Source organism: Thalassophryne amazonica, chromosome 10 (assembly GCF_902500255.1).
Source record: "Thalassophryne amazonica chromosome 10, fThaAma1.1, whole genome shotgun sequence".
Taxonomy (NCBI): domain Eukaryota; kingdom Metazoa; phylum Chordata; class Actinopteri; order Batrachoidiformes; family Batrachoididae; genus Thalassophryne; species Thalassophryne amazonica.
In genome coordinates this window covers 95,061,815-95,205,993 of record NC_047112.1, presented here as the reverse complement: position 1 = coordinate 95,205,993, position 144,179 = coordinate 95,061,815, and the positions used below count along the sequence as shown (strand labels likewise).

The 144,179-nt window shown below is 40.6% G+C and overlaps 1 protein-coding gene and 3 long non-coding RNA genes across 5 annotated transcripts; 2 read left to right on the top strand and 2 right to left on the bottom strand.

Annotated features, from left to right (window-relative positions):
* Positions 1-25,073: 25,073 nt before the first annotated feature.
* cpeb2 (cytoplasmic polyadenylation element binding protein 2) lies at positions 25,074-110,786 on the top strand. 2 transcript variants are annotated; one of them, XM_034180551.1, is made up of 10 exons: positions 25,076-25,984; positions 33,616-33,885; positions 44,445-44,535; positions 84,453-84,476; positions 96,629-96,802; positions 100,295-100,384; positions 101,920-102,038; positions 102,117-102,231; positions 108,840-109,021; positions 110,256-110,786. In XM_034180551.1, the coding sequence occupies exons 1-10, from the start codon at positions 25,208-25,210 to the stop codon at positions 110,481-110,483; spliced, it is 2,070 nt and encodes a 689-aa protein (XP_034036442.1). In that variant the 5' UTR covers positions 25,076-25,207; the 3' UTR covers positions 110,484-110,786. The 2 variants fall into 2 exon arrangements, with proteins under 2 accessions (XP_034036443.1, XP_034036442.1); XM_034180552.1 differs by lacking the exon at positions 84,453-84,476 and having other exon boundaries at positions 25,074-25,984.
* On the bottom strand, positions 103,225-103,433 carry LOC117519231. Its single transcript, XR_004563217.1, has 2 exons — positions 103,375-103,433; positions 103,225-103,314 (listed from the first exon to the last, which is right to left on the bottom strand). It is a non-coding gene; the product is annotated as an uncharacterized LOC117519231 (long non-coding RNA).
* Positions 110,787-112,289: 1,503 nt separating the features above from the next.
* On the top strand, positions 112,290-133,097 carry LOC117519230. Its single transcript, XR_004563216.1, has 3 exons — positions 112,290-112,302; positions 130,458-130,462; positions 133,015-133,097. It is a non-coding gene; the product is annotated as an uncharacterized LOC117519230 (long non-coding RNA).
* On the bottom strand, positions 112,532-129,186 carry LOC117519232. Its single transcript, XR_004563218.1, has 3 exons — positions 129,172-129,186; positions 115,529-115,533; positions 112,532-112,978 (listed from the first exon to the last, which is right to left on the bottom strand). It is a non-coding gene; the product is annotated as an uncharacterized LOC117519232 (long non-coding RNA).
* Positions 133,098-144,179: the final 11,082 nt, after the last annotated feature.

The following is a 144,179-nucleotide window of genomic DNA, read 5'->3' as shown; positions in this document are numbered from 1 at the left end:
AACTCACACTTCTCGCCCTTCACAAACAGCCGGTTCTCCAACAACCGCTGCAGGACCTGACGTACATGCCGTACATGGGTCTCAGGATCCGGAGAAAAGTGTTGGGAAAGTGTAGTGACACGGACCCACAACAGGGGGCGCAAATGAACGGTCAATAGATGAGCCAAAAAGTAACAATTTAATGTTGTGAATGTGCACAACGAACATACAGACAATCACAGAATATCATAACAGTCAATACACAGGAGGTGACGTGTGGGCAGGCTCAAGGATAGAAGACGTCTGTCCTGAGAAGAGCCGGAACCACACGATTTCCGCCGCCCCAGAACCTGGTGAATACTGGAGCCGCCAAGTCCCGAATTCCCAGGTGATCACCGTCCCCGACTGTCGGATCTGGTACTGCTGGCGAAGAACAAAGACAGTCAAGTGTGGGTGTGTGTACACCCAGTAACAACTACGGTGGGAATGCCATCTCCACCTCTCATTCAATATGTTGCAGCGGTCTCAGCTGAAAAGGAGCGCCGTCTTGCACAGCCTCCTCACAAACGACCAGTTCTCCTGCAAATTCTCAAAATAACAGAGTTACAAATCTCACAAAAAGGCTGAGAGTGTTACCTCCTATGAAGTATGATATCTCGGCAACGAGGTGGAGATGACGTCTGGTCTTTATGGAGTGAGATGATGTTGAGTAGATGGGTGACAGCTGTCAAGAGGTAATGAGCGACAGCTGTCACCCCCGGCTGTGTCCATGGCGGCAGTGCCCTCTCGTGCCTGAAGCCCACACTTCAGGCAGGGCGCCCTCTGGTGGTGGGCCAGCAGTACCTCCTCTTCTGGCGGCCCACACAACAAAAAGATGAGTATATCGTCCAGATATACGAAGACAAATCGGTGCAGGAAGTCCCGCAAGACGTCATTAACCAAAGCTTGGAACGTTGCGGGGACGTTAGTGAGGCCGAACGGCATGACCAGGTACTCAAAATGACCTAACGGGGTGTTGAATGCCGTCTTCCATTCGTCTCCCTTCCGGATCCGAACTAGGTGGTATGCGTTCCTAAGATCCAACTTTGTGAAGATTTTGGCTCCATGCAGGGGGGTGAACACCGAATCCAACAAAGGCAACGGGTATCGGTTGCGAACCGTGATCTCGTTCAGCCCCCGGTAATCAATGCATGGACGAAGACCGTCATCTTTTTTGCCCACAAAAATGAAACCTGCTCCCATCGGGGAGGTGGAGTTACGGATCAGCCCGGCAGCTAAGGAGTCCCGGATGTAGGTCTCCATCGATTCGCGCTCAGGTCGGGAGAGGTTGTACAGCCTGCTGGATGGGAACTCCACGCCTGGCAACAAATCGATGGCACAATCGTACGGAGGGTGCGGGGGAAGGGTGAGTGCCCGATCCTTGCTAAAAACGTCCGCGAGATCGTGGTACTCAACCGGCACCGCCGATAGATTGGGGGGAACTTTGACCTGCTCCTTAGCCTGGGAACCGGGAGGAACCGAGGATCCCAAACACACCCGATGGCAGGTCTCGCTCCACTGTACCACCACCCCGGACGCCAAATCAATCCGGGGATTGTGTTTTAGCATCCAGGGGAACCCCAGAATCACACGGGAGGTAGAAGGAGTCACAAAAAACTCAATCTCCTCCCTATGATTCCCTGACACTACCAGAGTTACTGGTAGTGTCCTGTGTGTGATTAAAGGGAGTAGGGTGCCATCTAGTGCTCGAACCTGCAATGGAGAAGGAAGCGCCACCAGAGGGAGCCCTACCTCCCTGGCCCATCTGCTGTCTAGCAGATTCCCTTCTGACCCTGTGTCTACCAGTGCTGGGGCCTGAAGGGTTAAATCCCCGCTAAGGATTGTAACTGGGAGCCGTGTGGAAATGTGTGTGTGTCCCACGTGAATTTCTTGGCCCACCCTAAGCCCAGTTTCTAGGGGCGGGCGTTGGTGTTTAACCATTCGGGGCAATTGCTCAATTGGTGCTCCATTGAGCCACAAACAAAACACGCCCCGTGGGGAAGCCTCCTCTGTCTATTCGGTGGTCTGAATGTGGCCCTGCTCCTGTCCATAACTTCGTCAGCAGGGGGAGCTGTCGCCCCATGGGACGTAGAGGCCAGGGAGCGTGGGAAGGGCGGACCTTTTTCGGACCCGGAAGGAAGAGGGACGGCGCGCGCCCGGCCACGCCCTTCGTCTCGTTCCCGACGGCGTTCCTCCAACCGATTGTCTAACCGTATAACAAGATCGATAAGCCCATCTAATTCCCGCGGTTCATCCTTGGCCACCAGGTGCTCCTTCAGGACCGATGACAGTCCGTTTATGAAGGCGGCGCGGAGCGCAGCGTTATTCCAGCCGGACCTCGACTGCATAAGGCAACGTTGTTGTCGTGCGTTGCCTGTGCTGCTCCACAGCCTGTCTAGTGGATTTTTATTTTATTTTTTACCACTGTTGTCGTGTGTTACCTGTGCTGCTCCACAGCCTGTCCAGTGGATTTTTATTTTATTTTTAGCACTGTTGTCGTGTGTTACCTGTGCTGCTCCACAGCCTGTTCAGTGGATTTTTATTTTATTTTTTAGCACTGTTGTCGTGCGTTACCTGTGCTGTTCCACAGCCTGTCCAGTGGATTTTTATTTTATTTTTTACCACTGTTGTCGTGTGTTACCTGTGCTGCTCCACAGCCTGTTCAGTGGATTTTTGTTTTGTTTTTTGGCACTGTTGTCGTGTGTTACCTGTGCTGCTCCACAGCCTGTCCAGTGGATTTTTATTTTATTTTTTACCACTGTTGTCGTGTGTTACCTGTGCTGCTCCACAGCCTGTTCAGTGGATTTTTGTTTTGTTTTTTGGCACTGTTGTCGTGTGTTACCTGTGCTGCTCCACAGCCTGTCCAGTGGATTTTGATTTTATTTTTTACCACTGTTGTCGTGTGTTACCTGTGCTGCTCCGCAGCCTGTCCAGTGGATTTTTATTTTATTATTTTATTTTATTTTTTTTATTTTTTTTTTAGCACTGTTGTCGTGCGTTACCTGTGCTGCTCCACAGCCTGTCCAGTGGATTTTTATTTTATTTTTTAGCACTGTTGTCGTGCGTTACCTGTGCTGCTCCACAGCCTGTCCAGTGGATTTTGATTTTGATTTTATTTTTTTGGGCGCTGTTGTCGTGCGTTACCTGTGCTGCTCCACAGCCTGTCCAGTGGATTTTTATTTTATTTTTTAGCACTGTTGTCGTGCGTTACCTGTGCTGCTCCACAGCCTGTCCAGTGGATTTTGATTTTGATTTTATTTTTTTGGGCGCTGTTGTCGTGCGTTACCTGTGCTGCTCCACAGCCTGTCTAGTGGATTTTTATTTTGTTTTAGCACTGTTGTCGTGCGTTGCCTGTGCTGCTCCACAGCCTGTCCAGTGGATTTTTATTTTTATTTTATTTTATTTTTTAGCACTGTTGTTGTGCGTTACCTGTGCTGCTCCACAGCCTGTCTAGTGGATTTTTATTTTATTTTAGCACTGTTGTCGTGCGTTACCTGTGCTGCTCCACAGCCTGTCTAGTGGATTTTTATTTTGTTTTAGCACTGTTGTCGTGCGTTACCTGTGCTGCTCCACAGCCTGTCTAGTGGATTTTTATTTTATTTTAGCACTGTTGTTGTGCGTTACCTGTGCTGCTCCACAGCCTGTCTAGTGGATTTTTATTTTATTTTAGCACTGTTGTCATGCGTTACCTGTGCTGCTCCACAGCCTGTCCAGTGGATTTTGATTTTGATTTTATTTTTTTTGGCACTGTTGTCGTGTGTTACCTGTGCTGCTCCACAGCCTGTCTAGTGGATTTTTATTTTATTTTTTACCACTGTTGTCGTGCGTTACCTGTGCTGCTCCGCAGCCTGTCCAGTGGATTTTTATTTTATTATTTTATTTTATTTATTTATTTATTTATTTTTTTTTATCACTGTTGTCGTGCGTTACCTGTGCTGCTCCACAGCCTGTCCAGTGGATTTTTATTTTATTTTTTAGCACTGTTGTCGTGCGTTACCTGTGCTGCTCCACAGCCTGTCCAGTGGATTTTTATTTTATTTTTTACCACTGTTGTCGTGCGTTACCTGTGCTGCTCCACAGCCTGTCCAGTGGATTTTGATTTTTATTTTATTTTTTTGGGCGCTGTTGTCGTGCGTTACCTGTGCTGCCCCACAGCCTGTCCAGTGGATTTTTATTTAGCGCTGTTGTCGTGCGTTACCTGTGCTGCTCCACAGCCTGTCTAGTGGATTTTTATTTTGTTTTAGCACTATTGTCGTGCGTTGCCTGTGCTGCTCCACAGCCTGTCCAGTGGATTTTTATTTTTATTTTATTTTATTTTTTAGCACTGTTGTTGTGCGTTACCTGTGCTGCTCCACAGCCTGTCCAGTGGATTTTTATTTTGTTTTAGCACTGTTGTTGTGCGTTACCTGTGCTGCTCCACAGCCTGTCTAGTGGATTTTTATTTTGTTTTAGCACTGTTGTCGTGCGTTACCTGTGCTGCTCCACAGCCTGTCTAGTGGATTTTTATTTTGTTTTAGCACTGTTGTCGTGCGTTACCTGTGCTGCTCCACAGCCTGTCTAGTGGATTTTTATTTTGTTTTAGCACTGTTGTTGTGCGTTACCTGTGCTGCTCCACAGCCTGTCTAGTGGATTTCTATTTTGTTTTAGCACTGTTGTTGTGCGTTACCTGTGCTGCTCCACAGCCTGTCTAGTGGATTTTTATTTTGTTTTAGCACTGTTGTCGTGCGTTGCCTGTGCTGCTCCACAGCCTGTCCAGTGGATTTTTATTTTTATTTTATTTTATTTTTTAGCACTGTTGTTGTGCGTTACCTGTGCTGCTCCACAGCCTGTCTAGTGGATTTTTATTTTATTTTAGCACTGTTGTCGTGCGTTACCTGTGCTGCTCCACAGCCTGTCTAGTGTCGGATTCCCTGTTTGGGAATCCGCTAGCTTAGCGTAGCTACTAGCTCTTAGCCGTTTTAGCATGGCGGCTTCTCCTGTCTCTCCCGTACTTTTCTGCTCTGGGTGTGAAATGTTTAGTTATTCCTCGGCCTCTTTTAGCAGTAACGGTACATGTAATAAGTGCAGCTTATTCGTAGCTTTGGAGGCCAGGCTGGGCGAATTGGAGGCTCGGCTCCGCACCGTGGAAAATTCTACAGCTAGCCAGGCCCCTGTAGTCGGTGCGGACCAAGGTAGCTTAGCCGCCGTTAGTTCCCCCCTGGCAGACCCCGTGCAGTCGGGAAGGCAGGCTGACTGGGTGACTGTGAGGAGGAAGCGTAGCCCTAAACAGAAGCCCCGTGTACACCGTCAACCCGTTCACATCTCTAACCGTTTTTCCCCACTCGACGATACACTCGCCGAGGATCAAACTCTGGTTATTGGCGACTCTGTTTTGAGAAATGTGAAGTTAGCGACACCAGCAACCATTGTCAATTGTCTTCCGGGGGCCAGAGCAGGCGACATCGAAGGACATTTGAAATTGCTGGCTAAGGCTAAGCGTAAATTTGGTAAGATTGTAATTCACGTCGGCAGTAATGACACTCGGTTACGCCAATCGGAGGTCACTAAAATTAACATTGAATCGGTGTGTAACTTTGCAAAAACAATGTCGGACTCTGTTGTTTTCTCTGGGCCCCTCCCCAATCAGACCGGGAGTGACATGTTTAGCCGCATGTTCTCCTTGAATTGCTGGCTGTCTGAGTGGTGTCCAAAAAATGAGGTGGGCTTCATTGATAATTGGCAAAGCTTCTGGGGAAAACCTGGTCTTGTTAGGAGAGACGGCATCCAACCCACTTTAGAGGGAGCAGCTCTCATTTCTAGAAATCTGGCCAATTTTTTGGGATCCTCCAAACTGTGACTGTCTAGCGTTGGGACCAGGAGGCAGAGCTGTGGTCTTATACACCTCTCTGCAGCTTCTCTCCCCCTGCCATCCCCCTATTACCCCATCCCCGTAGAGACGGTGCCTGCTCCCAGACCACCAATAACTAGCAAAAATCTATTTAAGCATAAAAATTCAAAAAGAAAAAATAATATAGCACCTTCAATTGCACCACAGACTAAAACAGTTAAATGTGGTCTATTAAACATTAGGTCTCTTTCTTCTAAGTCCCTGTTGGTAAATGATATAATAATTGATCAACGTATTGATTTATTCTGCCTAACAGAAACTTGGTTACAGCAGGATGAATATGTTAGTTTAAATGAGTCAACACCCCCGAGTCACACTAACTGTCAGAATGCTCGTAGCACGGGCCGGGGCGGAGGATTAGCAGCAATCTTCCATTCCAGCTTATTAATTAATCAAAAACCTAGACAGAGCTTTAATTCATTTGAAAGCTTGTCTCTTAGTCTTGTCCATCCAAATTGGAAGTCCCAAAAACCAGTTTTATTTGTTATTATCTATCGTCCACCTGGTCGTTACTGTTTCTCTGTGAATTTTCAGACCTTTTGTCTGACTTAGTGCTTAGCTCAGATAAGATAATTATAGTGGGCGATTTTAACATCCACACAGATGCTGAGAATGACAGCCTCAACACTGCATTTAATCTATTATTAGACTCTATCGGCTTTGCTCAAAAAGTAAATGAGTCCACCCACCACTTTAATCATATTTTAGATCTTGTTCTGACTTATGGTATGGAAATAGAAGACTTAACAGTATTCCCTGAAAACTCCCTTTTGTCTGATCATTTTTTAATAACATTTACATTTACCCTGATGGACTACCCTGCAGTGGGGAATAAGTTTCATTACACTAGAAGTCTTTCAGAAAGCGCTGTAACTAGGTTTAAGGATATGATTCCTTCTTTATGTTCTCTAATGTCATATACCAACACAGAGCAGAGTAGCTACCTAAACTCTGTAAGGGAGTTAGAGTATCTTGTCAATAGTTTTACATCCTCATTGAAGACAACTTTGGATGCTGTAGCTCCTCTGAAAAAGAGAGCTTTAAATCAGAAGTGTCTGACTCCGTAGTATAACTCACAAACTCGTAGCTTAAAGCAGATAACCCGTAAGTTGGAGAGGAAATGGCGTCTCACTAATTTAGAAGATCTTCACTTAGCCTGGAAAAAGAGTTTGTTGCTCTATAAGAAAGCCCTTCGTGAAGCTAGGACATCTTTCTACTCATCACTAATTGAAGAAAATAAGAACAACCCCAGGTTTCTTTTCAGCACTGTAGCCAGGCTGACAAAGAGTCAGAGCTCTATTGAGCTGAGTATTCCATTAACTTTAACTAGTAATGACTTCATGACTTTCTTTGCTAACAAAATTTTGACTATTAGAGAAAAAATTACTCATAACCATCCCAAAGATGTATCGTTATCTTTGGCTGCTTTCAGTGATGCCGGTATTTGGTTAGACTCTTTCTCTCCGATTGTTCTGTCTGAGTTATTTTCATTAGTTACTTCATCCAAACCATCAACATGCTTATTAGACCCCATTCCTGCCAGGCTGCTCAAGGAAGTCCTACCATTATTTAATGCTTCAATCTTAAATATGATCAATCTATCTTTGTTAGTTGGTTATGTACCACAGGCCTTTAAGGTGGCAGTAATTAAACCATTACTTAAAAAGCCATCACTTGACCCAGCTATCTTAGCTAATTATAGGCCAATCTCCAACCTTCCTTTTCTCTCAAAGATTCTTGAGAGGGTAGTTGTAAAACAGCTAACTGATCACCTGCAGAGGAATGGTCTATTTGAAGAGTTTCAGTCAGGTTTTAGAATTCATCATAGTACAGAAACAGCATTAGTGAAGGTTACAAATGATCTTCTTATGGCTTCGGACAGTGGACTTATCTCTGTGCTTGTTCTGTTGGACCTCAGTGCTGCTTTTGATACTGTTGACCATAAAATTTTATTACAGAGATTAGAGCATGTCATAGGTATTAAAGGCATTGCGCTGCGGTGGTTTGAATCATATTTGTCTAATAGATTACAGTTTGTTCATGTAAATGGGGAATCTTCTTCACAGACTAAAGTTAATTATGGAGTTCCACAAGGTTCTGTGCTAGGACCAATTTTATTCACTTTATACATGCTTCCCTTGGGCAGTATTATTAGACGGTATTGCTTAAATTTTCATTGTTACGCAGATGATACCCAGCTTTATCTATCCATGAAGCCAGAGGATACGCACCAATTAGCTAAACTGCAGGATTGTCTTACAGACATAAAGACATGGATGACCTCTAATTTCCTGCTTTTAAACTCAGATAAAACTGAAGTTATTGTACTTGGCCCCACAAATCTTAGAAGCATGGTGTCTAACCAGATCGTTACTCTGGATGGCATTTCCCTGATCTCTAGTAATACTGTGAGAAATCTTGGAGTTATTTTTGATCAGGATATGTCATTCAAAGCGCATATTAAACAAATATGTAGGACTGCCTTTTTGCATTTACGCAATATCTCTAAAATCAGAAAGGTCTTGTCTCAGAGTGATGCTGAAAAACTAATTCATGCATTTGTTTCCTCTAGGCTGGACTATTGTAATTCATTATTATCAGGTTGTCCTAAAAGTTCCCTAAAAAGCCTTCAGTTGGTTCAGAATGCTGCAGCTAGAGTACTGACGGGGACTAGCAGGAGAGAGCATATCTCACCCGTGTTGGCCTCCCTTCATTGGCTTCCTGTTAATGCTAGAATAGAATTTAAAATTCTTCTTCTTACTTATAAGGTTTTGAATAATCAGGTCCCATCTTATCTTAGGGACCTCATAGTACCATATTACCCCATTAGAGCGCTTCGCTCTCAGACTGCGGGCTTACTTGTAGTTCCTAGGGTTTGTAAGAGTAGAATGGGAGGCAGAGCCTTCAGCTTTCAGGCTCCTCTCCTGTGGAACCAGCTCCCAATTCAGATCAGGGAGACAGATACCCTCTCTACTTTTAAGATTAGGCTTAAAACTTTCCTTTTCGCTAAGGCTTATAGTTAGGGCTGGATCGGGTGACCCTGGACCATCCCTTGGTTATGTTGCTTTAGACGTAGACTGTGTTTCATAATTATTGTATGGCCTTGCCTTGCAATGTGGAGCGCCTTGGGGCAACTGTTTGTTGTGATTTGGCGCTATACAAGAAAAAAGTTGATTGATTGATTGATTGATATTTGACCGCTCTTCTTGGCAAATTTAGTGTTTGATAGAATTTGTAAGCTATCTTTCTCTGACTTGACTTTTGAGTACATGCCATATGTTTGTTCTGGGGTTGTGGTCAGAACTTTTGGAGGGTCAGGTCAGGTCTGGGAGTATGAACTGGTGAGAACATCTCACCGCATCTCACCACACTACTGAACTGCTTCTGGTCATTGTGTCCAAACAACTCATTCATTTTCTCACCTGCAAATAAAATTTTCCGAAGAAAGGTTATTTCTTTGTCCATGTAGTTAGCTGCAAATGTAATCGAGATTTTGAAGCAGGTGCTTTTTTCGTGGGCATCAAACTCTGAGTGAGATAAAATATCAGACAGATGTTTGGTACACGTGTTCACTATAAACACTTGACACTTGTACGAATTTGATACGTAATGTGCCATGCCAGAGCGTAAACCTGTTGTAAACTGTGTGCGGCTTTGTGCAAGTGCCAAAGAAATTTTTTTAATGTTCCAAATCTTTGGCATGCATTAATTTTGTACATGTACATGTACATTTAACTACATGTGAACATTGCACAAGCAAGTCAAAAACACTGTGTGCCACTGCGAGACATTGCGTCAGCGCAGCGCATCACAGTGCAGACTCATCGGAACAATTATTACGAGATGTTAAATCTATAATAAACATAATTTTACAGATACTCATAAGAAGGAATGAAAATGCAATTGATTTACCAAACCATTACAATATCAACATTACAAATAATTACCTTTTAGACAATTCCAAATGCGTTCTTCACGTCATGAAGCGCACAAGAACAGCTGCAGCTGTTGAAAATTCCTCTGTGATTCCGGAGTGATTATAGGTGGTTTCATCAACCAAACTCTGAGAGCAAATAATTACTCTGCTACGAAATAATTCTTTCATATAACGCAGCGTCCAGCTGCACTTAAGCGTGGCATCCAGCAGAACACAGCGGGTCGCACTGGCACGACGAATTGCGCAGCAGTGCGGGGGGTTAAATGCGTGCACGTGTCAAGGTGCCTTAAGAATGACTGCTAGCGACTAATGCGCTATGCGAGTGGGGAAACAAATTTTGGCATACATTGCCTATCTTTGGAGTTTTTAACATGTATTAGATTACAAATGGAACTCCACATGCTTTTCTGTGAAACAAATGTGAAAATGTGTGCCATATGTGTTCCAACTACACTCTTACTATGCACCTAACAGAGAAAAATGCAGAACATTTGATTATATGTGTCTCATTATATATCTTTAAGGACAGCTGAGAGTAAGAACCAACCCCACCCCCATCCCCAGACCATCATCATCAGACCCCATCAGCTGGCAGCCCACCCCGTTTAACTCCCTCCAGCACTTACTGGTCCGGGCTAATCACTGGCGCTCTGCTGGCTGCCACACCTGCCCCTCACTGGTGGGACCATCCCATCTGGGACCTTATGATGGGGAATTCTGGGGGAAAGTGGGGCTATCCTCTTACATCCCAAAGCAGCCCAATGTGCACTGAAAAGGGAGAAGAAAATCAAGACGTCAGCGATCTGGATTCTGGAACTGAAAGGATGGCATTGTCATGAAACCCGTTTTTTTCTCCACATGTAGTGAGAAAAGTTTTTGTTCTAATGAATGTAGAAAAGATAGCTTTTATGATCCAAGAGAGAAATCTTCCTGTCTGTCAAACTTTATCACATTTAATCCAAAAAACATTCAGAAAGATTTGGGCAGGGTTAGTAATTTGTGTGTGTGTGTGTGTGTGTGTGTGTGTGTGTGTGTGTGTGTGTGTGTGTGTGTGTGTGTGTGTGTGTGTGTGTGTGTGTGTGTGTGTGTGTGTGTGTGTGCATGCTACAATAAGTCATTATCATTAGCAGGGACCAGATGGTTGATCGCTCACACCGATGAGCAACTCCGCTATCTGTCGCTCTCATCACAAAGCTGCCGCTCAAATCAAAGATTATTCATCTTAACTGGTATCATGATTCTTTATTACAACATTTATATGTGATTCTCATCAAAGATGACAAATACGATGACAAAATTTCATATGAATCTCTAAATCCAGTTTTAAGTGACTTTGTACCGCAAAACAAAAAAGGATGACCAGCTGGTGCTTAGCTTGGGTTTGTGTGTTATACATCATACGGACAAAGTGAGCAACCTTGGGGTAATTTTGATCCTGTGTTGTCTTTTGACCTCCACATTAGAGACATTACGAGGACTGCTTTGTTCCATCTGCGAAATGTAGCGAAAATTCGCCCCATCCTGTCTATGACTGATGCTGAGACTTTGATACATGCATTTGTTTCTTCTAGATTGGACTGTTGTAATGCTCTATTTTCTGGTTTGCCGCAGTCCAACATTAGGGGTCTTCAACTGGTTCAAAATGCTGCTGCCAGACTTTTGACTCGAGGCAGAAAGTTACACCCATTTTGGCATCCCTTCACTGGCTTCCTGTCGCTGCAAGATCGGATTTTAAGGTTCTGTTATTGGCTTTTAAAATTGTTCATGGACTTCCACCTCCCTATCTGGCCGACCTGGTCAAGCCCTACATACCAGCTCGGCCCTGCGCTGGCAGTGTGCAGGACTTTTGTGAGTTCCCAGAGTGAATAAAAAGTTTGCTAGTCACAGAGCTTTCTCCTGCTGTGCCCCAGCTCTATGGAATGATCTCCTGGCACATATACGGCAGTCGGATAATGTGGAGACGTTTAAATCCAGACTGAAAATCCATTTGTTTTCCTTGTTTTATCATTGGTTTTATTGTGTTATTTTGTGTTTTTATTCTTGTGCTCTTTTATATTTTGTCTTTTTATTGTGTTTTTAACTTTTTATTCAATTTTTTCTGTTTTCGGTTTTGTGTTGTGTAAAGCGCCTTGAGGTGATTTCATCGTGGCTGAGCCTTTTGTGGATGCTCCTTTTATTCCCAATAATGACACTCACAATTAGTGTCCTCAGTTCCCAAATGCTTATTGAGTGTTGTTAGAAGGAAAGGTGATGTAACACAGTGGTAAACATACCACTGTCCCAGCTTTTTTGCAACGTGTCGCAGGCATCCATTTCAAAATGAGCAAATATTTGCACAAAAACAATAAAGTTTATCAGTTTGAACATTAAATATCTTGTCTTTGTGGTGCATTCAACTGAATATAGGTTGAAGAGGATTTGCAAATCATTGTAGTCTGTTTTTATTTACATTTTACACAACGTCCCAACGTCATTGGAATTGGGGTTGTAAAAATCTCCAGAGTCTGACTGCCATATCTGTGTAGGAAGATCATTCTACAGAGCCAGGGCATAATAATAAAAGGCTCTGTGATACGCAGACTTCTTATTTACCCTAGGAACACACAGCAGTCCTGCACCCTGCGAGTGCAAGGTCTGAGACGGTACGTAGGGCTTAACCATGTCAGCCAGGTAGGGAGGTGCCAGTCAATGAACGATTTTATAGGCCAATAACAGCACCTTAAAATCCGGATTGCCTGCTCTGGGTAGAGAATGAGGTCTTACAACTTACAACTGAGGTCTTAAGACTTAGGCTTTGGGCTTGAGACCAGAAGATCCTCGGTTTAAATCCTATCCTGACTGGAAAATCACTTAGGGCCCTTGGGCAAGGTCCTTAATCACCTATTGCTCCCGGTGTGTAGTGAGTGCCTTGTATGGCAGCACCCTGATATCAGAGTGAATAGTAAGTAAGTCCCTTCGGCTGCTCCCTTGTTTTGGACACGGGGCCGCCACAGCAAATCTAAGGTGGATCTGCATGTTGAATTGGCACAAATTTTATGCCGGATGCCCTTCCTGATGCAACTCCACATTACATGGAGAAATGTGGTAGGGGTGGGATTTGAACCCGGAACCTTCCACACAGAAACCAAGTGCATTAACCACTTGGCCACCACCCCTACCAATATCAGAGTGAATGTGAGGCATTATTTGTAAAGCACTTTGAGTGTCTGATGCAGATGGAAAAGCGCTATATAAATGCAGTCCATTTACCATTTACGCCAAGTGAAGGAGTTCAAGTACCTCTGGGTTTTGTTAACGAGTGAGGAGACAATGGAGCATGAAATTGATCAGAGAATCGGCACAGCAGGGACAGTATTGCTTTTCGCTCTACCGTACTGTTGTGACGAAAAGGGAGGTGAGCCAAAAAGTGAAGCACTCAATCTGCTGGTCAGTCTTCGCTCCTACTCTCACTATGGTCATGAGGGTTGGGTCATGACTGAAAGAACTAGATCGCGGGTACAAGCGGCTAAAATGGGCTTCCTTAGGAGGGTGGCTGGTGTCTCCCATAGAGATAGGGTGAGAAGCTCAGTCATCTGTGGAGAGCTGCTCCTTCATGTTGAAAGGAGCCAGCTGAGGTGTTTCAGGCAACTGGTAACGATAGCCCCTGGCTACCTACCTAGGGAGGTGCTCCAGGCATGTCCATCTGGGAGAAGAGCTCAGGGAAGACCCAGGACTAGGTGGAAAGATTATATCTCTACACTGGCTTGGGAACACCCAGAGGTCGGCACAGCTAACCAAAACATTAGCTTTAATAACCATTAATCCTCTAACTGAAAAGACAACTTTTATCATGCTAAACTGATAAATCACTGAATAACTTTGTGGAAGTTACCACTAACCACTAACTTTTTGTACTGACTCAGTCGCAGCCAAATCTGTCGGTTATTGATAAGCCAGTTTCAAGTTTAAGCACCGCAGGGGCTGCTGGATTACAAACACAAAACGAACGCACAAAAAATAAATAAGTAAAAAATAAAGCCCCAAAAACTGACATCATCTTTATCAAAAGGAGTAAATCGCAGTATGAGAAGTCACAGTTAATCTCTATATTATATAACGCTATGGGAGCTCATCTCGACAGAACACTGGCCTGACTGTTGCAGACACACAACAGACAGGAACAAACATATGATTTTAGGGTTTACAAATGTTTTTGACTGTTAAACTTTACTCACTTTACCAGCAAAAAAAAAAAAAAAAAAAGAGTTAGTGGACTGAAAGTTAGCGGAACTAAACTTAGCGGACACTAATTGGTCCGCTGATGGTTTTCAAAGTTAGCTGAAAAGCTAATCTGCTAACAAAAAAGTTGGTTTTGCTAATTAGCAGTTAGTGGATTAGCGGAACTGTGCCCACCACTGGAAATGCCTCGGTATCCGCCAGTCAGAGGTGGTTAATGTGGCCTGGGAAAGGGAAGTTTGGGGTCCCCTGCTGGAGCTGTTGCCCCCGTGACCCGATCCTGGATAAGCAGTTGAAGATGAGTGACTGAGTAAGTGGTTGAAAAATATTATGAAATATTGTGTGGTGTAAATACAGAACTGCTTTGAAGGTGGTTACAATTGTTCCACAAACATTATGTAAACCATATGGGTCATCAATCCAAACTTTACTTGGGTTTTTGCCCCGCAAGTGGATCAACACCATTTTTTTTCAATGAGAACAAGTCAGCCTGCAACTGTTTTTAACCTCAAACACAATGAACACAGCAAAGATGGAGAATTACTCACATCACACACACGCACGTACAAACATCTACACTCACTCACAGAGCTGGTAAAGTGTCCATTTTATGACGGAGATCATATGGTAGAGCTGTCTGTCAGCTTTCAGAACAGCCCATGAAGACTCATCTCCCCTGACATGCGCTGACATAGAAAACTATATTTAGCTGTTGGTGTCTGTGTGTAAAATGACGCTGGAGCAGACCCACACGCAGCGGTAGTGAGCTGGATACTAATAAGAAAAAGCAAATCCTACTGTGCCACACACACACACACACACACACACACCTATATATATATATATATATATATATATATATATAGGTGTGTGTGTGTGTGTATATATATATATATATATATATATATATATATATATATATATATATATATATATATAATACAAATAATGAAGTTTACAAGTTCAATGGTACGAATATTTAATTTGGTGAAAGTTGGAATATTCCACTCAACAAGGTCTCATTGAATGGAACATTCCAGCTTTCACCGAATTAAATATTCGTACCACTGAACGAATGTAAAAACATTCATTATTACCTCCGCCAAGGAGGTTATGTTTTCGGTCGCGTTTGTTTGTTTGTCTGTCTGTCTGTGTGTCTGTTTGTCAGCAGGATAACTCAAAAAGTTTTTAACGGATTTTGATGAAATTTTGTGGAGTGGTTGGAAATGACAAGAGGAACAAGTGATTAATTTTAGTGGTGATCCGGATCACGATCCGGATCCCAATGCTAACGCGTTAACATGCCTATGGCATTTTCAATGTTAAAAGTTAGCATTAAGCAGTTGCAGCTGTCATCACGTTCAGGTGCATTTGTTTTCAAATTGTAATATTTCTTAAATTTATTTTTGTTTATATGTTAATAATCTAATGATTATTATATACAATTTTAGAGAAACAGACAAAAAGAAATAGATCACTGTGCCAAGGAGGGAATCTCTTTAGGGTCAGTGACCCTATGGCCTTGTTTAGAGAAGTGTTTCATAAATGTTAAAAAATTCATATATTTGCAGTTTAGTTGAATAATAAATTGAATTTTGTCTCTTATTTGTTTTTGTCTATAAGCACATGCAATATCAATATCAGTGCTCAGATGACAGTAGCTTCTGGGAAAGGTGCAAGTTGCAATAAACTGTGACGCCAAGCGCTAAGGATACATGCTATCCAGTCACAGCAGATGAAACTTTTTTTTTTACTACTGAGCAAACATCATTGTTAGATATTTTTAGGTTCAATGATTCCACGGCGTGTAGATGTTATGGCGTCAGTGACCCTATGGCCTTGGCGGAGGTTTGCACTCTCTGAGTGCTTCTAGTTTGTTTTATATAACAGTTAAAATAGATTCTTGTCATTTGTTATTATATTAATTTCTAAACAACAGAAAAGGGACTTACATTTTGGTGGGTTAGGGTTAGTCCAACATGAACTTTAAACGGGAGTCCAAAATAATGAATTAATTATTATGATCCTATTGTCTTACAATTTGTACATGTTCAATAAAACCCCTATATCAATCAATCACACACGCTAACATCCACGAATTGTTTTGTAAATCCTTCCAGAGGTGTTATCAGGTTTTAAAAATAGCGTTTTGAGTTTTAGAAGTTTTTATTTCTCGCTAGCTTTTACATAATATATGACAAAGAGGTTATATTTACACACAAACGAAACAGAGTTTCCACCTAGCTAGCAGCATGTGACGTCACCTTGCTAAAGTCTGCTAAATGGTTTGTAAACCCTTTTAGGGGTGTTATCAGGTTACAAAAACAGCTTTTTCAGATTTAGAAGTACAACCCCTGGCAAAAATTATGGAATCACCAGCCTCGGAGGATGTTCATTCAGTTGTTTAATTTTGTAGAAAAAAAGCAGATCACAGACATGACACAAAACTAAAGTCATTTCAAATGGCAACTTTCTGGCTTTAAGAAACACTATAAGAAATCAAGAAAAAAAGATTGTGGCAGTCAGTAACGGTTACTTTTTTAGACCAAGCAGAGGAAAAAAATATGGAATCACTCAATTCTGAGGAAAGAATTATGGAATCACCCTGTAAATTTTCATCCCCAAAACTAACACCTGCATCATATCAGATCTGCTCGTTAGTCTGCATCTAAAAAGGAGTGAACACACCTTGGAGAGCTGTTGCACCAAGTGGACTGACATGAATCATGGCTCCAACACGAGAGATGTCAATTGAAACAAAGGAGAGGATTATCAAACTCTTAAAAGAGAGTAAATCATCACGCAATGTTGCAAAAGATGTTGGTTGTTCACAGTCAGCTGTGTCTAAACTCTGGACCAAATACAAACAACATGGGAAGGTTGTTAAAGGCAAACATACTGGTAGACCAAGGAAGATATCAAAGCGTCAAGACAGAAAACTTAAAGCAATATGTCTCAAAAATCGAAAAATGTACAACAAAACAAATGAGGAACGAATGGGAGGAAACTGGAGTCAACGTCTGTGACCGAACTGTAAGAAACCGCCTAAAGGAAATGGGATTTACATACAGAAAAGCTAAGCGAAAGGCATCATTAACACCTAAACAGAAAAAAACAAGGTTACAATGGGCTAAGGAAAAGCAATCGTGGACTGTGGATGACTGGATGAAAGTCATATTCAGTGATGAATCTCGAATCTGCATTGGGCAAGGTGATGATGCTGGAACTTTTGTTTGGTGCCTTTCCAATGAGATTTATAAAGATGACTGCCTGAAGAGAACATGTAAATTTCCACAGTCATTGATGATATGGGGCTGCATGTCAGGTAAAGGCACTGGGGAGATGGCTGTCATTACATCATCAATAAATGCACAAGTTTATGTTGATATTTTGGACAATTGAAAGGATGTTTGGGGATGATGAAATCATTTTTCAAGATGATAATGCATCTTGCCATAGAGCAAAAACTGCAAAAACATTCCTTGCAAAAAGACACATAGGGTCAATGTCAATGAGCAGATCTGATATGATGCTGGTGTTAATTTGGGGGATGAAAATTTACAGGGTGATTCCATAATTTTTTCCTCAGAATTGAGTGATTCCATATTTTTTTTCCTCTGCTTGGTCTAAAAAAGTAACCGTTACTGACTGCCACAATCTTTTTTTCTTGATTTCTTATAGTGTTTCTTAAAGCCAGAAAGTTGCCATTTGAAATGACTTTAGTTTTGTGTCATGTCTGTGATCTGCTTTTTTTCTACAAAATTAAACAACTGAATGAACATCCTCTGAGGCCGGTGATTCCATAATTTTTGCCAGGGGTTGTATTTATTTCTTGCTAGCTTTTATATTATATATGAGAAAGGTGTTATTTCCAACCAAAAATAAAGCAAAGTTAGCGACACCAGGAAGTGACCAGGCTCGTAACAGGTGCATAACAGCCACAGACGCATAGCAATAAGTGCGGGCGTGATGGCATAGTCGTCACAGAATTTTTGGAATATGCCAACGCTGCCAACTCTGACCAATACGTGGACCCTTTGGCAAAAGCTGCGTACATGTTTGAACCAGGATAGTGCTGGAAAGATGCAATTGTTTACCATGACAATGCTCGGTCACATGAGTAACTAAACACAAGATGCATTGCAGTGGCTCAAATCTTACCACATTTGCCACAGTGTCATGCCCTTCACTTTTTCCACATATTATGTTACAGCATTATTCCAAAATTGACTAAATTTATTTTCCGTCAAAATTCTACTCACAGCATCCCATAATGACAACATGAAAAGTTTATTTTTTTGCAAATGTATTAAAAAAAAACAAGAAGTCAAATGTACATATGTATTCACAGCCTTTGCTCAGTACTTTGTTGATGCAACTTTGTCAGTAATTACAACCTCAAGTCTTGTTCATTATGATGTCACAAGCTTGGTGCACCTCTCTTTGGGCAGTTTTGTCCATTCCTCTTTGCAGCACCTTTCAAGCTCTGTCAGGTTGGATTGGGAGTGTCGGTGCACAGCCACTTTCAGATCTCTCCAGGCTGGGCCACTCAAGGACATTCACAGAGTTGTCCTGAAGCCACTCCTTTGATACCTTGGCTGTGTGCTTAAGGTCATTGTCCTGCTGAAAGATGAACCGTTGCCCCAGTCTGAGGTCAAGATCTGGAGCAGGTTTTCATCCAGGATGTCTCTGTACATTGCTGCATCCATCTTTAGTCCTGACTAGTCTACCAGTTCCTGCTGCTGAAAAACATCCCACAGCATGATGCTGCCACCACCATCCTTCACTGTAGGGATGGTGCCTGGTTTCCCCCAAACATGATGCCTGGCATTAACGCCAAAGCGTTCAATCTTTGTGTCATCAGACCAGGAAATTTTGGTTCTCACAGTCTTAGAGTCCTTCAGGTGCCTTTTGACAAACTCCAGGTGGGCTGCCATGTGCCTTTTACTAAGGATTGGCTTCCGTCTGGCCACTCTACCATACAGGCCTGACTGGTGGGTTGCTGCAGTGATGGTTGTCCTCCTGGAAGGTTCTCCTCACTCCACACAGGAATGCTGGAGCTCTGACAGAGTGACCATTGGGTTCTTGGTCACCTCCCTGACTAAGGTCCTCCCCCGATCGGCCAGCTCTAGGAAGAGTCCTGGTGGATCCAAGCTTCTTGCATTTACGGATGATGGAGGCCACTGTGCTCATTGGGACCTTCAAAGCAGCAGAAATCTTTCTGTACCTGTTTGTGCCTTGACATGCACTGTTAGCTGTGTGTAACAGGTGTGTGCCTTTCCAATTACCCCCAGATGGACTTCAGTTAAGCTTTAGAAACATCTCAAGGATGATCAGTGGAAACAGGATGAACCTGAAGTCAAGCTCTTGCTTGCCTCTACTGGTGGTTGGCTCTCACTGCGGTATTGTATCACTTCCTGTTCCGGAGCACAGCGGTGTTTTGCTGTATCTGTTAGCTGTTTAATCTGCGCAGTTAGATTGATCTAGATAACTAGATAACGATTTGTTTCACAGTGTAATCTTCACGTGCCTTAACTAAAGCACTCCCTCTGCTGAATCACCTCTAAATTATTTACACATTATTCACTTTGTGTGTTTTTAGGAATCCGCTAGCTTAGCGCAGCTACTAGCTCTTAGCTGATTTAGCATGGTGGCTTCTCCTGTCTCTCCCGCACTTTTCTGCTCTGGGTGTGAAATGTTTAGTTATTCCTCGGCCTCCTTTAGCAGTAATGGTACTTGTAATAAGTGTAGCTTATTCGTAGCTTTGGAGGCCAGGCTGGGCGGATTGGAGACTCGGCTCCGCGCCGTGGAAAATTCTACAGCTAGCCAGGACCCTGTAGTCGGTGCGGCCAAGGTAGCTTAGCTGCCGTTAGTTACCTTCCAGCAGATCCCGAGCAGCCGGGAAAGCAGGCCGACTGGATGACTGTGAGGAGGAAGCGTAGCCCTAAACAGAAGCCCCGTGTACACCACCAACCCGTTCACATTTCTAACCATTTTTCCCCACTCGGTGACACACCCGCCGAGGATCAAACTCTGGTTATTGGCGACTCTGTTAAGAGAAATGTGAAGTTAGCGACACCAGCAACCATAGTCAATTGTCTTCCAGGGGCCAGAGCAGGCGACATTGAATGAAATTTGAAACTGCTGGCTAAGGCTAAGCGTAAATTTGGTAAGATTGTATTTCACGTCGGCAGTAATGACACCCGGTTACGCCAATCGGAGGTCACTAAAATTAACATTGAATCGGTGTGTAACTTTGCAAAAACAATGTCGGACTCTGTAGTTTTCTCTGGGCCCCTCCCCAATCGGACCGGGAGTGACATGTTTAGCCGCATGTTCTCCTTGAATTGCTGGCTGTCTGAGTGGTGTCCAAAAAATGAGGTGGGCTTCATAGATAATTGGCAAAGCTTCTGGGGAAAACCTGGTCTTGTTAGGACAGACGGCATCCATCCCACTTTGGATGGAGCAGCTCTCATTTCTAGAAATCTGGCCAGTTTTCTTAAATCCTCCAAACCGTGACTATCCAGGGTTGGGACCAGGAAGCAGAGTTGTAGTCTTACACACCTCTCTGCAGCTTCTCTCCCCCTGCCATCCCCTCATTACCCCATCCCTGTAGAGCCGGTGCCTGCTCCCAGACCACCAATAACCAGTAAAAATCTATTTAAGCATAAAAATTCAAAAAGAAAAACTAATATAGCACCTTCAACTGCACCACAGACTAAAACAGTTAAATGTGGTCTATTAAACATTAGGTTTCTCTCTTCTAAGTCCCTGTTAGTAAATTATATAATAATTGATCAACATATTGATTTATTCTGCCTTACAGAAACCTGGTTACAGCAGGATGAATATGTTAGTTTAAATGAGTCAACACCCCCGAGTCACACTAACTGCCAGAACGCTCGTAGCACGGGCCGAGGGGGAGGATTAGCAGCAATCTTCCATTCCAGCTTAGAAATTAATCCAAAACCCAGACAGAGCTTTAATTAATTTGAAAGCTTGACTCTTAGTCTTGTCCATCCAAATTGGAAGTCCCAAAAACCAGTTTTATTTGTTATTATCTATCGTCCACCCGGTCGTTACTGTGAGTTTCTCTGTGAATTTTCACACCTTTTGTCTGACTTAGTGCTTAGCTCAGATAAGATAATTATGGTGGGCGATTTTAACATCCACACAGATGCTGAGACTGACAGCCTCAACACTGCATTTAATCTATTATTAGACTCAATTTGCTTTGCTCAAAATGTAAATGAGTCCACCCACCACTTTAATCATATCTTAGATCTTGTTCGGACTTATGGTATGGAAATAGAAGACTTAATAGTATTCCCTGAAAACTCCCTTCTGTCTGATCATTTCTTAATAACATTTACATTTGCTCTGATGGACTACCCAGCAGTGGGGAATAAGTTTCATTACACTAGAAGTCTTTCAGAAAGCGCTGTAATTAGGTTTAAGGATATGATTCTTCTTTATGTTCTCCAATGCCATATACCAACACAGTGCAGAGTAGCTACCTAAACTCTGTGAGTGAGATAGAGTATCTCGTCAATAGTTTTACATCCTCATTGAAGACAACTTTGGATGCTGTAGCTCCTCTGAAAAAGAGAGCCTTAAATCAGAAGTGCCTGACTCCGTGGTATAACTCACAAACTCGCAGCTTAAAGCAGATAACCCATAAGTTGGAGAGGAAATGGCGTCTCACTAATTTAGAAGATCTTCACTTAGCCTGGAAAAAGAGTCTATTGCGCTATAAAAAAAAAGCCCTCCGTAAAGCTAGGACATCTTACTACTCATCACTAATTGAAGAAAATAAGAACAACCCCAGGTTTCTTTTCAGCACTGTAGCCAGGCTGACAAAGAGTCAGAGCTCTATTGAGCCGAGTACTCCTTTATCTTTAACTAGTAATGACTTCATGACTTTCTTTGCTAATAAAATTTTAACTGTTTTAGAAAAAATTACTCATAACCATCCCGAAGACATATCGTTATCTTTGGCTGCTTTCAGTGATGCCGGTATTTGGTTAGACTCTTTCTTTCCAATTGTTCTGTCTGAGTTATTTTCATTAGTTACTTCCTCCAAACCATCAACATGTCTATTAGACCCCATTCTTACCAGGCTGCTCAAGGAAGCCCTACCATTAATTAATGCTTCGATCTTAAATATGATCAATCTATCTTTGTTAGTTGGCTATGTATCACAGGCTTTTAAGGTGGCAGTAATTAAACCATTACTTAAAAAGCCATTACTTGACCCAGCTATCTTAGCTAATTATAGGCCAATCTCCAACCTTCCTTTTCTCTCAAAAATTCTCAAAAGGGTAGTTGTAAAACAGCTAACTGATCATCTGCAGAGGAATGGTCTATTTGAAGAGTTTCAGTCAGGTTTTAGAATTCATCATAGTACAGAAACAGCATTAGTGAAGGTTACAAATGATCTTCTTATGGCCTCAGACAGTGGACTCATCTCTGTGCTTGTTCTGTTAGACCTCAGTGCTGCTTTTGATACTGTTGACCATAAAATTTGATTACAGAGATTAGAGCATGCCATAGGTATTAAAGGCACTGCGCTGCGGTGGTTTGAATCATATTTATCTAATAGATTACAATTTGTTCATGTAAATGGAGAATCTTCTTCACAGACTAAGGTTAATTATGGAGTTCCACAAGGTTCTGTGCTAGGACCAATTTTTTTCACTTTATACATGTTTCCCTTAGGCAGTATTATTATAGACAGCATTGCTTAAATTTTCATTGTTACGCAGATGATACCCAGCTTTATCTATCCATGAAGCCAGAGGACACACACCAATTAGCTAAACTGCAGGATTGTCTTACAGACATAAAGACATGGATGACCTCTAATTTCCTGCTTTTAAACTCAGATAAAACTGAAGTTATTGTACTTGGCCCCACAAATCTTAGAAACATGGTGTCTAACCAGATCCTTACTCTGGATGGCATTTCCCTGATCTCTAGTAATACTGTGAGAAATCTTGGAGTCATTTTTGATCAGGATATGTCATTCAATGCGCATATTAAACAAATATGTAGGACTGCTTTTTTGCATTTGCACAATATCTCTAAAATTAGAAAGGTCTTGTCTCAGAGTGATGCTGAAAAACTAATTCATGCATTTATTTCCTCTAGGCTGGACTATTGTAATTCATTATTATCAGGTTGTCCTAAAAGTTCCCTGAAAAGCCTTCAGTTAATTCAAAATGCTGTAGCTAGAGTACTGACAGGGACTTCATTGGCTTCCTGTTAATTCTAGAATAGAATTTAAAATTCTTCTTCTTACTTATAAGGTTTTGAATAATCAGGTCCCATCTTATCTTATGGACCTCATAGTACCATATCACCCCAATAGAGCGCGTCGCTCTCAGACTGCAGGCTTACTTGTAGGTCCTAGGGTTTGTAAGAGTAGAATGGGAGGCAGAGCCTTCAGCTTTCAGGCTCCTCTCCTGTGGAACCAGCTCCCAATTCAGATCAGGGAGACAGACACCCTCTCTACTTTTAAGATTAGGCTTAAAACTTTCCTTTTTGCTAAAGCTTATAGTTAGGGCTGGATCAGGTGACCCTGAACCATCCCTTAGTTATGCTGCTATAGACTTAGACTGCTGGGGGGTTCCCATGATGCACTGAGTGTTTCTTTCTCTTTTTGCTCTGTATGCACCACTCTGCATTTAATCATTAGTGATTGATCTCTGCTCCCCTTCACAGCATGTCTTTTTCCTGGTTCTCTCCCTCAGCCCCAACCAGTCCCAGCAGAGGACTGCCCCTCCCTGAGCCTGGTTCTGCTGGAGGTTTCTTCCTGTTAAAAGGGAGTTTTTCCTTCCTACTGTCGCCAAGTGCTTGCTCACAGGGGGTCGTTTTGACCGTTGGGGTTTTTCCGTAATTACTGTATGGCTTTGCCTTACAATATAAAGCGCCTTGGGGCAACTGTTTGTTGTGATTTGGCGCTTTATAAATAAAATTGATTTGATTTGATTTGACCTGAACTCAAATTTGAGCTTCTTGGCAAACGCTGTGTATACTTATGTACACGTGATTTCTTATGGTTTTTTTTTTTAAATAAATTTGCAAAAATGTAAAAAAAAAAAAAAACAAACAAAAAAAACTTTTTTCATATTGTCATTATGGGGTATACTGTGTAGAATTTTAAGGAGAAAAAAAATTAATTTCATCCATTTTGGAATAGGGCTGTAACATAACAAAATGTGGAAACAGTAAAATACTGTGAATACTTTCTGGATGCACTGTATATTCTTGCTAGTCTGCGGAGGAAAGCAGATGTCACAAAACTGTTTTGGTGCACTCACACGAAGTGATATAATGGGTCTACCCCAAAAATGGATATAAACACTTTCAGAAACTTTTTGTTTTAATGATTTTAATGCTCTACAACTGTTGTGTATAAAACCTATAAGAAGTTTCTTCTACTTCCCCCCAAGTAAATTTCATTTTACCTGTTTTTCCCTGCATTTATACTATGTTCTGCTGTAACCTTGCATGAGTGGATGGTGGGCTGGAGCTCCCAGCCTCCCCCTCCTAGCAACGCCCCTGGATCATCCTCACTCAGAATCCAAAACCAGAAAAACCACACCTGTATCTGTTCATTTACATATTTTTTCCTCGCGATGGTTTAATGAATTATGTCTGTAGTGGAACTCTTTTTATTTTTAGCGTGCTTGTTTTCGGCGTAGGCCTGCTGCACTTTATGAATAATGAAAAATGACGTAAACAATGCGGTGCTCTTTGAGGCGGGCGCATCGAGGCGTGACGCGACCGTGACGTGGCTTCAGACGGGGATCTTTAATCCTCTGCCGCAGCAGCGCAGCCGGTAAACGGAGGAGGGGGTGAGACGGCCGGACACCGATGGACCGCACAGGCTAGGCTAGTCCAACTAGGCCCAAAAAGACTCGGTCTTTAGACGGTTTTATGATATCACCGAGTAAATCCGAGACTCGAAGCAGATCGGCCCCCTCCTCCATCTCTGCCCGCAGCCCGTGTCTCCTTTTTGACTAAATAGATGTTCCGAGAAACGCATATATTTGCCGCACTTCTCACTCAGTTTCGCTTTCCTGGCTCCCGGATCCGGATCCTGCGCCCCGCGGTTCGTCCCGTCAGCTGCTGCGCATCTGCAAATCATGCAGGATGATCCTGCGGGGGTGAAATCCACGCAGTCAGCGGCACAGGACGACCCAACTGACACCCGGCTCAGACACAACGCCAGCTTTCCAGATCCGGATCCGGATCGTTTTTGCGCGTGTGACCTTCATCGCGGTCCAAACAGGCGGTTCGGTCAGTCGCCACCCCCCGGTTTAAGTCACCTGCCGCAGAGGCTGCCGGACCCCCGCGGATCTCCAGACGAACACACCGAAGCCGATGCTGCGTCGCCGTCGCCCACTTCCGTAAATCCGAGCAAGATCCAAATGGACTCCCCCATCGCCCACCACATAAATAACGGCAATGGCAGCAGCAGCACCGGCAGCATGTTGTCCGGAGGTCTCGGCGCCGCCTTCCCGAACCTCCCCGCGCAGGAGATGCAGAGCGCCAGCGGCGGCTCGTCCTCGCCCCCCCTCCCCGGGTTCGGCACCGCCTGGTCCGTCCAGACCAGCTCCTCGCCGCCTCCCGCACCCTCCTCCGTCAACCCCATCCCCATCAACCAGCTGTCCAACGCCGACTCCGACAACAGCTTCTACCCGGGCATCCCTTCCTCCATCAACCCGGCTTTCTTCCAGAGTTTCTCTCCGGTGTCCGCTAATCCGTGCGCCGGGATTAACGTGCAGGGCTTCAGCGGGCCTTTCTCCCCGCAGATTAACGTCCCTCAGCAGGCGCAGAGCCGCAGGTCCCCCCTCAGCCCGCAGATGCACCCCCAGCAGGGCGCCTTCCTGCAGCAGAGGAACAACTACAACCAACATCAGGTGAGCCTTCATCCAGCTCAAACATCTGCAGGCACTTTGTAATCTTAATCTCAGGTGAAGTCCACCGCGCCAGTGTCCCTGCACTGACAAAAAGGACACATGATTTCAAGGAATGCTGGTGCTGGTGCACACTCTGCACGCCACTATATACATATATGTATGGACATGTCGATGTCTGTAGTGGTGTTTTTGACTGTGTGACTAAAGTCATTTGTACCAATCGCTCACAAATATTTTGGATCATTCATCTAGGCTTCCTGATTGTTGAGATATACAAGAAAGGTGTTGGTTTTTTTTTTTTTTTATCTTGACCTTTTGACCAAACTACTCCAAAATATAATTACCTCTAAATCGGGTGGGCAACGAGGGCCAAGACAGTGCAGGTTTTCCTTGCAACCAGTCACCTCAGCAGGTGGGTTTGCTGATGAGCTTCTTCCCTGAACATAAAGAACTGAACATCAGTGAAATCACTGCTGAGATGATTGGTAGAAAGGGAAACCTGCAATGTGTTGGACCTTCGTGGCACATGATTGCCCACCCCTGCTCTAAATATCTATCCAAGTAGTATTTCCACCAAGTTTGATCCATCAAGGTTTATTGGCTGTTGAAATTACCCCACGTCCCCACGCCAAAAAGGATTTTTTTTTTTTCCTCAGACCAAGTTTTCCTTGATTTTGGCCTTTGGTCTTTGACCAAACTTCTTCAAAATATTATCACCTCTAGATATCTATCCAAGTAATATTCCCACCAAGTAGGATCCATCAGGGTTTATTGGCTGTTGAAATATACAATAAATATATAATTATAAATAAAATTTAAAAGGAGTTGATTTTGGCCTTTCATCTTTGGCCCAAACTACTTCAAAATTGAATCACTTCCAGATATCTATCCAAGTAATATTCCCACAAATTGGATCCATCAAGGCTTCTTTGTTGTTGAGAACTACAAAAAAGTACATTTTTAGAACCAAATTTTCCTTGACCTTGACTAAACTACTCCAAAATTTAATCACCGCCAGATATCTATCCAAGTAATATTTCCACCACGTTTGATGGAAATCTGTCCAGTTGTTTTTGGGTTATCTTGTCCACACACACACACACACACACACACACACACATACACACACTCACACTCCAGTGAAAACAGTACCCTGCTATCACTGCTTTGCAACAGGCAGGATAAATATGTACGTAGGTTGCACATGATCAGAATCTGTCCAAATAACACCATTTTCTTAGTGCCACAGCTAGACACCTAAGAAAATGATGTTATTTGGACACATTCTGATCATGTGCAACCAATGTACATATTAAAATCATGTAAATCCAACAGTTTTTTTTCAGTGTGGAGGATGTTGTGACATAGCAGAAAAAACCCTCTTCAGTGGCCTCCAGATAAAATGGCATTTTCCTTCATAATGCATTTGTCATGTTGTTGGACGGGTATGAAGTCTTTAGTGTCTGTGCAGAAAACAAGTGAATCTGGCTGTTGTTCTCTCCTGGAAGCTGGTGCTGGGATGTGGTCACATGGCTCCACCATCCTTGTGGTGCAGTCATTGGGAACACAATTGTGTGCATGATTTGGTATCCAAAATGGCTGTTTCCTTGGTTGAAATGAGGATATGGAATAACTTTGTGTGCAGTCGTTCATATTTTCAGTGCTTATTATTGTAGACTGTAAATAACAGTGAACACTATGGATGTGTCCTAATCCATGGTCTGCACCCTTCTTAGATCTGTTTCCTAATGCATGGTCTGCACCCTTCTTAGATCTGTGTCCTAATCCATGGTCTGCACCCTTCTTAGGGCTGTGTCCTAATCCATGGTCTGCACCCTTCTTAGGGCTGTGTCCTAATCCATGGTCTGCACCCTTCTTAGGGCTGTGTCCTAATCCATGGTCTGCACCCTTCTTAGATCTGTGTCCTAATCCATGGTCTGCACCCTTCTTAGAGCTGTGTCCTAATCCATGGTCTGCACCCTTCTTAGGGCTGTGTCCTAATCCATGGTCTGCACCCTTTTTAGGGCTGTGTCCTAATCCATGGTCTGCAACCTTCTTAGATCTGTGTCCTAATCCATGGTCTGCAACCTTCTTAGATCTGTGTCCTAATCCATGGTCTGCACCCTTCTTAGAGCTGTGTCCTAGTTCAGGGTATGCACCCTTCTTAGAGCTGTTTCCTAATCTATGGTCTGCACCCTTCTTAGATCTGTGTCCTAATCCATGGTCTGCACCCTTCTTAGATCTGTGTCCTAATCCATGGTCTGCACTCTTCTTAGAGCTGTGTCCTAATCCAGGGTCTGCACCCTTCTTAGAGCTGTGTCCTAATCCAGGGTCTGCACCCTTGTTAGGGCTGTGTCCTAATTCAGGGTCTGCACCCTTCTTAGGGCTGTGTCCTAATTCAGGGTCTGCACCCTTCTCATGGCTGTGTCCTAATCCAGGGTCTGCACCCTGTTTAGAGCTGTGTCCTAATCCAGGGTCTGCACCCTGTTTAGAGCTGTGTCCTAATCCAGGGTCTGCACCCTGTTTAGAGCTGTGTCCTAATCCAGGGTCTGCACCCTGTTTAGGGCTGTGTCCTAATCCATGGTCTGTACCCTTCTTAGGGCTGTGTCCTAATCCATGGTCTGTACCCTTCTTAGGGCTGTGTCCTAATCCATGGTCTGTACCCTTCTTAGAGCTGTGTCCTAGTTCAGGGTATGCACCCTTCTTAGAGCTGTTTCCTAATCTATGGTCTGCACCCTTCTTAGATCTGTGTCCTAATCCATGGTCTGCACCCTTCTTAGATCTGTGTCCTAATCCATGGTCTGCACTCTTCTTAGAGCTGTGTCCTAATCCAGGGTCTGCACCCTTCTTAGAGCTGTGTCCTAATCCAGGGTCTGCACCCTTCTTAGGGCTGTGTCCTAATTCAGGGTCTGCACCCTTCTTAGGGCTGTGTCCTAATTCAGGGTCTGCACCCTTCTCATGGCTGTGTCCTAATCCAGGGTCTGCACCCTGTTTAGAGCTGTGTCCTAATCCAGGGTCTGCACCCTGTTTAGAGCTGTGTCCTAATCCAGGGTCTGCACCCTGTTTAGGGCTGTGTCCTAATCCATGGTCTGTACCCTTCTTAGGGCTGTGTCCTAATCCATGGTCTGTACCCTTCTTAGGGCTGTGTCCTAATCCACAGTCTGCACTCTTCTTAGAGCTGTGTCCTAATCCAGGGTCTGCACCCTTCTTAGAGCTGTGTCCTAATCTAGGGTGTGCAACCTTCTGAGGGCTGTGTCCTACAAAATTCTCAGGCTTCAGCCCTTTGGACACAGCGGAGGATTGAACAAACTGACTGGCCCATGGAGCATCCTGCTATTACGCTTCCCCCCCTCCCTTCCCCGCATCACCTGGTAACCCTAACAGCCGCACGTGACAAACTAGCATAGTGGGTGTAGCCCCCTGTTTAATAATCAAATTTCTATACTTATTTATACTTTACATATCAATATTACTTATTTACATCTGTATATATAGAGCCTAAAAGTGTATTTAAAAATTTACCAACTGTTTTTTTCTTTAAAAACAAAATCGTGCAGTGACTCATGAGATTGTTTGATTTGAGCTGTAAAGCATACACCTGTTTGAGGGAAAGAAGGCTGCACGGGTTGGCCGTTTGACAAGCAGCCTTTGAAATGGGACAGTCTACTTGCACCACTTGTGATGTAAATGGCCAACAATTGCAGCTGTAGAAGCATACAGCTGTTGAATTGGAACACAGCCTATGACCTCTGATCACCATTACTCTGAAAATGAATTCATGTTGAAAGTGGCGTAATATGAAACCAGAGGGTGGAGCCACATCCTCTGTGGGCAGGACATACAGTAAAACCCCCATATTCAGGTGGACCAGTGAATTTTGTCCGTTATAATCGAAATCTGCTATATATATATATAAAATGGACAAAATCTGTTATATGTATGTAACGAATTACATAGTTACAGTCAGGAGGCGCCGAACGATCTATGGAGACTCCCCAGCACCAATTAGGCTTATGTATTTCCTTCATCTGAAAAAAATAAACGCCTGCCTTAAAGAAGCTCTGGGCATTATGTGCATTAAAAAGTTTACATCTGGTCAAGTCAGTCTTTTTTTTCTAAGTCCGCTGTGGAGTGGTACCTTAAAATCCTAAAGCCTGATTTATGATTCTACAACTCCGTAACTCTGTGCCATGCAATGACGTAAACATGGGCATGACCCTTTTTAAAGTTCTCAGTTGCATTGGTGAGTGTCTTAATGCAATGTGCCACAGGAACAGTGGCCTTTTCTGGATTAATTTGTCCCTCAATGAGCTCCACTTCTTTATACAATCATCAACCTCCAAACCAACAGTACGGTACATGCAATTTCCCTCCATGAATTGTGTGTCATTTGATTTGATCCATGATGGAAATGTAATCAGCGTGTGGACTGCAAAAACATTTAAAATATGACAGGAGAGGAAGGAGTGAAACTGGAAAAGTGACAAATCACAGCCCTTGCGGTCTCTGTCGTTTAGCAGGTGCACGTCAGGCTACAGAGAGGGTTTACAGCCACGCAGAGAGCTTCGACCCACATTTGGGAGGTGTTGAGGTGCATTCATAACCATCGGACAGTAGTCTGAGCACAGTCCAACCACGCGGGCATAGTTGTGCGGCCGCCCAAATGTTTTGCTTATATTCAAAACATTTAGGGCACAATTGAAGTGGAAAAATGGGGACGTTTGGCACATCTCCGTCATATTGAACCCTCGCCAAATGTCCTGAATGTGCCTGAATGTACCTTGAGTGCTGCTGGAATATATTCTGCTGAACCACAATCCGACCACGATATAACGGGTTGTAAATGCATTTTTATTGTTTTTACTGCATTCTGGCAGCTGTCCAGGTACTCATACAGTTTTCCACCTGTTTTGTACTGCGTTCGGGGGCTCATGTGCACAGATCAGTCTGAGCCAGTCAGAGCGCAGTCTGAGTATTCGGACAGCTGTCCTCCGCAATTTTGCCAATTCAAATGCTGGGCAGAAAGTCCAACTCCAAGGCGGGAATCAGTCAAAAGGCTAAAAAGTAAGCCTTAAGTCTGATGACCAGCGGGTTTTTCCCGTCTTCTAATGCGCGTTCTTCGGGCAGGTAGACAAGACAGCCGGTGTCGATGTTCCATGCCGGTGTCCGGAAACACCAGCAGAGCATTGCCTCTGGCCACGCCCCCCTTCAGTCAGAGCAGGAGGAAATGTTTCCCGAACAAACAATGAACAATCAGACAATAAAGCCACAGATGAAGCTTTAATTTTGAAGAGAGTTTGGAGATCATAAACCAGTAGAGCAGACACATCTCGATATATGAAGACAGATGTGTGCCTTTCCAAATCATGTCCAATCAACTGCATTTACCCCAAGTGGACTCCAATTAAGCTGTACAAACAGAAAAAGGATGATCAGTGGAAACAGGATGCATGTGAGCTCAATTTAATGCTTCATGGCAAAGGCTGTGAATGCTTATGTACATGTGATTTCTTAGTTGTTTTTTTTATTATTATTATTATTTTTAATAAATTTGTAAAAATCTCAAAAAAACGTTTTCCACTTTGTCATTATGGGGTATTGTGTGTAGAATTTTGAGAAAAAAAAATGAATTTCATCCATGTTGGAATAAGTTTGTATCATAACAAAATGTGGAAAAAGTGAAGTGCTGTGAATTCTTTCTGGATGTGCTGTAAGTAGTTAAAGAACAATGATATCAGATTGAAAAATAAGTGGAAATAACTACAAATTGGAAAATTCATGCAATAACCTAATAACCTAAAAAAAATATAAAAATGGGATTAAAACTGTGTATAAAGAAAATCCAGTTGTACCATAAAGATTCTGTGTAAAATAGTGTCAGGCTGTGATGCAGGAGAAACTTTCTGATCTTGCAAATGTTGGGCAACTGGAGCACACACCAATAAACCCCTTTTTCTGTTGGGAAGCATTTTTAAAACTTAAAGTGCAAGTAGAGCATAATGGATCTTATGATTAATTTTGTAATCAGTTAATCTTGTTTATTAATCAGTTATTTTCATGAACATTTTATCAATTAATCTGATTGTTCTCTGATTAGTTAATTAAACATTTGGTTAACTTACTAGTAAAGCCTAACCATAAAGTTTACTGATAACTTTTAACCTTAAATTATTTTGTGATTTAAAAACTTTATATGAATAGTTAAAAAAAAAAATTTAATGAAAATGTGCTAGAAATAAAAAGGAATCTTTGGTGGGGAAAATAAGGAAGAACATTTTGCACAGAACTCTGTCTCTTTCTGAGACACGAAACGACAGAAAATTAAATCATGACATTTCGTCAGGCTGCAACTAATGATTATTATCATTTTCACTTTATCTCTTGATTATTTTCTGGAATAATCAATTAGTTGTTTGGTCCATAAAATGTCAGGAAATGAAGAAAATGTTGCTCAATGTTTCACAAAGGCCAAACTGACGTCCTCAAATGTCTCGTTTTGTCCACAATCCAAAAATACTCAGCTCATAGTTGGAGTGGTGCAAAGAAACTAGCCCAGTGGAATTAGTTGAACAATGATCCATTTTAAGAAGGGCAAATCACAGAATTTGAACTCGGAATGAGTAATCATTTATCAAAATAGTTGGCAATTAAAGTAATGATCTATTGATCATCATTTAATCGAGTAATAATTGCAGGGCTACTTCAGAGTTCCAAATTATCACATAAAAGGGGCAGTAATTGCTATAAAAGAAACGTTCTATGAATTTTATTCACAGCAACATAGCTTATTACTGTATCTGAGGCCAAAATATGGTCATTGGGTATTGTGAAAACTTTGCGTCTGTCTGTCTGTGCTCAGCATAAGTCCAGTCCTATTACTGCCAGGGTCTTCAAATTCACAGGGACACAGACATTGAACAAGTTCAAAGATGGCTAACCTTGACCTATTTTAAGGGGTCAAAAGGTCACATTCTGTTTCTTATTATTATGCCCATATGGCCGAGGGTATTTTAGCATTTCATTATATTCTTTAAGAATACAATGACTCAGTTCAACATTTTTAGTGTTTGTTAAGATTCAGATCAATTTTTTCCCCATTTTCATTTTGGTAAATCAGTTTTTCATGCACACCACTGGCCTATCTCATTCCTCAGAGTGTACAGAGGCGTTGGTGTTTGTGGACACAAAGGTGGAGGAAGTTAGATTACGCAGCGTATTCACAAACAGGACTGTGCTCGGTGAAAGATTTCTGTGTGAGAGCAAACAAGATGTGACAAAATATACAATATCCTTATGAATGCAGACGAGGCCCAGGTACAGAGCGACGGTAACTTAGTGTGGCTGTGTTGCAGTATGTGGAACACTTGGTGGTAAAGCCCTAAAGCTTCTTATCTCCCACTGCAGAAGCAGATCAAACCAGGCTACGATTGACAGAAAAAAAAAGAATGAATTGAAACAGAGGATCAAATGAAACTTTGAGATGAACCTTGTTCTGCAAAGCTTTAACCAGTCTGTCTCTGATCTGTTTTTGGTGTGTGTGTGTGTGTGTGTGTGTGTGTGTGTGTGTGTGTGTGTGTGTGTGTGTGTGTGTGTGTGTGTGTGTGTGTGTGTGTGTGTGTGTGTGTGTGCAGCCCATGGTGAAGCAGTCTCCCTGGGCCAGTCACCAGGGAACAGGCTGGGGCTCTGGCGGGATGTCATGGGGTCGCGACCACCGCAGAGGGAGCGGCATGGGCGTACCCGGCTCAGTCAGTCACATCTCACCGCTGAAGAAGCCCTTCTCCAGCAACGTCATCGCACCTCCCAAGTTCCCACGCTCTGCCGGATCACTGGGGCCTAAATCCTGGATAGAGGAGAACTTGTTTCGCACAGACAGCAACAGCAACACCTTGTTGCCTCTACAGGTGCGTGTTGTGGCTGCAGTGGCTGGTCTTTATGTGTTGTTTATGTGTTGGAGTATGGGAATCGGCGGATTCAGTGGTGGGAAGGAACTTGTAGGACGTGTTTACTGGATCATCTGAAATAACGATTGGATTAAAGGAAAGATAAACACGCAGAGGGAGGGAGCTTTGAAGGGACTGTGTTTCACAAATGGTTGAGGTTTCATCCTCAAAATCCATCAATCTGTGTGAGCGTTTGCAGAAACTACTTTGCTGTGTGTTAAGTTTAGACCCGAAAAGGCTCCTTTTACACTGATTGTACATATCAAAAATCAAATCAATTTTATTTATATAGCGCCAAATCACAACAAACAGTTGCCCCAAGGTGCTTTATATTGCAAGGCAAAGCCATACAATACATATGTAAGGAGAAGTCCATATGTGAACTCCTGCTTGTTCTGAGACACACCCACTGAGCCGGTTCACACCCCATGTGACACGCCCTCACTCCCGTGGAAAAGCATCATAAAGGCAGTACTTATCAAAATTAACAGGGGCTATGGACAGTAGAAGCTACTTTCCATTTACAACCCCAATTCCAATGAAGTTGGGACGTTGTGTAATATCTAAATAAAAACAGAATACAATGATTTGCAAATCCTCTTCAACCTATATTCAATTGAATACACCATAAAGACAAGATAATTAATGTTCAAACTGATAAACTTTATTGTTTTTGTGCAAATATTTGCTCATTTTGAAATGGATGCCTGCAACTCATTTCAAAAAAGCTGGGACAGTGGTATGTTTACCACCGTGTTACATCACCTTTCCTTCTAACAACACTCAATAAGCGTTTGGGAACTGAGAACACTAATTGTGAGTGTCATGACTGGGTATAAAAGGAGCATCCCCAAAATGCTCAACCATTCAAAAGCAAAGATGGGGCGAGGATCACCACTTTGTGAACAACTGCATAAAAAATAGTCCAACAGTTTAAGAACAACGTTTTTCAATGTTCAGTTGCAAGGAATTTAGGGATTCCATCATCTACAGTCCATAATATAATCAGAACATTCAGAGAATCTGGAGAACTTTCTACACGTAAGCGGCAAGGCCGAAAACCAACATTGAATGCCCGTGACCTTCGATCCCTCAGGCAGCACTGCATTAAGAAACCGACATCATTGTGTAAAGGATCTTACCACGTGGGCTCAGGAACACTTCAGAAAACCATTGTCAGTTAACACAGTTCGTCGCTACATCTACAAGTGCAAGTTAAAACTCTGCCATGCAAAGCGAAAGCCATACATCAACAAAATCCAGAAACGCCGCCGCCTTCTCTGGGCCCAAGCTCATTTGAAATGGACAGATGCAGAGTGGAAACGGGTGCTGTGGTCTGATGAGTCCACATTTCAAATTGTTTTTGGAAACCATGGACGTTGTGTCCACCGGACAAAAGAGGAAAAAGACCATCCAGATTCTTACCAGCGCAAAGTTCAAAAACCAGCATCTGTGATGGTTTGGGGGTGTGTTAGTGCCCATGGCATGGGCACTATGCCATGGGCAGCTTACACATCTGTGATGGCACCATCAATGCTGAAAGGTACATCCAGGTTTTGGAGCAACACATGCTGCCATCCAAGCAACGTCTTTTTCAGGGACGTCCCTGCTTATTTCAGCAAGACAATGCCAAGCCACATTCTACATGTGTTACAACAGTGTGGCTTCATAGTAAAAGAGTGCGGGTACTAGACTGGCCTGTCTACAGTCCAGACCTGTCACCCATTGAAAATGTGTGGCGCTTTATGAAGCATAAAATACGACAATGGAGACCTTGGACTGTTGAACAACTGAAGTCGTACATCAAGCAAGAATGGGAAAGAATTCCATCTACAAAGCTTCAACACTTAGTGTCCTCAGTTCCCAAACGCTTATTGAGTGTTGTTAGAATGGCCAAAATAATATGGCCAAAAATCAGTCTGCATTCTCAGTATTAAATCAGACCTGTTTCTGGTGGGAGTTGGACTCCACCAGGGTTGGTCCGTGTCAACAATCCTGTTTGTGATGTTCATGGACAGTATTTCAAGGTGCAGTCAGGGGTTGGAGGGTGTCCAGTTTGGTGACCTCAGAGTTGCATCTCTGCTTTTTGCAGATACGGTTCTGTTGGCTTCATCAGACTGTGACCTCCGATGCACACTGAGCAGGTTTGAGGTCGAGTGTAAAACACCTCCAAATTTGAGTCCATGGTCCTCTGTCAGAGAATGATGGATTGCCCCCTCTGGGTCAGGGGAGAGTTACTGCCCCAAATGAAAGTGTTTAAGTATCTTGGGGTCTTGTTCATGAGTGGGGGTAAATTGGAGCAGGAGATCGGTCGTCGGATTGGGGCAGCGTCTGAAATTTTTTTGGGACGTTGTACCGGTCCTTTGTGGTAAAGTAAGAGCTGAGCTAGAAGCCGAGGCTCTCGATTTACCAGTCGATTTACGCTCCTATCCTCACCTATGATCATGAGCTTTGGGTAATGACAGGAAGAATAAGATCATGGACACAAGTGGGAGGTATCTGGGCTTACACTCCTGGACAGGCTGAGACGCTCGATTGTCCAGGAAGAACTCGGAGTAGGCACCACTTCTTTGCATTGAAATGAGCCAGTTGAGGTGGTTTGTGCACCTGATGAGGATGCTCCCTGGTCATCTTCCTAGGGAGTTATTCAAGAGACGTCCAACCAAGAGGAGGCTCCCAGGAAGACCCAGGACACAGTGGAGAGATTACATTTCCTAGTTGGTTTGGGAATGCCTCAGGATCCCCTGGGAAGATTTACAGGACTTGGCCAAGGACAGGGAAGTGTGGGATGAGCTGCTTGCTCTGCTGTTACCACGACCTGGACCCAGCTAAGCGGATGAAAATGAATGCATGAATGATGAAGTAATATGGCATCGGCTGTTGTAAGACAGTGTGGAGAGCCGTCATGTCATGATAGCTAGCTAGCTGTCACTACACAGATAATAAATTAACAATTCTACGAAGTGGTGTATTTGTATTAGTCAGTATTGTCTTTCAGTGTACCTTGAACTATATCAATATGTATTTGAAATGGAACATTTTCTACTAGTTTGATACCGCAGATTTTCATAAATGTGATGAAATGACACAGCTAACTAATATGATGGCTGCTGCTGTTATATGTATTTTTCCTGCCTGGTCGATGTCATTTCTATTCATGGATGTCAGTCTGCAGCTAATGTTGCATTTCAGAACAGGAAGGCAATAGAATATGACACTGACACACACCTGTGACACACAACTCGAGCAGTCAGGAACACTGACCTGCACACACAACAAACTTTTTGTTTTTGAGGCAGTTTAATTTCATTAAAGTCCACATTGTTATTCATATTGTTTCTAATCTTCAAAGGTCTGCAGAACAAGTGTTGGGAGTTAGATTAAAATGAAATAAATTGTCACACAGCTGCATCTAATAACATTCAATTTTTTTTAAGTGTTACATGTTTGTTAGATTTTTTTATTTTTTTATGATATCAAAACAAAAATTCAGGGTTTTTATATTAAAACTTCTAAAATGATGCCCTTTTAAACTCACAGCGAAAAGCAATAATTAGTGTGCAAACCTCTGCCAATTGTTATGTGTTGGACGCAGCTCGGAGAACCGACCAGCGTTTGAAGGACCCAGTATGAAATAAGCAGAGCACGGTACAAAGGCTAACTGAATTTAATACATAACAGTGATGTGATACAAAACAACAAAAGAGTGTGCGGTCTGGCGTGGTGGTGATACGGTGCGCTCCCAGCAGCGCTAACGGTCCGGAACCAGAAGCCGTTCGGACCCAAGGACCCCGCCGACACCCCCCAGGTGGCCGCAACAAACCGAGTCTGTGAAAGAAGGAACCATTATGTGAGTCCACACTCTACACACAGAGAGACCACTCAAAGGTGTACATAAACAGCAAACACTTCCTGGCTTAATTACTAATCAGCTTCCCAACCTGCAGGTATGGAACATCCAGTTCACAAAACTCCACTGCAGTGGAAGCCGATACATGACTAACGTACAGCTCAATATAATAAGGTGTGAGGGACACCACATTTACTGACTGTATAAATGTTAGTCACAAAATCTAACGTACCTCAGGAAGTGTGCTGACGAGCGTGAGACCTCACCCCCTCCTCTTTCACAGACCGTGCATCAAACCCTGGACGTTCTCTGCATCCACTGATGATGAGATGGCTCCCGAGACAACGATCTCACCCGTCTGGTCACAAGGTCGAGTCTCTGGCAAATACACACTGTATACTCCAGTCTTAAATGCCACCATGTTCCAATCCATATAGATGCACCACAGCTGTGAGTCCTGACGAGTCGCAGGTGATCAGGGTGAGGTCCTGATAACCTCAGCAACACAGCCACTCAGTCCCAAATGCAAGCCACCTGGAAGGAAAAACAAAGACAGAAACAAAAAGGCAGCCAGGCCCCCCAGCCATACAACACCAATGCTAGTTTCCAATTCCACAAATTTCTACCTTGGAAAAAATATTCAAGATCACAGTCCTGTTAAAAGTGGCTTTTCATTAGCTAAAATATAATACAAAATATCAATCAAATGGATAGATAAGTGTTGAAAGCAAATATCCGCTAAAACTGCATTATGGATCAGATGCGGCTCAGACTTGTTCTATTCATTGAGAGTGCCAGTTTGCACCTCATAGTCAGAAATGAGAGTGATTGAAGCACTTTTGATTGAGATATAATGCAAAATGTACATCAAATGGGCTTTTCAATATTAAATTAAAATGACCACAAAATCCACAATCTGAATCAGATCCGGATTAAACTTTGTCTGGCGATAGTGAGTGCCAGTCTGCATCTCACTTTCAAATATTGAGGTGATTTGGGCATGTTTAATTAAGATATAATGTAAAAAATACATTAAAAGGGGTTTTCAATGTTAAATTTAAATGGCCACAAAATGTGTAATCTGGATCAGATCTAGATTAAACTTTGTTCGGCAATAAAGGGTACCATCCTACATAAAGATCACAAATATGACAGAAATTTTATCTTTTTTGACAGAGTTATAAATTTTGGAAAATTTGTGACTTTGACCTATGAGCTTGAAAATTTAATCAGTTTTTGTCATATGAATCTTCAGTAAAAACTTCATAATGATATGTGAAAAATTCACAAACAAACAAACAGGGGCAAAAACATTGGCAGAGGTAATCATCTAAAAGCCAAAACGTTTGCGTTACTAAGTAAGTGCACGCTTTAGTATAACACATCTATCAATTTTACATCCAGTCTTCTTCAGATAAGTCAGGGGATGGATACATGAACATTTCCAAAACACTGATTATGTCTTGGACTTTATTTACATAAGTTTTGAATAAACACAAACTGTATGGTACTCTCTGATAAATCTGTGTGGACCAGACGGTTCTCAAATACTAAGAGATTGTGTAAGCCAACCCACTCTCGCGGCATGTCGTGATTCACCAGCATGAAATGTACATTAATGTATTGGTTTGTGATATTCTCACGAAAGTGCACAATTTTCATCAGTAAGGTTAGTAATAGTGAGTTAAACAAAACCCATCATGAAAATTTGAATCATTTTGTGACGGGAGGACGAAAAAACAACATGAGACTTGGCTGTGCAAGGAGACAAGCGAGGAAAGCCACCAAGACACCCAGGCTTTTATTTCTTTTAACTCGTGATATAAAAATTACTTTTCACTATAATTTAAAGGGCATCATTTTTGGAATTTTAATATAAAAAGCCTGAATGATTGTTTTGTTGTTTTGATGTCCGAAAAAGTTTCAAACATGTAAAAGCTCAAGAGTGCATAAACGTTTTGGGAGCACTGTACTCCTTTCATTATGTTTTAATGTACAGCTTTGGAAAAGAGACTATACGACAAACTGTTTTTTTTATGCAACATCTTTTTAAGATTTATGGGTATAGTTAATAATGTAACAGAACTGAAATCACAATTTTGGTTGGTATTGTATTTTACTTTTTGTATTTATCAAATACGTGCTGTAGTTGTCAGGATATTAGCAGATATGTGTGCTGCTCTTCACTGGTACTCCTTCAAATGAAAATAATGGTATCTCCAAATGGCATTTCTGTTTGTATAAAGTGAAAATATTAGTGGTACCAGTGCTGAGATGTACAGTGCTTCCTCTTCCAGGAAACTGGCCTGACTCTATGGATTATTAATTTCCATAAACAGTGTCACACCAAGAATTTTTCAAATTCCAAGTCTTTTCCTTCCTTCCTTTCTTTCTGTTTAATGTTTAGCAGCAGTGACTCATGTCTGCACAGACGTACACAGAAACACTCTTTTTGGACTCTTATGGTTTAAAAAGGAGCTCCAGAATTTTACAACCCAGCCTCTATTTTTAGATGTTTTGGGGTCATTTTCCACTTGGTATGAAAATAAATTCATCAGTGTGTTATTATTATTATTAATAATAATAATAAGAAGAAGAAGAATGAAAACCACATCATGGGCTAACTGGCTAATTTATGTAATGAAACACAGCAAACTAAAAGCTTTCCCAGTAAACAACTTCTCGTCTCTACTGAACAGGCAAAAATGTCATTGTAGTGTCCAGCAGAATTGATAGTCTCCCTGTAGAGGTGAGCGTGTGCATGTTTACCTTACTAAAGGTAAATAAACAACCATAAAACCGTTAAAGCAACCATTTATATAGTTTGGCCCTTACCTTAGCCTAGCTGTCCTCGTTTGGCGCTACACTCGACTGATTACAATTTGAATGCAGAGAAGATGCTCGTTCTGTAAGACACAGCGCCTCTACTGCAAATGATTAATACGAGCGAAGTGCCACGCAGCGCCGCAAAGCTCACTCTTATGGTAGACGAAGGCACAAACCGGAAATGGCACAAAAAAATCTCCCCAGTGGAGAAAAAGCCACAAACCGGACATCATTGTCGTAAAAAGCCGTAAACAGCCTCAAACCGACGGGAGACAAATACAGACATTATAAAGAGGAGTAGATGCCGCATTGGTTGCTGAGGCGCAAGATATGCGGCCGCCATCTTGGAGCGGTCATCGTAGTGATTCTGTCACAAGGCACAGTGAAGTTTTGATTTTATAATCGTAGTTTCTTTTTTAATCTTTCTAACATAATATGTGTGAAATACCAAGTGTTCCAATACTTTTGGAGCGCACTGTGTCCTAAGCTTATGAGGAGTGCAAAATGAGTGTGGTATTATTACTGTTTTGTTTAAGAATGTTTAATTTTCACTGTTGCTGCACTTTGTGTGAAATCATAGTCATGTCATATATTATATTGATATGACAGTATTGCCATATGTTAATTTGTCCATATTGTAGGCAAAAAAAGAAAAATGCTTAAATAGGCAGTGGGTCTGGGGAGATGAGCCCCCCCACCCCTAGAAGCTGAAATATATATATGAAATATATATATATATATATATATATATATATATATTTCAGCTTCTAGGGGTGGGGGGGCTCATCTCCCCAGACCCACTGCCTATTTAAGCATTTTTCTTATATATATATATATATATATATATATATATTTAAAAGGTGGGTGCTCATGCTCCGAATCATTTACTCAAACGTCTGAAGGACCTAAATGACATGGTGAGATGCTGAAGAGCTTCACTCGTCATGTCCGCGATCTATACATAATGTTTATACAAATCATCACTTTTACAGCCTGTCTTCTTTAGACAAGTCGTGGGGAAAATAAGTATTTGACCCCCTGTCAGTTTTGCAAGTTTTCCCACCTACAAACAGTGGAGAGGTCTGTAATTTTTATCGTAGGTACACTTCAACTGTGAGAGACAGAATCCCAAAAAATCCATAAAATCACATTGTATGATTTTTAAATAATTAATTTGCATGTTATTGCATGAAATAAGCATTTGACCCCTACTAACCAGCAAGAATTCTGGCTCTCACAGACCTGTTAATTTTTCTTTAAGAAGCCCTCTTATTCTGCACTCTTTACCTGTATTAATTGCACCTGTTTGAACGTGTTACCTGTATAAAAGACACCTGTTCACACACTCAGTCAATCACACTACAACCTGTCCACCATAGCCAACACCAAACAGCTGTCTAAGGACACCAGGGACAAAACTGTAGACCTGCACAAGGCTGGGATGGACAACAGGCAAGCATCTTGGTAGAAGACAACAACTGACAATCACCTTCGGTCTGGGATTCCATGCAAGATCTCACTTTGTGGGGTAAGGATGATTCTAAGAAAGCTCAGAACTACATGGGAGGACCTGGTCAATGACCTGAAGAGAGCTGGGACCACAGTCACAAAGATTACATTAGTAACACATGATGCTGTCATGGTTTAAAATCCTGCAGGGCAGCAAGGTCCCCCTGCTCAAGCCAGCACATGTCCAGGCCCATTTGAAGTTCACCAGTGACCATCTGGATGATCCACAGGAGGCATGGGAGAAGGTCATGTGGTCAGATGAGACCAGAATAGAGCTTTTGGAATCAACTCCACTTACCATGTTTAGAGGATGAGAACAACCCCAAGAAAACCATCCCAACCGTGAAGCATGGGGGTGGAAACATCATACTCTGGGGGTGCTCTTCTGCAAAGGAGACCAGACAACTGGACCGTATTGAAGGGAGGATGGATGGGGTCATGTATTGCGAGATTTTGGCAAACAACCTCCTTCCCTCAGTAAGAGCATTGAAGATGGGTCATGGCTGGGTCTTCCAGCATGACAATGTCCCCAAACACACAGCCAGGGCAACTAAGGAGGGGCTCCGTAAGAAGCATTTCAAGGTCCTGGAGTGGCCTGGCCAGTCTCTAGACCTGAACTCAATAGAAAATCTTTGGAGGGAGCTGAAACTCCAAACCTGAAAGATCTGGAGAAGATCTGTATGGAGGAGTGGACCAAAATCCCTGCTGCAGTGTGTGAAAACTTGGTCAAGAACCACAGGAAACGTCTGATCTCTGTAATGGCAGACAAATGTTTCTGTAGCAATTGTTAAGCTCTGTTTTTCTAGGGGGTCAAATACTTATTTCAGGCAATAAAATGCAAATTTATTTAAAAATCATACAATGTGATTTTCTGGATTTTTTGGGATTCTGTCTCTCACAGTTGAAGTGTGCCAACAATAAAAATTACAGACCTCTCCATTCTTTGTAGGTGGGAAAACCTGCAAAACTGACAGGGGGTCAAATACTTATTTTCCCCACTGTACACGTGAACATTCCCAAGTTACTGAACATGTATGTACATCTGTCTGAAGTAGGCAGTTCTCAAAAACTGTCTGTGTAGGTTTGTCCTGAATCAAGAACAGATTCAGGCTTTCATTGACTTCCTGGATTCAGCCAGCAGAAGTGTGTCTGTATGTGGTAAACATGTCCACCTTGTTGAGATTCACTTGACAGTGACATTCATGTTTTCCTGGAGCTCAGCCTAAGGGGATGAGACAGGCCTGGTAACAGAATATGGAATCAAGAGGTCACTGGACTGAAGTGTCTGGTGATGCCGAGGTCTTTGCAGGACAGTGCAGTTTCAATTCTTCTGGGTCCTAGTGCGTCCAGGATTACTGTCTGGCTGTGAGACTTGGACTCTAATCAGTGCCCTATAAAGCAGTAGAGGATTGAATATCTTGGTACTATGTGTAGAGTTGGAATGGCATTGTATCAAATGAATAGAATCAGATGAGGTGTAGGACTCACCTTGTGATAGAATGTCTGCTGACATTATGGTCATGTGAGGTGCAGACTGGCACCTCAATATCACTATGTGATCTAGGTGGACAATTGAATTTAATATTGAAAAGCCCATTTGATGTACATTTTGCATTATATCTCAACCAAAAGTACCTCAATCACTCTCATTTGTGACAGTGAGGTTCAAGCGGGCGCTCTCAGTGAACAGACTAAGGTTGATCCGCATCTGATCCATACTGCAGATTTAGCAGATATTTTAGTTTTAACATCTTTTGATCTATATTTTGTCAGAACTTTGACCTTGAAAATTTTTTCCAAGGTAAAAATTTTTGGAATTGGAAACTAGTGTTGGCGGAGGTTTGTGCTCTTTAAGCGCGGCGCTGTAGTTCTGCATAATATTCATAGTAGAACTCTCATTCTCTGTTTCAAATTGTTCTGAAAAATCTGCAGGATGGCAAAGCAAAGCGTGGCTGAGTAACCATCAGAGCAAGACAAGTCTTTTTGTCAGGTGTGTGGGTTAGACACGGGAGCAGCCACATCAGGGGTTTTACAGGAGAACTGAGGATGACCTCATAAACTCCATCCTGGCTCTCCAGCTAAATTTTGTCTCCTGGAAGTAGTCCAGAAATCCTCAATATCCTTTGTATCAGAAGCTCACAAACACCCTCAGACCTCTAACATGAATAAATGTGGAAAGAATGTTCATTCCAAGTGTGTCCCTCTTAAATCTCTTACATGTGAAGCCAAATATCTCCACTTTATAGCACATCAGGGTCAAGTATTGTAATCAAATATGCATAATGACTTATGTCCACGTAAGTGAAGACCTAAAGCTGACTGTGGTGTTTTTCAGGACCGCTCCAGAATGTACGACAGCCTGAACATGCACTCTCTGGAGAGCTCGCTGATCGACATCATGAGGGCCGAGCAGGATCCGATGAAGGGTAAGATTGTGTTTCCCTTACCATCTACATCTCCCAGCGACATGGTGTGCATTGCTGCTGCAGCTGTGCCGTTTTTCCACACACAGCTTGTTTTCGTCCTGCTGAGGGACTTTAACGCTCTGATCCTGTGTCCGCTTCACCTGGTCAGCAGCGACGGCACAGTTCAGTGCCGTAAACATCGTTCTCCACTTGCACATTTTATGGCAGCTATTCAACACAGATCGCACATGACTTTAGATTTTTATTTTTTTTTTTTAACAGAATGACACATAAATCGTCCTGGGGTTCTTCACAGCATGTAAGTGGTAAACAGAGAGTGTAGCGTGACACTGGCAGACCTGATGCGACCCCCGGATGGCTCAGCTGCTGAACATCAGAGGAGCAGTGTCAAATAACTGTTCCGTTCTTACCTTCTTCTCTGCGGGACGGCTGTTTGTGCCTCATCTGAACACATACCAGTTACATTTATACTTTTAAACACGGCTGAAACTAACAATTATCGGTGCTGATAATTCACGTGTTCACTGTTTTTTTTATGATTAATCCTTCAATGTGTAAAATGTCAGAAAGTAGCTGCAAAAGAAGGCTTTCAAGTCTTTGGAGAGGTTTTCAAATCTTGAAGTTACTTGTTTTGACCAAACAGCTGAAAATATAAAGATATCCGATATGACAACCAGACTCAACCAGTTTAAATCTCAGATTTATAAAGGTTATGCCCAGTTTGAACCTGTTTACTATTGGGTAAGGACTGTTGAAACCAGTTATAAATGACTCAGCTTCATGGTGCATCCAGAAAGTATGCACTCAGCACTCCACTTTTTCCACATTTTGTTATGTTACAGCCTTATTCCAACATAGGTGAAATTAATTTTTTCCTGAAAATTCTACACACTGTACCCCATAATGACAATGTGAAAAGGGTTGTTTTTTGTTTGTTTTCTAGATTTTTTGCAAATTAATTTAAAAAACCTTATAAATCACATGTACATCAGCATTCACAGCCTTTGCAATGAAGCTCAAAATTGAACTCAGGTGTATCCTGTTTTCACTGATCCTCCTTGAGATGTTTCGACATCTTAATTGGAGTCCACCTGGCGTAAATTCAGTTGATTGGACATGATTTGGAAAGGCGCACACCTGTCGACATATCCAATCCGTAATCCAATAAATCTTTCTGAATTCAGGTGAAGGCTTAGGGTAGCTTGACACTTGCACGAATTTGATCCGCACACTGGTACGCCGTGTCAGAGAGTAAACTCATCAACTTCTTGTAAACCATTGTAAACTATGCGCGGCTGCATGCAAGTGTGCAAAGAACATTTTGAAATGTTCAAAATCTCTGGCACTCATTAATTTTGTGAACTACACGTGAACATTGTGCAAACAATTTAAAAACACTATGTGTCACTGCGTCAGCGGTGCGCAGCTCATCAGAATGACTTTGACGAGATGTTAAATCTACAATAAACATAATTTTACAGATACTCACAAGAAGGAATGAAAATGCAACTGTTTTATCAAGCCATTACAACATAAATATTACAAATATTACAAATAATTACCTTTTTTTCAATATTTATTTCATTCATTTAAAAGAAAAACAGAAAAAACAGAAATGAATACATTACAAGACACTGAATGAAAAGGAGCAGAGGGAAGAACAAGTCTTATATTTTCTGCCCCTTTTTACAATACAATCTTTCAGTTTTAAGCATCATTATTCAACATTATTTAACAGATTACATTTTTTGACTTTGTCACATACCACTGACTTATTTCATAATTTTAGCCATTATTTAAAAGATTACATTTTTAACAGGTTACATTTTAGACTTAAAACATTTTAGACATTATTAACAGATTACATTTTAGACTTTGTCACAACCCACTGACTTATTTCATAGTTTCATACTTACTTAATACATCTAGTTTAATACGTTTTTTAAATAATTTAAACGACCTTGATTCTTTGATTTCTTTGTTGAGGTTGTTCCATAATTTTACACCATTCACTGCAATACTCTGTTCCTTTACTTTGGTTCTGAATCTAACTACTTACTCTTTTTTCAAACATATTTTGAATGTTTATTAGTAAGGTATTTTTATTAGCTTGGTGCATTGTTTGTAATATTTTCAAATCAACTAAATCATGAAATTTAAGTACCCTATACTTAATGAATAATGGATTAGATGGATCTCTAAAAGGACTATTGCTAATCATTTTTAAAGCTCTTTTCTGCAGAATAAATAATGGTTGTGTATAAGTTTTACATGTTGATCCCCAGATTTCTACACAATAAGTTAAATATGGGACAATCAATGAATTGTACAATGTTAATAAACCATAACTATTTAACGAAAATTTTACTTTATGCAAAACAGCAATGGCTTTCGCTATTTTTCCTTTTGTGTAATTTATGTGTGACTTCCATGTAAGATCTTCATCAATCATGACTCCTAGAAATTTCGTTATGTTTATCCTTTGTATGTCCATGTGTCTATTTTTAATGACACATCATTTTTTTCCACTCTGTCATTAAACAATATGAAATTTGTCTTATTAAGATTTAGTGGCAATCTGTTTATATCAAACCAATGTTTAACTTTTTCCAACGCTGTATTCATCATTTGTACTACTTCCTGTATATCTGATCCTCTGATATCTGAATCTTAAAAACTAATTCATGCATTTATTTCCTCTAGGCTGGACTATTGTAATTCATTATTATCAGGTTGTCCTAAAAGTTCCCTGAAAAGCCTTCAGTTAATTCAAAATGCTGCAGCTAGAGTACTGACGGGGACTAGAAGGGGAGAGCATATTTCACCCATATTGGCCTCTCTTCATTGGCTTCCTGTTAATTCTAGAATAGAATTTAAAATTCTTACTTAGAAGGTTTTGAATAATCAGGTCCCATCTTATCTTAGGGACCTCTTAGTACCATATCACCCCAATAGAGCGCTTCGCTCTCAGACTGCAGGCTTACTTGTAGTCCCTAGGGTTTGTAAGAGTAGAATGGGAGGCAGAGCCTTCAGCTTTCAGGCTACTCTCCTGTGGAACCAGCTCCCAATTCGGATCAGGGAGACAGACACCCTCTCTACTTTTAAGATTAGTCTTAAAACTTTCCTTTTTGCTAAAGCTTATAGTTAGGGCTGGATCAGGTGACCCTGAACCATCCCTTAGTTATGCTGCTATAGACTTAGACTGCTGGGGGGTTCCCATGATGCACTGAGTGTTTCTTTCTCTTTTTGCTCTGTATGCACCACTCTGCATTTAATCATTAGTGATTGATCTCTGCTGTCTTCCACAGCATGTCTTTTTCCTGATTCTCTCCCCTCAGCCTCAACCAGTCCCAGCAGAAGACTGCCCCTCCCTGGGCCTGGTTCTGCTGGAGGTTTCTTCCTGTTAAAAGGGAGTTTTTCCTTCCCACTGTCGCCAAGTGCTTGCTCATAGGGGGTCGTTTTGACCCTTGGGGTTTTTCTGTAATTATTGTATGGCTTTTGCCTTGCAATATAAAGCGCCTTAGGGCAACTGTTGTTGTGATTTGGCGCTATATAAATAAAACTGATTTGATTTGATTTGATCCAGAGTAAAATAATGTTGTATCATCAGCAAATAATATGCTGCCAAGTACTTTAGATACATTCACAAAGTCATTGATGTACAAAATAAACAGTTTTGGTCCAAGTACCAACCCTTGTGGTACTCCATAAATAATGTTACACAATTCTGATTCAGTATTATTTATCTGAACAAACTGTTTTCTATTTTCTAAATAGCTTTTTACCCACTGATGTGCAAGACCTCTAATTCCATATTGTTGTAACTCATGAAGCAATCTTGAGTGGTCGATAACATCAAAAGCTTTTTTCAAGTCGATAAAAATACTAAATAATCCTTATTATCTATTGTTGTTGATATTTTCTCTGTTAATTCCATAATTGCCATAGCTGTCGAATGTTTTGTTCTGAATCCATACTGAGCATTATTTAAAATATGATGTTTCTCAATGAATTTGTCCAACCTTGTCACAAAAACGTTTTCCATAATTTTAGAAAACTGTGGAAGCAATGACACTGGCCTGTAATTTGAAAAATTATGTTTGTCTCCATTTTTATATAATGGGACTACCTTGGTAATTTTCATTTCATCTGGGAAAATTCCTGTTGACAGAGACAGATTATAAATGTAAGTGAATGGTTCGGTAACAGTTTCTATTATACTTTTTACAGTCATCATGTCTAAATCTTCATAGTCAGTTGATGTTTTGCTTTTTTTTTTCAATATTTATTTCATTCATTTAAATGAATGAAATAAATATTGAGATGATTCCAAATGCGTTCTCCACCTGATGAAGTGCATGAGAACAGCTGCTGCTGTAGAAAATTCCTTTATGATTCAGAATCACTAAGAGGTGGCTCCATCAGCCAAATTCTCAGAGCAAATGATTAATCCACTATGAAATAATTATTTTATATAATGCAGCATCCAGCAGTGCAAAGCACAGCATCCAGCGGAACACAGCGGGTCGCATTGGCACGACAGTGCGGAGGTTAAATGTGTGCAAGTGTGAAGATGCCTTTACCTGAACAAAGCAATCTGGCTTGCATGCTTATGGTCAGCCAAGAATGCTCATGATTGACAGTTGCATTGTGCTCTTACGGTATTCTTTAGATCATTTTATAGGCTATGTATTATATTACCTGTGTGGAGTACAAATAATCATAATAGCATTGAGAGTGAACAGGTTTTTGTTTTGTTTTGTTTGTTTGTTTTTTACCAGTATAACTTGCATGATGAGTTCATTGAAACACCCAGCAAAAAAAAAAAACAGTACCTCTGAAACAGCTCCTCCACTGGACCCACAACCAAAAATTGGTTGTATTGTAATTTTAACATCTAGCAAGCACAAAATGTTACAAAATGCAGACATCCCACTTGCTTGAAGTTAAGTATTTTTAGTAATGAAATATAATAGTGTGGAGTATCCTTGCCTCAAGTGGAGGAGTTTAAGTATCTCGGGGTCTTGTTCACGAGTGAGGGACGGATGGAGCGTGAGATTGATAGACGGATCTGTGCAGCATCTGCAGTGATGCGTTCGCTGTATCGGACCGTCGTGGAGAAGAGAGAGCTGAGTAGGGGGTCAAAGCTCTCGATTTACCGATCGATCTACATTCTGATCCTCACCTATGGTCATGAGATTTGGCTCATGACCAAAAGAACGAGATCGCGAGTACAAGCGGCCGAGATGAGTTTCCTCCGCAGGGTGGCTAAGCGCTCCCTTAGAGATAGGGTGAGGAGCTCGGTCACTTGGGAGGAGCTTGGAGTCGAGCCGCTGCTCCTCTACGTGGAAAGGAGTCAGTTGAGGTGGCTCGGGCATCTTTTCCGGATGGCCCCTGGAACCCTATAGCACTTTTTTCATCAATTTTGTGTGACATTGATATTTATCATTATCATTTAAAGTTGAATGTTATAGAAATAACCTTGTATTTTGTCAGTTTGTTTGTTTGTGCTTCATACTAACACACAGTAATACATTTTTGTAAAGGTAGAAATGTCATTTCCTAGAAAAAACATCATGTTTCTAAAGCAAGGTAAAACTGACGCAAGCGTAACGCTGAGAATAAGTCCTTGTTTTATTTGTGTCAGCACCTTAGCTATATCTCCTACTCTGCTTCAATAGAATAATTATATTATTTTTTCAATAAAATCAGGAACTAATAGACAGAATTTCTTTGTTTCAGTGTTCTGCAGACCAAAGAAGATACCTCCAACTGTTGTCGCAAACGTTACGCTCTAGCACATTATAGTATATATGCACTGAAAATTTCTAGCAATGACTGAACCGAGACCAATAGAAATATTGAAACTCTGATATATAACCATACCTAAAATGATAACATTTCACAAAAAAGACCACTTTTAAATTTTGATGGTTATGTCACACTTTGGCTTCATTATTTTGAACTAGGCCTTAATATGCCTAGAAACAGACTGAATACCTTTAAAGTGGCTTAATGCCACAGCTAAAACCCGCAGTGCAGCAGATCGTCCCTTTTGTGGCTGGAATGAGCAAAAATATTGTCCTTTTTCTTCATAAAACATTATCAAACTAGTTGACTATTTGTTTTAGTAGTCCTCTTAATTAATTGTTTCAGCTGCCGTGGTGTAAAACTAATTCATTAGCAGGCATGAAGAGGACCTCCTAAAGTCTGGACTACACCTGTGCCGGCCTTTCTTGCTTCAGTTTCTAATTTTCCCTCCAGGAGCAGATGGAGAGGACACGGACAAGTGTGCTCATCAGAGAGAAGAGCATCGAGCCTAATTTTACATGTGATCACACTCTGACAAGCTCTGTGCGACCACTTAGAGACGAGAATGGAGGGGAGGGAGGGCTGCGCCATTTATAGCTTTGCCATGACTGACATCATAATTTATTCGAGCTAGCCCCTCAAAAATATCAGCGTATAAAGTGACAAGCAGCACGCTGAAAAAAAAAGATGGATGCAACTTGAACATTCTTAAAAAGCACTGAACTATCAGAGAGTGCCATGTCAGTCAACCTCGCTCAGAAGACGGGGCTCGTACCAGGTGGGATGAGCTTCACCCGCACAGTGAATCTCAACTCATTTGCTACCGAACATTTTGTAGCAACGCCACTGGATGTGTTATTCAGGCACTCAAACACAGTTTATCTCTATATTATATATTTATTATATATTTATAAACCGTTAACAGAGCTACGGCTCACAAATGCACGAAAAATAAACAAATAAAAATATTGACTTTTGAGCTGCTTACATACCACTTTTGTTCACAATGTAGTTTCTTGTCTTCTTTTCAGCACTTGTGTCCTTTGACCTGTGAACCAGAAGTGTTAGCTAGTTCTCTGCGTTCATAAACAGGAACTAACATGTATGATTTTAGGGTTTACAAAACATTTTTGACCGTTAAATATATTCACTTTACCAGCAAACAAAAAAATGATAGCGGACTGAAAGGTAGCGGAACTAAATTTATCATAAGCTAATTGATCTGATAATGGTTTTCAAAGTTAACTGAAAAGCTAATACACTAACAAAAATGTTTGCTTTGCTAATTAACGGTTAGCGGATTAGTGAAACTGTGCCCACCACTGCACAAATAAGAAAGCTGTATACAACAGAATGGTTATTTAAATGAATACACACATTAAAATTTACAAATATCTTGGTGTCCTGGCAGGGGATCTAGCATGTCCCCCAATTAATCTTTCATTTGCTGAGAATCAAGTGGTTCTACGTTGACTTTTTATTGTTTCAAGAAAAATGGATTTGAAATTTTGATATCAGATGTCCAAAGTGAAGAGAGCTCAGCTGGAATTTTTGCATGAAATGATTGTGATATATATTAAAAGTAGACAGAGTTTATTAGGGGAGGTGATGGTCTAGTGGCTAAGCGTTGGGCTTGAGACCAGAGGCTCCTTGCTTCAAATCCCAGCCTGACTGGAAAATCACTAAATGCCCTTGGGCAAGGTCCTTAATCCCCTAGCTGCTCCCGGTGTGTAGCAGCTTGACATCGAGGTGAATGTGAGGCATTATTATAAAGCGCTTTGAGTGTCTGATGCAGATGGAAAAGTGCTATTTAAATACAGTCCATTTACCATTTATTTATCATTTCATCTCCAAATCAGAAAAAAATTGGCACAATATGGAAAATACAAATAAAGAAGAAAAAAAGCAGTGAAATGGAAGTCTACTTTGACTTCCATTTAATTGCAGACAGTATGAACCCAAAATATTTTATGTTTTGTGTGGTCACCTGTAAGACACAGCCTTTCGTGGATACTGTTTATGTACCAAATTGTAATCACCTGTTGACATCACAACTGATCTCAGTTGCATTCAGAATTACCAAGTTTTATCACCATCATAATTCTTTTAAAAAAGAAAGGTGTCTAAAATTTACCTAAAAGAGCTCAAATAACTGCTATCTCTGAAACACCTTATTTTAAAGACACCATTCTGAAAACAGTTTCAAGTTGGTCTATCTCTTTGCCATCTCATACTTGAAACGCCAGGTGTACTAAATGGCCTGTCTGACACGATATTCATAAGACTTTTGCAAAAATAAAGAACAGTGCATTTTGAAGATAGTGAAACTGTAGAAACAGAACCTTTCAAAAATTTAAATAAAAATTAATGATTTCGACAATTTGCTCCAGCCCCGCGTGACCCTGATCTGGAACAAGTGGGTTTAGAAAATAGACAGATGGATGTATTTAAACAGTAAAATTACAATTAGGCCAGTGGTGTCCAAAGACATTTCAGAAACCAAGGGTGCAATTTAGAACTAGAAATTTGAGGGGGGGTGGGGACAAAGTGCGAGGCCCGCAGGGCTGAAGCCCATAGGCCGGGGGTCTGGGGACCACTTTAGGCCCCCAGAAGCCACAGGTTTCTAGATAAGCTCAGATGCATTCTGAGCATCCAGAACAGTAATTTTAATGTTTTGAGAAGACCATAAAGTGGACACCATTTGACTTATGCAATTTGAAACTGTGGATATAAGTACTTTTTCTGAGAATAGCCAGCATTTATTTTATTAACATCCTGGTGTAAATAAGGTATCACCAAATGTGTAGAACTCAATAAGAATGATAGGTTGTGTTTTCATTAAAAAAACAACTGCAATGTGGTAAAATGTATTCATAAATATGAAAGAACAGGCTCTTAATAATTATTAACTATCGCATACTGTATTTTTTTTTCCTCAAGATTTGTTTTTGCATAAGTTTGAAAAAACAACAAATCATAAGTTTAGGATAAATTACTTATCATGAATTTAATTTTTGAAGTGGCACTAATGACAACACTCATACTGAACATAATTTCGCTTGCATAGACTGATTTTGGAGCTCAAGCAATAATTGCAGATGGGCTTTCTGAGGTCCCAGATAGGTTTTCTGATTTCCTTTTCTAACATTCAGAATTTAGTAAATTAGCATATGGTCCATTGATACTTATGTGTAGACACTAGTCCCTAGAGGCAACTATTTTTGGTTTCAAATCTGGGCAAATGCAGTCCCAGAAAATTCCAAATGTGACAAACAAGAAACAGGTGTTGTAAACAAGTCAATGCTGCTAAAAATACAAACTTGCAGAAACAAAGATACTATTCTGACATGGTTTGCACATAAGACTGACATAGCATGTTTCAAGTACACACATATATGTCAGAAGGAGGGTGGGGGCATACCATATTCTGTCCCCCCTGGTTGAAAAGGTGGGGGGGCATGTCCCCCTGTCCCCCACCAAAGTGCGCCCATGTCAGAAACTGATCAAACTGATCCCATCTGCTCAAAGTGATGTTATTCAGTGAAATCATCTGCTTTTCTTTGCAGTGGCTGCAAAGAAAACCTGCCCCTTCTTTGCGCTTTCTGGAATTTTTTGACACCACTGGTCTAGACTAACTTGTACCTGAACCACAAGTTGTACTAAAGTGTCTGTCTGGCACAAGATCCATGAAGCATCTCCCAAAGATGAAAGAGATCAGTTCATAATGAAAACTATGTTAACGTTGTATGAAAAAGGTGTTAATAATAGACATAGGCCTTTTTGACATGAAACCAAATCTCTTCCAAGATATACAATGTTATGTTTATTGTTATATATGAAATCAGGATACATACATTTATGTTAGGGCTGATAACATTGAGCTATATTTTTTCTAATATGTACTGACATGATTAACTCTACTTTTGGCAAATGTATATATAGTATACAAATAATGAATGTTTATGAGTTCAATGGTACGAATATTTCATGAGGTGAAAGATGGAACGTTCCATTCAATGAGGCGAAGCCAAGTTGAATGGTTCGTTCCAGTTTTCACCTAATTAAATATTCGTTTCATTGAAAAAATGTGAAAACATTCATTATTTGTTTTATATAACGGCTAAAATAGATCCTTGTCATTTGATATTATGTTAATTTATGAACAACAAAAAAGGGACTTACATTTTAGTGTTCTTCACTGACATCAGCTGTCCAACACAAACTTTAAATAGGAGTCCAGTTGTTCTCAGTTAACCCTCTGGGGTCCGAGGGCATTTTTTGGACAGTTCACTCGCCTGGCATAAATGTTTTATTATTGCTGTTAACAGCTCTCCCTGCATCCCACAATCAAGTTTTATGTCTCTTTTTTCAGGACAACCTGTGCTTTCATAATATATATGCTTTTGTTGTGTTTTCTAAGTGTAATAAAGGTTTACAATCACAAATAAGAAAGGAAAAAGTAAAGCGGAAATAATTTTCCACACACATTTATTCAAAACACACAGCAAACTATAATAAACAACTGTGTTGACACTTTATAAAGATAATTAGAGGTCTTGTGTGAAAGACTGTACAACAAAAAGGTTCAAACAATAAACACAAATGCACATTTTGAACAATATATACAAAATGGTCTATGCGTTTTGTTTGTCTTCATCTCAAAGCAATTTCTGTCTGCTATTACACAAAGGTTACATCACAAACTTCTACTTCTACTGTGTTTTGGAGTGTTCTGTGCTGCTCCTAAAGCAGCTTTCATTCACACTTTGGCTCCTTACAGTCTGAGGAGTGGCCCTCCCCCTTGCTCCATTGATATGGTAAACAGTGCTTTATGCCGAGAAAGCAACAGAGTTATCCAGTAACATTCACATGCAAACTCGTGGAGCAATCCTGATAGTTACACACGCTTTGTTTGAGCATGTGAGATTGTCATCAGAGGCTCTCCGTCTGCTTTCACTGATCTCTATGCGTAATGATGCAGGGCGCATTGGAGCCCGATAGTATGTACTCATTGGAGCACCCAGGGGGCTATTCAAATGGGCCAACTAGTAAGACATCACTCCTGATAATGATCTTTGGATTTTTACGTGAGGTAAATCTGCCCTACGATTGGATTTTGGAAAACCATGTGACGGTGAACCAATTCCGACTGAACACTCACATTGCGCATGTCATCACACAGCTTCTATGAGGAGTACAAAGATGGCCAATGGCTGGCTCAAAAGTCAGCGGAGTTAACTTTTCAGCAAAAAAAAGTTTCTAAGTTTCTATCTCATATCATTAAAAAGTTATTTATAATTTAGTAAAGCTTGGTCTTAGCCGTCGTATACAATGGCGTCGGCCCCAGAGGGTTAACTATAAAAAACAGATGTAGTCTGTGATACTTAAAAAAAAAAAAAAAAAAAAAAAAAAAAAAAGACTTTGTGCACTTCTTCAGGCCAGCAAAAAACTGAATCAGAAACTTGCCCAGGTTTTCATTCTAACAGCTCTTCATGCCTCCAGATGGCTTATGATATAGTGGCTGTTTTTTGTGTGTGTTAGAAGATTTAGCACCATCAATTAGCTCCTTCAAATCGTCATTTGTCAGCAAAAAAACTCCACCATGTTTAGCTAAATGTGAACCCTGTGAACCCTGCCCACTAGTGTGTGCGTGGGCAGTGTTCACAGCGTGCAAGGGTACAAAACAGATGGAATCAAATTTGCATGCTAAATGCAACGCAACACAAATGGGACGAATAATCCATGTCGCATGACATACAGAGCACCAATCACATGACAAGGATCCACTCAGCCGTAATATAAAACCAATTAATTCTCAAAGATTGATTTGTTTCATGTCTACCCCATTTTAGAACATTCTCTCCACTGTGTGCTGTCAAATCAAGGACCTAATATTAAATGGCATTTGGCTACATACAGACGCAAATGTCCCCACATGGAATGCAATTCCAAAGCATTTATCACTCATAATTGGCAGGTACTGTGGGACTGTGGCAGGGATTGTGCAGTGGCTCACAAGTCAGCTGTATACTACAATAAGAATCTGCACTATTGCGAGACTGTACAGAAATGTAGGCTGTATTGCAGTAGAATTCTGTGTGTAGGCAAGATGTGTCTGCACAGCACCAGTTTGAGCCTGTTGGAAACGTTCTTGTTGCGATCTGTGCAGTAAGTCGTCATGATGCACTGTGTATTTTCCAGAGTAAAAGTTATGGCTTGTTTACTAGTTTGGGAGGTCCTTATACACCAGTTCAACTCACTGTATATACCAAAAAAACACACATTCATTATTATTATTATTAATAACTATTTCTATAGGGCTTCACCAGGAAAAGAATGAATGTCAATAATAATAGTGTACGAGGTATCTTATAAAACTAACAGTTTTATAAAAAAAAAAAAAAAAACTATATGGATTTGAATGACATGCGATTACACCAATCATGCTTGAACCCTCATGCGCATGCCTGAGTTTTTTCACGCGTCGGTGATGTCATTTCCCTGTGGGCAGGCCTTGAGTGAGATGTGGTCCCGCCCTCTCGGCTGAATTCCTTTGTTTCACACGCTGCTCGAGATGGCGCGCATTGCTTTATCAAACTTTTTTCTGGACCTGTGAGGAATATCCGAGTGGACACTATTCGAGAAATTCAGCTAGTTTTCGGTGAAAAGTTTAACGGCTGATGAGAGATTATGGGGTGTTTCTGTCGCTGTAAGGACTTCCCATGGAGCGGGACGTCCTGCAGCGCTTCCAGGCGCCGTCGTCGGCCTGTTTCGACCTAAAAACATCCTAATTTAAGGCTCTGTTGACCCAGGATGTCGTGAGAGAATAGAGAAGATTCAGAAGAGGCCGGCATGAGGACTTTATGCGGACATTCCACTGTTTAAGGACATTTTTTAATGAAAGACGTGCGCGCAAATTCGCCGAGTCATTTCCGTGACGACTCGGCAAATCTGTGTGCGCCGCGACAGGAAAAACACCTCCGTGTTGAAAACCATTTGTAAAATTCAGGCGGCTTTTGATGGCTTTCAACAAGTGAGTAACTGAGAAATTGTTTAGCAGCTTGGGCATGTTCCAACTTGCCCGTTAAGGTTTCCAACAGAGGTGTTTTTCCTGTCACGACCCCCCGCGGTCGGGTCCGGCCCGACATGCAACTCTGCCCGCACGTTCTTTCATTACAAAATGTCCGTTAACAATGGAATGTCCGAATAAACTCCTCATGCCGACTTCTTCTGAAAGTTCTCTGTTCTCTTACGACTTCCTGGGTCAACAGAGCCTGAAATGTGGAAGTTTTCAACTTGAAACGGCGAGACGCTGCCGCCTCAAAGCGCAGATCGCCGTCAGGCGCCGTGGACCGTCCTTAAAGCGACACTACCAGACCAAAATCTCTCATCAGCCGTTAAAATTTTTACCAAAAACCAGCTGAATTTATCGAATGGTGTCCACTTAGTTGTGCCTTACAGTTTTGAAAAAATTTTGATCAAACAAAGCAGCAGTCTCTGAGCCATTCCTAAACAATGAAAAAAAATCGACGAGAGGGTGGGCGACTCCTCACTCAAAAACTGCCCACAGGCGAATGACGTAACCGACAGGCGTGAAAAAACTCTCGCATGCCCACGAGGGTTCAAGCATGTCTGATGTAATCACACGTGATTCAAATCCATATGGTTTTTGAAAAAAAATAATAAGATCTCGTATTACAACAAAATCCCATATTGAAGATTTGATTGAAAACAGCAGAGATTTTACACTTGAGATTTCTTTACAAAGAATTCCTGCAACAATCCATTCACATGCCAGGGCCATGAAATCATGTGATCAAGTTCATTTATTTGTTTTGAGGAGTGACAGCGATGTGTCAGGCCTATACATTATTATTGAGTAGCCCCTCCCGTCTCTGTTATTTATACTGAGCTTTCTTATCCTGTGCGCATCGGCCATAAATATTTCAGATGTCCTGTAGTAAAATTACATTAGTCCACCTCCTCACATAAAACTAATCCCATGCACAAAGGGCTATAGACTCATCTACTTTATGTTACATTATCCAGGGTTAAGCACTTCCCCGATGTGCGTCATGGCCTGTAAAGTCAAAGTTCAACATCACACACCAAAAGGTTATTTCTAGCTATCATTTATGGCTTATGAGATATCTTGGCAGGTAAATGACAAAAAGAAAGTAACACCACCACTTGGAAAGCGAGTACAACAGTCCCCCGTGGAAGTTCCTCAATGGCACGACATTGAAGTGCCAATAGGGGTGCTGTTGCACCTCTGTCTGTTCTATAACTGTGCCTAAGCACTGGCAGGGGTGCTGATTCACCAAACAACAGATAACATGACATTTTGAGATACATGATGAAAACATATTCTCTTTGGTGAAAGTTCAAAAATAAAAAAGCGCTACAATATTCCCTCAATCACATTTACTGATCAACATGACACAAAAAGAAACTGCGCATGAAAAATGCATATATTAAATGTGAACATATGGTTCCTTGTGGTTGATATAAAGCAGACAGAAATGCTGCATTTATTATGATGCTGTCTTATCGGAACTTTGTTGTTATAGCAGGAACTCTGAGGGCCCCATTTTGACATTCTGCCGAATCCAAGCCAGTCTTAATTCAGCAGCACGAAATATACATTATCTATTGGTTTGTCATATTGTCAGGAAAAGTGCAAAATATTTGTCATGGGAGCACGAATTTATTCTAATTCCTTCCGTGATGGATGCACGTAATTAACACTACAGCTGAGGTGGTTGAGGGTGGTTATGGTTAGGGTTAGGGTTGGGGGTAGGAGTAGGGTTAGTAATAGTGAGTTAAAAAAACCCCGTCACAAAAATTTGAATCATTTCATGACGGGAGTACGAAAAAAGAGAGACTGGGCTGTTCAAATCAGGCAGAATGTCAAAAAAACAAAATGAGTGTCACATCTGGGAGGGAATAAGAATTGTGGAGGACAGCTGTCTGAATACCTAGACTGCACTCCGACCTGCCGCGACTGATTCGTGCACATGCCGTGCGCATGAGCCTCCAAATGCAGTACAAATGTAGGCGGAACACTGTAAGAGTACAGTAAGAACGATAAGAAGGCACTTACAAGCCGTACGATTGCCATTCAGCAGAATATATTCCAGCAGCACTCGTGGTGTTTTCAGGCACATTTGGGACATTCAGCTAGTTCAGTGTGGCAAGAACCTGTAGAACATCCTCCCAAACATGATCAGAATGTCACGAATGACGTTTTCACACCGTCCAGTTGTTTAGACTGCGGTCAGACTGCGGTCATACGGCACTTCGACTGCCGTTTGGTATTAATCCACTTTGACTGCGTCCGAATGTTTTGAACATGAGCAAAACATTTGGGGCAGCTGCACGACTGTGCCCAGCTGTTTAGACTGCACTAGAGCTGAAACAACTAATCGAGTTAATCGATTAAAATCGATTATTAAAATAGTTGTTAACTAATTTAGTCATCAATTAGTTGCTAAATAACTTTGTTTTACTACAAATGTTTTGTTTCTTCCATATAATCAACCAAGCTTTGCTTTGAATCTTGAACCAATGAAGGAGTGCTTCAAGCTGCTGCTTTGTTGGTTTCATTAATTTGTTTTATTTCGCTTTATCTTCATTTTTCCCCACTAAAACCCTAAAGAGCATATGTCTGTGAGGAATATTTACCCTTTTTGGTCTGTTATGGTCTTCTGAAACAGTTGATAGATGTATTTTATGCTAACGCCGATGCTAATGCATTAACATGTCTATGGCGTTTTCAGTGTTAAAGTTAGCATTAAGCTGCTGGCATTTCAGCATGTTTGTGCATTTGTTTTCTGTATAATAATTAATGGCTCAGCATTTGTTGTTGTAAAAGAGTCAAATGTATTACAAATTATAATATTTTTAATTAATTTTATTTATATATTAATAATAATAGCAACAATAATAATAGTAGTAATAACTAATAATGCTACAATACAATTTTAGAGAAAGAGACATGAGTCACATGTGTCATTGTGAAATGACAACATAGTTTACAAGTTATACCGAGAATGTTGCACAAATCAAATCAAATCAATTTTATTTATATAGCGCCAAATCACAACAAACAGTTGCCCCAAGGCGCTTTATATTGTAAGGCAAGGCCATACAATAATTACAGAAAAACCCCAACGTTCAAAACGACCCCCTGTGAGCAAGCACTTGGCGACAGTGGGAAGGAAAAACTCCCTTTTAACAGGAAGAAAACCTCCAGCAGAACCAGGCTCAGGGACGGGCAGTCTTCTGCTGGAACTGGTTGGGGCTGAGGGGAGAGAATCAGGAAAAAGACATGCTGTGTAAGACAGCAAAGATCAATCACTAATGATTAAATGCAGAGTGGTGCATACAGAGCAAAAAGAGAAAGAAACACTCAGTGCATCATGGGAACCCCCCAGCAGTCTAAGTCTATAGCAGCATAACTAAGGGATGGTTCAGGGTCACCTGATCCAACCCTAACTATAAGCTTTAGCAAAAAGGAAAGTTTTAAGCTTAATCTTAAAAGTAGAGAGGGTGTCTGTCTCCCTGATCTGAATTGGGAGCTGGTTCCACAGGAGAGGAGCCTGAAAGCTGAAGGCTCTGCCTCCCATTCTACTCTTACAAACCCTAGGAACTACAAGTAAGCCTGCAGTCTGAGAGCGAAGCGCTGTATTGGGGTGATATGGTACTATGAGGTCCCTAAGATAAGATGGGACCTGATTATTCAAAACCTTATAAGTAAGAAGAAGAATTTTAAATTCTATTCTGGAATTAACAGGGAGCCAATGAAGAGAGGCCAATATGGGTGAAATATGCTCTCTCCTTCTAGTCCCCATCAGTACTCTAGCTGCAGCATTTTGAATTAACTGAAGGCTTTTCAGGGAACTTTTAGGACAACCTGATAATAATGAATTACAATAGTCCAGCCTAGAGGAATAAATGCATGAATTAGTTTTTCAGCATCACTTTGAGACAAGACCTTTCTAATTTTAGAGATATTGCGCAAATGCAAAAAAGCAGTCCTACATATTTGTTTAATATGCGCATTGAAGGTCAGGGTAATGCCATCCAGAGTAAGGATCTGGTTCCATATAATGAGTCAGGCTACAGTTTTTGATTTAGGTTTTATGGTTAACTGGTTATTGTTGTGTGGGCCGCTGAAGAGGAGGTACTGCTGTCCCACCACCACAAGATGGCGCCCTGTTTGAAGTGCGGGCTTCAAGCACGAGAGGGCGTCAGAGCGACCAGGAGTGACAGCTGTCACTCATCATCCATACCAGCTGTCACTCATCCACTACTCATCACCACCACCATAAAGGCCGGACTGCAACTCCACCTCCCCACCGAGAAATCAGCTACCATTCAGGTAACCTTCTCTGCGATTGATATTGTAACTAAACATTGTTCTGTGTGCAGCCGTGTTCCTGCGCACTCTGTCTGAAGCTGGATTGGCGGATAGTGGGAGTGCGACGGTCTTCGCCTCTCACTCCATCCAGGGAAGAGACTAACAGGAGCTAAACGGGTGAAATTGTTTCTGGAGGTGGAGGTTTTCCCTCCTACCTGTATACAGACTGTGGGATTACTGAGTGTGCGAACTCACACTCATCAGGACTGTCTCTGTTCTCTGCCAGCAGTACCGGGTCTGACTGCTGAAGACAGCGGCCACCTGGGGCGCAGGGCTTGGCGGCTCCGGTGTTCTTCAGCTCCGTTGGTGGTGGAAGCTGTGTGGGATCCGGCTCTTCTCTCGCCAGGCGTCTTCTATCGTCGAGCCTGCCCACACGTCACCTGGTGTATAATTGACAGTCACCATATTGTTATTCTCTGTACGTCGTTGTGCGATTCACAACATTAAATTGTTACTTTTGGCTTATCCATTGTCCATTCATTAACGCCCCCTGTTGTGGGTCCGTGTCACGACACTTTCACAACAGTTATGCTAATTACTCATTTGCAGCAACAGAAATACCTCTTTTTTCACCATATATTTTATAACATTTATATGTTTCAATGTTGTTTTATGGCAACTCAGCACTTTGATAAAGCAATGCCATTTGAAATAATTATTTTTGTTCTTTATTATAAAGTCTTTTATTCTTTATTATTTATATTTCAACAGCCAAGGGACATTTGACGATTCGTGATTTTCAAGTATTTTAAGTTTTCAAATAATGTTCTGTTGTTAAATAAAGTGATGGGAAGGAGAGAAAATTGTTTCCCTGGCACATTTTAAAAAAATTCCCCGCTAATCCGATTAATCAGTTAATCGTGCGAAACCCCATCAGATTCATCGATGATCCAAATAATCGTTTGTTGCAGCCCTACACTGCGCTCAGAATGCTGTCAAACAGCCACGTCGACACCTCCCGAATGTGGGTCGAGTTTCCATCATTCGACCTCTGGTGTGACGGGTGTATACGTTAGTGCTTGACGGGTGGAATAATGCAGAACGACGGTGTGCGGTGTTACAGTGCCGGAACAGTGGTCGCAGCTTTCAACAAACCTTCCTGGAATCTTACACAGAAATAATTTTATGGAAAGTCTCTCAACCAATTAGTATTGATTACAGCAGAGCCTGTGGTGTTTCCTACAGTATCAGCTGAAGGAATCTTTGGGGATCAGAGGAGCTCATTGTGTGCCACAAGCTGCTGGTGTGCAAACACTGTAGCTGTGCATGTTTGTGTGTTTTACGTCCATGTTAGCCTCACACTGCCCTTTCCATCTGCTCTGTGTCTGATCCGTGTGGGATGTCGTCCTAACCCCGGGCCTGACGGCCTGCTCATGCTCAGTGGTGATTATCTCTTAGCACGTCTCTGTGTCTGCAGCTTTCATCACGCTTTCTTCCTCTGCAGCCTCATTAGACAATCTCACCACATTCTCATGTACAACGAGGTCACACTTGGACCACGTCCACATGTAGCATTTCAAAACATCTCTTTTCTCTTTGTTTTGGCTTTATGTGCACGCCAAGGCCGCATTTTCTCTCTGGCAAATGCAGTTTTTCCAAAATGGTTTCCAGAGCGGGTAAATTATGACATCACCGTGTTCAGACACGGTCAGGTTTGTGAAGCAGGAAAGATCAGCCTGGCTGGCTCTGAAACAGTCTGCATGCCCCAGCTTTCATGGTTCATGTGTCTTTATGAGCACCATGTCAGCAGCAGCTGCACTACAATACCGGGACCTTCTACGGTGCTGTGGGACAAAGTGTTCTCAAACTCAGCCTGCGAGATGACACGTGCAGTGAGGTCCAGAGGTATTTGGATATTGGACTAGCTTTTGTTATTTAGCTGCTTATCACACCACATCACATGTGGATTCAAAGAGTGCTGAAGGCACAGCGAGCTTCAGAGGCTACATTAGTGCGGCTTTACGGTGGAGTGGCACGTGCCCTCTGACTGACTTCATCGGCTAATTTTCTTCATTACTCCATGGATCAGGCGTGTTTTCAGAACCACCTAAAGTGGCAAAGTGAAATAATCCAGTCTCAGTATATGATGGCAAAAATGTATGATAACCTTCTCATATTGATCGCTATAGCCAATAAACCAAATATGGATTACACGGATCAAAATTTAAAGATGTTCCCATCATGTATAAAATAATATCATTCCACAGTATTTGTGCAATTATAAAGATTTCAGAAAGACATAGTGGGCCTGAACATGGAAATATAGACCTGGAATGGACGTGCGTGCCTCAATCTATTAGCTTTGTTCAGGACAGGAAGGCGCCATTACTAAGGGTGGAGATGTCCAGATCATCAATAATAAACTGACCGCTTTTTTTTGCACTAGCATCGCTGTTTCTTAACAGATTTTAATAATGTAGGCTTGTTTTAAAGCCCTTTGAAGGCTCTTTCCAATGAACCCTATGCATGTGGGTGAAAAAAAACTTTATGTAAAATGCAGAAATTTGGGGAAATATGACAACTGTGCTGCTTTTCTTGCTCTATTGTCGCCAGGGTCGGACTGGCAACAAATTTCGGCCCCTGGCATTTTTCCTCTGGACCAGCCCACTATTGGCCCGACGAATCCACCCCCAAACACGCACACCCACCCGTCCATACCGAACCCCCAATGAACAAATACTATACACCTAAACACCATGAACACACACCTAAACACACACTTCACTGTCATTTCCCTTGAGTCATAGTACAAAACGCGGACCCCGGCGCCACGAGGGGGCGTCCTGATACATTAAAGGCAATTACATATTTTGACAAAATTACAAGTTTAAATGACCATTTATATATATATATATATATATATATATATATATATATATATATATATAACATCATGAGGTTTATGTCACAGAAATCCTACTTTACAGTCACACTGCAGTCATTGTTAAATTATTTCCTTTGCAGTTATAATAAACACTTGTATTTATTTAGTGTTTGTTTTTCTGGTTGAAATAAGATATAAATATCTACCAGACTTCAAAAATATACAAGTTCCCATGTTATTTGTTTAAAAATAAATGTCTGAGGTTCCTTATGTAAACAAGAAATTATCTAATCTGAAATAACAGGTGGTTTTAATTTACAGATGAAAGTTTTCTAAAGAACCATTATTGATTTATTTACCTATTTTAATTACAATGTGTTCTAAACTTTTTTAACAGTAGTCAGAAATTTTGGGTAACAACAACAAAAAAACATTTCCAATGATTTTTCATCAGAAAGCCGCTCCGTAAATGAGCAGTCCTGTCACACGTTAATGTTTTGTACAGATCAGTGGTTTCTGCACCAATCGGCTTGGTCCAATCCATTTTGTACAGATCAGTGGTTTCTGCCACGAGTCTTCCGTGTTTTGGCCCGACGCGTCATTCCTATTGGACAATGCGAAGGTATGTCACAGCTCACAGTGTCGAAAGTTGGCGCACCTCATCTCAACAGAACACCGGCTCTGTGGTATGCAGGAGATCACTTGACCGAGCGGTCTGTACGTTCAAATAATAATTTAAAATAATAGTCATCACTCTTCACTCTTGGTTCAGTCCTTCTTACAACGGTGCAGCGTAAATACACGAGCTTTCCAGGAGCGCACGTCTCCTCCGGTGCGCACTATTTTTTTTTTTGGGGGGGGGGGGGGCGGTGACCCTGCCCCCTGTGATAAACTCATCTCCCTCTTAATATTTTTTTTTGTGGCGCCGGGTCTGACAAAACGGAAGCAAATGCACACAAGCGGAAAAAAGTTTTTGTGTCTCCAAAGTGTGTGTGTGTGAGTGAGTGAGTGAGTGAGAGAGAGAGAGAGAGATTCACACAGCAGCAAATTAAGGAGCTGAAGTCCGTAGCTGTTGCATTTAAAGATTAAACAAAGTAAAGCACAGTTATTAGATAAAAGAACGATTCCAACCTTGTATCAGTAGAAGAGCGGAGAGAAGTCCAGGTGCCGAGGACTCAATCCATTCACAGGGGCGGGAGCGGCCGCCTGCTCTTCCTGCAATCTGATTGCCACCCTGTATGCTTCTCCATTGGTATTGGCTGTTAGTCATGTCAATAATTGTGCTTGATGTAAGTCTCCATTGTGTTGATCAACGGAAACAAAACTGAAACCTAGAATAAGACGGCGCCATGTATGAACACTACAGAACTTTTATTGTGACACAAATTCAGGAGTGGCTCTGCAGCTGCCGCCGATTAATAATGCTGTAGCTCACACGATCACCGGGACTTTCCTCGTGTTGACAGCAGCGCGTGGTTTCCGAGAACACTGTATTTCCATATCTCTATAAATATGGGAAGGCCGGCCCACGCACGTCTAAACATGCAGCGGCCCCACCGGGCGAATGCCCAAAATCACAGATTATCAGTCCGAGCTGATGTCGCTATTTGTTAACAGATTTTAATAAAATCAGGCTTATTTTAAAGCCTTTAATTGCTCTTTCTATGAACCCATACATGTCTGGGTAGAAAAAAATGTCTATGTAAAGTGTGGAAATTTGGGGGAATTTACTGTATTTTTTTTCCTGTCATCATATTTCTCGATGGATTTTTATAAATGAAGCCTTGTAAGTTGTATTCAAGCTGATTAAAAGCTCGGATAAAAATCCTTATGTATTAAAATATAAATCTGAAATATGCCTTGCCATTGTGCTCATTTACCTTGCTGCTTTTTCCACTGTAATATTACTGCTAGTCTTTTAATGACAACAACATATATATGATTTTTACTAGCATTTTATTACAAGTAGATATAAAGCCATTCACCATCCCTGGTTCTCAAGACCAGGCACCTAAGTGGCTCTACTCTACTCTTTTCTACTCTCCTATTTTACTCTTCCTTTTTAGATATTTAGATATACCTTTATATACTAGCATAGTTCCACCGTACAATTGGAATATAATATATAAGGATATACCTTACTGATTTTCATATCATATTAAACAACAACTGCAAATATATATATATAAACATTTTTTGTTTTATGCATGTGAACGCAGCTTAATGAAAAGAACTTATGGCAGTTGAGTTATAAGCTCAGTATATCGATATTAAATGTGACATAACAACATAATAGACATTTATTTTACATAATTACATTAAGGCTATTGTACAGTTCATTTTAGTATTCGAGAATTTGTTTTTGTAGCTTGTGCAGTTGATGGTGAAGCACTGGCTGCCTTTTTCCCCTCATTTCGCTTCTGTTTAACTGGCTCAAGGTGCTCTCTCCACCCTTAGTAATGGCCCCCGTGCAGCACGTCGCTAGTCACGTGACGTCCATTCCAGGTCTCTATTTCCATGGGCCTGAATAGCCTGGACAATCCAAACTTTAGCACATTGGAGCGGAGACCGTTTTTCATGTGATTTACTTAGAGTAAAAATGCACAATTAGTAGCGAGTGATAATATGATCTAGACAGCAGTATGTAAATGAGGAATTTGCAGGTTTTAAATGGCCATTAAGTGCAAAATTAAATCAAATCAGCCACTTCCATCCATCCAATATGCACAGAAGTCAACTCAGTACTCAAATAGCAGGGTATTTTATTGATTTATCTAATGCTCTCAATATTATATTTCCAATTATGTAGGGGCACTCCAGTGTTTGTCTAATCTATTTTTAAACTGATTACTGATACACTTGGTGCTGTTACTATGGTCCTCTGGTAGGTGGTTCCATATATCCACCATTCTCACTCTACACTGAAAAAAGATATCCCTGCTTAAACTAAAAAAAAAATTGATGTCCACCTAATATATTTGACTTCACATCATCTAAATCATTTCATTTCACAGATCTAAATTATTTAACTTCGGATGACCTGATTATTTTATGTTGATGTAAACATAATATCTCAATTGACTCAATCTAAAATTCTTGCCTTGATCCAAATTATTAACGTTTATTTCACAATTCTGACAATACAAATCACTTACGTTTATTGTTGGGCGAAATCCACTCAGTGCATCCACGTCTGCCGGCTCCCCGAAGGCGAATGAGACCAGTGCAGTGTGCATGCGCAATTCACATTTGAGTCAAACTAAAAATATTAATTGCAGGTCATAAAGAAGAGAAAACAGTTAAGCGAAGTAAAAAATTTTGTTTTGAGTCCATTAGATATATATTTAGTTCAGTTCAAATTAAACTTGATGGTCACTAAATGTAAGAAAATGAGTTTCACATCAATCATATTTTTCTTGTTTTAAATTACAGTTTTTAGCTCGAATGAACAACTGCATGTTCCACTTTTACAGTGTGAACAAGAATATTCTCAGATCCAGATGTGATCTTTTAAATATTTCTTGCTGTGATCCCTTCTGTTGTGTTCTAATAATGAAGATCAGAAAGTACATTCACTTGCAGGTGTGCACCTCACACTTCTTTATGTGCAAACTCTGCCACATAACTAAGCATGTTCATGGCTGGAAGTTTATATTAAAAAAGGAAAAAAACTCCTATTTCAGAGGTTTACTTATTCTTCTATCCACTGTATTTAACAACTGGTGAATAATTATGCTGCATTCTACCAGCACAGCGCACAGATATCTGTGTGTGCTCTGGGCGAAAATCCCGTGCGCACAGATGTGTGCGCGTAATCTCAGTGCAAACCCCAAAATACATATGTATTTGTGTGACACAGCTTGACACATCAATAACTGTAATTATACTCGCAATGAGTTATTCCAACATGTACTCTGGCCCATCTGTTACGTATGGAGATATTTATTCTTATAGACACAAACACAAAGTCAACGATTAACTGTTTAAGTATGCTCAATGTTTACTATGATTTTTTTTTAAATATATATATATATATATATATATATATATATACAAGGAGGCGATGGCAGCCGATCTGCTCTGTGTAAGCCTGATCCCGTCAGATCTCAGAAGCTAAGCAGTGTGGAACCTGGTTAGTACTTGAATGGGAGACCGCTTTGGAACACCAGCGGCTGTGTGTGTTTCTCCAGGTAACACTGGAGTTGCATCAGGAAGGGCATCCGACGTAAAACTTGTGCCAAATATCAATGCGGATCTGGTTGTATCCGCTGTGGCAACCCCGAACGCAAAACAGGAGCAGCCGAATGGACAACATCATACAAGGAGGCGATGGCCTTGCCAAATACAGATGCTATCAATGCCCACTAAATTTCCTTGGAACATGATAAAGTATGTTGCAGGTGTAAACCTCACCTGTTTGCATGTTCCCTCTGAGGATTTTGCACACTTGGACAAACCCCAAATTGCATATTCATAAAGGCAAATATGTCAAATGGACAATACATGCCATTTTACACATTTCACAGATGCAGTCCTTATTGCACACTGTTAGAAACACAGCCTGCGGGTGTATTTTCAAGGGCAATAGTGTTTGTGCATGTTTTTTTTTTTTTTACAGATGCAAACCTTTAGTAAATCAAGCCTGGTATGTATTACTTATGACTTTAAAAATATGGTTTGACAGTAACAGATTATCATTAAATTTAGGTAAGACAAAAACATTGTTATTTGGAAACTGTAGAATGAACGCACAGGTAAAGATAAAAGTAGAGGGGGTAGAAATTGAGAGAGTTCATGAAATTAAATTTTGGGGGGTAATTGCAGATGACAAAATTAGCTGGAAACCACATATCAAACATATACAGAGTAAAGTCCCAAGAAATATTGCAGTAATAAATAAAGCAAAGAAGGTCTAAAGCCCCTTTCACACCGAGCGTCACGATGACGTAATGTGGAAGCAATTCAGTGCAGAGACAATGCAGCTCAACGCCACAACAGCGCGAGGGACGCAAAGGACGAAGCGAATCGGTCGCCAAAAATTATTTGTTTCTCTGTTATTTTCAACCTACAGTTGAGGGGTTTCAGGCCAACAACAGCAAGAAAACAGTGTCAATGGCCAATTTCAGTTTATACAGGGTTAAAACTTAATGTTGCGCTGTCGTTTTGATTGTTTTGAATGCTTTGTTACCAAACATCACATAAGGTCTACGAATTCTTTGTAAATTTTGGACCTGAACTAGCAAAACAAATCCCTGATACTGGGAAATATGGAGAGTATATACCAGAGTGAAATCCTTGTTCTTTATTTCTTAAAGCTGTGACAGAACAGGAAATATTGGATATTGTCATTAAAAGCAGAATAAAAACCTACAGATTGTAATGATATTGATATGTCACTAATGAAAAAGTTAATTGAGGGCATTTCCAAACCATTAACACACATATGTAATGTTTCATTTCAAACTGGTTCATTTGCAGATAAATCAGAATAGCCAAGGTCATACCTCTATACAAAACTGGGAACATGTATCATTTCACTAACTATAGACCGGTGTCATTATTACCACAATTCTCAAAAATACTGGAAAAATTTTTTAACTCATTCTTAGAAAAACACAACATATTTGCATCAGTACGAATTTAAGTCAAAGAGATCAACAACACCGGCAATAACAGAAGCAATAGAACTAATCACAAATGCTATAGACCATAAGAAATGTGCTGCAGGGGTGTTCATAGATTTGAAGAAAGCATTTGACGCAATCAGCCACGACATATTAATTAGTAAACTGGAAAGAAATTATATCAAGGGAATAGTGCTTGTTTGGTTCAAAAGCTATTGAAGTGGGAGACAACAGTTTATAAAGTTGGGTAATTTTTCCTCATCATGTCTAGACATTATTTGTTTCATCCCCCAGGGGTCAGTATTCAGCCCCAAACTCTTTATTTTGTATATCAATGATATGTATAAGGTTTCTAAGGTTTCAGTACATTTTGTACTGTTTGCTGATGATACTATTTTTCACTCAGGGGATAACATAGTACAATTGCAGGAGGAAATAACTACAGAAATGAACAATTTAAAAATATGGTTTGACAGTAACACATTATCATTAATTTTAGGTAAGACAAAAAACAGTGTTATTTGGAAATTGTAGAATGAACGCACAGGTATGGATAAAAGTAGAGGGGGTAGAAATTGAGAGAGTTCATGAAATTAAATTTTGGGGGTAATTGCAGATGACAAAATTAGCTGGAAACCACACATCAAACATATACAGAGTAAAGTCTCAAGAAACATTGCAGTAATAAATAAAGCAAAGAAGGTCTAAAGCCCCTTTCACACCGGGCCTACTTCGAGTTGCGTCGTGCGGCGTCATGACGACACCACGTGGAAGCAACTCAGTGCAGAGACAATGCAGCTCAATGCCACAACAGTGCGAGGGATGCAAAGGATGAAGCGAATCCATCGCCAAAAATTAAACGTTTGATTTTTTTCTGTGTCCTCTGCTCGACGCAGAAATTAAGTGGTTTCAGCACAAGTCAGAGCAACACGACGGTACTCAATGTGACTGGAAGCCACACCCTCACAATACGAGGGCTGTCAATAAAGTAACGGTCCTTTTTATTTTTTTCAAAAACTATATGGATTTCATTCATATGTTTTTACGTCAGACATGCTTGAACCCTCGTGCGCATGCGTGAGTTTTTCCACGCCTGTCGGTGACGTCATTCGCCTGTGAGCACTCCTTGTGGGAGGAGTCGTCCAGCCCCTTGTCGGAATTCCTTTGTCTGAGAAGTTGCTGAGAGACTGGCGCTTTGTTTGATCAAAATTTTTTCTAAACCTGTGAGACACATCGAAGTGGACACGGTTCGAAAAATTAAGCTGGTTTTCAGTGAAAATTTTAACGGCTGATGAGAGATTTTGAGGTGATTCTGTCGCTTTAAGGACTTCCCACGGTGCGAGACGTCGCGCAGCGCTCTCAGCCGCCGTCGTCAGCCTGTTCAAGCTGAAAACCTCCACATTTCAGGCTCTATTGATCCAGGACGTCGTGAGAGAACAGAGAAGTTTCAGAAGAAGTCGGTTTCAGCATTTTATCCGGATATTCCACTGTTAAAGGAGATTTTTTTAATGAAAGACGTGCGGCCAAACTTTAACAGCAGGACATGTTCCAACTTGTCCTTAAGGCTTCCAACAGAGGTGTTTTTCCTGTGGCGGAGCGTCGCGGCGGCTGCGTCCTTTCATTAAAAAAATCTCCTTTAACAGTGGAATATCCGGATAAAATGCTGAAACCAACTTCTTCTGAAACTTCTCTGTTCTCTCACGACGTCCTGGATCAATAGAGCCTGAAATGTGGAGGTTTTCAGCTTGAAACAGGCTGATGACGCTGCCTGAGAGCGCTGAGCGACGTCTCGCACCGTGGGAAGTCCTTAAAGCGACAGAATCACCTCAAAATCTCTCATCAGCCGTTAAAATTTTCACTGAAAACCAGCTTAATTTTTCGAACCGTGTCCACTTCAATGTGTTTCACAGGTTTAGAAAAAATTTTGATCAAACAAAGCGCCAGTCTCTCAGCAACTTCTCAGACAAAGGAATTCCGACGAGGAGCTGGACGACTCCTCCCACAAGGAGTGCTCACAGGCGAATGACGTCACCGACAGGCGTGGAAAAACTCACGCATGCGCACGAGGGTTCAAGCATGTCTGACGTAAAAACATATGAATGAAATCCATATAGTTTTTGAAAAAATAAAAAGGACCGTTACTTTATTGACAGCCCTCGTACAACGTTACCCGACGCCAATTTATGATTCCTGTTGTGTTCCATTGTTCCCGAAGTATAAATCACGCAGGATTGTTTTTATACCGTGTACGCAGTGCAGTAAAACTACACGCTCAAAAAGAGCACAGAAAAAAAAATGCTGATTGCAGACTGACTGCAGCTGCGCCTCGCTCTTAAATTCTCTCACAAATGTGTTTAAATAAAGTCCATAAAAGTCCTGCTCACAAACTGATTGCCAGAGACAGGACATGTCCACATCCAGTAAAAAGTCCGGACATCTCCAGTCCACTCACGGGCAATTCGTTCGCGCGCGCACATGTTAAAAGAAAGAAAAAAAAAAATGGTCTGGCTGCTGCAGTTCCTCACTCTCCCCTCAAACTCTCTCATCATTCTGTTAAGGGCTGATTGCCAGAGACAGGACATGTCCACATCAAGTATAACTCCAGACATCTTCACATTTAGTCACAGACAGTTTGTTCACGTGCGCACAGCTCGCGGTCAAAGGGAGAAAGATAAACTATAACAGAACTCAGAGCGCAGACCTGCAGCTTAGCACAAGAGCAAATATAAACTAGAAGAGAAATCAGAGTGCACGGTCTGGCTGCGGCCAAACTGTGCACTCTGATTTCTCTGTGCAGAGAACCTGCAGGCTGCGTCCTCACCTCCTCTCTGCTGCGTGCACCTGACGCAGATATTCCTGCATCATCATGATGCCACAGGAAGCAACTGGAAGCAGCCCCAGTGTGAAAGGGGCTTTAGATGGCAAATCAGTCCACACTGTATACTGTTCACTGGTCTCTCCTTATTTGCAGTACTGTGCTGAGGTTTGGGGCAACAACTACAAAACCTCATTAAGTTAATTAAATAACCTACAGAAAAGAGCAATACGGATCATTCACAAAGCTGGTTATCAGGATCACACAAACACATTATTTCTAAAGTCACAATTACTCAAGCGTACTGACATTGTGCAATACCAAACAGCACAAATAATAATCAAAGCAAAAAATAATCTATTACCAGGGAATATTCAACAATTGTTCAAAAATCATGAAGGGGATTACAATCTAAGGAGGAAATATAACTTTAAAGAACCAAGATTTCATACGACCAGAAAACATTTTTGTCAGTATTCTGGGTTTTCACGTATCCCATAATCCCTGGCGTGCCATAGAGTCGCTGCAGTCAAAACAACTAGAGAATCCACATGATGACAAATGTAATTTTTTATGCTTTTCATCACGTTAATAAGAGACTGCATGCATGATACCCTGAAAACTTGCTAAAACAATTATAACAAATAATCCGTGTCTGCTACGTTTAATCTGGGTGGAATTTAATAAGCGCAAACCGAATTTCAGACATATATATTAGTCTGGAACAAAGAGGACAAACAGTGTTGTAAAAAACAATAATCAAGACGTTAAAGAGTAAACTTCACTTTCCCCCAGAATGACATGATCAGGAAGCGAGCAGCTCACAGCAGCTCCCATTGAAAATAACGGAGAGACAGCCTGTGATTCTCGCATGTTTACATAAAACAAACGCAATAACAATGTCTATAAACGCAGAGAATATATTCACGAGTGTTTTAGGCACAATATAAAAATAGTTTTATGTTGCGATGCTAATGGTGTTGTCCGTGTGTAGCAGTTAAAATCAGCGTGATCAGAGCGTCTCAATGCAGTTCTCACTGTTACTGAGATCTCACAGCGCGGCGACCTCTCTGAGGTTTTGCAGGATTTGAAACCTGAAAAGCCTCAATGCAGGCTAAGACTTCTGAAGGGATTTAATGTGGACTTAAAGCAATGTTAAACTAGAAGCACTCAGAGAGTGCAAACCTCCGCCAAGGCCATAGGGTCACTGACCCTAAAGAGATTCCCTCCTTGGCACAGTGATCTATTCAACATTTCAGTGTTACAACCAAAACTATGATACATACACTTTTCTTTCCTTTATATTTGACATCCTTGACCATGAAAACATACCACTAGAACTTGGAATCACTTTTATGTCTTTATTAGTTGAAAAGTTATTGTATAAAAACGATTTTTCGGTAATGATGGTTTTCTTCTGGATCTAGCTCCATAACATTTGAAGCTACATCAAATCTGATGACACCTTACTGAATCAGTACAGATTCTGCTACAATTTGGTGTTAGTTGTGCATCTCTAGCTTCATTTGTCACCTCACACTGACACATTTTCTATTTTCCCTATATTTTTGCATATTCTGGATCACCAGATCCGGAATCCGGATCCGATCATCACCAAACTTTGTTGTTTGATAGAACATTTGACTGTGTTACACCCTAATTTTTTTCAAGCCTTTCTGCCTTGTTTTGTGGAGTTAGAAACTAGAATGTCAAAATTCCCCCTATCCTGCAATGGTGAAGAATCCTTTAAAAAATTCCTGGATCCGGATCGTGATCCGGATCACCACTAAAGTTTAATCACTTGTTCCTCTTGTCATTTTCAACCACTCCACAAAATTTCATCAAAATCCGTTCAAAACCTTTTGAGTTATCCTGCTGACAAACAGACAGACAAACAAACGCGACCGAAAACATAACCTCCTTGGCGGAGACAGTTTAAAATGCTGTATAGAAATATGATTTTCAAAAGGTATAACGATGAAGGAGGTGTGGCCAATCACTAGGTGTTTTAGGGGCAAATGTCTAGTTATTTATTTAGGTTATTTCTATTTGATTCTTTTCTGTCCTTGCTTTGGTTAGCTTTGCTAGTCTCTTTTGTGGTGTTTGTGTGTATTGTGTTTGTATGGTACATGTAGATTTATATGTGGGACTGTACATGTGTTAATGGATGAATGTATTTGGCTATGTGTGTATGTTTATATGTATTTATGCATATAGCATGTGTGATAAATAGGTGTGCATGTATTATAGTATGTTAAGTACATCTTACAGCATATGCGTTATGTTGTATGTACTGTATGTGTGTGTGCATATGTGTTTATGTCTGTCAGTCTGTCTGTCTGTAGGTATGTATGGAAGTGTGTATATATATATGTGTGTGTGTGTGTATATAATATATATATGTATATATACATATATAATATGTACTGCACGGGACATGTAGGTGGCTATATGTACATACATATGTGTGTGTGTGTGTGTGTGTGTATGTGTGTGTGTACACGTGTGTACGTGTGTGTGTATGTAGGCATGTATGTATCTATGTATATATGTAAGAGATGGAAGGAAGTTGATTATGTTATTTACTTAAGGACAAGGGGTGGAAGTAAATAAGTTTTACTTCTTCACACTCCTTTTCGAATATTATTATTATTATTATTTTATGTTATTATTATTATCGTTATTTTTTTTTTCTCTTGAGAGGAAACTTTGTTGTTGTTTTTTTTTATTTTGTTGTTTTGTACCTTGATATTCGAAGTAAACATTTAAAAAAAACTGCCATTTATCTTTGTCAGGTTTTTATCAGCTAAATGTCTACTTATTTTAGTCTAATTTTAGTCAAAAGAGAACTCAATATATTTTAGTCTCATCTCAGTAAAGATATTTTAGCCTTTGATTTAAAACTATTAGGTTATTTCCAATTACCATTTCAGTCAATATAGTGTTTCACACATTTTAAATAATGAATGTTATTATTACCTGACAAAAATACAGTTGTTGAATGACTGAAGGTTTGTGGTGTTTTTCTCCAATATTTAAAATTTTTGCCTTGTCAGCCTGATGATATTTAAAATGGGACCAGATATCAAGCCTTTTCTTCCACAAGATCTGTTTGCGCTGTGTAGTTTTGTGTTACAGCCACAAGGTGGCAGAAGTAGTACAGGAAATAGTGTTTGCCGGGAACATTCTGAAGCTCTTGTAAAAAAAAAAAAAAAAAAAAAAAACGATGATTTTTTTTTCACTTTTTATACAAAAATGATTTTTTTTCAGTTTTCTTTTCATACAAAACATTTTAGTCTCGCCTTTTTTTTGTCAACAATAATGCATGTTAATCTCGTCTTTGTCAGGGTTTTAGAACACTAACGCAGTCTTGTCATCGTCTCGTCTTAGTCATGAAAAAATGGTTGTTGACGAATATATTTCATCTCATTTTGTCTGGCAAAATTAGCAGTACTCAGTACTCCAGATCCATGGTCCCTCATCTACACACGGGCGGAAACAAGGCAGGCGAGTTCCTCCATTTCATTGGCTGGAGAGCGCTTTGCACTGAGCGCGTCTGATTGGCCCACACAGACATAAATTTCCGCCTCCTTCTTTGCTACTGTGCTCATTTTGTACACATTTGTTTTCATGCATTAAATTCTGTTCAGAAATAGTTTTTAGCTCAAGTGTTGTGTTTTTTTTACTGACATGCAAAATTAAAACAGAACAGCAACAAATAAATAACTAAATAAATGTCCCAAATGCTTGTGTCACATCATATATTTGACACATATAGCCAGGTAGGGCCACTTTAGTTGGCCCCTACCTGGCTATATGTGTCACCAGAAGGTTGCGTTGGCAATGGTATGCTGACACTGGACTGTAACTGCTGTCTTGCCAACTTGGTGAGCACAGATGAGGTCAAAATTGTCTGAGGACTCATCGACATATTGCAGAATTTAGCAACTTCACTCACAGAACACCACAGTCAGGTGTCATCACCGTGGCAACAATCAGGAACCCACAGGTCACCGGCCTGTGGACTGGGCCTGGATTGACTGAAGTACCTCAGATAGCTCCAACACATTACTGTAATGTCCTGGTGCAGTTTTTACCTTGTGTAATAGAATATGATTTTTGGTTTAAAAGCCAAAAGTCCAAAAACAAAACAAAAAAGATGAAGAAAACAAAATGGAAAGCATGGCATTTTCATAGTGGCATCTCTCTCTGCATCCGAGCATCAGTTACCCTCAGATCTGCGCACACCTCCTGGTTCTGTTTTGGTTTTGGGTTTTTTTTTTGTGCATCTGTGGGTAATGAATGATTCATCTCCATCATATGAGTATCTGTCTTCACATTACAACTAATAGTGTGAATCACACACTGAAGTACTAACCATAACACCTAACTTCACACCCATAATGATACTAAAAGAAGTGCAGAACTGTGGTGTGTCATTTGCAACAGACTTTTTTTTAAACAGAAAGTGTTATGTTTTCTTGAGCAGAGTTTCTGGTAATTATTAAATACAGCATCGCACACTCCTATTGCAGATGTCAATTTTTTTTAAGATAATTTTCGGCCTGTAGCCTTCGTCATATCGTTTTTCTTTTGACGAAGGCTACATAGTCCAGCAGATAAATGTAAGAATCGTTCAAATCCGGTTACAAGCACCAAAATTTGACTGTGTATATCTTTTGGTACATATTGTATAAAAATAACATTATAGTCATTTGAATTTTCAATAGGGGGCCAAGTAGGGGTCAATTGAAGAACTGCATAGGGGTCAAAAAATGTTCCAGTCATTTTGAAAGTGATACCACATTATGTGTCTGATCATAATGATTCCAAAAAGGTATAGTTTGGACTATCTATAACTGAATGTTCTGGAGTTATGAGGTAAAAACAGCAAGAATGGTGACAAAGGTCAGTTTCAGTTTGTACAGGGGTCAAAAGTTAAAGTTGCTGCAGTTTTGGTAAAACATGGTGCAAATTATTGGTTGAACTAATAGGATTAACGAATGGAATAGTTCTGACTGTTAAATGTTTGGTCTCCAAAGTAAAGGTCAAACAATGTCGACGTCCATTGGAATCTATGACATGTGACATATGTTACCCCGTAACATGATAACTAAGCATGACACATGGTGCAAACTATACCTTTTTAAAATCCTACTAACTCAACCAGTAATTTGCATCATGTTTTACCAAAACTGGAGGGAACCTACTTGGTTCCCTACTGAAAATTCAAATGGCTAATGTTATTTTTCTAAAATATGTACCAAAAGGTATACACAGTCAAACTTTGGTGCTTGTAACCAGATTTGAAGGATTCCTCTGCAAATATTCTGTTATCTGCTGCGCTAAGAGGCCGAAACATATCTAAAAAAAAATTTTGACATCTGCAATAGGAGTGTGCGATGCTGTATTTAGTCATTTTGAGTCTACTGCCTCTTCATCTGCACCTCAAGTAAGACTTTTTTTGTGTGCGTTTTTGCTTTTTTCTTCCTTTAATTCTACTGGTGCCTTCTATTTACAGTATCTCAACCAATGAAGAAATTCAAATGATTCCATTCCCTCCTCTTCCTCCTTCCTCTTCATGGTTGTATCAAACCATCAGCTGCCTTTCTATATGCAACCAAATCAGCTGTCGTACTGGGCTGTAATACCTATAAAGGCCTTGAGAGCCATTGGTGCTCGTGTCGCAGACACCTCCAAAAAGAGTCATTCACAGCATGATAGAGTTGATTTTACGTTGTGGTAGAACTGATTGTAGCACTGTGCTAGAGTATATTTAACTCTATTTGGACTGTGACCAAATGTTATCTCAGCAGAGTAAATTTTACCGATCAGAGTGCCCAGCAGCTGCTGCTGCGCCTTTGTCATTTCAAAGCGTCAGTAACGACTTTCCAATTATCGCCTAGTTTTCTGCTTAAAATGGCCTTGTTTCTGCTTAAAACTGACTTTAGAATGATTTAAGAGGTTTTACATTCTCATCTGATGGTTGATAATCACATTAATCCATTTGATCGCTTTTGGTGTAGAGAGTCGGTGTCAGACGTGCTACTGTGGTCCCAAATGATGCATGCACAGTGAAGGCAGGGCAGGCCAATTTTAAGGGGGGACCGTTTGGTTTTGCGACACCGGTGCTTATCCCCAGATTCCGGAACATACAGTGGATATGACAATAGTCCATCATAGGTTGCATCCCCAGCCAAGGCTGGTGTGCATTTACAGCTGGGAGGATTGAGACAAAGCAGATGAAGTGTCTTGAGCGGCATGCAGTAAATTGAAATGAACAGTAAACAGAGTTAACTGAAACGGAGCTGAATATGTCAATACCTATACTGCTGGGATGTAGTTCAGGAAGCAGTGGCGAACTGGGGGCAGAGATATAAATAACTTGGAAATGTCAACAAACAGATGGCCAAATAAATTAGTCTTTACAGGGAAGGGATATGAAACAGTCCGTAGAAGCAACAACTTTTGTCATCACTAGTAGTCAACACCTCAGAAGCCCGCGGGTCACTCTGTGCACTCTGAATGGCACATTGACATGGTGTCCTTACAGCTTGTGATCACTGCGACTCCTTCCAAAGAGTACTTGTTACTCTTCCACTGAAGAATCTTTCATTTCATGTAGTACTGGTCATGAGTCATCATGAAGCACCATTAAGAGGTTGTGACGTTCTTTTAAAATGTGTGTGTATGAATAGTGCACTCAGACAGTGTTGCAGTCTTTTTACTGTGCGGATCATGGTGATATCAAAATAAAATCTTGTTTTGCAACAATCTCAATTTTTTCACCATTACCGTATTTTCCGAAGTCTAAGGTGCATCAAAGTACAAGTCGCACTTCACAAAAAAATGCATTGTGGCAGATTTAACAACAGACAGGAACTCAGGGGAGCACATGCACACCAATGCCTGTGCTGTTATTTAGCATAAAGACTTTTAAGTAAGTAAGTAAGTAAAGTTTATTTATATAGCACCTTTCAAGATAGAAATCACAAAGTGCTTCACATAAGAACAAAGAAATTAAAGCAGCAGAAACATAAAACCATAAAACTAGGTAAAAGCCAGCCTATACAAAAGGGTCTTTAGCTTCACTTTAAATGTTTCAACAGAGTCCACGGAGCGTAGGTCCAAAGGCAGTGCATTCCACATTTTAGGTGCCACCACCTCGAAAGCACAGTCTCCCCTGGTCTTCAGTCTTGTCCTAGGCACAACCAATAGGCCCATGTTGTGAAAGTGACGTGACACGGACCCACAACAGGGGGCGTTAATGAACGGACAATGGATAAGCCAAAAAGTAACAATTTAATGTTGTGAATCGCACAACAACGTACAGACAATAACAATATGGTGGACTGTCAATCATACACCAGGTGACGTGTGGGCAGGCTCGACGATAGAAGACGCCTGGAGAGAGAAGAGCTGGATCCCCACACAGCTTCCACCACCAACGGAGCTGAAGAACACTGGCGCCACCAAGCCCTGCGCCCCAGGTGGCCGCTGTCTTCAGCAGTCAGACCCGGTACTGCTGGCAGAGAACAGAGACAGTCCAGATGAGTGTGAGTTCGCACACTCAGTAATCCCACAGTCTGTATTAAGTAAAGGAGGGAAAACCTCCACCTCCAATCACACACACTCGTGCAGCTCCTGGTCAACCACTTATCTGAGTTGGGGTGTGAGGCGAAGCCGTCGCTGTCACACCAAACGCCAATCCTCCAGATAAGGCAACACTCATAGAAGTTCAGGTTAAACACACAGTGTCAGGCAGCAGAGAAATTACCTGAATGGTAGTTGATTTCTCGGCGAGGAGGTGGAGTTGCAGTCCGGTCTTTGTAGTGGTGGTGATGGGTGACAGCTTGTGTTGATTGATGACAGCTGTCACCTCCAGCAAAGCCGACGCCCTCTCGTGCTTGAAGCCCGCACTTCAAGCAGGGCACCATCTTGTGGTGGTGGGCCAGCAGTACCTCCTCTTCAGCGGCCCACACAACAGGCCCAGGTCCGAAGACCTCAGAGACCTGCTTGTCACATATGGATGTAATAGCTCGGTGATATAAGATGGGATTTGACCATGCAGAGCTCTAAAAGTCAGTACTAGAATTTTAAATTGGAGTCTGAAATGGATGGGGAGCCAGCGCAAGGAAGAGAGGATTGGGGTTATATGTGACCTCTTTGATGACCTCGTCAGCAGCCTTGTAGCCGCATTCTGAACCGTTTGTAAGCGGTCCAAAGAGGACTTGCTAAGGCTAAAAAACAGTGAGTTACAGTAATCCAGACGTGACGACACAAATGCATGAATGACCATCTCCATCTCCGCCCGAGACACAATGCTGCGCAGACGGGCAATATTATGCAAATGGAAAAAACAAGACTGTGCCAGGCGAGTAACATACGCGTCAAAATTGAGGGAGTGATCGAACGTAACACCCAAGTTCCTCACTGCTGAGTGAACAAAAGGGGCCAGAGAACCAAGATTCCCAACCACAGTGGGAACAAACTCGTCAGGGGCACAAACAAGGACCTCAGTTTTTGCTATATTTAAACACAAAGAGTTGGCCACCATCCAGCCACCAATAACCTCAACACAGCTCTGAAGAGCAAATACCCTAGAGACCGTTTGAGGAGTGAATGAAATATACAGCTGGATGTCATCTGCATAACAGTGGTAGGAGACATCTTTAAAACTGCTCAAGACATGACCAAGTGGGAGCAAATATAGAGCAAACAAAATAGGTCCCAAAACAGAACCTTGAGGCACACCACAGGATAGCATGGCAGAGGAGGACATAAATTTACCAGTAGCAACAGCGAAAGTCCTGTGTGAAAGATAAGATAAAAACCAGTCCAGAGCAGACCCAGAAATGCCCACCCAAGTCCTTAGTCTCTCAACTAAAACTCCATGATCCACCGTGTCAAAAGCTGCAGAGAGATCTAAAAGGACAAGTACAGAATATTCACCTGCATCTCTGCGCATTAAAATATCATTTGAAACTCTGAGAAGGGCAGTTTCTGTAGAGTGCAAGTGACGGAACCCAGACTGGAATTTATCAAGAATATTATGTTCAGCTAAAACCTCATTAAGCTGTTTGGTCACCACTTTCTCTAAAACTTTGTAAATAAATGGCAACTTTGAAATTGGTCTAAAATTTTGAAGGAGTGAAGGATCAGCATTAGGCTTTTTTAAAAGAGGGTGAATAATTGCCTGTTTAAAATACTGAGGGACATAGCCGGAAAGCAGTGATCTGTTTATTATCAATAAAACAACCGGGCCAATAGAATGGAAGACCTTTTTAAAGAAGGAGGTAGGGACGATATCAAGTGGGCAGGAGGAAGGTTTCAATCTGTCAACCAGACCAGTGAGCTCTTTCAGTGATATAGGTTTAAAACTATCCAGAACTGATGGCCGGGTAAGATAGGGGACAGGAGAAGAAAGAGGGGGATTAATATTTGCCCTGATATCACAAATTTTACTGATAAAAAAGGACAAAAAATTGTCACAGTCTTCATTTGACTGAATGATAGCAGCAGGAGATGCAGGTGTAGCAATGTCTCTGATTGTGTCAAAACTGTGAATACTGTCATTCATCCAGGGGAAGGAGTTATTCAGAGGGGCGTGTCTGGTTTTAAAAGGAGCCACTCTGTCCAAAATTGAGAGACAATGATGATTAAAAGAATTAACTAAAATATCAACATCATCTGAACTAAACAACTCATCAAGGTTAAAAGCAGCAGAAAATACATCTGCAGTAAAATGATTAAAAATGCGAGCGCAGATCACAGGAGGAGCAGATTAATCCAGATTAAGAGACAAATGAAAGAGAATACAAACATGATCAGAAATAAAAATATCCTCAGAATAAATAGACTCAATATTAAGACCCAGAGTAAAAACAAGATCTAAAACATGACCTTTGCTGTATGTGGGGCCAGACACGTGTTGGATCAAATTGAAAGATTCCATCAGACTGATGAATTTAGTAGTAGATTTATCTGAAGCATCATCAACATGGAAATTAAAATCACCAACAATTAAAAGTCTGGACAGCTTGAGAGTTGTAGATAAAAAGTCACTAAACTCCTTGAGGAAGGAAGTGCATTGACCAGGTGGACGATATATTAAAACACAATAAAAAGGATTAGTTCTCCCAACTTTTAAAATCAGTGATTCAAATGATGGAAACGATTCTGAGTTCACGCGTCGACACACAAAGCTGCTCCTACAGACTGCAGCAAGTCCTCCACCACATCCACACAAACACGGTGAGCTGAAGAATCGGAAATATTTGGGACAGAGTTCAATGAGGGGGGCGAGTTCCATCTCCCTCTGCCAAGTTTCAGTTAGAAACAAAAATTCCAGGTCCTTGGACCGAATATAATCATTCAAAATGAAAGTCTTATTAGTAATGGAGCGTGCATTTAACAGCGCCATCCTGAGAGGAGCTGTAGCTGCCAAAAATAAACCAGTAGCTGCCAAAAATAAACCAGTAGCTGCCAAAAATGCCAAAAATAAACCAGATGGCAAATAAACGTGCAATGGACAACATATGGGATCTTATTTGACTCAGTCTGAACAAATTAAGTCATCAGAGAAACAGGGATTGCTTGCCACAACATTGGAAATACTACAATAAAAGTTTAAGTGCATTTGATTTTTTTTAATCAGCTCTGTAATTTGGGAATTTTGTGCATTGCTGTAGTGAATTTTTATTATTGGTAGTGTTTTTTTTAATGCACTTTCATTCCAGGTAAAGCTCTATATAATTAGTATTATGACAAGAGTATTGGTCGCAGGACCTCGCAAACCCGTTTAAAAAAACACAACTTATACTCCGGAAATTATGGTACATTTGACTCTCAACACCCAAGAACTCCAGGTTTGATCTTATACTGTACGTGTTGCCCTGTGATCCCTGACAACCGACAGTCTGGGGTTCTTCACTGATGTTCATAGTTTCCTTCAATGGCTTCCATCAGATCTGCTGTATTTTCTGGAAAAGAAGTTAAAATGTGGATAACCTTTATCTTAGCAGTAGTTGGACGAGTTCTTCGAAAAATGATATCAATGTTTTTGCATGAGTGAACTGACAGAGCCAAAGGACATCAAACACAGGAGTTCAGCCTGTTCAGGTTAAAAGATCCACATGATCTTTAACAAGAAAACTTTACATAAGACAAGAGAATGACAGAATGTCTAACTTTTTGATAGGTAGCTTAACTTTATGCAAAACCTTTTTTTCTCCTCCCATTCTGGGTCTCAGGTGGATTTGGGTGTATGTAGGGTGTACGTTTGTGTGACTGAAATGATAAATGGTCACATAAAGAGGTTGCGCAACACCTCTGAAAATTCAAGTCTTTAGAAGTTACTTTATACCCTTTCAGAAATGTGTGCACAGCTGAATCCTGCTCTCTGTACTTTTCCCCATGCAGCCAGGAGCTATGGGAGACGTCGAGGTAAACTCAGCCGTCTACACCCTGTTTTTTTGTTGTTGTTGTTGATTTTGTTGTTGTTGTTTTTGCTTGTTACTTTGTAACATTATTGTTTCAGAAGTTACAGACTTCAGGTGTTCAAGATGAATACACAGTAAAATAATCATACAAATTAAGTTAAGTCAGATTTCAGCAGCAAACACAATAAAGGAACAGAATGACTGTACATTTAAGGATACAGAGAAAACAAAAACCCATAAACTAGAGCCCGACCGATATATCAGCCGGCCGATATTATTGGCCGATATAAGCCCTTTTCAAAGTACTCACTATCGGCCGAAATTTTGCCAATAGAATGGCGATAATTTCTCATAAACAGAACAGTTCCTGAAATAATGTTTGTGTCAGCAGTGTAAAATGTCCTTGCACCATTTGTCCAGTAGATGGAGCTCTGACTCCATTCAACTGAGAGCTGCTTACACCCCTGCTTAAATGTGTTCATCACCGGCCCCCGTAGTTCGCCGTCACACTGCACCGATCGGCTGACAAAAGCATAGAAGTAAGTTTATAAGGATGTTGTTTGTAATAACTTTGCGGTTACATTCACCCCACATTTCTCCCGTTTCAACTCAGTTTGATTAACTCAGTTTATGTAGTAATGTGTCAAATGTGCTTCATTGCATCGGTCACGCTTTTTATTAAGCCCACATTGTGTAGACCTTATTTCTAGCATGAAAAACTTTTGTTTACTGCTAAAACGTTGAAACATTCAGATTCACCGGTCATCTGTAAGAGTTCTGGGAATTACTGCCATTCGCCATTAACCCTCTGGGGCCGATGCCATCATATACGACGGCTGGGACCAAGCTTTACTAAATTGTAAATAACATAGCTTTTAGCTCATACCTTTTTTGTTAAGGGTCCAAAAAAGAACATTTTATTCATTAAAATATATATATATATATAATAATAATAATATCGGCTGATTTATCAGCTATTGCCAAATCAGCCGATTTATCCATTATCAGCATTTTTTTTTTCATCCAAATATCGTTATCGGCCTCAAAAAATCCATATTGGTCGGGCTCTACCATAAACTGCTTCTTTTCACCACTGAACAGGCAAACATGTCATAAGACATATCTGTTAACATGGACAATCCCTATGGACGTCCACATAGGAAACCTAAAAATAAGAGTTCTAAAAATAAAAGTTCCAAAATACCTCTTAAAAGTGTTTGTATTATGTAGGTCCACGCTTTTTAGTGTAATTTCCATACTTAAAAGTATTAACATTTTAACACGATGAATAGAGTCAATATTAGCTCAGTACCCGTTAAACTTTTAACACTACAAAGTGTTAAAAGTTGTCACATCATGCTAAGCTGTCATTCAGCAAATTCAAAGTGGGCATTTAAGTCATTACGCAATGGTAGGGCTAAGCAGATAAAAGAAAATGTATCAATACCAACAGAAACTTTCATTGACATAATCTTGCTTATGTCAGTTAATTTGTTTAATTTTTCAGGGTTTTCAGTGCACGGCTTCAGACATCAGCATTTGGCATCTACAGTATTTGACGTCTACAGTTTTTGATGACTATCAACAAAAGTCGGATATCCCATGTTTGACCTTTTGTCCTGATTCAGCAGGGTGTCTGCAAAAAAAAACACCCTGAGTTCTGTCAGTGATGACCGTAGATGAAGGCGGTGTTCATTTAAAAAAAAAAATAAATAATTGTTCATTCATCATAGTCGGGGTAAAAGTTTAAAATTGTGATTTTTTTTTTTTTTTTTTTTTGGGGGGGGGGGGGGGGGTTTGAGTCATGTCGGTCAGCCCTACACAAGGGCACCTTCCTTATGGTAATGAGAGTGCAACAAGTGCTGTTATTTCACTCCTTCCACCCACATTTTCTTGTCTGGTCAGGAACATGAACCTATGACTGCACTCTCTAATCACAATCACTGACCACTTCTCCAACAACTGGGCAGCTACTTCCCCAAAACTACTACAAACAGAATACTGACAACATAATGAAAATGTAATGCTTACATAAAGTTGTGATAATGTAAGGCAAAAATTAATGCAGTTTACTTTAATGTATGATATCCTTGTAATTGAATAGAAATACAAATGGCAGACATTGATTTTCTGGTTGTCAAGGCTGTAAAACAACGTCATCCATGTGGAAACAGACTGTTGATGGATGAGGACAGAAATGAGGAGTCAGCAGACAGGAAGGCAGTAAATCAGACATGGGAAACAAATGCAAGAAAGCAGGCAGACAGCTAGACAATCTGGCACTAGAGTGAAGAGCTGTGGACAGCTAAATAGTGCATGATTCAATTCATGACTGTCAGTGCACTTGAAACTGGAAGCCAAAGTGATGGGAAGCAAAAGCCACTCAAAATAAACACAGAGCAGATATCAAATTTGGAGCACATGGAAACATTAACACGGAGGATAAAATCTAGATGGCGTGAGGAAACTGCAAGTACTAACACAAAAAGCTTCATTAAAACCCCAAGAGACAGAAAACGGACACCACAGACCTGAACCATGACAAAAGTGAAGCACAGTGCCCCCAAATTTATTGCTACTGTGCATCTAACGCACAGTGGTTTTCATACCAAGCCCTCACTCACTCCAAATCACAAGTCCACTTGTGCTTTTGTGGGCGTGGTGGTCTAAAAATCAGGTCTGGTCAGACAAAGAGCTGACATGCTCCTATTGTTTGACACCAGAAAGTGTATGAGCCCAAAAAAACCTGGTCTAAAGTCCAGCAGTGTGTATTTGTGGTATTTAAGGAGCACAGTCTGAAAGAATCACACAGTGGCTTCATGACACACGTACACTCTGCTTGACTATACACACAGGGATGTGCATTAGCATATCAAACGACTACTGGCAGAGCAGTGTCTTAGTGGTTAGCGCTGTTTCCTCACAGTAAGAAGGTCCTGGGATCACTTCCTGTCTGATCCTTTCTGTCTGGAGTTTGCATGTTCTCCCAGTGTTCGCGTGGGTTCCTTCCTGGTACTCCAGTTTATTCCCACAATCATAAACAAGCTTATTTAGCTCCTTTCTCTGCCCCTAACCAAGGCACTGAAAACAAAATTTAGAAACAAAATAAAAATAAAAATCTTGTTAAAACTTTAAAAACTGGTTTGTGCTACTTTTGCATTACATGGGTCCAAAATTTAAACATGGCTAGAAACAAACAAGTACACTGCTGTCAATAGATCATTTATATGGCTAACAGCCTGTGCTTTTAAACACACACACATCACACATAGTGCACAATAGAAAAGTTCCAGTTGGACAGATTGAACAGTTCTTAACTTACCTTAAAAAGTACTGCAGGAGATTGAACTTATCACTTTCACTCATTCAGTTTTTTTTGTGTGCAAGGTCCACCTGAAAGTCTGAAACAGCTGTACATACATGCACAGTCATGCATGGTATTCGGGGAACACACTTCACATATAGTGGATGTGTTAAAGGTTGCAATATTCACAACAATTACATGTTAACCCAACTTGCTTAGCAACTTCCAGCATTATGTGTTATTTGACAGCTGATTGTGAGGACACACTCTGTCCATGCAGGTCCATTTCTTTACCAGAAAACTCTTCACTTATGAGTGCATTTGGTGATAGCACCCCCTTCATACACTTGATGCATTTGTGCATTCAAGGAAGAGGCAGGTGCCAATGGCTGGGTGGATTTTTTTGTTATGCCATTACAGTGCATTGACTAAATAAGAGGATAAATCTATCCACTGGGCACCCAGCAACTGCCTTTGCACTCAAGCTAGCAAAGTGAAGTTGGACATGGTTCAAATTCACCTGTGCCACATGCTATGTGCCTGCCGTCAACACTGTGGCCTGGCATATGAAAGAGAGAGTAAGTCATATACCAATGCTAACAGTGCAGATCTGACAAGGGCTTGAATACCCCGTTTTGATGACAACAACTACGGTGTCATAAGAGTCAAATTTTTCAATGAAGAAATAGATTAACTCCAGTTGTACTGTAGCTGGAATTCATCACCACCAGAATTTTAACACTCCTGAAATTGCTGTGTGATGCATTTACTTTGTGATTGTGTGGTTTCAGAACTGAGACTTTGTGTCACAGTTTATGAACAAACAGAAAAGAATGTGCTTGTCGATTGTTGCTTTTTTCAGGTTTTGTCATGTATATATGAAGCATTTTAAGATAAGATAAGACTTTATTGATCTCACAGAGGAGAAATTCAAATGTTACGTCAGCTCTTAAAAAACACACAAGATGGGTGCAAGTAGAGGAAAATGTTCATCAGACAGCGTGTGCAAGGATATGCAATAATAATACTTGTAACAGTACAATAAAATGAGAAAGTGAGGTAGAAATAGAATATGTATATATACGAGGTCTATTAGAAAAGTATCCGACCTTATTATTTTTTTCAAAAACCATATGGATTTGAATCACGTGTGAATACATCAGACATGCTTGAACCCTCGTGGGCATGCGAGAGTTTTTTCACGCCTGTCGGTTACGTCATTCGCCTGTGGGCAGTCTTTGAGTGAGGAGTCGCCCACCCGCTCGTCGATTTTTTTCATTGTTTAGGAATGGCTCAGAGACTGTTGCTTTGTTTGATCAAAATTTTTTCAAAACTGTAAGGCACAACTGAGTGGACACCATTCAATAAATTCAGCTGGTTTTCGGTAAAAATTTTAACGGCTGATGAGAGATTTTGGTCTGTAACTGTCGCTTTAAGGATGGCGATCTGCGCTTCGAGGCGGCAGCGTCTCGCCGTTTCAAGTTGAAAACTTCCACATTTCAGGCTCTGTTGACCCAGTAAGTCGTCAGAGAACAGAGAACTTTCAGAAGAAGTCGGCATGAGGAGTTTATTCGGACATTCCATTGTTAACGGTCATTTTGTAATGAAAGAACGTGCGGGCAGAGTCGCATGTCGGGCTGGACCCGACCGCGGGGGGTCGCGGCAGGAAAAACACCTCCATTGGAAATCTTAACGGGCAAGTTGGAACATGCCCAAGCTGTTAAACAATTTCTCAGTTACTCACTTGTTGAAAGCCATTAAAAGCCGCCTGAATTCTACAAATGGTTTTCAACACGGAGGTGTTTTTCCTGTCGCGGCGCACACAGATTTGCCGAGTCGTCACGGAAACGACTCTGCGAATTTGCGCGCACGTCTTTCATTAAAAAATGTCCTTAAACAGTGGAATGTCCACATAAATTCCTCATGCCGGCCTCTTCTGAATCTTCTCTGTTCTCTCACGATGTCCTGGGTGAATTAAGCCTTAAATTAGGATGATTTCAGATCGAAACAGGCCGACGACAGCGCCTGGAAGCGCTGCAGGACGTCCCGCTCCTTGGGAAGTCCTTACACCGACAGAAACACCCCATAATCTCTCATCAGCCGTTAAACTTTTCACAGAAAACCAGCTTAATTTCTCGAATAGTGTCCACTCGGATATTCCTCACAGGTCCAGAAAAATTTTTGATAAAGCAACGCGCGCCGTCTCGAGCAGCGTGTGAAACAAAGGAATTCAGCCGAGAGGGCGGGACCACATCTCACTCAAGGCCTGCCCACAGGGAAATGACGTCACCGACACGCGTGAAAAAACTCACGCATGCGCACGAGGGTTCAAGCATGATTGGTGTAATCGCATGTCATTCAAATCCATATAGTTAAAAAAAAATAAAAGGGTCGGTTTATTATCTAATAGACCTCGTATATATACATACATATTTTGGCAGCCATTGCTTCTGTTCAGCTAATTTCTAACTACTTTTTGTTCCACACACAACCTGTCTTTCCACGCCTACTATATCTCCAACAGGACTGCATATCCAGGGGCTTCATCTACAAAGACTTGCATCGATTTCCTATTAAAACATGGCGTATGCCAAAACCCAGAAACTGGCATAAGCACAAAAATATTATCAAAGATGTATCAAAGGCATTGGCATGGAGTCACACACGTACCATTTGTACATTCCACTGAATGTGGAATTGAGCGTGAAACCAAACCCTTCCCTGGCCACGCCCCATTTAAATATGCAATTTCATGTAAATAGGCCCTTTGAGCAGGGATTCCCCACGACATCACATCACACAACATGACCACAAAAAAGAAATTATACTATAGATGATTGGAAATTATGTGGAGACACGCAGGGACAGTTTATTCGGTACGCTGTTAAACAGATTAATCATAAAATTGGAAAAAGTGTTCATGACAGCGACGGAACATGTGTGTGTGAGGCCAACACGCAGAACATCGCACACATACTGACGTTAAAAAGGTGAGGCATGCCTCCGCTGACAGTGTGACATTCACAACTTAAACACGCGTTTATTTACAGATACTGAACTCAGAAGCTCTGCAGCTCTCACCATCAAGCAGAAATAAAAAAATTAAATTAATAATAATAATAAATAACATATTTGAATGCGCAAATGTTCATTCACTGGTTTACGTTCAGATCAATTACACAAATATACTATTTACACAGCAAGCAGCTGCCATCGTGCACCATGCCAGCCACCAGCCTGATGCACATTTGCACATCACATATGATGCGAACATGTGTGCAGTCAGTAGCTCCGATTACATTAGGGGAACCGGCTCTCGCAGTAAATGGCACTTTAAAGTTGGAATGTGATGTACCTGGATGACATTCGGATCATTGCGTTCCACACATCTGCTATGGCTTTGTTCAAAGTTGACTGGCACACTCCTGACTGATTGGCCAGCTCACGCTGGAATGCCCTGTTTACAGGAATCGCAGCATGGTCAGCGCCTGTGTGGGCACAGACAACTGCCTGGCTCCTCACCATATTGCGCTCTGGGACGGCTGCAGTTCTGCGTGCAGCGTGCAACTCCAGTATCAGTGGCCTTTTTAATCATAATCAGTTTATGAGCAAATTATTGTCATTTGCAAGAAAATCCTCTTGTTCCCTGAATACACACTCACGTCGGATTGCATCATTTGCAAAGTCCTCTGTTGCTAACACAGCCATTGTTAGTGCCATTTTACACATCACTTTGCGCATGTTTTTATATCCACCCATATAATTGCAAACACGTGGGTGCGTTAATTGCTCATCACTGTGTCGCTGACATGCGCGTCATTCTCTTAACTTCTTGTTTTCACACTATTAACGGTTCCTAGCATCACCTCTACATGTCGGCAGTGGAACAATAGCTGTAGAAACATGCTTACGCCAGCCAAGATTTTTGCGTGATGCACCACACATTTCCACAGTCATTTCACTTTTGATACATCTGAACGTTGGCGTGGAGATGGACGAACGCCACGTTTTTGTGCATAAGCACACTTTGTGCATGAGGACCCTTATCATTTGTGTCTGTAAAAGATAGAAAAAGATGATCTTGAAAAAGTAAATTGTACATAATCTTTGATATAAAGCAGTGACATCTCTCAGACATGAGGGGCCTGATTTACTAAAGGTTTGCTCATCTTAAAACATGCGCAAATACCATACCAACCATTAAAAATGTACTGTATATGTAATTTAATAACGGAACACACTCAGGATTGTGTCTTTCAAATGTGTAAAATAGCACATATTGTCCATTTAGCACATTTGCCATAATGAATATGCTATTTGGAGTTTGTCCACCCAAGTGCACAAAATGGTGGGAGGAAACATGCAAATAGGTGCTACAATGGTTCAAATCTTACTTAAAGGTCAGCGCCCACCTTGGCTCTATGTCACTGACAGCTACGAATCAAGCCATAAATCTTGCTGTTATTATTGACTCAGACCTGAACTTCAACAGCCATTAAGTTTATTACTAAATCTGCTTATTACCACCTGAAAAATATAGCTAGAATTAAGGGGTTTCTGTCTAAACAAGACATGGAAAAACTTATTCATGCAATCATTTTTAGTAGGTTGGATTATTGCAAGGGCTTATTTACAGGCCTTAACAAAAATCAATCAGACAGCTGCAGCTGATTCAGAAACACCTTCAAACACCAGGGGCCTCATGTACAAAGACTTGCATGGACTACTAAAAGTTGGCGAACTCCAAAACCCTGAATATGGCGTAAGCACAAATATATTCAGATGTATGAAAATGTGCGTAGGCATGAATTCATGCATGTTCTATTTGTACATCCCACTGAACGCGGAACCAAACTCCTCCCTGGCCACGCCCCATTTAAATATGCAATTTCATGTAAATAGGTCCTTGGAGCAGGGATTCCCCATGACATCACATCAGACAACATGAACACAGAAAAGAAATTATACTACAGATGACTGGAAATTACATGGAGACACGCGGGGACAGTTTATTCGGTATACTGTTAAACAGATTAATCGTGAAACTGGAAAAATGTTTGTGGGAGCTCCGGAGCTTGAGCGTGTGAGGCTGACACACAGAACAGCGCGCACACACTGACGTCAAAAAGGTGAGGCATGCCTCTGCTGACAGTGTGACATCACAATTTACACACGCATTTATTGACAAATACGGAACACAGAAAGCCTGTTAAGAAGCTCTGCAGCTCACCATCAGGCAAAAAAAAAAAACCCTTAATAATAGTAAAAACATATTTGAATGTGCACATGCACAAATGTGCCTGTGCTGGTTTTCATTCGGAACAATTACATGAATAAACTGTTAAAACACAAGCGCACACCCCCACCCCACCCCATCGCGCACCATGCAGCCTCTACATATGATTTGAACACTAATGGAATGAAAATATTTCCTATTAACAGAAACAAATTCATCATGTGATGGCGCCTTTATAATAAAATGTGTGCAGTTAATAGCTCCGATTACATTCAGGAAATCGGCTCTCGCTGCAAAATGCGCTCTAATGTCAAAATGTACCTGATGACATTTGGATGATTGCAGCTTGGCGCAAGGTTGACTGGCACACTCCTGACCGATCAGCTAGCTCACATTGGAATGCCCCTGATGCCAGGAACCCCAGTGTGGTCAGCCCCTGTGTGGGCACAGACAACTCCTCACTATATTGGGCAACCACAGTTCTGTACGTAACTCCAGTAACAGCAGCCTTGGTAATCGAAAATCGGTTTATGAGTAAATTATCCCCATTCGGACGTAAATCCTCACATTCTCCAAATACACGCTCACGTCGGATTGCAAGGTCCTCTGACAACGCTAACGCAGCCACTGTTAGTGCCATTTTATGCATCACTTTGTGTGTGCTTTTATATTCATGCATATACAGTAATTGCAAACACGTGGGTGTGTTAAATGTTTATCACTGTGTTGCTGATGTGGACATCACTCTGATGACTTCTTGTTTTCACACTATTAACAGTTCCCTGCGTCACCGTTACATGTCCACAGTGGAACAATAGCTGTAGAAACGTGCGTACGCCAGCCAGGATTTTTGCGTGACGCACCCTACATTTCCACACTCATGTCACTTTTGATACATTTGCACGTGGACGTGGAGACGGGCGTACACCAGGTTTTTGTGCATAAGCACACTTTGTAGCCCCAGGAAATTGGACCATATTACACCAGTCAGTAAATCGCTACACTGGCTTCCTGTGAGTCAAAGAATAGATTTTAAAATCTTACTGCTGGTCTACAAAGCCCTAAATACTTGCTTGATCTACTGGTTCCCTGTGAACCATCCAGACCCCTTAGGTCATCCCGAACAGGATTGTTGTGTGTTCCAAGAACAAGAACCAAGAAAGGTGAGGCAGCATTCAGTTATTATGCTCTTCACCTGTGGAACAAACTTCCTGTAGATCTGAGGTTTGCGCAAACTGTCAGCTCCTTTAAATCAGGGCTAAAACACGATTGTTTACTGGAGCGTACTCTTATGCCGCGTTCACACCGGGCGCGATCAGATACTACAAATTCACGGGGGTCGTGTGGCGATGGACGTGCCTCCTTCGCCCGGTGTGTCGCTCTGCTTGGGTGGACCTTCGCTGCGAAAATTCGCTCCAATGCGTCATTAAATAGGAGGCGCTTCCATTCCGCTTGGCGTCAAGTCATCATGATGGACCTTGATCACACGGAGCGAGTTGTTGTGGAAAGCTCCCAATACAGGGAGTATCATTATTTGCTGCAGGAGCTGCGTCTGGATGACGGCCGCTTTCAGTGGTCCTTCCACCCCTGTGGGACCCAGTTTGAGGACCAACTGTCCCGATCACATGCGCACATGTAAACAATTAAAAAAGAAAAAAGAAACTCCGCTTCTTGCTGCAGCTTGCTCTTCCCCCAAAAAAACGCTGTCATAATTGTGTTTAGAAACCAGTCACCATTTGTTTTATTATACATCTGTGTAGTTAATTAATAAAATATTCTCCAGAGACGATTCGCTCGCGCGCGCACGTAAGAAATGGAAAAGGAAAAAACTCAGCTCCCCGCTGCTGCTGGGCTGCTGCTTGCTCCAAAAACTCTGTCGTAATTGTGTTTAGAAACCAGTCACCATTTGTTTTATTATACATCTGTGTAGTTAATTAATAAAATATTCTCCACAGATGATTCGCTCGCACGCGCACGTAAAAAAAAAAAGAAAGAAAGAAAGAAACTCTGCTCCACCACCTGTGGGGCTGATCCTCGCTCTTTCCCCCAAAAAAAAACTCTCATAATTGTGTTTAGAAACCAGTCACCATTTGCTTTATTATACATCTGTGTAGTTAATAAGTAAAATAATCTCCTCGGATGATTCCCTCGCGCACGCATGTAAAATAAAAAGAGAAAGAAACTCCTCTCCCACTGCTGTGGTGCTGCTGCTTGCTCCAAAAACTCTGTCATAATTGTGAAATAAAGGACACAAGAGACGTAAGTCCTGCTTACAGGCTGCTACCAGACACAGGACATGTTCACATGTTCAGTCAAACTCCAGACATCTCCACGTCACTACATATTCAGTCCCTGATTGGTCATCGCGGCGCGAAGAGACGAAAAAGTTCAGATTTTTCAACTTGGGGAGGAGGACAACGCGACGTGATGCGATGCAATATCGCGCTACAAACGCGGCAATCGCTCAAAATCGCTTCACTCGCATCGCTTCACTCGCGCCCATCGCGTCGCGCTGCGTGACTTGGTGCCAAAATGCGTCGTTCCATAGGGATTACATGGCAACCTGTGGCTGCAGTCGCTCGTGTCGCGCCCGGTGTGAACACAGCATAAGATTAAATATTAATCTGTCATCTTTTACTGTCCGTACGTTTTAACTATACATTGCTGATTTACACCTTTTATTATTCGACTTCTTTTTTATCCTGACTGTTCAGTGTATTGATCCTGTTTTTATTTTATGTTACTGTATTTCTCAATTTTAATTTTTCGTTTTAATCGACTGTTTTTACTGTTTTAAAATCTTGTTTTGTTGATTTTAGTGTCTCTGTAAAGCACTTTGAATTACCTTGTGTTGAATTGTGCTACACCAATAAACTTGCCTTGTCTTAGTGTTCCAGCAGTAAAGAGATACTTCTTCAGAAGAAAAAATAATTCATTGTAACATCTTGCATATTTAAAGAGGTAACTGTTTAGTTAATTTAAGAATAAATGTATCCATGAGTAACAGGTGAACCACAGTTCTGCGCTGAGCACAAAGTACATTTTAGTGTGACACCTGGTCATTGCTGACATTGATGTGTCACGCTTTGTTCATGAAATACAGATACACGTATCAAAGTCTGTGTGGGACATCACTGCTGTGTGCACAGGATGCACAGTGCACAGACACGCTTATGCACTGGCTATTCAAACAAACAAAAACAATCTCTTATCGCCAACATTTAATAACTGTTCCACCCGCGGTATTTAAGCAAACTGGTGAATAATTATGCAGAGTTCTGCTGGTGGAACGCAGAGAACTGTGCACACAGCTGTTTGCAGTGTACGGCGTATTACCACCCGCTATCATTTGGGCAATTAGCCTAGGTAAATCACTTGCAAAGTTTGAATTGCCCGTGCAATTTAGCACTTGTTGTCTTTGATCTCAGGAAATCAGGCCTTTAGTGTAAAGTGGAAATAAAAGCAGACACATTATTCTACAAAGTGCTTGTAGCCTGGATTGCGTCCTTGTCATAATGCATAATTTGTAAAGCAGAGCCAGTCATATGAATGGACTTGGAAGTAAGTACGAGTTGTTCTGTTTGTTTGTGTTTTGTGTGTGTCTTCTCTCCCCCAGGCCGTAGCTCTCTCTTCCCCATTGATGACAATCTCCTTGATGATGGCCACGGCAACCAGGGTGTCCCAGGAGTCCTCGGATCCCCCAACTGTTACCCCCACCAAAACGGGGAACGCATTGAACGCTTCTCCCGGAAGGTGTTTGTAGGAGGTTTGCCCCCTGACATCGATGAAGGTGAGAGTACAACATTTCCTTCTTCTCTCTGGTCTTTCTATGAAGATTGTTTCACTGGCTGGAGCTGAAACGATCAGTAAATTGATCAACTGTAGCAAAAGAAAGACATTTGTTAAGGAAAATGAAACATTTTTACAGTTTTACGCAAGACCTTATTTTGAAATGGCAAGTTTGGTTTAAAAAACCTCTTAAACTCTTACAAAAAAAGCTTGAAACTATAAACCTGAAATGGTGAGAGTAGTTTTAAACTGCTTCTAATCCTCTTAACTGTGCTATAAACAGTGTTGCCAAAGTTACTTTCTTAGTTACTTTGTAGTTACTTTATACAGTTACTTCATTAGCAACTTTATGCAGTTACTTTATTAGCAGCTTCTGACAACTTGTAACTAATAAGTAATGTAACTAATAAGGTAACTAGTAATCTAACTTGGTTACTCTTAAGATTGAGTAATCAGCAAAGTAACTAATAGTCACTGCTGAGTACTCAATCTTGAAAATAACCAAGTTAAGATTCCTAGTTACTTTATTAGTTACATTACTTATTAGTTACAAGTTGGCTACAGCTGCTAATGAAGTAACTCTATAAAGTAACTGTATGAAGTAACTTTTCAAAGTTACTGTGGCAACACTGGCTATAAACGTCTCTACACCACTAAATTGCTCATTATGATGTGGTAAGCATTTAGGCATCTTTTAAAATTTTAAAGTTGCTTTACATCAATTATCTTAAATTGAAGTGGAAAACTTGTATTAACTGCATTATACCTATTAAAGTACATTTTAACTGCTTTACAACAAATATTAATTTGAAGTGAAGCGACTAGCTTTGAACTGCTTTAGATCCTCTGTAACTATGTTATAAACTGCTCTACACAGATATTAGTACATGATGAAGTGGTAAGTCTAGGCTGAACACCTTTTAGGCATCTTATTTGAAGCAGTGACGCTTTCTTTTGTTTGTTTTGTTTAACCTTCTTAAAATATTTTAAACTGGTTTACACGAGTCATTAGCTTTTTTTAAGTGATGTTAAGTGGTTTTCAGTCACCTGTAAAAATTTCCTAACATGGTTTTAGATTGTTTTGTTTGTTTTTTTTTCAATTTACAATTTCAGTTCAATTTATTTTCATTTATATAGCGCCAAATCACAACAAAGTTGCCTCAAGGTGCTTCACATAAGTAAGGTCTAACCTTACAAACCCCCAGAGCAAGCACACAGGTGACATTGGTAAGGACAAACTCCCTCTGATGATTTGAGGAAGAAACTTCATGCAGACCAGACTCAAAGGGATGACCCTCTGCTTGGGCCACGCTACTGACACAATTTACAAAACAATTCACAAAACGAATATGTACAGTAAATGTTACCGGTGCACAGGACAAGAGGGTTACAGAAACAGACACCACACCCATCTCTGGATGGAGCTGCACCTCAAACACAGAGGAAAAAAAAAAAACAGAATCAGGCATCAGAAATTCAACAAATACAGTATAATTTGTCAGCATTAAGCTACAAGAAAAACAGAAGAAATACTAAAATGATTGCCGGCCACTAGCCCTAAGCCTCACTAAAAGACCCAGAATTTAGATAAAGTTGAGGCCATGGCCTGCTCCGTTTCCTAATAAAATGAATTAAAAAGAGTAAAAAGCATAGTAACATACTATGCCAGTATGCTAGCCATACAAAAGGGAAAGTAAGGTTTGTCATTTGGATAAATGACAAACCTGTATTTAACTGTTCTTACACAAAGAATACACCAATTTTATGTGCTGTGGCAATATATTTAATGGCTTAATATAGATATTAGTAATTTTTGACCCAACCTTTAACTGTTTTAAACTGGTGCTAAACCAATTGTAAGGTGACAAAACGTAAGGTAAACTGGTTTTAATTTGTTTTATACTCATAATAAAATGGGTTAAAGTGCTATTAAAGCTCTTTTAAAGAAGTGTGAAGGTGGAACCAGACACAGTTATGGTCAGAAGTTTACATAACCTCATCATGGGCATGAATGTTGTGATAATTTTGGGCTTTTAATGATGTTGTTGAACTGTTCTTTTGCCAGGTTGGAATGATTATACAGCATACATCATTAAGGACTTTAAAAAACAAAATCGGGTGTATAAGTTTGAATTTATTTAGGATCTTCGCTAATGTACACACAGTCAAAATTATACATACAGACTCAAATGTATACATACATTCACTTAAATATTTTAATAAGTTCTGCACTGTGTTTTAATGTGACAAGGTCAAGGTCTATTAAGCCCTCAATACTGATCATGATTGACTGCAACTGGTAGTTTCTCTTCACCAGCATAAAAAGGATGTTTGACAGCACTCAGAATACTCAGAATAATGAGAAAGTCCAAATAACCCAGTGAAGATCTAAACGCCGACGATCGATGAGTGTATGTAAATGTCTGACCACAACTCTATTCATACCTGATGTTGACAGGTTTCTGTCAATTCCAAGATTTTATCACCAAATGCTAATGTGGCTATATGAGATAAAAATCTGCATTGACTGGTTAAAAATGTTCTGCACCAAGACAAGGTGTTTTAGGTGTCATTCAGCTACTTATAATGGAATAAAGCAGTTATTAGCTGTTTTTGACCTGGTTTATAAAAGCTAATCCAAATTTGTATCTTGAAAATTCAAGGTAAAATGGTTTTTAGATGTTTTGCATGAGCAGTAAAATTATTTAAAGTGCTCTTAAACTTATTTAAACAAGTTAAAGTGCTTTACACTAGATATTGCCTTATTTTGAACTGCTGTTCAGTGGTTCCAGACTGAGAGAGTGGATAATGAGACAGGATCTGATCAAAGGTGAACTGGTTTTATAATGTTCTACATTAAGGACACTCAATTTAAGCACTGTTGTTTGCTAAAATGCGTGAACCTGGCTAAAGTTAAGATACCCTGGTTTTAACTGGTTTTATTTGTTTAATTGTTTTACATAAAAGACAAGATTGTAAAGGCTTTGAAATGTTTTTATTATTTAATTTTTTCGTGGTTTACAGTGGACACTTTATTTTGGACTGGAGTTAAATATCTGTAGAGCATGACATTAATGTTGTTGATGGAGAGATGACCTGGTTTTAAATGTTTTAAACTCTTAATTTTATTTTTAATGGGCTATGATGGCAGCTTTTTGTGCTCTGATTTTAAATGACATTAAAACAAAGAAAAGTTCAAATGGAATTAAACCGGTTTAAACAGTTTACAATGAAGTTGTTTTTATTTCTTGTTTGTTTGTTTTTGTGTAAAGATGAATATTGTCTGACCTGATATCTATACAAAAACTAATTTGAATAGGTTTTTTCCGCAAAGTTTTGACATTTTTGCCATCTTTGTAATTTTAAAGAAAAATTTTATTTGATTAACATTAAATATCAGTAATAGTTTCAGTTATATAAATAACCATTATATGCAGTCCTACATTCAGCTTTTATTCTCTCTCTAATGTTCCTTTTTCTCGCCTCTAATCAGATGAAATTACTTCAAGTTTCCGGCGTTTTGGACATCTGGTGGTGGACTGGCCACACAAAGCAGAGAGCAAATCGTACTTTCCACCTAAAGGTAATGACAGCTGCCACCTCCTACCCCATTAAGCACAGATGTAGATTATAACATATTATCAGTGGTGTCAAAAGTACACACATTTGTTACTTAAGTAGAAGTATAGATACTGCAGTTTAAAAACACTCTGGTAAAAGTTGAAGTATCAACTTGACTTCTTTATTCAAGTAAAAGTGAAAAAATATGTGCTCCAAAACCTACTTAAAGTATAAAAGTATAAAGTATCCTTTAAAAAAAAAAGGTGGATGCCACTATATGAATTGAAAGCTTAATTTAAAAACTGATTTGTTCTACATGTGGCCCAAGACCCAAAACCCAAAATTACCCCCCAACACCACATGCACAAAAATGTTTCAATTCTAGAAGCTCTGAAATGTAATCTGGGACTATTCCAGACAATAAACTGCAGTGAGTGCAGCATCCATTTAGTGAAGAAAAACAAAACAAAAAAAAAACAACTTTCCTTATTCAGATTCATTCCAGTAGTATTCTGCTCTTACAAGGATGCAGCAGTTTTCTAGTTTGGCAGATAGTTCTGGAGGAAATCACTGAAGAAATTAACACATTGAAAATATGGTTTGACCGAAACAAATTGTCATTAAATAAGACAGGGATGAAGTGGAGGTGTAATAGTCACTAGGTGTTCACAGGAAACATTTATTTATGTATGTATTTATATATGTATGTTCATTGTTAGTTGCTTTTATATTTTCTGTTGTGTTTCTATTCAGATTCTTTTTGCCTCTTTCTCTAAAATTGTATATAATAATCATTAGATTATTAATATATAAACAAAAATAAATTTAAGAAATATTACAATTTGAAAACAAATGCACCGTGATGAGAGCTGCTTAATGCTAACTTTTAACATTGAAAATGCCATAGACATGCTAACACGTTAGCGTCGCTCCCGTTTTTAAGTTATAAAATACATCTATCAACTGTTTCAGAAGACCATAACAGGTCGGTTTAACATAGATATGATAAATAATACTCACAGAAGTATGCTCTTTAGGGTTTTAGCGGGGGAAAATTGAAAGAAAGAAAGAATAAACGAAGCAATAGGTCGAAGCATTGCTTCAATCTGCGAACCGCTTGGATTGGTTCACGGTTCCAAGCAAAGCCGTGCTGCAGAAAAGTTGATTACAGGCGCACATGACGTGAAATATATATATATATAAACATTAAACTGAAGGCAAGAGTAACGAGGCTGTTTGTTTTAAAAATGTAAGGAATAGAAAGTACAGATACTTGTGTGAAAATGTAATGAGTAGAAGTCAGAAGTAGGCAGAAAAATAAGTAATGGAGTAAAGTATAGATACCTAAAAAGTGTTTGTACTTCGTTACTTGACACCTCTGCATATTATTAATAATATTATTAACATATTATTACAACATATTATATAATCTAAATTATATTCTCTGTGCATGTTGCTTTAGATGCCAATGTATAAAACAAACATGTTTAAATGGCAAGGTGAAAGCGTTTGTTGTTTTTTTCGGTGCGGAACGCTGAGACTGTGTGCGTTTCCTAGGATACGCCTTCCTGCTGTTCCAGGAGGAGAGCTCAGTCCAGGCTTTGATTGAAGCCTGCATGGAGGAGGATGGGAAGCTATACCTTTGTGTCTCCAGCCCCACCATCAAAGACAAACCTGTGGGTTGAAAAGCAGCAGTGTACGCTGAAAAAGCATGGTGACCGGAATGAGTCATGTGGATTCTACTTTGACTGCAGGTGCAGATTCGACCTTGGAACCTGAGCGACAGTGATTTTGTGATGGATGGCTCTCAACCCCTTGATCCCCGGAAGACCATCTTTGTGGGAGGTGTTCCTCGTCCCCTGAGAGCAAGTAATTACAGCCATGTTGTTATTCTTACAGTGGAGACCCACTGGCAGCATAAAATGTGCTTTACAGTGGACGTCTGCTCCAATTGTGAGCTTGTTGGTAAAAGCTGTGGAGATATATTCATATGATACATAGGTATCGACAATTAGTGTGCATTTACTGCATGGGTTGACTGTCATAATTAAAAATGATACATGACTGACTGGGACATTTGCTGGATTATGCATGTATGAGTCTGAGCAAGTTTCTTAGGTATTGCAGAAGCCTTTCGTCCGCCCGTCTGTCTGTGCTCAGCATAAGTCCAGTCCCATTACTGCCAGAGGCTTCAAATTTACAGGGGACATGCTTAGGACACAAACCTTGGACAAGTTCAAAGATGGCTAACCTTGACCTATTTTAAGAGGTTACAAAGTCAAATTCTGTACCTAATTCAATGGTATGATCACGAGGACGTTAGCGTGGTGACGTCAATTCCTGGTGTCGCTAGCTGCTGACTTTGCTTCATTTTTGGCTAGAAATAACACCTTTCTCATATATTATGGAAAAGCTAGCGAGAAATAAGCACTTCTAAACCTGAAAACGCTGTATTTGGAACCTAATAACACCTCTGAACTGAGTTACAATACACTTCACAGACGTTAGCATACTTCCGCTAACTCAAAGCCAGTGGTGGGCACAGCTAATCGAGAACCGCTAATCCACTAACTGAAAACTTTATAATGCTAAACTGATAAACTGCTAAATTAGCGGAAGTTACAGCTAACTGCTAACTTTTAGTATTGACTCAGTAAGCAATGAGCTAAGCCAGTTTCGAGTTTAATCATCACAAGTACTGCTGGGTAAATTCAAAGGCAATCTCAAAATAAAAACAAACAAAAAGCCAGAGCTTCTGTCTTTATGCATCCAGCCCGGTGCTACAAAAAAAGAAAAAGCATCATTTACTTTCAACATGCTTCTACGAAAGCCGACAGAGGCCCTTTTTGTTATACTTTTTTAATTCACCCTGTTATCCCGAGATAACGACATAATTAATTCAGGATCTCGAGAAAACAACACAACTAATTCGAGATCTCGAGAAAACAAAGCCTTTATTTCGAGATCTCGAGAAAACACAACAATTATTTCGAGATCTCGAGAAAACACAACAATTATTTCGAGATCTCGAGAAAACACAACAATTATGCCGTGATCTCGAGAAAACAAAACAATTGTTTATAACAATAATTTATAACAATTATTTACTCGAGATCATGATCTCAAGTAAACAGCTGACAAATGGGTCATTCAGGTAGGCTATGCCAAGAGGCTTGTATGATGACTTCGTGGCTATATCTCATTCTGTATAGATGCAACGCTGGTCTTTAAAATGTCTGGAATAATCGATCACCTAATAAGGCAATATTTTGATCAGGGGTTGACACAGGCAGAGATTGCTCTGACACAGGGGGGCGCAGACAGCTCTGCTAGAAATCTCAGTTTTCTCGAGATCGTGAAATAATTGTTTTGTTTTTTCAAGATCACAAAATAATTATCTGTTTTCTCGAGATCACGGAATAAAAGTGTTGTTTTCTCAAGATCTCTAATTAATTATGTCGTTATCTCGGGATAACAAGGTGAATTAAAAAAGATTATATGAAGTACTCTGTCGGCTTCCGTATGCTTCCACTCAGACAGTGAGCAGAAGATATGAAGCACAAAACACCTTTCACTCATAGTTTCATTTAAAACCAACTAATTCAGAACAGTTTATCAAAATTAATGGCAACTGCCATTTTTACAAAGTGAAAATATGATATCGCACATATTTTAGGGAAATTCAAATGATCTCCTCTCATTATTCCCACCCCCCCCAAATGCATAGAATACTGCCATCTACTGGATGTGAAGAGACAAACTGTAATTTGTGTGTGGAGGTTTACAACCTTATCAGTATACTGAACATCATATTCAAGATTGGGAATATGATGTTCCCGGACAATCATTTTTATTCTTCTGTAAATAGTAATTGCCAGTATTATACTGAGGAACAATATAATAAGTGCACGATATGGGATGGGACGTTCTCAATAATTCACTTTAACAGTAGGAGTTTGTACAAGAATTTTGGGAGTATTAAAGACTATTTAAAACAATTCTGCCAACCTTTCAGTATAATTGCTATAAACGGAAACTTGGCTTGCTGATGTTGACGATTCAAATTATGAAGTGGAGGGTTATGAATTTAATCATCTGAATAGATATAATAGAGGAGGCAGAGTAGCACTGTATGTTGATAAAAGGCTTAAATACAAAATCAATGATCAAGTGACAATGGCCGTAGAAAATCTTTTGGAATGTATCACAAATGATATATGTTTGGGAATAGGTAAAAATATAATTATTAGTTGTATTTATAGAGCTGCTGGTGCAAAAAATTGGATAGAGAAATATTTTTCACAGATGGGTAATAAGTGAGTATTTGTGTGTGGAGATATTATCAGTTATCAAGTTGTTCACCAATGAATATGGCTTTCCAATATAACTTTTCTTCATCCAATATTTCTCTATATTGGACGACTTGCCATCCATCAGTTGTTATGTTATCCACCCCCCTCCCAAATTAAGCAAACAACAAAGAGTCAAGTAAATTAGAGCAATTTATTTTGTTGTGAACAGCATATGAATGCTTCTAAAACGTCAGTAGTGTGCTTGTCTTTCTTAGTGTTTTGGGCATCCCTGGAGTTCAATATTTCCACCAGTTCCTCCTCTGTGAACTCAGCAAACCTCGCTGGCAGACGATTTTCTGCTGTTGTTGACATGTTTGTTGCCATTTTTTCAACCAGCATCTGTCAGCTAGTTCCTGACCTTTGTATGCCACGCTCTGATTGGCTCGCTGTTGGCAGTAAGCTCTAACGCTATTGGTCAGTGGGAACTGATCCAGTATAACTTTTGGTCCTAGCCTTTTTGGAAGTTGGGCAAAAGAAGCAGAAACCAGCCAAAAAAATCACGAAAAACAAATGAAATGGGGAACCGCAAAACATTCCACCTGTTGGGAGGGACACACGGTTGGACAGGTGTGCACGATAGCACAGCGACGGTTTTGTGTGCAAACATAGTGCGAGCACCTGGAACGTGTGAATGTGGGGGAAAAAAACACACACAAAAAAACCACAGCAATCTGTAATATGTAATCCCTCTTATCAAGTGGACAATACAAGTAAGAACCTTCTGTTCCTCTGTATATGACCCATGGTCATGGACAGCAAGTTGAGAAATGTGAAATGATATGAATGAAGCAGTGCGCTTTTATCATGTCCACGTCTGCTGGCGCCACGTGTCCAGCGAGCGGCGCACTGAAGAACACGCGTTGTGTTGATGTGGCTGACGTGATATTCAGATCACCAGCTGAGCGTACACATGATCAGAGAGATCTTTCTACCTGGTACAGCCTGCCAATGTGCGCGCTGACACGGGTGCTCCAGCCCTTTGTAAAGGTGATATATGTTTTTATGTACAGTAGTGTTCAGAATAATAGTAGTGCTATGTGACTAAAAAGATTAATCTAGGTTTTGAGTATATTTCTTATTGTTACATGGGAAACAAGGTACCAGTAGATTCAGTAGATTCTCACAAATCCAACAAGACCAAGCATTCATGATATGCACACTCTTAAGGCTATGAAATTGGGCTATTAGTAAAAAAAAAAAAAAGTAGAAAAGGGGGTGTTCACAATAATAGTAGCATCTGCTGTTGATGCTACAAACTCAAAACTATTATGTTCAAACTGCTTTTTTAGCAATCCTGTGAATCACTAAACTAGTATTTAGTTGTATAACCACAGTTTTTCATGATTTCTTCACATCTGCAAGGCATTAATTTTGTTGGTTTGGAACCAAGATTTTGCTAGTTTACTAGTGTGCTTGGGGTCACTGTCTTGTTGAAGCACCCATTTCAAGGGCATGTCCTCTTTAGCATAAGGCAACATGACCTCTTCAAGTATTTTGACATATCCAAACTGATCCATGATGCCTGATATGCGATATATAGGCCCAACACCATAGTAGAAGAAACATGCCCATATCATGATGCTTGCACCACCATGCTTCACTGTCTTCACTGTGAACTGTGGCTTGAATTCAGAGTTTGGGGGTCATCTCACAAACTGTCTGCGGCCCTTGGACCCAAAAAGAACAATTTTACTCTCATCAGTCCATAATATATTCCTCCATTTCTCTTTAGGCCAGTTGATGTGTTCTTTGGCAAATTGTAACCTCTTCTGCACATGTCTTATTTAACAGAGGAACTTTGCGGGGGATTCTTGCAAATAAATTAGCTTCACACAGGCATCTTCTAACTGTCACAGCACTTACAGGTAACTCCAGACTGTCTTTGATCATCCTGGAGCTGATCAGTGGGTGAGCCTTTGCCATTCTGGTAATTCTTCTATCCATTTTAATGGTCGTTTTCCATTTTCTTCCACGCATCTCTGTTTTGTTTTGTTTTTGTCCATTTTAAAGCATTGGAGATCATTGTAGATGAACAGCCTATAATATTTTGCACCTGCGTATAAGTTTTCCCCTCTCCAATCAACTTTTAATCAAACTGCGCTGTTCTTCTGAACAATGTCTTGAATGTCCCATTTATTTTCCTCAGGCTTTCAAAGAGAAAAGCATGTTCAACAGGTGCTGGCTTCATCCTTAAATAGGGGACACCTGATTTACACCTGTTTGTTCCACAAAATTGACAAACTCACTGACTGAATGCCACACTACTATTATTGTGAACACCCCCTTTTCTACTTTTTTTACTGATAGCCCAAGTTCATAGCCTTAAGAGTGTGCATATCATGAATGCTTGGTCTTGTTGGATTTGAGAGAATCTACTGAATCTACTGGTACCTTGTTTCCCATGTAACAATAAGAAATATACTCAAAACCTGGATTAATCTTTTTAGTCACATAGCACTATTATTCTGAACACTACTGTATTTCCACGTGAGGACAGCATGCATGTACCTCACAGTGGAGTGTTGTAAGGTGATGTCCTTCATAACATGGTATGTGTTCTCCAGCTGTGATTTGCGGGTCCACAGATCCCAACAGCAGCGGCTGGCGTGGACACGCCCACCTTACAGAACGAACTCAGCTCAAAGAAAAAGTTTCACTCTCTGTTCCTTTGTTATGTGATTACTTATTTTATGTATTTGTTATGTAATTATGTATGTAGTTATTGTTGTATGTATTTATTTAATTGTCATGTTCTCTGTGTTTTTAATTTAACACGTCGTGCACTGAGCCGCTGTCAGCTGGAACTGATGAGAGTATGAGTGCCCGCCCACACATGTGCATTGCGTGAAGTGTGGCTCATGTTTTTGATGGGATGACATATGTCCTCCAGCTGAGTTGCGAGTACACAGCGGTCAGCTGTTCTAGCTGGACATCACAGTCATCCAGATGCATGTTGCGGGAGGGGGCCTTGCATGACGTGTGTTACTTGGTAACAGCACACTCGTGGGGCACTTAGAAAATGTGCTGTCGTACGCACAGCCAGGTCGACATTGGTCAGCTGCTCTCTACTCTCGTGCTGGCACCGCAAATGGCCCCGCCTTTTCTAAGTGCCCCGCGAAAGGTGTTGGATGTTTGTGGGTGGCACCCAGACTCCAGCTGACTCCAGCCGAGAGTGGGTCAAATAGCCACTTGCACGGCATTTGATAACTTTTGGCACCTGGTGTGAAGGCTGCCTCGATCGCGTCATTCAGCCACAGTTCGACATGGTCGATGATTTTGTGCAGCTGCTCGGCCACAGCACGGTATGTCTGACCTGCGTACGACTTGCCCTTGAAATGCTATGAACATGATCAGATGGCAGTGCGACCTCATCATGTCCGCCGTTCGAATGGGTTTCCGGTGTGAGTGGCGTGCAAAGATAGAGTCCGTGTGCCATGACTGAATGAATGTGGCAACCGCTGAATGAGGCGTTCCAGTGCAGCTCCAATTTCCGACAATTGGCATTTGACTCCTCCTTCGTGCGCCTTTCTGCCTCAATCATGTTATCTGTGAAGGGCCCTTATAGTTGGCATTACCTTTTCCCAGCCATCCTTGTCACAGCTGTTCTGACTGTCCCATAAAGTCAAAACAAGTGGAGTGCCAAGTAATATGAAGGTTATATTCCCTCTTTTTATTCAAGAGTATATGAAAGCTATTTATTGTCTTTATTCAAGAGTGCGCTTTTTAAGTTTGAGAGCACGGTTTATTAATTACAGTCATTCTTTAAGACCAGATAAAAACAAATAAATGTTATTGTCCCTGCGGGAAATGCTTCTTGGGTGAAAAGTGCTACAGCAGTTGCAGAGCAAGTGACACACAGTGACAGGGACAACACAAAAGACAGAATTTAAAAATCACAAACAGCAATATGAAAAAAAAAACAGTGTTGTTGTTTTCATGTGTCAGAACTTAGTTGATTGTGACCTTTTTCCTGTCCTGACAAATTGCACTTGTTGATGAGTGGTGTTATTGATAAGCCTGATATCCAGAAATTCCATTTTCCACTTGCGTAACTTCCTGACCTTGCATCTTTTCATATATTTTCTTGTGTCCCCTTTTCTTATTCCTGTGGTAATCGCTGTCAAGTTGAACTGGCCATGATTATGGATCGTCTCTACGGGGGAGTTTGCTATGCCGGAATCGACACAGATCCAGAGCTCAAGTACCCCAAGGGGGCGGGGCGAGTGGCCTTCTCCAATCAGCAGAGTTATATTGCTGCCATCAGTGCAAGATTTGTCCAGCTGCAGCACGGCGACATAGACAAGCGGGTATGTGCAGCGCCGTCTTCAGTTAGAGTGGAGACGCTTTCCCACAAATGTTCTCTTCCTCACAGTCATCATTATAATCAAGACAGAGCCTTCATCTAATTGGATTAGTGTACAGAATCAGAATTGTTGTGGGATTTATTTATGATTCATTTGTTAATTCTTTGGTCAATAAATCATCAGTAAAGAGTAAATGATGCCCATCTCAAAATTCTACAACAGTTCAGTTCAGTCTGTTCTGCTCCACATAAACCAAGTAGGAAATGGAGTATTGTAGGAGGGTCCAGGGACATTTGGGTCCCCTAAATAGGGATTTAAAAAGGAATAGTTTGGAACATGTCACATGCTTCATTATCACATTACGGGGTAACTTATGTCACCTGTCATAGAATCGAATTGACTTCAACATTGTTTGACCTTTACCTTACAGACCAACCATTTAACACAGTCAAACCAACTCTATTTATTAATCCTATTAGCTCAAGCAATAATTTGCACCACTTTTTACCAAAATTGAAGCAACTTTAACTTTTGACCCCTGTACAAACTGAAACTGACCTTTGTCACCGTTCTTGCTGTTTTTACCTTATACCTCCATAGCATTTAGTCACAGATAGTCCAAACTATACCTTTTTGGAATCTTTATGTTCAGACACATAATATGGTAAATTTTTCAAAATGATTGGAGCATCTTTTAATTTTGACCCCTGTGTAATTGTTCAATTGACCCCTACCTGGCCGCCTATAAAATTCAAGTGGCCAATCATTTTTTGGTTTGTTTTTTGTTTGTTTGTTTTCAAAAGAGTAATGTCTATTTGTGTTGAATTTGGTGCTTCTATCATCATTTGCAGGATTGTTTACATTATCTGCTGCACTATTAGGAAATAGGATTAAAAACAGAATTTGGGAAAGTAGAAAGTTTAATCAGCCTGGTCTTTTTTTTTTTTTCTTGTTCAAGCAAAAAGTAATCTTTTTTCCAGTGCAGATTATGTTTGACACCTTGAATTATTAATTCATACAAAAGCAGTCAAGACTTTTTCTTTCAAATGGCAAATCAATTCTTTAATCATTTTAGCTCCAGTTACTATGGTGACCAGGCGCTTGTTCGTGCTGATTGATGAAACGTCCTTCTCATTCTTTGCTACAATATTTAAAAAACTTCTTTTCATGAACACATTCTTTTATAGCCGTGCCGGTCTCCTGGTGTGAGCCGCTGGTGTCCTCGCTGTGTTTGCAGGTGGAGGTGAAGCCGTACGTCCTGGACGACCAGCTGTGTGACGAGTGTCAGGGTGCACGCTGCGGGGGGAAATTTGCTCCATTTTTCTGTGCTAATGTCACCTGTCTTCAGTACTACTGCGAATTCTGCTGGGCCAACATCCACTCCCGCGCCGGGCGAGAGTTTCACAAACCCCTGGTCAAAGAGGGCGCCGACCGCCCGCGTCAAATTCACTTCCGCTGGAACTAAAGATGCGTCCACGGCACAGACAGAGGGCAGGAAAGTAAAACACTGGCTAACAGGATAAAGAGCTTTGCTTCCCCCCCCCCCCCCCCCCCCCCCCCCCACTCCTGCTCTCCTACGCTATCAGTATAATCGAGTACTTACCACTACACAGTATACAGTAACAGTACATATACAATATATCTTTTGTAGCAGCCAAACACCACAAGCCTCAGTTTTTCACCAAAACCCCCCACACATCTCAGGCTCTGACAACTGTACAACTCTTTTGTGGTACTTTCATCTTTTCTAAGAGGAGATTTTAAAAAACAGATTGATTTTTGTAGGTTTTTTTATTATCATTATTTTTGTATGTGCGATTTAAAGGAAATATGGTTTTCTTGGTTTTGTTTTTTCTTCGTGTTTTGTTATTTCAATTTTTTTTTTTTCCCCAATGGGGGGCAGCTTGTCCGTCTGCTGTCTGCTACTAGCCACCTGGCACGCGCATCTGGGAAATCCTCGAGTTCTCTCATGTTGCTTGCCCCAGATCATTAACCAAAGCTAGCAAAGTAATAGGAAACAAAATTAACACCGTTCTGCTCTTCTTTCTAATGTTGCCATGAACTCTTCTGTCTTGTTAGCGAGTTCAGTTTTTAAAAAAGAAAATGCTATGATTTTTTTTTTTCTCCCTCGCACTCCTACCGACCCACAGAGTGATACCTCAAACTCCAAAATCTGGTTTCTGCTAACTGTATTCAACGAAAACATTTATACTTACAAGCTCTTTTAGAAGCTTTGCTGCTATATATACATACATATATATATATGAATAGATGTGTAGGTATTATATTTAATGCCATTTATGAACCAGAATCATGTAAAATGAAATGCAGTATGCACTCAAACACTTATGGCCCCCATCGCCATGGAAAGGGTTCAAGTGCATGTTATTATGACAATAGGCTTAGCTCCACAAATAGCATGCAGGATAGAGGTGAAAGGGAAAAAATACACATAATAATTGTAATTAAGATCACAACATGAAATTCTATGAGTAGCATGACCATCTTTAAAGAGATGCCTAAGAGGGGAAAAATATCCGACAAAATAAGTCAACTATTTAAACTTGCATGCATCGGTGTGTATCTGTTGTTTGATCCGTTTACATACTTATCAATACATAGAGTGGTTATTGGTTCTTCTGTAGATTTTAGAGGACACCATCATTTTGTGACATGGTGATTTGTATGGCAAAAACAAACAAAACAAAAAAAACACAGACAAAAAAAAACCCAGAGTGGTGTTCAGTGGTTTGTGTTTGTGTCGTTGCTGTGCTGTTTGACTGTTATTAGTCTAGACTGAGGCTCTAGTTTAGTTACCAAAAGATGACGTAGAGGAGACTTAAACCTCACAGTACTCTGCCTTCACCCTTCCTGTCCCATATCGTCACGTAGGGTTCATTGGATATTGTGTGTGCCCCACACCTCGGGGTGCAGAGGCAAAGAAAAGACTCAAGGATGTTCTAAAGCGTCCTCAGAGCATTTGCTACAGCAAACTGCTCGTTTTGTATCCACTGGGTGCACCTGGCGGGCTTTGCTGTGTGGATGCAGCTACATGAAAGCAGGTAAACTGCAGCCTGTTTTTGTTTTTTGGGGGGGTTTTTTGCTCCTTTTTACTGGAAAATGAAGTAACACGCCTCCTCGAGATGTTCTGTGTCTCGAGGATGTTGACTTAGTCTTGTGGCGTTGCTAGAGATGATAGTCTTGGGTTTCGTTTGTGTGTGTCTTGGTTTGGACTGTGACTTGACGTATGTCACCCTTAAAAACTCTTTCGGGACAATCTCTCTGTGAGCGCAGGATGCTGCTGGTGGCCCGGCCGTCCTTTTGGTACGATACAAATGTGTCGCTCTTGTTTTGTCATGGTTTGTGTTCACGCCCTTGTGTGTGCCCCTGGGTATCAGTGTTCAGGCGTCAAGCGTGTACTGTTACAAAACCTTAGTGTAACTGAGACTCTATGTTTGTGTACTTTTTGTTGTTACATATTTTGATTTGTTTAACAAATCCTTTTCAATCACTGGCCCTTCAATATAACCTTTTTTATATAATAATTATGCACTACTCTTCCATAATCCCGCTCAGTTTCTTCCTTTTCACCCCTTAAAGGGACACTATATTGTAATTGTTCAAGTCCAAAAGAGCATCCCATATTTGAGGTCGCAGCCCGGCTATGTTGTGTTTATTTTAAATCGATCTTTGTCCACATCGAGGAGCATAGTGACTCAGTGGTTTCAACACTGACCTCAGTGGAAGGTTTCCAGTTCACGTCCCCAACTGAGAATGGCACTTGATGCCTCCCCAGAGAACCTGATTGACTTCAGCTGCACAAGTTTATTAAATCCCCATTCTCACTTTCATATATACCGGTAGGTTTCCTCAAAGCTCATGGTGTATAACCATGAAAAAACTGGTGTGTGAAGGTCACATTTGCTCACGAATGTTATCTATTACATGGTGTGACAAGCACTGGAACGCCTGTTCAGCATAACCTTAGAGCTTCTTATTAACCACCCAGTGATGTCACGGCATCTATGACGACGTAACAGCTTCCACGCAATACAAATGATGACTAAAGTGTGTTGAAAACTAATGATAAAAATAGGAATTTTCAAACATCTTGAAAATTTCGCTACCATTACAACAAGACTACTGCACAATGATGGAATATTCCAGTTCGTAACAGACGCTGTGGACGAGATTTCAGATGGTAACCGTCTATGATGTAGATCCGTGAAAATGAGAATGGGGCTTAAGGCAGCAAGGGACAGAACCAGCCACCCAATGTGATCACGCCGTGGCCCTGGGATGCTACTCTACCTATGGCATTCCCAAAGTTGAGTAATGAGTATGGGACTTGCCTTAACTGACCACATTCATTGTATCTAAGGAAGATGAGTCGCATTTATTTCATATCCCTCACTGGGCATCTCAGCCAACCAGCTGATAAATCTTCACATCAAAATTTCCTGTAAGAAATTTTAAATTTTTACAGCCATAAATTGGTTATATTATGATGCACATGATTCCAAGGAAATGTACTTGCATTATACTGTATATTTAGGAAATCCACTGAGATCTAGCTCAAGATGGATGGACAGACACACATAAGCCAGTCTAATATGTTGCTAGAAGGCTACAAACTGTAAGCTGATGGTACTGTTTTGTTTTGTTTTGTTGTTTGTTTGTTTGCTTGTTTGGTTGGTTGGTTGGTTTTTGCTTGAACAGTTATGAAAATGTGTCCCTTTAACTGATTTTAGTGCAGAAACGGATTCTATGATACTTCAGCTATTTATAATTTTGCAAATGATTTCTTGAGTTTAAATTTTTCGTACTTTCTTATTTAAGATGTAGCGTGAAGCAGTGGTCTTGAGCTATATGTGCTGTAGGAGTAGAGCAGAAATCCAATATTTTTTAATATATTCTAACATCGCCTGGCCACCGCGAGGGCTTGGAGTTAGGTCAGCCAATCCTGATGAGCAGATTAAAGTCATCAAGCGATGTCGTGACTCCAGTTCTCGTGGCGTCAGACGCCAACATGTTTGAGTATTGTCACCTGTAACACTTGACTTGTGCTGTTTTTGTGCAGTTCTATTTTCTATGTTGAACACTGTTACTTTGTTCTATATGTGGCTTTGTTTTTGTAAAAATCATATTTATTTCACTATTTTTGTAGATAAAAAAGCTATTTGATTTTGATTGTATTTTTCTATTTAAATAAGACTATTATACAGTTTATTTCCCCCAATGCAAATTATGCCCAAAAGAAAAGTTCTGTTCAAAGAATCACATCATCAGTGACAACATCCACGTTTTTTAAATGTACAATTGAATTCATTCTTATTTTCATACACATTAAATCTGAAGGAAGGAAGCATGAAGGTTTTATTATATTCATGGAAAACACTTGAGATTGTCCCCTGTTGCATCGAGGCCCCAGCTGCCTGTCCTCACTGATGCTCTGAAACTTGAATATAACACATTTTGAAAGGCTGACTAACCTCGAATCTGTGTTGTGATGTGCAATACTGTTTCTAATGTTTGTATAAAAGTAAGAATTACAGTGTAAACCTTTTTAATGCAGATTTATTTTTTTCATTGCATATTTTGCAGATTTCTGATCCACAGTGTCATTTTTTACTGTCAGAAAATAAACCCCGTTTTTTCATTGCAACTATTTTTAAATCCAGATATCTTTGTACTGATGTAAATGAATGTAGTTATTTTGGATAGTGTTTTGCTAACAAAAGGAGAGACTTTTTCATGCATATTTCTTTTCCGTTTCATCTTGTTTTATCCCACAAATTTATTTAATTTAAGAGTAGCAGAATTCTTGGAATAATTTTTCATATTAAATGTCATTCTTATTACTTTGTATTTTTATGTGGAAATACACTATATATAATTTTAAGATGCTAATTGCTAAGATATTTTGAGTTTAATTATTTTTAAAGCTAAATATTTGTAATTTTATTGTTAAAGTGACTAATTTCTAATTCAGAGTTTGTGTATAGATTCACAAAAGTGGTTTATGAGGTGTTTGGATTGTAATTATTACTGAATGGTCTTTGATATGCAAAATAATCATGATTATTTTTATTTTTGTTTGTTTTGTATTTAAATGGGGTGTTGAATAAAATCTTTTTTCTTTCTTTCTTTCACTTCCTGAATAAAGACCCATTCTGTTTGGACACAACAGAATGTTTCCTCTCATTCTTTGCTGAGCGAGAACGCTTTAAATGAGCCATATTTATCTCAAGCTGAAAAGGGGAATGTCGTGCCTTTTGGAGAATTTGAATGTCACTCAGATTTGTCTTAACAGTCTGTATATGCTCTTGAGACACAAAGGATTCTGGGTGAAAATAGTTAACTTCACAGGTTCAGAAAACATAGTTGTGCCTACTGCCTAAATAGTTAATACCTTTTAACTCCAGTCTTACAAATAACAAGAGCAAACTGAGATTTCTGACATCTGCCAAGGATTGGTAAAGACTCAAGATATGTGATTCACATCATGACCCGGACTTTACCTGGCTCCCAACACAATGCAGTAATTGCATACTGATCCAATTGCAATGTGATGTTTAATTCACAAGCTGAAACAAAATAGTGTCTTGCTGATCTTGGTTTTACATCATGATGATGTATGTTTCTGCTGCAGAACCTGCACATTGACTCAGATCACTCCCAACATCCAACACTAACAGGGTCTTCCTTTATACAAAAATCACATGTGATTTAAATTTTCTCAAGATCCATCAAGCAGATTTGAGATGATCCTCGAAATGGCGATAATTTAAGAAATGAGCTAGAATTTGACTCCAAAGTTGAATGGAGTCTTCTATGGCCTAATGTCTATCTGTGGTGCAAATTTGGTGAGATTATCTTACAACTACTGGATTCAATTGCGCCGCTTAGTATAAATCCTTGTCTCCCGCACACACCTTAGTTTAATGATCTATGTGATCTCAAGGTAGAAACCTGGAGCATAAATGGTGTAGCTCAAAATCAGAACTTTTCATCATTCATTTTTGATACCAACTTACTCCAGTCAAGGGTCCCAGACGGTTGGAGCCTAACCCAACAGTCACGGGGCGTGAGGCGGGGTACACCCTGAGCAGTGCACTAGAAAAACACATTCACACACCTACAGTCACATTTTGTCACCAATTCATCTAACCTGCATGTGTTTGGAAGTGGAAGGAAGCCAGAGTACCTAGAGGGAATATGCAAACTCCACACAGAGAGGACCAGGTGGGACGTGATCCCACAACCTTCTTGCTGTGAGGCAACAGTGCCAACCAGTAAGCCACTGTGCCACCATTATTATTCACATAAACCCTTTCACGACAGTGCAGCCTAAGATCCTTGGGTGTGGAGGTTGTTTGATTGTTTGCTTCTGTTTGGGACCCTCATCTTTGGAAGAAGTGCCTGTTCAACCGTCTTAAATTCACCTGTCAGTGTTTTAAATCCATCTATAAAAATTACTTTTATCAGAAAAAATTTCTGATACATTCAATCATATCCCTTTCATTGTTGATTATTGTTCGTCCACTGTCTTTGTTGTAGCTCATCTTTTTATTTTATTTTCATTCATATGTTTTATTTACCTTTTCATTTTGTGCCTTTTTGTTAATTGTTAGTTTTGTTTTTTATTTTATTTTAGTATGAAGCATTTTGTAGTGACATTACTATTAGTAGTAGTAGTAGTAGTAGTAATAGTCGTATAACAGACCAACAAACAAATCAAAGTAACTAAAACAAAGATGATTGTGCACCAAACATAAATGTCATAGGTTTTATCGTGCTCCCTCTTGTGGTGAAGTGAAATACAGTTCCAGTACTCTGTAAATTTGTTTACAAAGAATACCTCAATTAGACTGCCGGTAAAGGATGGGTACAGTATATCCCTCTTTTTTCACTGTAGTTCACATTTAAATACCAGGAGAGATGCTTTTTGGTGTATTACACACTAAAATTGGACAAGTGTTTGTGGATTATCTTCTTCTCATAGATTCAGAATCTTCAGTGGCACATAACAGTCATTTAAGGTATGTTACATTTTTTTCAACTTATGTCCTATGTAAAATATAGTTATTTAAGGATATCTGTTGAAAATTTTACGAAGTATTCTCATCAGATAAAAAAAATTACATATATAATATTTATTATTATATTATTAAAATAATATAAGTTTTGCATTTTCTGGAGTTGCGGACTTTTCATAGCAGAAACAAGGCTCCATACAGATTTAGAAGAAAACGGGTACGCATTATCATAAATTAAAGATAGCTTCTTACCTAGCAAGGTATTGTTTTGACAAATACCATGATTTGAGTGAATATTTGGATGTTCATATATAGACTATGACAACCATTTTTTTCATTTTAATTAATATGTCAATATGATTTTTATTCTAACCCTATAATCATTTTTGCTACATACATTTCTTGGGTCAGGCATTATAAGGTTAATTAGAAACATACTCAGAATACAAGAATATGTGTTATTTTTTAAATACTGAATTTAACTCTTTGTGTCCTCATTATGAGTCCGTTACAGACTTTTCAAAAATCACCAGACAAACACAAGGGATGTTTGATGGCTCTTTAACAGCACACAAATCCTCAGACAGTACAGATTACCATGCTGTATGTTATGTCTCGAAGCAAATCAAAGTATTTATCTTAAGTCATATCATCGGTTATGTGAAAAAAAAACATAAGTTTCACTTTAATTCATGTTCTGTTTAAAAAAAATCTTTCAAGGTAATAACTTATTGCATGGATCAAGTAGGCAGTTGTTAGTGTTACAACTAAGGAAAAACACAGGTATTAATGAAAAAATCATCACAACAGAACTGTAACAACTTCTTATGCCACAGTGGCAGTTCCAGAGGGTTTTCATGTTCCTGCAGGTACTATGTGGGAGGTTGGCATTTTTATGAGGGTGATAAGGGCTTGTGTGACCCAACAGGTCTCTACTACACCTCGGCCACGTTCACGGGCGCACGCACACATAGCTGCCACAGTCACTGATTACATGCAGAATGAACAAAATCACACACAAACCTAGGCTACTGTTCAATAGAAGTATCCACAGACCTACACATGTAACCTATCGCCTTTGGGAAAAAATATGCCAACAGCAGGCAGAGGAGAAAATCTTTCATTTGCCATTGATGTCTTCATAACAGCACAACACCTATTGTTGTGGTTGAGAGCAAAAGCATAAATGATTTCTTTGCATCAGGTCTAGGTGACAGGTTAGGCTGGACGCAAATGCAGGACTCAGACAACGAGCTCTGTAAGCAAAAGCAGTTTACTGTAACAGTAAACGGGGTACACAGAGAGGCGGTCCAACAAAAGAAACAATATCAAAAATATCAGGCAAAGGGCTGTACTTAAACGGCTTAATGTGACTAACATGGAACGTAGGGTGAATACGCATGGAGCTGGGTAACAAGCTGAACCGAAACAGGATTGATGACTTTAGATACAGGGAAGGGACCAACAAACTTGGGAGCCAACTTGGACAGAACCCCACAGAGGTGTAAATGGCGAGTAGACAACCAGATTCTTTGACCAACCGTGTAGGCTGGAGCGACTGACCGCTTATGGTCAGCCACCACCTTGTAAAGGCCAGATGATCGAGCGAGGGCTCACCGCACCCGCTCCCAAGTTAGTTGGCACCGAATGACCAGACTCAGGGGCGATGGAAACAGGGACCACAGAACAGTGGGGGAGAACAATGAAGGTTGATGACCGAAAACAACATGAAATGGAGAAAACCCTGAAGATGCAGATGGTAAACTGTTGTGTGCTAATTCTATCCAAGCTAGCTGTGAAGACCAGGTGGAAGGGTGCTGCAAACATAATATTCTAAGACCTTTTTCCAATTCTTGATTAAAGCACTCTGTCTGACCGTTAGCCTGGGGATGGCACCCTGGAGGTGGCCCCAAGGAGACAGCAGAATTCCCTCTAAAATACCAAAACAAACTGTGGATCCTGGTCGGAGACAATGTCCTGTGGGAAACCATGGAGACAGAAAACATGTCAGCATAATTTCCACTAGCTCTTTGGTGGATGGCAATTTAGACAGAGGTACAAAGTGTCACATTTTGGACAATCTATCAACAACAGTCAGGATTACTGTGTGTCCCTTGGAAGAAGGAAGTCCATGATGAAATCCAGGGAATTATAAGTCCAAGGCTGTCTAGGAATCGACAGAGGCAACAATGAACCAGCAGGAGGGTGAGTTGAGGATTTGTGCATGGCACAAATCTGACAGGCATTAACAAACTCAGTAACATCCTTGATCATACGTGGCCACCAAAACTGTTGTTGAAGAAAAAACAAGGTTTTTTTTATACCCATATGGCAGGAGAATCGACTAGTATGGCTCCACTCAATAACTTCCCCTCTAAGGGGGGCCGGAACAAACAATGTGTAGGACAGTCGGTCGGAATGGTTTCATTCACAAGTGCAGTCCTAACGTGAGAGTCTATTTCCCAGGTAATAGCTGAAACAAAACACATGGATGGCAAACTATTACCCGGATCAGCTGGTGTATTGGGGTCATCATACTGCTTAGACAGTGCGTCTGGTTTTCCATTCTTTGACCCGGGCCGGTAAGTGATTACAAAATCGAGCCAACTGAAAAATATAGCCCAACGAGCCTGATGGACATTCAATCGTTTATCGGAACGTAAATAAGCAAAATTCTTATGATCTGTATAAACTAAGAACGGCATCTGTGCCCCCTCAAGCCAGTGTCGCCACTCCTCCAAGGCCACCTTGACCACTAACAGTTCCCGAGGCCAGGAACAAACAATCTATCGGCAGGACAGTCGGTCGGAATGGTTTCATTCACAAGTGCAGCACTAATGTGAGACTCTATTTCCCAGGTAATAGCTGAAACAAAACACGTGGTTGGCAAAATATTACCCAGATCAGATGGTGTATTTGGGTCATCATACTGCTTAGACAACACATTTGGTTTTCCGTTCTTCGACCAGGGCTGGTAAGTGATTACAAAATCGAACCGACTGAAAAATATAGCCCAACAAGCCTGATGGGCATTAAGTTGTTTATCGGAACGTAAGTAAGCCAAATTCTTAAGATCTGTATAAACTAAGAACGGCATCTGTGCCCCCTCAAGCCAGTGTTGCCACTCCTCCAAGGCCACCTTGACCGCTACCAGTTCCCGGTCGCCGATGATGTAACTGCGCTCTGCAGCAGACAATTTGCAGGACAGAAAGGCACATGGATGTAACCATCTGTCTGCAGGACACATCTGGGACAGGACAGCTCCCAAACCAATATTCGAAGCATCGACCTCCACCACAAACTGCCATGCGGGGTCAGGAAGGAGTAGCAGGGAGGCTTCGGTAAACCATTGCTTTAGGACTCTAAAGGCCTTGTCACATTCCGAAGTCCACTTGAACATCTGTAATGATGAGGTCACATTGTAGAGTGAAGTAGCTACCAAACTGAAATTTGGGATGAATTTTCGATAGAAATTAGCAAAGCCCAAAAATCTATGAACGTCCTTGCGACTACTAGGCACCTCCCACTCACGGACCGCTGCCACCTTGTCAGGATCCATTTGAATCCTTCCCTCAGTTATAACGAACCCTAGAAACGACACGGTAGATTTGTGAAACTCACACTTCTCAGCCTTGACATACAACTTGTTCTGCAAGAGAGTTTGTAATATGGCTCGAACATGCTCTGTGTGAGTCTCGAGATCGGGAGAGAAGATCAGGATATCATCCAAATACACAAACACGAACTTATTCAAGTATTCCCACAGAACATCGTTGACAAGGTTCTGGAAGATGGCAGGCGCATTAGTCAGCCCGAATGGCATCACCAGATATTCATAGTGACCTGTGGGAGTGTTAAACGCCGTCTTCCACTCATCACCCTGTCTAATCCTGACCAAATGATAGGCGTTACGAAGATCCAATTTAGAAAATACTTTGTTGCCCTTTACTGACTCAAAAGCAGATGACATCAATAGTAAGGGGTAACGGTTTTTTACTGTCATATCATTCAAACCCCGATAATCAATACAAGGATGAAGCGTCTTATCTTTCTTTTCAGTAAAGAAAAACCCCGCCCCTGCTGGTGACGAAGAGGGCCGAATTAACCCAGCATCAAGTGACTCCTGCACATATACTTGCATGGTGAGGCATTCAGGAGCGGACAGAGAATACAACTCCCCCCGCGAGGGACTGGCCCCAGGTAACAAATCGATGACACAGTCATATGCACGATGAGATGGAGTGACTTAATTTTAGCCTTGCTAAATACAGCCACTAAATCATGATAGCTCAATGGAACCTCGGCCAGATCTGAAGATACGGATGACGACAGTGGCTTGGGAATGGTTAGACACTTCCCAGAGCACGAAGAACCCCACTCAGTAATCGTACCGTTCGCCCAATTGAAATTGGGACTGTGCTGTTGCAGTCAGGGGTGCCCCAGAATTACAGAGTGAGTTCGTGACCATCCACCACCCTGACCACCGGAGGTCGTGCGAAGCGAAACAATCTAAGGTGCTGGGACCTGGCGAGAGAGAATAACATCAAATTAACGTCAGAGCCAGAATCCACAAATGCATGCACTGATTCAATGTTGTGATGAGATTCCAATTGAGCAGAAATTACGTTCTGAGATCCCAAGGGAGAAATTGTACTGTGACTCACCTGTATGGAGGCTCGGGACTTAGCGGAGGCACCCCTGACCGGACAACAAGAAATCAAATGACCTAACTGTCCACAATAAAAACAAAATCCGTCGTCCCATCTGCGCTGTCGTTCCTCCTAAGATAAGTGCGTGCAGCCGAGCTGCATCGGTTCATCGGTCCCAGGATGTGCAGTGTTGACGTCGGAGTTGTGGGCCATGGTTGAACTTGGGTGTGATGGAAAAGCGCACCGGGGCGAGGGCCTTCCGCCAGACGACGGTCAATCCAGATTGCCAGGGCGATCAACTCGTCCAGGTCCTTTGGCAATTCGGTGGCAATAAGCTGGTCTTGAACCTCTGCAGCCAGCCCCTGGAAGAAAACGTCTTGGAGCGTGGCTGGATTCCACTCGTTCTTGGTGGCAAGGATGCGGAAGTCCACTGCGCAATCTGCCACTCGGCAAGTGCCCTGCTTGACCCTCAACAGGGAGTGCGCCACCTCGTGTAACTGACGCCAAAATGAATTGTATATAGGTTACCACGACAACAGGAATATGATACAAAATTTCCTTTGTTCATTTTGGTAAATAACTGCACGATTATTTAAGGCTATGTGTAACACGGCTTTACAGCTTAAGATGTTTATTTTATTTTGAAATTACCTGTGCTGAAGAGCCACGTAATTGCTCGACCCGGAAGGGCATATGTGTAGAGCGGGAGAGAAAAGGGGACAAGGAAAGTCAGAGCAGCACGTAAAACTCATATAAGACACAGAATCTGCTTATGGTATCATTCTACTGCTGGTCAAACAGGCGCACACGGTAAAAGTTATTTTATAATGCTGTTTTGTCTTGTTACAGCCGAAATGTGTAATTTAGGGTTAATGTCTATGAATATGAGTTTAAATGTAGCATTTTGTCTTTTTTAGTTTTCACGGTGTTCCACGGGTGTTACCCACGGTTGTTCCATGGCTGTTACACGAGCTGAATAAAGAAATAAATGTCTGTGGACATCAGTAAGGAGCGTGAAGTCCTTTTTGAGCAGACCAGCGTAGCTACAGTGAAAACGTGACCTGATCCATCGTGCTGAGGCTGTTTCGTCCTGCACCCACAAGGCGGCGCCAGAGTTCTTCGCATCCTGCAGCAAGCCAAGGCTTTAGAGTTCAAAGTTTCATCTGCAGCTGCAAGACCAAGTGCAAATGCGCATCTTAAGGGCAAATTGTGTAGTTATGAATGGCCAGAGCTACTGATGGATAAATAAAGAGTCAAATGAATAACAAAACGACAGAAAATAAAGCAAGAAAAATACAAAATGACTTCCAATGACAATTCCTTGTTACAAAATGATAACCAAATCGACCATGAGCCCCAAGAACAAGGGGAAGTACATACAGAGGCAGCTGTAAGACCAAAGGAAATGTACGCTATAACTGATCAGTCTGGAAGAGAAATAAGAAAATCCTCCCGTGAAAGACATTTTACACCTAAAATGCAAGAACTCAAGGAACAGGAGTTAGACCAAAAGCAAAAGAAGTTCCAATCACTCTATGACAAGTGGAAAACTAAAGTAAGAGATACTCGCACAAGATTAAAGGAAGCATGCTCAGGAAAGGACTTGTGTGACATGATGGATGATGTTGAAATGCTTGATTCCGAATTGAAAGAAACCTATGACAACATTAGAAGGCAAGCAGCCCCAAGTCAAGAAATTCGGAGGAAAGTTGATGCATGCTCTGCTGTAACTTTGGACTTGGTGCGGTTAATGAGACTACGACTAATAGAAGAAGAAAATGGGTTTGATGCTGTAGCAGAAAAGGCAAGATTACGTATGCTCCTTGATAACGAATATGCCAGATCAATATATGGATCTACTGCTTCCAGAGTAACTACACACAGCCTTCATTCTGACCATCTCTCTGAGTCACCTAGCATCTCAAACAAGAGAGCGGAGACGGCCGCACAACTAGCTGCAAAGAAAGTCGAAATGGAATTGGAAGAAGCTATTGAAGCTCATCGTCAACAATTGAAAAAACTTGAAAACCAAAGAGACATTGAAGTAATGCAGGCAAAGCTGAAAGTCTACACAGAAGAGGAGATTAAAGAAAAAAGTGAGAGATGTGCACACGGCAAACTAAGCCCTACGCTGTCCACCTCTTACATTGAACGTGATGATCAGCCAGTCACAAAAAATGAGTCAGCCATTGTACAGATGGTTCAAGAGTCAATAGCTCTCACTCGGTTAACTGCCCCAGAGCCTGCTGTGTTTTACGGTGAACCTTTAAAGTTCATAGAGTGGAGCACAAGTTTTAAGGCTCTAATAGAGAGACGATGCTCAAATCCTGCAGACACGCTATTTTATCTGCAAAAATACATAGCAGGAGAAGCTAAATCTACTCTTGAAGGTAGTTTCTACCGTAAAGATGAGGAAGCCTATAAGGAAGCATGGGATAGGCTCAATGCAAGATATGGTCATTCATTTGTAGTGCAACGTGCTTTCAGAGAGAAACTCAACAAATGGCCAAAAATCGGGGGAAAAGAGTATGTCAAACTGAGAGAATTCAGTGATTTCCTGCAAACATGTAGCAATGCCATGCCTCACATAAAAGGTCTACAAGTGCTAGATGATTGTGAGGAGAACCAGAAGTTGTTGGTCAAACTCCCAGATTGGATAACGTCCAGGTGGAATCGCTATGTAACAGAACAGCTGGATAAAAGTGAGAACTATCCAAGCTTTAAAGACTTTGCCTCCTTTATCTCTAAGGAGCCACGCATAGCCTGTAACCCAGTGTCGTCCTTACACGCTTTAAAGCCACCTGCAGAAATCCTAGCGAGAGAAACAAAACGCACAAAAGCAAATGCCTTTGTCACCCGTGTAAAGGCTTCAGACACTGCAACCTTCACAGCTAAGTCTGACATAGAGGAAATAAAGATAAGAGACACTGATAAGCAAAAGAAAAGAGACATACCGCCACAAAACTCCAGCACAAGCAAGTGCATTTGCTGTGGAGAAAATCACACCATACATAAATGTCCAAGGCTAACAGAAATGTCTGTGGATGATAAGAAAAACTATGTACATGAAAACAAACTGTGCTTTGCATGCCTGAGGACAGGTCACATCTCTAAAGACTGTAAAAACAGAGCCACGTGCAGCATATGCAAAAGAAGCCATCCAACTCCTGTGCATGAAGATCACTCTCCAGCAGACAAACCTGTACAAATTACAGCAGATGAGAACATGGCCTCACTCTCTTGTTCAGTGGAAGGAAGTAAGAATGGAAGCACCTCAATGATTGTGCCAGTGTGGATTTCGTCAACTAATTCTCCTGGCAGTGAAACCTTGGTGTATGCACTATTAGATACGCAAAGCACCCAAACGTTTGTTGATCAGGAAGTGTGTGGAAAGCTGCAGGCAGTGTTAGAGCCAGTAAAACTAAAGCTCGCAATTATGGTCAAAAGGGACACTATTGTGAAGAGTCAAAGAGCACAAGGACTTAAGGTCAGAGGATTCTTCTCCAATACGTGCATTGACCTACCTCCAGCTTACACAAGAGACTTCATTCCAGTTGAGCGCACACACATTCCTACTTGTCAAACAGCCAGCAAATGGAAACATCTCGCAAACATTGCTCAAGAGATTCCCCCTTTAATGGACTGTGCAGTTGGATTGCTGATAGGCTACGACTGTTCCAGAGCCCTATCTCCCAGACAGGTCATCACTGGAGATGACAACGAGCCTTATGCTGTCAGAACAGACCTAGGCTGGAGCATTGTAGGAGGGGCACCACAGTTGGCAAATGCAAGCAATGTAACTGGTCTATGTCATCGTGTGGCTGTGAAAGAGATACCCCCCGTAACCCCAACTGCCATTATTAAAGTACTCGAGTCAGATTTTGCAGATACCAAACCAAACGAGAGTGATATATCGCAAGAGGATATCCAATTCCTCCAAATCCTAAAAGAAGGGATCCATCAAAATGAGCATGGTCATCTTGAAATGCCCCTTCCATTTAAGGCACGCCCCCAACTCCCAAACAACAAGAGTCTGGCTCTGGTTCGTTTGAAGCACCTCAAAAGGAAACTGGACAGAGATCCTAAGTTTAAAAATGACTATGTGAAGTTCATGGAAGGAGTTTTCAGAGATGGCGATGCTGAAAAGACAGACTCAAAGCCGACGATAGGAAATGTCTGGTATATACCACACCAAGGTGTTTATCACCCGAGAAAACCAGGCAAGATCAGGGTGGTATTTGACTGCTCTGCAAAGTTTGAAGGGACAGCTTCAAACGACCACTTAACGACAGGGCCTGATCTCACAAATGGCCTCACGGGAGTTTAGGGTTAATGTCTATGAATATGAGTTTAAATGTAGCATTTTGTCTTTTTTAGTTTTCACGGTGTTCCACGGGTGTTACCCACGGTTGTTCCATGGCTGTTACACGAGCTGAATAAAGAAATAAATGTCTGTGGACATCAGTAAGGAGCGTGTTGTCCTTTTTGAGCAGACCAGCGTAGCTACACCTCGCACCCCGGTGATGTGTGCTGGAAACCTGCTGGAGCGCTGCGGTGAATGCTTGTAGGGAGGAGCAAGATGGCGACAGACGGCTCCACTCCGTGGCTGCCCATGCAGCAGCCCGGCCAGACAGGTGAGAGATCATATATGCTATATTTGTCTTGTCAGATGGAAACATACTGGACATAAGTTCATATTGTAACACTAAATCAGAATGGAGCACTGACAGGGTAGAACAACAGACGGGGTAGACGGGGTAGGTGACATCATGCCCTTCATCACGCAGGGCATGAGTCCACTGCCCATCGTTGGCCAGATTGATCTATCAGGTCTAGGTGACAGGTTATGCTGGATGCAAATGCAGGACTCAGACAACAAGCTCTGTAAGTAAAAGCAGCTTCCTGTAACAGTAAACAGGGAGGCAGACAGGAGGTACACAGAGAGGCAGTCCAACAAGAAAAACAATATCAAAAACATCAGGCAAAGGCATGGTCAAGGATACAGGCAGGTAGTAGTCGTAACACATGTGAGGCAAGCAAGTCAAGAATACACAAACAGAGCTGGAGAGAAGGCACTAGGCGCATCAATCTGGTGAACGAATAACGCAAACAGAGGAGAGTGGTGGGTGATTATATCAACATGTTGCTGTGTTTCAACAGAAAAAGAAGAATGCGGGTGCACGTTGTCCAAATAAAGGCTGCGTTTTAGGAAGAACACTGCGAACTTTATTAGAATTTGAGAGAACCATACAGTCTCTCACCTGCCTGCTCACCAATGACTCCACCAGCAAAATGCACTCATGTTTTTTATAAACACTCTTGTGCAGTATTCCCGGTTTACCTCATAAGTTCAGTCTGTCTGGAGGTTTTATTGTCCTTTTTTGTCTACTCACACCTGATGCTGCCAGGACGGTTTCCATGACCTCCAATCAATCAACCAATCAGCATTTATTTGTAAAGCGCTTTGCAGCACCAGATGGTGTCCAAAGTGCTTAAAGCTGGAGCTGGTAGTCCCGGAGAGCTAGCAAGAGAGCTAGGAAGATTTGAAAGTAGCACCTCCTCTAGATTCCACCCCCTCCCCCCTACCCCATCAGTGCTTCGTCCAAAGCCATGCCCCCACAAACTTGATCGCGCGTCTGACTGTAGGATTCAGCGGGGCAGAGGAGAGCTGACTAAAGGCCCCCTGACATGCAGTAGCACGCACGTCTTTGTGATGATCCCACCCGCTGTGTTCACAGCTGGACACCATTCTTTGTTCTACCGGCTGCCACGCACTCTGCGCTGGACTCTGTGTATATAAAATAATTATTTCTTGTCGGATTATTTTTTCTGCAAATTGGCCATTGAAAACGGCTGTAATCACTCCCTGAATCACACAGGACCCCTCCAGCTTCAGCCATTCATGCGTGCATGCAGGCACATGCCTAACAAGCTGCAGAAATCATTTTGAGCCATCTAAAAAGGTAATTATTTGTCATGTTTACAGTGTCATGGTTTGGTAAAACAGTTGTGTGCAGCTGTTAATTATGTTTATAACAGATTTAACTTCTTGTTATAATGTTCAGACAAGCTGCAGTCTAATGTGATCCACTGATGTCAACACTCGCTCTGTTCACTTCTTTACTCCATATATTGGGCTACACATCGTGTTGGCAATTAGATCGCACCATATAGCACAACATTTATGCTTGAAAGATTTTTTGAACATTTCAGCTCATCGAGTAAAGAAGAACTGAACAGAGTGAGTGATGACGTCAGCGGATCACATCAGAGTGCAGCTCACCTGAAGGATTATAACAAGAAGTTAAATCTGTTATAAACATACGTTAAAAGCTCTACACAAGAAGGAAAGAACACATGCTTGTCCGAACGTGCATTCCTCCCGACATCAAGTGGAATGTTTCGTGGTTCCCAGTGGTGGGCACAGTTACGAAAATTATAGAAAATAATGTTTTCATTATCGGATTATCTTTTTAGATAACTTTAAACACCATTATTGGACTAATTATCTTGCGATAAATTTTTGTCTGATAATTTTTAGACGATGACATGGTAAATAAAGCCGAACAGCTACAAACGTTTATAAAATTTAAAATCAGTTGAGCACCTACCTGTTAAATGTTTTATAGCTCATGTGTAGTTCTACCCTCTGCAAAACAGAGAAAAGCTGCTTCAAGAAAAAAACGCTCTATCCTCTACACAGAAAGGAGAACTGGGCCCCCAAAAAACCTCATTTCTTTTAACCCCATACTGATATGAGGACAATATCACCCAAGTCATCCAGAGGCATACATTTTTAACTTATGGTTCAACTTTTAACCAAACTAATTTCAGACAAGTTATCTAAATTAATGTCTGAAGTTTTACAAAGTGAAAATATCGGATATATGTTTTAGTTTTAAAGTAATGCGCTAATTTTTAAGGTTTTAGTGTTGACATGCTGTGTCCAGGTGCATTATGGGTATCTCAGTACGTTCACAACATGAGAAATGCATTTGAGACACTCTGATCAGGCTCAACAGACAACAGCATTAAACTCTAGTGCCTAAAACTCTTGTAAAATATATTCTCTGGGTTTACAGATGTTATTATTGTGTCTGTATTTATTCAATTCCACACATCTTAAATGTAGCAGACACGGATTATGTGGAATTTTGTTTTGGCAAGTTTTCAAGGTCTTTACTGCCATCTACTGGCCAGTAGTGTTCATGGCAGTATTGGCCCTGAAGCTGGGCTGATCTATTTTCAATCACTGTACTCAGCTACAGCTCAAACTGTATCACAGAACCACACAGTGTAAAAGTTCAGAGCGCACGATTTACAGTGGGGAAAATAAGTATTTGACCCCCTGTCAGTTTTGCAGGTTTTCCCACCTACAAAGAATGTAGAGGTCTGTAATTTTTATCGTAGGTACACTTCAACTGTGAGAGACAGAATCTAAAAAAAAAAAAATCCAGAAAATCACATTGTATGATTTTATTGCATAAAATAAGTATTTGACCCCGACTAACCAGCAAGAATTCTGGCTCTCACAGACCTGTTAATTTTTCTTTAAGAAGCTCTCTTATTCTGCACTCTTTACCTGTATTAATTGCACCTGTTTGAACTTGTTACCTGTATAAAAGACACCTGTTCACACACTCAATCAATCACACTCCAACTTGTCCACCATAGCCAAGACCAAAGAGCTGTCTAAGGACACCAGGGACAAAACTGTAGACCTGCACAAGGCTGGGATGGACTACAGGACAACAGGCAAGCAGCTTGGTAGAAGACAACAACTGTTGTGATTATTTATTAGAAAGTGGAAGAAACACAAGATGACTGTCAATCTCCCTCAGTCTGGGATTCCATGCAAGATCTCACTTTGTGGGGTAAGGATGATTCTGAGAAAGCTCAGAACTACACAGGAGGACCTGGTCAATGACCTGAAGAGAGCTGGGGCCACAGTCACAAAAATTACATTAGTAACACATGATGTTGTCATGGTTTAAAAACTTGCAGGGCAGCAAGGTCCCCCTGTTCAAGCCAGCACATGTCCAGGCCCATTCGAAGTTCACCATTGACCATCTGGATGATCCAGAGAAGGCATGGGAGAAGGTCATGTGGTCAATTGAGACCAGAATAGAGCTTTTTGGAATCAACTCCACTTACCATGCTTTGAGGATGAGAACAACCCCAAGAAAACCATCCCAACCGTGAAGCATGGAGGTGGAAACATCATACTCTGGGGGTGCTCTTCTGCGAAGGGGACAGGACGACTGCACCGTATTGAAGGGAGGATGGATGGGGTCATGTATTGCAAGATTTTGGCAAACAACCTCCTTCCCTCAGTAAGGGCATTGAAGATGGGTCATGGCTGGGTCTTCCAGCATGACAATGACCCCAAACACACAGCTAGGGCAACTAAGGAGGGGCGCCGTAAGAAGCATTTCAAGGTCCTGGAGTGGCCTGGCCAGTCTCCAGACCTGAACTCAATAGAAAATCTTTGGAGGGAGCTGAAACTCCAAAGCAGAAAGATTTGGAGAAGATCTGTATGGAGGAGTGGACCAAAATCCCTGCTGCAGTGTGTGAAAACTTGGTCAAGAACTACAGGAAATGTCTGACCTCTGTAATGGCAGACAAATGTTTCTGTACCAGTTGTTAAGCTGTTTTTCTAGGGGGTCATATACTTATTTTATGCAATAAAATGCAAATTAATTATTTAAAAATCATACAATGTGATTTACTGGATTTTTATTTTTTTTTAAGATTCTGTCTCTCACAGTTGAAGTGTACCTACGATAAAAATTACATACCTCTCCATTCTTTGTAGGTGGGAAAACCTGCAAAACTGACAGGGGGTCAAGTACTTATTTTCCCCACTGTATGTTGTCACACCCATTGTACATTCAAAAACCAGACGTCGGGACTTGTGTTTCCAGAAGCAAAACGTAAACAGAAGCTTTTTTTCAAACTTAATTTACAAAAACTCTCGATGGGAGTACTTAAAATTATATTTTTTTCTGAACCCGGGAGAGGTCACTTAAAGTGATATTTTTTCTGGCCATGATAATTTGTTTTCCTTTAATTGAGCCCACGAATTAATAAAACGTGCTCTCAAATTAAGAAAACATGCGCACGTTGTCCTGGCCTTGATAATTCGTGTGGACGTTTTCCTTTAATTGAGCCCTCGAATTAATAAAATGTGCGCACGTTTTCCTTTCATTCAAAATGAACTTCATAATATGACCTCAATTGTTATCCTCACGATGGGAAGATGCTTTGCCCTCAGCATCCTTTTTAATGTGCTTAAACTCCAGATGATGTCATGCTGGGCATCTGGAGTTCTCTGTATGTCCTTGTGCACCCAAACCATGATGATACACTCTGACCAGATCCATTTCTAATGGGGAAATGTATTACACTGTCTCCTGGTTTGTTGGCTAATAGCCAACATTTATGTGTCAAGACAATATTGAGTGCACAAATTGTGGCCACGTTTAAGTAGATCATGCCCTTGTTTTACTCAAACAATGCTTAAAACGTGTGCACAATATCATAAAACGTGTGCACAATATAATAAAATGTGCGCACGACATCATAAAACGTGCGCACAATATAATAAAATGAGCACACATTCTCTCCACATCCAAAACATTTTGTGATGACACTTCCAGGGCTCCGTAAAAATGCCTGTTTTTACAAATAAAAAAAAATGGAATATTTTTCAAAAGCACATTTATCTGTAAACACCACACGACACATGTCACATTAACGTGTTGGTTTACATAATGAATGACTCAACCAATCAGTGTTTAGCGGAGGCACATTTTACCCAGAATCCTTTGCGATCTGTCTGTGTTACAAAACGTCAGAATTAGTGCATTATTCAACATTAAAAGATATGTGTTATATTTTAACTTTGTACAAATGACAGAATTGACATTAATGGAGTTATTCTATCATTATTCATTTTATTTATACACCAAACCATAACTCAGCATTGCTTTATTTTCCAAGACCTCCACCTGATGGGAGCTTTGTGACTGGGTGGAGAGCTGAGCTTTGTGGCTCTGCTCAGCTTGCATCTGTGCTGGAAGCCATGTAGTAAAGAAGAGCTTCCAGCAGGGGCAGGATGTTCAAAGACAGAAGTACGGGCTCATTGCTTGGGTCTGTTGTCGCTTTTGATGCTACCAGAAGCGCTCGTTGTGTTAAAACTTAAATTCAGCTTGTTAGTAGTTGCAAATGTACCATTGGAATTTATCGGTTATCTAGAACTTCTGATACATTTTTGGGTGGTTCATCATTTTATCTTTATCAAAGATAACTTTTCAGTTATCTGGTTATCTGTTATCGAAGTAAATTTTTTGGTTAATGGTGCCCACTTAATGGTTAATGGTTCCCCTTTTCATTTTTGGTTTGCAGATTGTCTTCCGGGTTCTACGCATTTTGTGTTACGTGTGAAGGGTGTATGGAGCTAAATCCAGGCCAAAAGTTTTGTAATCTGAAAATAAAAAAAAAGATTAAAAAAAATACATTTTGAAACTGAAAATTCAATGTTTGTTCTTGAATTTTATATTCATTTAAAAAGTAATATCAAAACAACAAGTGTAAGATATATATATTTTTCAGTTTAAATAAATTTTTGATTCAGCTCTGTAATTATTTTGATCAAATAATTTATTTTCATTCATATTTCTTTTTTTCACCTTCAGATCTTTTTTTCACTTTCAGATCTTATTTTTTCAGTTTCAAACCTTTGGCCCCGTTCTGGCGTGGGAGGGCGTGGCTTCAACTGAGAGGGGCGTGGAATTGTGAGTGACAGGAGAGCAATCAGTCCTCACATGATGTTGCTTTCAGGAAACGTGGGTACTTTGATAGATAATGACTCTGCTCCCGTCTCCATCGTGGATTACTATGCGGCTGGTGCGTGAAAAAAAATAGACAATGAAAGTTTATTACAAGGCTTTAAACCCTTGAGATAAAGCTGTTTATTGCGATAGATGTGTAGCAGTTGATTCAGTGGATTCGTATGTTGTACCGGATAGAGAAGTTAATGACGATGTAACAAAGTGGCTGGCAGTTTCACAGCGTAAACGTAATATGACCAGAACCAAGCAGACCACCTAAGATTTCCTTCTCCACCTGAGACTCAGTTGTCTCTTGCAGTCCAACTCCACATCAGAAACAAAATCAGACTCAGAAGCATCATCGTTATTTACGTCACATCCTGAGTTTGCATTCTGTTTGTTTTCCAACACTTGATTAACATGTCTTTTGATACATGTTCCCTTCACCAACACCAAATAAGTAACTGGGCCCAGAGCCCATTTCTCTCCTCCCCTGTAGTTTCTAACAAGCACAACTTGTCCTACAGCGAATTCTCTGAGATTTCCCTTATTTTTGAATTCTTTCTGTGCAGTGTTGTATAAAGTACCGGAAAATCACACTTAAGTAAAAGTACAGATACCCATTAAAAAAAATGACTTTGGTAAGTTCAAGTAACCGACTGAAATGCTACTCAAGTAAAAGTCTTAAAGTATCTAATATTTATTGTACTTAAGTATGACAAGTAATGTACAACTACAGTAAATGTACTCAAGTATCGAAAGTAAAAGTACAAGTAAATGGTAATAATCAAAAACGGACTGATTTTTTTTATATTAAACTTTATCTAGGCTTGTAAATGACTGGTAGTATTAGTCAAAGTACTGAAAATTGTGCACATCACACAAAAATACGTCAGAAACAAGGTTTCAAAACCTAAATGAGAGTAGGCTACTCACTAGGTGTTCACAGGAAACACTTATTTAGTTCTATATGTATTTATGTATTTTCATTGTTACATGGTTTTATCTTTTCTGTTGTGTTTTGTTTCATTAGGTTCTTTTTGTCTTTTTCTCTAAAATTGTATTGTAACATTATTAGTCTATTATTATTATTGACTATTATTGTTATTGTCTATTGTGTAGACTATTATTGTTGTTGCTATATTATATGAATAAAAATAAATTAAAAAAATTACAATTTGACTCTTTTACAACAACAAACGCTGAGCCATTAATTATACAGAAAACAAATCAACACAAACGTGCTGATGCGAACAGCTTAATGCTAACTTTAACATTATAAACACCATAGACATGCTAACGTGTTAGCATCGGTCCCGTTTTTAAGTTATAAAATACATCTATCAACTGTTTCAGAAGACCATAACAGGTCGGTTTAACATAAAAATATTAAATATTACTCACAGACATATGCTCTTCAGGGTTTTAGCGGGGAAAAATTAGGATAAAGCTACAATGAATCCACGAATCGTAGAGGAATCACTGCTTCGAGTGGTTCAAGGTTCAAAGCAAAGCCGCGCTGCAGAAAAGTTGATTACAGACCCGCTGCAGGTCTGTAATCAGCAGTGTTGGGGAAAGTAACTTTGGAAAGTTACTTCATTAGTTAGTCTATACAGTTATATTTTACAGTTACTTCTTACATTTACTTCATTACCAGCTGCGGACACCTTGTCGGCAGCTACTGAATGTAATTAATAAAGTTACTCATAATCTAATTTGGTTATTTTTAAGATTTAGTACTCAGAAAAGTAACTATTAGTTACTTTGCTGATTAGTTACTTTTCTGATTGCTCAATTTTACGAGTAACCAAGTTAGATTACTCGTTACCTTATTAGTTACATTACTTATTAGTTGCAAGTTTTCTGCAGATTCTAATAAAGTAATTGCATAAAGCTGCTAATGAAGTAACTGCATAAAGCACCTGTATAAAGGAACTAAAAAAGTAACTAAAAAAGTAACTTGTCAAAGTCCACAACACTGGTAATCAATGTAGAGAAATGATCATTTTCCTAACAAACAAGTGCGAAACTGCAAAAAACCCTACCGGACATGCCTCATGACAAATGGGCCTGACTTCGTTGCAGTCACTAGTAATCAGTGGTGTCTCTGGGTGAAAACACAACTTTTTTTCGTGTGTGTGTGTGTGTGTGTGTGTGTGTGTGTGTGTGTGTGTGTGTGTGTGTGTGTGTGTGTGTGTGTGTGTGTGTGTGTGTGTGTGTGTGTGTGTGTGTGCGTGTTGGGTTTTTTTTGTAACGAGTAATGGCATGGCGCATAGAAAATGTATCGAAGTAGAAGTATGCAATTAAGGTCAGAAATGTAGTGAAGTAAAAGTGAAAGTAAGCTGAATTTAAAAAAACTCAAGTAAAGTACAAAGTCTCCCAAAACGTACTTAAGTACAGTAGTGAAGTATTTTTACTTCATTACTATACAACACTCTTTCTGTGTAAGATGATCTTGGACTGTTTCAGAAAATTTTGGTGTCACAAAAGACAACCTTGTATGAATCTGTCTTTTCAGAAACAATTCAGGTGGGGTTTTCTCAGTTGTCACATGTGGCAATACAATATTGCAATGTCAGGCCCAAAGGGCGGCAGCCTCTGCTGTGAGGGAGGCAAAGCAGCGAGTGTGGGAGGAGTTCGGAGCAACCTGGGGAAAGACTTTCAGTCAGCACCAAGGTGCTTCTGGCGGACTGTGAGGCACCTCAGGAGGGGAAAAAGGGGAACCATGCAAGCTGTCTAGAGTAAGGATGGGACTTTGTTGACCTCAACTGAGGGCATAATCTGCCAATGGTAGCAACACTTGAGGAACTCCTGCATCAGACCGGAGTGCCCTCTATAGTAGGGGCAGAGCTGGAAGCTGATAGAGGATTACCATCAATTTCCCTGGTGGAAGTCACTGAGGCAGACCTGGCGCCATGAGGGGGCATTTGGGGGTGACGCCCCCTCACGTCATCAACCCTGCCCCCTCGGATGTGAGAGTTATCAAAAACTAAAAATAAAAAAGAAAGAAAAAGAAATACTGGAAAATATAGCAAAATATTAGTTATTCAATAATATCACGTATTTAACAAATAAACCAAATTAATTAACTAAAGTAATTAATTTTAAAACAAACGGATATGGCGTGTGTCTGTGTTCAAGCAATTTGATAGGTTGAGGGTTGCACTTGTCAGTGCAGCAGAGGGCAAGGATCCTGAGTCCAGCGATTATGGCAAGGTGGACAAATTAAAGCATGCTCAATTTATTCAAGCAGCGTCAGAGCTGGGGTTCCTGGGATTCGTCAAGTCCAGTTAGTGCAAGAACTCTTTCTCAACATTGAAAAGAGTGTTCAGTGATCACAGACTCAGCATGCTGCATGAACGAAAGGCGAACTTAATAAGGCTGGCATTTGAGAATGACCTAACCAGGAAATTCAACGGAGAGTGGCGAGATGTCCTTCTCAGAAGATTCAACGCGGCATCCAACCGAAGGCTTCAACTCTTCTGAGGTAGGCTAGCATCCAGTTTCCACACAGAATTTTATGTTAAGATATGGACTTTTATGGTAAGATAAAAGTTATGTATTGTTGTAAATATATCTACATGAAAGGTTTATCTTTGACCCATTGTGTGACTGTCATGCCCAATTGCGCTGTGTTTGCACTTGTGATGGAGGGCTGTATGTGGGGTTAATCTACTGTCTCGTGTCATTTCTCAGATCAGTTGTTGGTTTGGTTTGGTGGTATGCAGGAGATCACTTGACCGAGGGTCTATACGTTCAAATAATAATTAAAAAAATACTGTCATCACTCTTTACTCTTACTCAGTCAGTCTCTTACAATGGTGTAGCCTAAATACACGAGCTTTCCAGGAGCGCACCCAATTCATTATGCACGCTCAGAGGCATGTCCCCTCCGGTGCACACTTTTTTTGGGGGGGCGACCCCGCCCCCTGTGATAAACTCATCGCCCCCTTAATATTTTTTTTTTTTCTGGCGCTGGGCCTGCACTGAGGTAGTCAAACAACCCCGAAGTGGCAAGACCCCGGGGGTTGATGAGATCTGTCCAGAAATGCTGAAAGCTCTGGGTGTGGAGGGACTGACTTGGATGAAACATCTCTTCTACATTGCGTTGAGGTCTGGGACAGTGCCTAAGGAGTGGAAAACTAGGGTGGTGGTCCCCATATTTAAAAAAGGGGACCAAAAGTGTGTGCCAGTTACAGTGGCATCACACTACTACCTGGTAAAGTCTACTCCAGGGTGCTGGAAAGGAAGGTCTGGCTGATAGTCAAACCTCTGATTGAAGAGGAACAATGTGGGTTCCGTCCTGGTCGTGGAACAACCGACCAGCTCTTCACTCTCACAAGGATCCTGTCTGGAATGATTACTCGAAATCCTCAGTGAACAATCATTTTCCACTGTTAGCTCAAATTTTCATCTCCACCTGGAGTTGGGCACACCAAGCTGAGAGAGCTTGTCCTGCAGCAGGACGGGGATGATCGTATTAAAAGCAGAGCTGAAGTCCACAAACAGAATCCTGGCTTAGGTTCCTGGGGAGTCCAGATGTGACCTGCTGGCTCTGTCGGTGAACTGCAGGGGATCCTGGTGTGGGTCAGAGAGGTGTGCGAGGACAAGGCACTCAAAGGTCTTCATCCCACAGAGGTCAGGGCAAGGAGTCTGTAGTCATTAAGTCCTGAAGTTCTTTGTTTTACTACAATGGGTATGATGGTGGAGGCCTTGAAGCATTCTTTGTCTCCAGTGAGGTGTTGAAGATGTCTACAAACACCGGGGACAGTTGGTCTGCATCGTTCTTCAACATGGATGGAGAGACAGAGTCCGGCTGCTGTCATCGGTGCTTTCACTGTTGACAAATTTGGTATGAATTTTCCATAGTAACTTAAAAAAGAAAGTTATGACCTTAATTCAGTTACATTACTTGGGGTCTTTCAGAGGGTATATTCCCTCAGCATTAACTATGTGCCTCAAATATGTTACACTGCGCTGAAACAAATCACACGTCACTATTTTCCTGAAGATTGTGCATTTTTAACTTTTTTAGCACTTCTTCCAGATTTTTCATGTGTTCTTCATGGTTCTTTCCTGGTCCTTTTGAAATATGACAGGAGCACTCACTACCCCATAAGGGACTCTGTTCATTTTGTAGTTAAGAACTGTTGCAAATCATCATCCAGTTCCACCTGCTGATACACTTTTGACAGGTCTAACTTTGTGAATGTGTCACCACCTGCCAGTTTTGCAAACAAATCCTGTGGTTTTGGAATAGGATACTGATCAACCTCTAACCACGGGTTTATGGATGAATGAATGAATGAAAACTGTTTATTTCGAACATTTGATACAACAACAATTACAAGATAGATCAGTAAAGACAACAACAAAAAAGTTCCTACTGTGTACCCAACATGTCCGAAAAGGGGTAGGGTGAAGCATCAGCTTATTTATCCCTACCCCTTCTTCCCCACAACCAGTAATACCCTTTGCCACATATACACATAGATTCCTACACACCTAAACCGATATCAATATATATATATATATATATATATATATATATATATATATATATATATATATATATATATATATATATATATATATACATCAACATACATACACATATACATACACATATACACACATATACATATATACATATATATACACAAACATAAATATACACCTACACATACCTACTTACATACAAAATACTATATATTTACAAGCCGAAGCAAAAAACAAAAACACCCTAACCCTCATTACCCTTCCTCCTCCCTATACCTAGAAAAAAACATATTTTTGTACCGCTGTTTGAACTGGTTCATGCTTGGACATTGCTTGAGCCCCACTCCCAATCTGTTCCACATCCTCACCCCACAGACAGAAATACAGAAACCTTTTAATGTTGTTCGTGCCCACTGATGCTTTAAATTAAATTTCCCCCTCAGACTGCAATCCCCTGATCTGTTAAAAAACATATTTTTAATATTTGCTGGAAGTAAATTGTTTATTGCTTTATACACAATTTGTACTGTTTGAAAATGAACCAAGTCTGTGAATTTTAAGAATTTGGATTGTAAAAATAGTGGATTTGTATGATCTCTATAGCCAGTATTATGAATAATTCTTATAGCTCTTTTCTGCATTACTGATAGTGATTGTGTTGTACCTTTATAAGTATTACCCCATACCTCTGCACAGTACTGTAAATATGGTAAAACCAGTGAGCAGTAAAGAATGCGGAGTGAGTTGTGGTCCAGAATATGTTTCGCTTTGTTTAGAACTGAAATGCTTCTTGACAGTTTACTTTGTATATGTTTTATATGAGTCTTCCAGTTTATCTTATCATCTATTATCACCCCCAGAAACTTATTTTCATATACCCTTTCAATATCTACCCCCTCGACTTGTAACTGAACCTGTATGTCTGTATTACAATAGCCAAATAACATGTATTTTGTTTTACTTAAGTTTAATGATATTTAATGATATGATTTGTTTCTGTCAAACCATATTTTCAATTTTCCCATTTCTATACTGATCCTCCTCAGTAACTCCTGCAAATCCCCCCCTGAACAAAAAATGCTTGCGTCATCTGCAAATAGTACTAATTTTAATATTTTGGAAACATTGACAATATCATTTATATAAATTAGAAACAGTTTTGGACCCAATACTGACACCTGTGGGACGCCACAAGCATTGTCCAAGCATGATGATGTATATTCCCCCAACTTCACAAACTGTTTTCTGTTACTTAAGTAGCTTCTCACCCAGTGCAACACCAACCCCCTAATCCCATACTGTTCAAGTTTATTGATTAATATGTCATGATTGATTGTATCAAAAGCCTTTTTAAGGTCTATAAATATTCCAACTGAATGTAATTTGTGGTCTATGGCGTTTGTAATCTCCTCAACTGATTCTATTAATGCAAGTGATGTTGAACTATGTGCTCTGAATCCATATTGACTATCAGTAAGTAATTTATGTTTATTTATGAATTTGTCTAATCTATTATTGAATAACTTTTCTAATAATTTGGAAAATTGTGGAAGCAAAGAAACAGGTCTATAATTTGTGAAGTGGTGTCTATCCCCAGTCTTATACAGCGGCACAACCTTAGCTATTTTCATTTGATTGGGAAATTTACCGGTTTGAAATGATAAGTTACAGATGTATGTTAATGGTTCTACAATCCATTCAATGACCTGTTTTACCACCACCATATCAATTTCATTTAAATCGGTAGATGTTTTATATTTACAATTATTCACAATGTCTATAATTTTTTTTCCATCCACTGCTGTGAGGAACATTGAACAGGGATTTCTTTCTATGAGATTATTATCCCAATCCTCAGGTTGGGAATCGGGAATTTTTTCTGCCAAGCTTGGTCCAATATTTACAAAAAAATTATTAAAACCGTTGACTACCTCATCCTTATTTTCCTTCTTGACATTATTATCAATGAAATACTGAGGGTAACTCTGTTTTTTATTACCATTTTTGATAATGCTATTTAATATATCCCATATTCCTTTAATATTGTTTTTGTTATTATATAATATGTTACTATAATATTCCTTCCTACATACCCGTATAATATTAGTTAATCTATTTTTGTATTTCTTATATCTATTTTCTGCCTCTTTAGTCTTTAGTTTTATGAATTCTCTATACAGTGTATTTTTCTTATTACATGCATTTCGTAACCCTTTCGTCATCCATGGTCGAGCTTGGATTTTTTGTTTTCTGTAGTCTTGTTTAATTGGCCAATTTTTTATCATATAATGATGTAAATATTTGTAAAAAAGTTTCATATGCACTATCAGCATCACTTTCACTGTATACCTTTTCCCAGTTTTGCTCCTGTAAATCCTTCTTTAGTGTGTTCATGTTTTCCTCTGTCCGCACTCGCCTGTATTTTATTTTCTCCTCTGGCTGATTCCGCCGATGGTTTCTATTATAAACGATGAAAACTGGTAGATGATCACTAATGTCATTGATTAATAATCCACTCACAGTGTTATTCTCAATATCATTGCTGAATATATTATCAATTAAGGTAGCACTATGGGATGTAATTCTGCTTGGCCTGGTGATTTTTGGATATAAACTCATACTGTACATTATACTGATAAATTCATCTGTTATTTTATGCTTATTTGGATTGAGCAGATCAATATTTAAGTCACCACAAATGAACACAGTTTTTTGATTAGTTTTTGAGAACATTTTTCCCATACAGTCAGTGAATGTTTCAATACAAGATCCTGGTGCTCTATATATACAGCTGACTAATACATTTTTGCTTTTTTCTTCACATATTTCAATAGTTATACATTCTAATAAGTTATCAATCACAGTTGTCATATTGTTTACTATTTTATAATCCATGTTCTTATCCACATACACAGCCACTCCTCCTCCACTCTTATTCTTTCTGTTTACACAATTAAATTCATATCCATCCAGTTCAAAATCCATTCCTTTATCTTCATTGATCCATGTTTCTGATATAGCAATTATGTTAAATATTTTTTTAAACTGACTTAAATATTCTTTAATGTTGTTAAAGTTTGCATATAGACTTCTGCTGTTGAAAATGGATTATTGATCCGTTCTAATGATCCGATTAAACTGTTCATCTGTATAATAGCAACAACTGTCATTGATATTTGAGAAGAAATTATTGTCCGGGTCTATATCGTGCTCCAAGTCCAGTACATTGTGGTCTGTGTATTTAAATGTTCTCAGTTCTACTTTTCCATGATCAGCAATCCTTTGAGATATATCCTTCTTGTCTCCAGATGTAGATGAATAGGTTCCTCTGGTCTGTGTCATGGTGTTGTGATGTGTTTGTGTCCTCATACCTTATTGGTCGTATTTGTCCAGATCCTCGATGTTCCTGATTACCATAACCATCGCTTGTTCTGGTGTTCCATTCAATTTGATAAATGTTTTGCAGTTGGATGTCCATGTCTGTTGAATTTTTCCCTGCTTTTTTAAGAAATGAGCTTTCCTGGCGATGTCTGCGTTTCTTTTGGTCAGATGTTCATTGATGAATACGTTTGTTCCTTTGAGTTTCCGTCCCTGTTTTAACAATGCCATTTTATGTTTTCTGTTGACAAACCTCATTATAACTGCTCGCTTGTCTCCATCCTCTCTCCTGGGCAGGGGGTGGCACGCTTCAAAGTTATTACAGTCCATTTGAATACCTTTAGATTGCAGGATACTTTGTAATCCCCACAAATCCTAACTGAATTATCCACTTTTGGTATGTTAACAGTGGGTAAGGCCCAGTCACTATAAATTACTGCAGTTATAACCCCTTCTTTTTCCTTTTTACTCAACTGGGCTTCCACAGCATCGGTCAAAGCATAAGACAGGTTGAGGTTAATAAAACGTTCAACCTGCCATTTGGCTTTGATACCTCTCACTTCACCCAGGTTTTGATTAGACACCTCTGGGTACCTCCCACACAGTTCCTCAACACTTTCAGGTACCACTCTTTCATAAAAGAATATTCTAACTGTAATCTGTGAATCCAATCCCTTCCCAAAAGAGCTGGACCATAAGATCCTTTCACAACATACAATATCAGTGAATCAGTGTTTCCTCTACACTTTATTGACCCTGGAAAAGACATTTTACCTCCAAAGGTAAAAGTTAGTTGGTACCAGTTTAAACTTTGAAAACCTGCATTTGTACAACTTGTCAGAGATTATTGACACAGATGCACCTATACAGTATCAAGCTCCATTTTTAACTTCTGACCATTTACATCAAGGTACACAAAATATGGTTTGTTATCACCATTGGACTTTACTTCAAATAAATCTAGACCAGTGTTCTTTATACCTTTCTTGGCTTTACCCTGTGGCTTTGATTTTACTTTTACCTTGACTGCCTTGCTCTTGATGACTGCAGATGCAGATCTAGCACCCCCTTGTGTGCAGAAAATGAATTGCAGATGTCATCGCGTATCATTCTCAGCTCCGCCTCTCACTGAGTGTCCTCTCTCTTTTGTGCAATGTTGTCAACACACCTCCTTCGTGGAGCGTTGTAGTCAGATGATTTTTTGCATATTGTCAGAAAATTAAGAAAAGGAAAGGAAATGTGGAATTTGGTCATTCTGTGCAAGCCTTTCATCAGGGGATAGCAGCACCGCTGGACGGCGATGAGGCTAAGGTAAGCAGCTAACTGTATAATGTATAACTGTCTTTACATTTATTGAGGTAAACGTGTACAAGTTTATGTCCACAGGGATCCCCTCCATGCTAGGAGATGCTTCTAATAACATTTTTGCCCATTCAGTGGTGTCAAGAAGTGGTTTACTGTGTTTTTAGATTGCCCCATCTGAATTCATTATATAGCCATTTAACTCATGACAGTGTTTGTATCAAACTCTTCCAATTAAATTCATTTTTGCCCTGAGTAGAAAGATTAACCCCACAACTTCTAAAAATAAACACCAGGCTGAAAAATGTCTAACTTCCCCTTTAATTTTATGGTCCTGAAGATCTGAAGGACAAGGACAGTGTCAAGAAACTAGGATGTAGTACTAAGACAAGAAAACAGAATACAGGCGTGTAGATGCAGACACTAACAGGGAGCAGAAAAATTCTCTGACACGATGGACAGCATTGACCTGTCCAGTGACTCCCAGGGCAAAGTTAGAAAATGATACAGATACAGAAGAAGGGAGAGATAAAGGCTGGCATGGTAGGCAGGACTGACTGACAGGATGATATTCAGGGAGGCTGACAGATGAAAGGGTGAGCAGATAAATTGACCATTGTGCAGACAGGCTGATGGACTGACCAGATGACCAGAGTGGCAGCAACAGAGGACGTCTGAGCAGCTGAGAAGTGCAGCATTTCGGGGCACTGATGAGCATCCATGTGATGATCAGGAACACAGCAGGTGGACTGACCGACAGACGGATGGGCAGACGGGAGGATAGTACAGCAAAAGTGGAAGAGTGACACATAAAGGTTAAAAAAACAAGTTTTCAGGTTTGTTAAAGGAACCCACACCACTGTCCCTTCAGAAATATGGCACCCTCTACCCACCCCAACACACCATGTTCCATATGGAAATAGCCACAGTTGTTACTTTTTATGAATCTGTGTAGTGGACATTTAAAAAAAGAAAATGAATGAATTTTACTCAACAAAAATAGAATATTTGTATTTGTTTCACTCCCATTTTTCATGAGATAATGTAAATTATCTGAGATTGCTTCAGCGAACACAACAGACTTCTTTCTCTTAAAGTTCATTCTGAAATCTGTTAACATCTTTGTTCATGAGCACTTCACCTTTGCCCAGATCATTTATCCACCTGGCAGATGTGGCGTCTCACAATGCTGTTTAGTCTGCAGTGAAAATCCCCCAAAGTTTAGCTCCTCCGCTTGTTATATAAATGAGTTGAGTCCCTGTGTGCTTTGTATAGCCTGCATATGTAATAACATATGGAGGCTGACACAGGTTTCAACAGAGAAAAGCAGTCTATTGTTTCTTTGGAATGTGCCAATTAACACTTGAAAGCAGTTTCACTTCAGCACCAACCTTCTCCCTTTGTTATATAACAGCTCCACAGACAGCATTCAGTGGATCTGGAGGGCCAATAGTGTTTGCAA

Coding starts and splice junctions, on each gene's coding strand:
- cpeb2 (XM_034180551.1), top strand. CDS start 25,208: ATGCAGGATGATCCTGCGGGGGTGAAATCCACGCAGTCAGCGGCACAG. Junction 33,886..44,444: donor ACACCTTGTTGCCTCTACAG/GTGCGTGTTGTG, acceptor GGTGTTTTTCAG/GACCGCTCCAGAATGTACGA. Junction 44,536..84,452: donor CGAGCAGGATCCGATGAAGG/GTAAGATTGTGT, acceptor TTCCCCATGCAG/CCAGGAGCTATGGGAGACGT.